This window comes from Channa argus, chromosome 12 (assembly GCF_033026475.1).
Source record: "Channa argus isolate prfri chromosome 12, Channa argus male v1.0, whole genome shotgun sequence".
NCBI lineage: Eukaryota > Metazoa > Chordata > Actinopteri > Anabantiformes > Channidae > Channa > Channa argus.
Window position 1 is genome coordinate 25,761,218 of NC_090208.1, and position 104,859 is coordinate 25,866,076.

Genomic DNA, 104,859 nt, shown 5'->3' on the forward strand with positions numbered 1-104,859 from the left:
TATAACTTGTGACACCTTCCCACTGCTGGAACTGGGTTCTGTTTTCCTTTCTTTGCTGAAGTTCGTAAACCAACAATATTTACACGGCCTACTTTGTAATGTGTCACACACTACAAGGTCGCAGTTCCTGCCGGTCTGGGAGTGCAACATCCTGTGTTTTCCTGACATTTCAATCTTGGGGAGGATAAAATAGAGTCACATTTTTGTGCATCCAACGTTTGTGTCATTTGGCAATAAAGTGAGACCGCAAACAAATGCAAACAAACAAATGAGCTTCTTATGTAGGTTAGCAAGGCTCAGCACTGCAGGTCTGGAATTTGGACATGTGGAGTGTCATTCACTGGCAAAAACAAGGTTGGAAACACCTATTCATTTGTAAACACAATTGAGCAAAGATTAATGGTCAAACCAAATTTGCACGTTAAACTGCATTTTCAGCAATAACTTCCTTTAAAACCTTTGTCATTCTATTAATCAACTTTTCCAGAATTTCAAGTGGGGGGGGCGTTCTGAAACTGATCCAGCATGCCCCTCCCAGGGGTTTAAACATATTAACCTAAGTTCACATCCAGTAAACCAACATTAGGAGTTGTTATTTGCTTTTTCCTCCATACAGAGCTGTCAATTAGAACTAAATAAAAACAAAACTCATTAGTCTCATTAGTCTCAAACCACAGTGACAGGTAATTCCGCTTCCTGAGGGCTCAAATTGTGCGACTTTGTAGATATTTCACTGTATGATATTGACAACAACAACAACAACAATAAGAATAATAATCATAATCATAATCATCATAATAATAATGAATAATAATAATTAATTTTTTTAATACAGGTACCCTTGGGCGTTGGGATTGGACACTTACCTTTTGACACTACAGGAAGACTTTAAATACACACTCAAACTGTGTTAGTCTTGGGGACAAGTTAGTGTTGGGCACAAAAACCTCAGGCTAAGGTTAAGTTACAAGACGAATTACATAAATGCAACTGACAATGGCATTTACGTTCTTCCTTACTATAGTAACCACACGCACCACGTTGTGCTATGATCATCATTAAAGCACACAACATCTGGAACCTGGATCAGAGAGAAACCAGTGTGCATAGGAGACCAAGGTCAGCTGAAGTCATGGGCAAAGTTGCCAAGGAAAAAACTAGACTAAGCTTTGTTGACTTTTTTTTTCTGATGAAAAGCAAAGCTAAAAAAAAAAGCTAATTTATGTTGACTATTATTCTGTACTCAAATATGCTAAAAAATAAGTTGTTCATTGCTTGTGTTTTGTGTCCTGTTTACAACAGTTTGATGGAATAAAACCAACAAAAGATAATTCAATTACATAAGCGTGTAGGTGTTTCCAAGCTTTTTCTTGCCAGTGTACATATACATACACTCCTGTAGACTTAGGTGTCAATATTACATTTAGTCAAAGGCTCAAAGCTTGGAGGGAACATGTGTTTACACGCTGACTGTAAGAGAAAAGTACAGGTTTCAGTCTGTCGCGTTGGCTTGGGATCAGTTTTTCTATCATTTCCCCCTTAAAATCTATGAAACTCTGAAAGGCCTCCGTCACATCATTTCAGGCTCCGTAACACGTGTGTATTTAACCAAATTAAACCAGGTGAGTCAGCGACAGTGTTTTGATTAAATATCATGAAATTAAATTATTTACAAATGTGTCTTTGATGTAAAACAACTTCATTCTCATTACATCACAGGTTATTTTGGAATGTTGTGTATTTTGGAATATAAGAATTTTTCTCAATAGATTACAATCATATCTTAATAAATTGACTTGTTAAAGTTGAACATTATTATTCTTTATTTTCTCAAAATATTCCAACATTCTCAAAATGTATTGTCTCGTTTCCTCTATGTAGCAACAATGTACTTAGAACATTAAAATGTTTGTCTTTCACTTTTCCCCAAAAGTGGAATAATACTCCTTCATATTTTGACTTGCCTACATTTTTGGGGACATTATACTTCTACTACATGACTGTACAGACTATAATTACTACTGTTGATTGTTATGACTAAATGCTGCCTATAAGACTTTATTGATTTCAAGCTCCAGTATACAGCTCTATAAAAAGCAGTTCACGTTAAAAGTATTAAATCAGAAACAATCATTATCATAAAAACAGCTTGTAAGAATGTTAAAATAATCTCCATTGTTACCAGCTGCAACATTAAAGTGATGAACACACGAATACATTAATAATATAATCCACAAATATCGTATTCATTGGTGTGAAATGAGCCATTGTGCATTAGTAGAGCTTTTGACTTTGGGTACTTCAAGCCATTTTTTTGAACTAATACTTTTGTACTTCGACGAAGTGACATTTAAATACAAAACTTTTATTTAACCCAGTAACCAAGTATTTGCACACTGTGGTAATGATATTTTTCCTCAAATAAATAATCTGACTACTTCTTACACCACTGTTCCGTTGTATCAAGAGCTGTACTCCAAACATTTCACTAATGGAATCCAGATGGTTGCTACTTCTTTTTGATACTACAATCGTGTAGTGTCACTCATGACTACAGCAAGTGTTGTCACAGCCAGCTGTTGTAGATCATGTTGTTTCACTGTGTTCGCAGTAAAGTGTTCCTGGTCAGTGCGTGGGCCCAGCAGCTGCCTGTTCAGAGCAGTGCAGCACTGCGCTTCATTACACTCCATGCCACAGTGTTTATCAAAGGGAAGTAACATTCCTCAGCTTCAGAATGGGACTGCTTCACTAAGTCCTGACAGCCCCTGTGGTTTTGCATACCTGTTAGTGTACACACTGTTATGCTGCTCTGCCAAATGGAACTCTCTGCAGCGCTCAAACAAGAAAAGGAAGCGCAGCCGCAGAATCTCAACAGACTGGTTACAAGTTACTTTCACCTAAGAATGATTCGGGGAGCCTGTGTGGAGGTTTTGGATGTAACGCTTGTCTTCCTCCTGCTGTGGTCTGTCACAGGCTTCTTGCTGATGGATCACCACAGAGATGCAGAGGATAACCAGGAGCTTGACAAAGCTATTCTGGAAATGCTCCATATCAATAAAATATCTGCCAGCCATCAGGCCAAAGCACATCCCTACATGAGGAGGGTCTATCAGCATCTGGACTCACTGGAAGCTGAAGAATTTGGTAAATCAGATGGAACACTGGTGCAGAGTTTTCGGAGGGTTGTTGGTAAGGATTTGAAATCAGAGTCCATTTTAATTTGGTGCTGTCTCTTAAAATTAATAAAGCTGTGCACATTATTATCCAAATCTACAAATGAGGTGATTTGTAGGAGGCTACTTTAATCGTCTTCCATTGTGAAAAAGTGAAATATATAGCACCTAAAACAAGTATTAGCTGGAAGAAGCTTGCATGTGTTAGCTTGAACTTTCATTTATCTGACATATGTACAATAAAATATTTTTACTATGTGTTTTACTGTCTAACTTCATTGTATTAATAATTATTGGCAAATTTAGAGTTTGATACCACATTCAAAAAAATCGTGACAGAGTCATGTTTACCAATATGTCGCATCACCTTTCCAATTAATGAAGCTATTTACTAATTTGGGAACAGAGAATAGCAGTTTTCCAAGTGGAATATTTACCCATTCTTGCTGCACATGATGTTAGCTGCACTGATGCACCTTCATGCCATCATTGATGGTGTCTGTTGCACCTTTTGCTGGTATGGGATGGGATGGGTATTTTTTTCCTTCAGCACAGTGAAGCCACTGTCCTAAAAAAATTAAAGAAAAAAAAGAATCTAAAACTTGGACTGAAACGCTGGAACACATTTTCACTTTCCTTCAGTACATCTGACATGAACTCTGGACCAGAAACATCTGCAGCGTTTCTGTACAGAAGTGATGTTTGGCTTCCTCCTTATAGACTCCTAATGGAGTTTCAGGATGCAGGATGCACTTCTGCCTGCTATTTCACTGGATAATGGGCAAGTTACCTGACTTTGGATCAGAAAATTGAGGGATTGAGTCCCTTTGTGTTTGAAGTTTCATTTCAGTCACACCTTGGAGAGGAGGGGTTGTATCTCAGTAAGTCGAGCAGTCGTTCATGAACCACAGGGCCATTGGTTTTGGCAAGATGAACACCTTTCACGGCAGCCACTGTGATCAGTGGTTGTATGTGTGTGTGTGTGTGTGTGTGTGTGTGTGTGTGTGTGTGTGTAAGTGAGCGGATTAGAAAGGACACTGTAAACTGCTTTTAATAAAAGCTCTTTATAATCGCACCTTTAAAAATTTCTGGATGCAGCGGACTGTGTTAAGTGATGACAATTTTCCAAAGTAATCTCCAGCCCATGTAGCTATATTCATCATGGTCGCATGATGGTTTATTGTGCAATGCTGCGTGAGGCATTTGAGGTCACACACATTCAGTAGTGTTTTGTACCCTTTGCCTTTATTTCTCTGGAGTCCCTAAACCTTTAAGTCCCAACATTGCAAACTGTAGATGGTGAATAATCTTAATTCTTTATAGTTTTTTTGGTGGAATAATACTGGATCATAGTGGATATATCTAGAGTGGTTTTATTTTAATATTTTAAATTTACTTTCTCTTTTATTTTGCCTTTGTCCCAACATATTAGTAGGTTGCAGGCAAAAAACTATTTTTGCTAAATTTGCTACTATTTCTACAAAAAAGGATCATTCAGTGAAAACACTGAAAGTCTTTTCTTTTTACTTTTGTCAGATAAATAAAGGTTCAAGCAAATAAACATATCACATATTTTAGCATTTATGCATTTCAGAAAACATCGTAACCTTTGTGGAAGTAGGGCTTGTACAAATCAAATCACATACTATTTAGCCTTAACTGTTGCTTTTCTTTTTATTTTATGGATCATCCCTAAAAGGTCCAGATCGGGCTCCTCCAGGTTGGATATGGTTTAATGTCAGCAGGCTGAGCCCCTCCATGTTGGGTGCCGAGCTGGTCCTGTTCAGAAAAACCCTGTACCCCCGCCCCCTCAGTGTTACCGTCACCCTGCACAGTGTCACAGCTTCGCAGCAGGGAGCTCTGCACGAGAGTCCGGCTCTGGAGGAGAGACAGCTGAACCTGGAACAGCGACCCTCATCTGGTTACGATGTGTTTGATGCCTCAGCTGTTCTGGCTCTGAAGCCTCTGGAGGTGGTGGGGTTTCAGCTGCGTTATACAGATGACAGCGGCAGCCTGGTCCTTCATGAGGCCCTGACACAGAGTCTGTACTGTCTGACCAGAGGTTCTCTGAGTGAGCCCTTACTGGTGCTTTACAAGACACACACCCTGCACACCTAACAGTGCCACTAGAACTACATGTAAATACTGAAGTATTTTTAATATAATGCATCTGAACCATTTCATACCACCTTTGATGCAGTATTAACCAATAAACTGCCGTACAAAAAAGGTAAGAAGGTTTAAAACTGCTGAGGTGAAAGTGGTGTAAATTAACACAAAGAAATACATATAATCAAACTTTTTTTTCAAGTGACTATCAGTAATGGAATTAAACAGGACCTTCGGGGACTTTATGAGCACACACACACACACACACACACACACACACACACACACACACACACAATATACACTGAATATCTTTTTTGGACTTAAACTGGCCACAATCAAAATCCCAGGTGCCACTTTTTCTTCCTTCTCCTAACATTATTCACAACGTTCTAATATTATTTCGTCTTGTTTTGTTGTGTTTGTAGACTGGAGCTCGACTGAACCAATTATCGCTGCCTTGCTGTATTGCTGTGACAATATTTCTTTTTAGTATTGATTCTATTCTGTACTATTCTATCTATTCTAACAGAGTCTATTAACTAACACGCTTTAATTTCAAATTTTCCACTGGGAGTGTTGTGCTTCAGTGTTTGATTAAACATGGATTGTTATACAAGAATATGTATTTAAATATTATTGTTATAAACTTAATTAATTACATTGTCATATCAGAATAACGTTCATGCACATGTACCGCCCTCTACTGGTCATAATACGTAAATACATGAAACTGATGAAACGACTGTGTTACCTGCAGGTAAAATGTATCGACATCAGTATCTTTCAATATAAATCAGTTTATTACAAAACTATGATAATTATTCACTTTTAAATAACGGTGAGCAAAATTTAGACGTGATGTGATCAAATACAATACATTTTAGGTGATAAATGTAAAATGCATTAAATAAGTTGAAATGTAGAGAACATAAGTCACTATTAAGTAAAGCACTAATTAAAATGTACTGGGTTAATAGTATGGCAAGTTATGAGTTGATGTAATCAATAAATCTAGTTATTCCAAAATAATTTCACAAACAAAACCTCTATCCTAAAATGTGTTTGTGTTCACTTAATAGAAATATTAACGGCTTTTGGCTTGTCCCTTCAGGGGTTACCACAGTGGAACTTGTTCCATACGTTGGTTTGGCATTATTTTTTTACACGGGATGCCCAGTTTTTGGAGAACAATATAAATCAAACTGTTTGTTCTGAAAACAAGTATATACAGTATATATACTCCAGATGTCAGTACACAAATAATAAAGACTTTGGATGAGGTAAAAATCCATCTTTCGCAGGGATAATCTGGTTGCAAAATATGTGAAACCACCTTAAATGTACAGAATAACAATCTAATTGTATCTGTTTATAACAGTGACTTATTTCAGCCTTCGATTTGCTCCGTTCTCTTTAACTATTTGTGTTTATTTAAAATGTGAGTATAGTAATTTGCATTTACAGCTTAAAACATAGATCAAGTGATGTTTTAAGTCCTCGCTACTGTATTTCAATACAACTGTACCACAATTACATTACATTTAGTACCAAATGTATTATTAGTATGAATGTTGCTTTACCATCTGCCAGTTTTTTTGGACTATGTTATTAACCCCTGAACTTCCCCACTTTGTTCAGTATTTGCTTTTGTTGAGTGTGAATATTTTGCGGTTTAAAAAAACAAAAATCAGTTAACAGCTAAACCTAATGAACTGGCTTTGCGTGTCCAATACTTTTGTGGGGGGCTGTAAACCCGAACTGTAGGGGCTTTTATGATGAAAAAGAGGAATTACCCATCTGAATAATCTGGTTCTCCAAAACTCCAAATGACATCATTTGCAGTAAATACATCTCTGGATGAGGTCATCTGGGGGAGAGACACAGACACTGAGAAAACCTGTTATAATGCACTAACTACAAAGCGACAGGGGCTATTTTTAAATGTCGACGTCATCGAGACGCCGGAAAACGCCAATCCTTCCTGTGATTGGTCGCAGTGTCAGTCTTTCAATTGGTCTGCCCGTCAATCAGTGACGACCGCCCGCATCAGCGGCACCGCCTCCTGCAGCCGCTATTTGCAACACAAAACCAGATGATCGGTTTTATTTCGGATCTCCTCTGCGTTGCTGTCCGTCCGTGTTTTTAATCGAACGAGTCCGCGTCAGTTCGGCTCCTCCGTCATGCTCTTGGCGTTTCTCTGAAAGCGGCTGCGTGGACGTTCGAAGGGGACAAAGTGGAATATGCGTCCCCGGCCCGCTGAACCTGTTCCATCGCGCACACAAAGCCTGTGAAGCAGGCCGGGTTTTTTTCCTCACGCCGAGACGCCGCTGATGATGCTCAAACATGTCGGGGAACCATTACAAAGGGCACGAAGTCAGCTGCTGCATCAAATACTTCATTTTTGGATTCAATATCCTGTTTTGGGTAAGAGGTTTTATTTGGTCTTTTTACGCAGCTGCGCTTTTCTTCCAGGACAGAGACAGTCCAACAGGGAGGAGGGCCCGCGTCCTCATCGCATCGTATGGGGCTCCTCCGTCCACAGAGCCCGTCATTTTACTCTCAACGTATTGGTCCAGTACTGCTGGACTAGAGGCAGCTGCTGCTCAGTTCACAACACAGAGCTAATCGGCTTTTTGCAGTGGACTGACAGGCGCAGGCTGCAGGCTGCGGGCTTAGCACCCAGCTGGCTCCCACGTCCCCATGACGGCACAATTCGCCAGTCCGCGGTGTAACTGACAGGGGCGGATCTAGAAACCGTTTCACTGTGGTGGCCAAACGGGGGCCCGCGCTGGAGATCGGGTGGCGCGTTTGGAAAGTGGTGCGAAAGGGTTTCAAATCCGATTTATTTGCGGTTTTTTATTGTTCTGCTGTTGTTCTTTTTTTTTTTAGTGTTTTCCGAAAACGCTAAATTGTTTTCGAAAACAATATCAATCAAATTAATTGTTCTGAAAACAAGTATATACAGTATATAGACTCCAGATAGTAATGCACAAATAATAAACACAGGGGATGAGGTAAAAATCCGCCTTTCGCAGGGATAATCCAGTTGCAAAATATGTGAAACCACCTTAAATGTAGAGAATAACAATATAAATGTATCTGTTTATAATAGTGATTTATTTCAGCCTTAGATTTGCTCCGTTTTCTTTATGCTGAAAGTTCGACAGCAGGTGCCGAGCACCTTGTCACTCTGCCAGGGCTGAGATTATGGTGGTGGCCAGTCCCACCCTTCTGGGGGGATTTTGATCAGGATTCTGGTTCACCAGTCCCTGGACCTTCCAGATACAGGTGTATTTATCTCTTTTAAACAGATTCACTGTGCTCAGGTCATCTGCATTTAGACATATTTTACTTTAGTTACTTATTTGCAGTTATAGATTTTACATTAACTCAGTTGTAGATATGCTTCCACTTTAAATGAATCCTATTTGGTAAATTTTAATTTCATGTTGTAAAAAAGGGAAAACTTCCAAAAGGGGATGGATACCTTTTCTACGTGCTGTATGTTCTATGAAAACTATAAAGTATAAGAATTTATATTGTGACATTTCTATGATATTTTGTTTGTTTGGCTTGGAAAAGTTTTCAGACCCCCTTCACTCTTTGCTCTACACACTATAACAGGTAATGACAAACTTATAAAGATAATGTATAATTCTTTATTTAGTTAGTTATCTTAAAAATGTGAAAATGTTTTCCGACCCATTACCAGTTAACGAGTTACGCAGTTGTTTGAAATAAGCCAGGTGATGAGAGGCACTACAGTGTGTAAATACTTTTGAATTGAATTACTATAAAGCCCCGATTGATGGTGTGCAGTCACCTGCCTGACCAAGGTCCTTATTGCCCAGTTACTGTACTAAGTTTGGCATAAAAGCCACCTGTAGGAAAAGTCCTGGTGCTTCCAGACTTCCAGATAGACAGTGTGCTCCTGAAAACATAAAAACGCTTTAGAAATAATTTTATACCCACGTCCTGATCTGTGTCTTACCACACAACATGAATGTGGAGATCTACAGAGAGTTTCTTGACCTTCATGTCTTGATGGATTTTTTCCCTCAGGTGGACTCCAGTCAAGTTCTAGACCCGTCAGAAGAAACTTTAAAGCAATGAGGTTCCGCTGACTATTATATGGAGCCACAGTGAAAAGCTCTGAATATAACCAAATGTGTAAAGGAGAGCTTTCAGTTCAATTTTGATTGGTTTGATACAAAAAAACCAAAAAGAAATAATTTTTATTTGTAATTATAAGTTACCGCTGTTGACTGAGAAGCGAAAGTTGCAGTTTTTCCATTTCAAAATAAATGTACGAGGCAGTAAGATGTGTAAAATGTGGTGGAGGCTGAATATGTTAATAAAGAGACTGAAGAATGTAAAATGTGGCAACATGAAAGGACTGTATAAGAAGGAGGTGATGGGGCCGAGGGCGGAGAGGAAGCAGCCAGTCTGATCCCACATTGCAGTGATCTCAGAGAAAATGTTTCCGTACTTTGATTGAGTAGCAGTGTGACAGACTGAAACGACATGTCATCTCCACAGTAACTTGATATGACTGCGGTGTCTTTGCAGCTGCTGGGCATGGCCTTAGTTGGAATTGGACTGTGGGCGTGGAGTGAAAAGGTGAGCACAGACACGCTGGCATATAGTAATATGTACTGTGTTTGTAAACGATTTTACTTTTCTTTCATTTCATCTTTTAGTTATTTGGTTTTCTTTCTTAAAGGCCAAAATTAGACTAATGCTATTTCATGCTGAATTTATTGGTATGAATTGTGAGGCCACAATTACTGTTTGTAAGAACTGATAAAAACGTTGTGAGGTGTAGGGATGAGCACACAGAGAATTCCAAACCCTGTGCTCGGTTCTCCCTCAGCTGTAACGGAGATTCTGAGTCTCTTTTACTCAACATCAGGCAGCTGTGTTCAGTCAACACGCTCTGATAAACCCGCTGCACAAACACGGCAGATGGACTGAGGTGAGCGACAAGCTAACAAACACTGTGGGGCTTCTAGCAGCTTGCTCTGCTCAAAAGATTTGGGCCTTGAAATTCCAGTCTTCTGCTTTGTGCAGAATTTTTCTCCATTTTGATGGTAAAACAGAAGGTTCAAAATAACCCAATTGAGGCAAACAGAAAACCTGTCACGGAATCAGTTCTTACTTCCTGTTTAGCAGAGTATTCTCGATATAAAAATTCTAAAACTAGATGAATAGAGTTTTCGTTAGGACTTGTGTGTTTTTTCTGTCTCTGTGACCTCTTTTGACAAAGGTGTCTGAGCGACACAGCTGCCTGGTTCAGACTCCATGTGTTCATTATGCTCTGTCTCTTCCCTCCAGGGGGTTCTGTCCAACATCTCATCCATCACAGACCTAGGGGGTCTGGATCCAGTCTGGCTTTTCATGGTGGTCGGGGGAGTCATGTTCATTCTGGGCTTCGCCGGATGCATTGGAGCACTGCGGGAAAACACGTTTCTGCTCAAGTTTGTATGTTCCATGATTAGAATGTTTTCCGATCTGCATGCAAAGGAATGATGCCCGAATGACCCCAGTGTTAAAATCCTCTTTTTGTGTGTGTTGTAGTTCTCTGTGTTCCTGGGAATCATCTTTTTCCTGGAGCTGACGACGGGAATCCTGGCGTTTGTCTTCAAGGACTGGATCAAAGACCAGCTCAACCTGTTCATCAACAATAACATCCGAGCATACCGGGACGACATCGATCTACAGAACCTCATCGATTTCACTCAAGAATATGTGCGTTAATGGGACGAGCAGCTAAACTCATACAACATTCATTTACAGTCGAGCTCCAAAGTTCAGATTTGGCCTAAGAAAGTTTGATATGACAAAGTCATCGTACCAGCAATTAACCGATCGATTGTTTAACAAATAATTCCTATCAATTACGGAAGCGTCGAGGTCTGCGAACATTGTTAAACTTGTGGTAGTTTCTCACAGAAATCGACAGTTGCAGGCCTCTACTTTAGGTAAATAGACGCGTTGTTCTTTAAAAGTTACAAGCTGCTCTGATTAGTCAGAGCCAATCAGGTCATCAGTCCCACAAACCCATCTGACACACGGCCAAATGCTCTCGTGTTGTTCAACCAATGACGTGCGTTTATCTGTTTGTCCTTCCTGCTTGACTTTAGTGGGAGTGTTGTGGAGCGTTTGGCGCAGACGATTGGAACCTGAACATCTATTTTAACTGTACTGACGGGAATCCCAGTCGGGAAAAGTGCGGAGTTCCCTTCTCCTGCTGCACCAAGGACCCAGCGGTAAGAGTGTACTCATGGTCCCTTTGTAGAGTTCAACATGAACAGTACCTGTTCCTCAGTGTATAACCACATCACCTGCAACAATCAGTGTGTGTTCATACTCACTTGAGCCCCGCTCTTGTTCTTGTTGGTGCCCTACGACGCCGTGGTCGGCGCTATAGTTCACACCAGCTCAAAAGAAGCTCCCATAGAAGAAGAAAGAAAATGTTACCATTTATTTTAACACTTTCACGGTTTTGAGAAAGAAATTGAAGCAGAGTAAGAAGTGGTTATGTCAGGGTTCCCTGCACTTTCCGCAGTGAGCCCGAATCCAACTTAACATGTCAGATATTCCTGTGGTACACAGACGTCTCGCTTTTTATGAATGCTCCTTTAAAAAAATTATGCTTTTAAACAGGTTAAAATTTCAAATGTTTATTCTTTTTGTCCGTAGGAGGATGTGATAAACACCCAGTGTGGGTATGACATTCGAGCTAAACCAGTAAGTGACCCTTTATTTTACCAGAGCTTTGGTTGCAGACAAAGATCGACTGCAGGAAAAGTCTTTGCATTTAGCTGCGAGGTGTTGATAGAAGAATGGCCGTTAAGGTGAGGCAGTAGGGTCAAGAGGTCAAAGTGATAAGATACTTTACTTCCTTTATTCATATTCAGTTGAAATGTTCATTGCAGTTAGTTGATTTGGTTTAAGTGATTTTAATTTTGAAGTAGATCAAATAAAGCTGCTGATTGCTAATTGAATTTTTAAATTGATTTAAGTAAAGAGCAATTTTAGAGTGGAAACGTCTTTGATGTGACATATGGCCACAATCAATTGTAATCATTACAATAGTAATTAGTGTCACGTTTCCAAAATGTCTGCCTGACTTTAGGTCGATTTAATTTGGGAAATTGGCTTCTTTTCGTCTTTAAAATCAACCTCCGAAAAGAAAAGTCCAAATAAAAACGTATTTTGCCTTTGCATGTATACAGAAGACATTATTTTTGCTGCTAACCGAGCTAAAGGGTAACTGCCTCCGCCTTCCACCGTTTCAGCATTGGATGCACAGAAAGGAAACTGAAACCTTTTCATTAGGTGCAACTACAACATGTCAGATAGTTTTTACAGATGCGCGGTACTGCATGAGCGAAGTGTAAAGATAATGTCGCGTGGGAATCTCCACACAGGATTCAGAGCAGAAGGACTACATCAACGTGAAAGGGTGTGTACCACAGTTTGAGAAGTGGCTCCAGGACAACCTCACCCTGGTGGCTGGGATCTTCATTGGAGTTGCACTGCTGCAGGTCAGTCCCACTCGTATGTTGAAGCGTCACGGTGCTCCAGAAGTAAAATCTGAAACAAAAGCAACATTGTAATGGTGTTTTCCTCTTTCATCCACAGATTTTTGGGATTTGTTTGGCCCAAAACTTAGTGAGTGACATCGAGGCTGTGCGGGCGAGCTGGTGAGAAAAAGACCTTCTTCATTGCCGTCTCCTTCTCATACATTTAAGTCCTTTTCCCTTTTTCTCATTTTTGTCACTTGATTCCCATCTAGTTTTAACATGAGACACATAGAGATGCTGTATGTTAGATAACAAAAAGGAAAGTTACAAGTCAAAACAAATAGATTCTTTTTATCTCGTACATAAAAACCAAATGTACATCTCTGGTCTGCAGAGGTTTGTAGAAAAGGGTATTTTTAGGGTAAAGTGTCTGCAGCCATTAGATGCAAAGTTAGCAGAGCCAGCTGTATCATGTTAAACACTTGTCTGCAAAAGATGAATCTCCTGAGTGTAAAGACTCAGTATTTTATAAGATCATCAGTGTAAAAGGACCACGGATGTGAAATGCAATGGAACAATCAGTGTAACTGTCTCCACTCAGGCTGTAGGTGTCTTCATGTAGAAAACAGGTAGGAGCTTGAATTTAGCAGCGAGCTGCAGGAAGGACAGGGAGGAGAGTTTGCTGAGCTTTCCCATCGTCACAATGCCAAAACTCACCTCACGCCTCATTCTTCCTCCTCCATGCTTCATCAGGGTGCCCCCCCCTCTCTCCATGCGTCGACTCCCTCCTCACTCCAGCAAGAAAGCATCGGCTTACTACTCATGAGACACACACACATACACACACGCTGTATGTGTGTTTGTAGCCGGTGGGTGTGATGGATCCATTTGGTCATTTGTGTTTTGTCCTGAGCATTGCAGTGATTGGCTGGATGATCTATGTTTGGTGTTGTGTCCCAGCTAAGTTCTACATTTGCAAACTTAGAGCTGGATTCGCTGTAACCTTACAAGTGTAGTATGGAGGCAAAAATGTGCCATGGTACCAATCAACATAAATTAATGTGAATAAATATTATATAGATTTAGGATTTATATAATATTTAGATACAATATATGCAATATTTTATGTGAGATTAATCTTTTTAAATAAATTCTATTTTTAAATAATTGCAGAAAATTTGCTTTTCACCTTTTTTTGTGTTTTTCTAATTTTTATTTTTATGCGTGTTACTGTGCATTTTAATTCATTTTTAAACCAAAACTTATGGATGCAGTTAACAGAGACAAAAAGAGTCTATGGTTGTACTTTTCAATCATACTAATTTGGCGATTAGTCTTTGATTTCGATTTTATTCTTTGAAATTTCAGTAAACTCCCCCATTATGGATTGAATTAAATTGCTAATATGGTTTAAATTAAAGTCTTAATCAGGACCTTTGGGAAGTTGCATTGATGGAGTGAGGCTACTGAAATTTTAATAAAATATATGGTTTTTTTTTTAAAAACACACAAACATGGGAAACAGAAGAACCCGTAATGAAACGATTTGAAACTGACAATCAGTGATCAAAGAAAAAACATGAACAATTAAAGAAAAACTAAATCTGACTAATACAACAAATACAAACTGCCTAAACAAACATGATAGTTCTCTTTATCTAATAATAATTTCACAACCTTTGGAGGCAAACTCCAAAAGAAACAAACCAATTTCTGTAGCTCTCAGCGAGAATTCTGGACCTGCCAACAAGTGGTTTGGCCCAATGTTCTTCAGCAAACTGCTCCAACCTTAAACTTCTTATTAATATTCGCAGGAGCAGTCACAGCGACATCAAGCTGCTTGGAGCCTTGACCTTTGATATGCTTGTCTCCAATCCTCTCGTCCTCAGACAACTCCGTCCATTGCTTTAGTGTGGTACACACAATGATACCGAACAGCAGAGTAACTCCTTTTCTTTCATATCGGCTGAGCCCCTGGTTACACGATTAACCCTTAGATGCACGAGTGACTGGACCCTACATTTTGCCATTAAGTGGGTCAAAAATGACCTGAGTAAGAATCAATGTGTTTTTAAGCCACTTTTGTCATTTTGGTTAAAAATAACCATTTGTATTATAGTTTTGTCCACAAAAGAAGGATTTCGTGTTTGAAATATTTTTATTTTTCACTTGTTCAGCATTTTTTAAAACGTTTAGAAAATTTGAAAAGAAAATTACACAACAGCAATAGAACAATGTCAACATCCACTTATATAGCACTTTTTATCTAAAGCGCCTTGCAGTGTTCCTTCTCATTCACACACACACACACACACACACACACACAGCGGTGGCTGCCATGCAATGTGCTCACCAGACCCACCAGGAGAAACTGGGCGTTCAGTGTCCTGCCCAAGGCCACAAGGCCAAGACGGCGCGGGAATTGAACCACTGAGCCTGTGGTCCATGGATGACTGCCTTACCGTCTGTACTACAGCCACGTAATTTGTAGTACTCTCACACGAGTACATGCGTGTGCGTGTGTATAACTCTCTTTTCTTGCCTTCTTGTCTCATCACAGTTGTGACAAACTACCTGTTTCTGACTGTGAGCATTGCATAGAGGTACTTTGCATTTCCCACACCGAGTGTTGACTTTATGATCTGTGTTACCTGAATGTGCTGAATGACAAGCAAACCACTGATCAATATGTAGCTATATAAATAAATGCACACATACATGCGCAGACACACACACACAGGCAATACATACAGTAATAGGCTAATTTGATGATAGATGATAACACACAGTATTTTACACAATAGTCATGAATGACACACACAAACACACACACACACAGTACATACACTAATGTTAGCTTTATTTTTTTTACCTCAGAAATGTGTGTGCTTGTCCTTCATGACTATAGTGTGAAAGAGTCTGCGTGGTCCACAGAATAAACTACAATTTCATAAAATGTATAAATAGTAGGTTAAACATTTAATTTCAATAACGTGTTTTTTAAGAAATAACTGGACTATGAAATGATAACTTTTCATTACGAAGATATTGGAAGAAAACGACCTCACCGGGTCATTTTTGACCCACTTATGCATCTAAGGGTTAAAGATGTGGAATCCTAATGAATTTTTTTTTTTTTTTTTTAAATATGTCACTATTCTTACTAATCTGTTCAGGCCATTTTCATTTGTTGTATTATTTTACTATTCTCTTCAAACATATTTATTTATTATTTTTGTCAGTTTCAAGTCAGAGAAAACTGTGGGTTTCTTCTTTTTAGGGATGTCTCAGAGCCAATACCAGTATCGGGCATCGGGCCCGATGTTGTCTTCATGTACTTGTACTGTTACAACCAAAAAAAACAAATCTGTGATTTAGAGCCGTGATGACAACATGAGTCACATGCAAGCTCTGCTGCAAATTCTAGTTTCTACAAGTCATACTCATGTTTCCCAGGAATATTTTAAAAACCTTGAATATTTGTGACAAAAATTGGCAACCATGAGGGTTATACACTGATCAGGCATAACATTACAATGTAATTATAAGAGGAGTTGATACTAATGTCTTGGCCACTTTAAATGAAGCGGCCAAAACAATAGAAACACATCTTCTTATAATGCACTGCAGTACAACTCCCCCACCCACTCTGACCTCAGTACAGATAGTAGAATTATCACCTTTCTGACAGTTTCAACCTGAAAACTGAGAAATTATTACCTCGTAAAAGTAGAATTCATGGCAGAGCCACTGTTCTGGATTGTATCAAATTGCACAGGTGGTCATAATGTTATGCCTTATCTGTGTATATAGTAACTAGAACATTACCTGAAGCTCTGTTATTTTGTCTTCATATTTCTATGTAGACTCTACAGTCCAAGTTGTCCATGCTTCTCCATCCAGAATTTGACTACAAATCTTCTTATTTTCTCTTCTTTTTTTGTTTGTTTGTCAGTGAAAATCGCTCCGTTTATTAAAAACAGGTTGCCGCCATATTGGTTTTTGGCGTAGAAATGTCTGAATTTCCATTCTTGACGGATTTGCTTATCTACAAAGGATTGCCGAGGACTTACTGTCCAGCAACTCATACTATAAGCAAAATTGTTTAGTACTTATTTAGTATGTATTGAGACTTGAATATAGAATATAAGTACTTGTACTTGGAAAAAGTGGTAACGGGACATCCCTACTTTTTTTTTTTTTTAATGGAAGGGTATAAATAGTTTCATCCCCACCTGTAGGTCAGAAATAATCTGAATAACAATTGTCAGTGTGGCTGCATGCCAGTGATTTTCCTACGTGTCCCTGCTGAGCTGTAGCTGTGGTTCTTTGCATTAATAAGCCTTGGAGTCACGTGACTTAGACAACAAACCTTTCTTTCTTTCTGTCTTTCCACCCTGTTCACTGTGACTGTGTCCATCTAAAGACCTTTGTCTGTCTCAACTTGTAATCCTACGTCTTTCCTCTCCATCTTGTGGCGTAGACCACTGATCCTTTGCAGAGAAACAAGCCTTTCTAAGCCGTCCCACCCAAACCCTCATTCAACCACTTTCTGCTCTTTACTGTACTGAACTTTTACGTGAAGATTGTTGAGCAATAGGAGTCTTGGAACCGTGTTGGTGAGTCATGTTTTTTGACTTGATTTGACTGTTTCATGAGTTCATCTCCGTCCTCTTTTCCAGTTTCTTTACCTGACACTGAAGCAGTGTTTCAACTTTAACAGGTGACCTTTTTTCAATGAAGTACATTTTGATACATTTACTGTAGTAGTTACCATGATCATATACATAGTATTTTTGCTCATTAGATTTTGCCTCTAATTTTCTTTCCTCTCAGTCTTTGAACACACCTCCTTGAGCACATCAGGGAGCATTCTGAAGATGCCGTTGATCACTTTACTTTACTGGACCAGCACCTTTTTCCAAGGCACTGATGTCTGCAAAAAGATCTGTAAATAACACCGTGTGACTACTGTAAAACATTAACTGTTGGAGAGGATGAATAAACATCACAATGCACCAGTTTTGATAGCTATCTGTAGAGACTAGGAGTTTTGATACATCTTTTTAATATTAGAGCTGTATTTTTCACTGTGGAAATAATATTCCATTGCTAAATCCATCATATATGACTGGGACAACACACGTACTTCTGTCAAAGTTCAGTGTTTGCTTCTTTTTTTTTTTTTTTTAACCCGAGACACAGGTGTACAGGGACAGAAATGTTTGCTTGTTTTGGACTGAAAGCTGGACGTCTTTTTTTTTTTTTTTTTTTATAAAGACAAGAAGCACTTGTCCGATTTTCAAATTGCTACTTACAATTCTAGTCTGAAACTCCCCCTAGATGACATCATGTGGAGGAGCTTTTCAGTTATACGAAGTCATCTAGAAAATCTCCTTCATTTGTAATTTTCCAGTTAGCAGCAGAGTAATATTTAGATGTAAGGAATTAAAAAGTAAAATACCATTCAAATCCATCTATGCCTCAAACTGGAATCATGGGAAGCAAGTTGAAAATCTGTGAGACCTGCCTTCACGGGCATATGTGTTCAAGCAGCAAGGAATTCTTCAGCTATGACTGTGTCTCACTACTGAATATCTACAAACTTTTATTTGTTGCACTAACGGTGAATTTGAATTCTCGTTCAACGTGCAGTGTGGATATTTGTGCATACTGTCGTGATGGAGCAGTTTAGCCATAAACTCTCAGCACTAAAAAGGAAGTAGCCACAAATTACTAAATCTTTGTAGACTCATGAGTTACTACTCAACTAACGAACAGAAAGAGACATTCCAGTGTTTTCCTGTGGTAGTGTTCTTCAGATTAGAGACCTGTACACTTAAACGCTCCTGTTTAACAGTAATGAAAATGGTCAGACTGACTTTTATTGTCTAGTCGGATTTCTAACTCTGTTTGCTTAGATCGGCTGATTTCCCCCTGATTTTAAACCATTTTATTTAAGTGGTATTACAACAGCTTGTGCTGAAGAAAAACACTTGGAGATCTTTCGTTAAAAAAAAAAAAAAGAATAAAGTCAGAATCGGGTAATCACATGCCATACTGTCTCGATCTTTCCCCTTCTCCATACTAACTTAGCAGCATGAGTAGGCTTAAAAAGATGGACAAAACCTGCAGTGCTGAGGCTCCATACAAAAGATTTGGATGATTTAATGATTTGGGAAATTAATCTGAAGTTTAATGATTTGGGTAACTTAATCCCTTGTGGTGCATCTCACACAGTACTGTATGAAAACATGCTCTTGCAGTTGCTCTATAATGAATCACTGTAAGGACGGAGAGGGAGAACGAATGAAGCATCCAGTGGCAACATTTATGTGCGATTACAACTACTGCAAAATAAAAATCTGAATAATTTGATTTCCTATCAAATTGGGACTAAACTTTTTCTTAACGAGTGTGGTTTGGTACGTCCTGGATCATCTCCACATTACATACAAAGAGCTTATCATTTTTAAATGGTTACTGTTGCAGTCATGACGATTTGGAAGATCCCTTTATTTTGTAGATGAAGGATGTTCATGTAATTATACATAAGTGAGTACAAATGTAAATGTGTATAATCATTCATTTCATATTGTGATTATTACCTAGGCCAAGGACTAAATGTTGGTGCAGAACATTTTAAAGTTTTAATAAAGTGCGGTGGGAAGTAATTTGAGGTGGAAAATATTACAACAGCAGATTTAGCAGATGAGTGAGGAAAGTGAGTGAACACATTCAATATTTGTGTCTGTTGCACTTGAAACAAATCCGGCACATTTATCCCGTGACTGCCTTTCACTGTGTGTGTGTGTGTGTGTGTTTTGATGCAGATGTGATCAGGCCCTGCAAAACTGAATATATGACAATTTTCAAATCATGTTCAGGGATAAAATATCTCATTTGAAAATATGAAGTGTTACAATGTCTCTTCTGGATGGTTTAAAAATTCCCCCGCCCCCTCACAGCATGTATAACTTGTTCCATGTGTTTTCTTACCCTGTTCAGATGAGTATTGTGGTGGATCAGGTGTGATACATTCTGAAATGTGAGGTGCTTAAAGGGATACATACTGTTGCTGATATGTATATTTCTGGTATTAATTTGGTTTTATATTTTCCCTGTTGTGTTGGAAAACATTCAGTACTACTTAAGTGGATTTGTCACTCTAAACTTTATATGCCAGAGTTTGGATGCTCTGAGGTGTGTTAGATGTCCACAGTATTTCCTTAAAGCGTAATGTAACTACCTCCTTTCATTTCCTCGTCTCACGTCCCACTGAAATTTGACTTATTTTAATAAGGTAAAATTAATTATTAAAGGTAATAAAAACATTTTTGAGGTGTGTTTTTTTTTTTTAACTGTATTGTTGGCAGAGAGAGCTCACAAATGTGTTTATGATTTGCACCTCCCACACATCATCTGTCAGTGTTTCTGGACATCTTCGCCGTCTGTCACTGTTGATACAAATGATTCTAAATTCTTGTTATTGCAGACAACTAGATTTTACAAAGCAGACTCAGGCTTGAAGTTTGCTTTTGAAAATGCCATTGCCTTATTTTAGACAGTTACTGCAAATGCATTGAAAAGACAAGTTCTAGGCAACTGTAGGAAGTGTGATTTACGGCAAAGACATCTGTGAATAAAGAAACTTTTAACTTGAGTAAAAAAAAAATAAAAAAAAAAGGCTTTAGTTTTTAATACAGACTGGATGCAACTTGACTGTGAGAAAATGAAGAGGGAGAGAAGGAGTGCGACTGCTTATGAAGTCAGTGTGAAGATGCTCTTAAGCACAAATTTGCCTGTAATAAAACATTTACATTTAGTCCTTTAGCAGGCGCTTTTTTCAAAGTGACGTACAAGGAAGCAAAAATCTAAGTAAAGGTGAAAACTTCAAAGCAAAGTCCTGTCAGAAAAGTGTTCACAGTTCACGAGATGCAAGTGCGAGAAAGAGCAGAAAGGAAGTTTTTTTTTTTTTTTTTTTTTTTTAAGAGATTTAAGTTCATAGGAAGGTGCGGAAGAGTTATATATATAGGGAGCGAGTTCGCTGAGTGAGTCTGTTTAGCTCATTCCACCATCATGGCATCACTGAGCTAAGGAGTTTACTAAGAAAAAACACACAAATAAAAAAATAAATCAATCCCTGGGATGCTGGAGGAAGAAAAACATTAACCATCACTAGCTATCATCTTTTATTATCTGCTGAGTTACAATCCTCCAAATGTACAACTCATGACATTTACAACAAACATTTACGCTTATAGTATTTTACGTAGTTACTATGGATACATCTCCACTGGTATGTGTCTTTAGAAGAGCACAAATCTGATAAACAACCATTCATACGTAAAAAAAAAAAAAAAAAACCAAACAAAAAAAAAAAAAAAAAAAAAAAAAAAAAACAAGGGCCCCAGACCAGGAAACACACCGTGGCATTAACAGGGTGTAGGTTCTGTGTCGCGCATGCTGAGATATGCATGTTCGCAGAAACCCCTTCGACGCATCAGCAAGAGGGACCTGTCCTCTGGAGGGAAACATGCTGCTGTGGGGGTTGTGTGGTAACAACTGTATTCACTTACTTTATCCGTCTCCACGCTGCCTAACCCACAACATGCATTTGAACAGACACATGCAAACTGAACTCACACTTGTAGGAACGGCGGCAGCTTGTATTCATGCTGTTACGCTCCCTGCATTACATATAGAACATCGCTGCTGAATTTGAGATTTCTGGGGCACCATGTATCAAAACAGGATGAGGAAGAGAATCCTGTTGTACTTCAATCTATTCTTCTAACTTTGTAATCTCTTGCTAAAATGTATTTTAATTTTTCATTGTTCTTGGCTGCTCTTTTAAAAACATTTAAAAAATTTTATTGGTATTTTCTTGAATTCTGTCCAAAGCACTACAAACAAAGGATTTTACCCGTAGACATTTGGCTATGCAGAGTCCAAACATTGATGAAGCAATAAATAACTGTACTAATTTTTATCAGCCACTCAGTGACTAAAGGTTCAAAGTGCAAAACCTTGACACGTTGTATGATAAATTAGATCAGAGACTTCTGTCAATGGGTAAACTGATAAAGCTTTGTATTTCCACTGAACAAAAGAAAAGAAACACACTTTTAATTTCTTATGACCTATTTTTGGCATAAACCTGTTTTAACACAGCTGAACTGAATTCAACTAACAAAGGCAGACTATTCTCTTCACCAGGCTCTTCCATGATTATCTTTCAGCAATGGGGTGGAAACGTGCGGAGCCTCTAACGTCACCGTTATAGCTGTTGGACCAGGGGGCACGTTTTTCGGGCAACCGTGGAATTAAAAATCTGAATACAATTTCTAGATACGAGTCTAAAAGTGCAAAAACAAGACTGGAGTTGTCAGTAGAGGAGAGGCTGTACTTTAGAGTATGCAGGTGGCAGAGTGGTAAAATGAACACTGGCACAGGACTAAAACATGCACAGTTTCTAGTCAATTTATACTTGAGCTACATGGACACGACTGGGCACATCATGGGCGGCTGCTTTTTGTTCAAAATTAAAGAAAGAAATCACGACAGAAAGATCATTTTTTGTTCTTTTGTGCACATTTTGACTGGTGGGTTACCGGCGGATGGTATCACAGCTATGGTCATAAAAGAGTCATCTCTTAATCTATTGCATTAGGCTGTCTATGGCGCTTCAGCTTATGTGGAGCTACTTGTAGCAGGAGATGCATGCACAAGTAGAGGTGGGGACTAGGGCTAGACTGATGTGTCAATTGAAATATATACCAGCAAGTCTGTGGTATCCACTGGGAAAAACAACAAAAATAAGAAATAAATAAATCATGCTCACCGGACATTTAAGGGGCATCAGTCTGTAAAGCCTGAAAATAGAAGTTGCCTCACCCTCATTGAGGGCCTGTGAACCCACCTAACTAGATCTCATTATTATGGCTTTCAGAGGGGACATTTGATTTGAATCCCACAGTGGTCGTAAAAACTGTTCCACAGGCCTAGAATCCATTCTCTTCTGGTTGATTTAAAAAAAAAAAAAGTAAATCAGAAAATACACAAATGTAGGATTCCAATTTAAAACAACATCAGTCTAACCCCAGTGGAGGAGGGGCAGAGGGTCGAGGGGTCGAGACGTGATTGTATGTCTGGCTGGCAGTTAACATGACATGGTACCTTGGCACATGACGATGGGGCACAGGGGAGAGCAGTCATGAGGTGCCATTGGGTGATTAGGTGTTCAGGCAGGCATTTGGGTGGGTGGGGCTGGACACAGTCATTTAGCTCTGGGCAGTTAGTCGCTGCTCTGTGAGCGATGCCTGGTGTGATACTGTCTTGTTTTCGTGAGCCCTCAACTTGGACACTACGTCGATGAACGCCAGGCCCTGGACCTCCTTGTGAAGGGGTTCTAGAAAGAGAAGACGAGAGAAAAAAAATCGGGTACTGAACTGCTACAAGACATTTCATGTAAAAATCTGAAGTAGGAAGAATTTCTGCATAGGTTTAGTTCACAGTCTCGTAACGGTATAAACAAAATGTAGTAGAACAAATGGCTGAAGGAAAACTTCTATTCTGCACGAAATAAGGCTGCTGTACTGATTAAGTTGCTACTGTGTTAGTGTTTATTGTATTGCATTTAGCAAGATAAGTAAAAATAAAGTGCGACTTTAACATGAACAGATTTCCCTTTAAAAGCAAATTACAGCGGGGAAAAAATAGAGAAAAGTGCACTTTTTAATGTTTCACAAAAGTCCCACATGAATAGCAGATAATTGCACTCAATTGTGAAATCAAATAAAAAATAAACAAAATAATATACTTTATATATATATATATATATATATATATATATATATATATATATATCTGCTATAAAATAATCCAAGAGAAACCTGAAGACTTTCACATAATAATTAATGGTCTCACCTGAACCCATGACTGAACAGATGAGTATCATAGAGTTGTACTTGATCTCTGGAGCACTCCTCTCATCTGACAGCAGCTTGTGAAGCACAGACACCAGGTTGGCTCCAACAAAGTCCTTCTCAGCGGCAACTGAAATTCAGAAAGTGCCAGTGTGTTACTATAAAAGGATATAAGGACACGTTTTGGACGTCGACGACGTAAGCTTCATAGCAGACTGTCGAGTTTAGTCGGAAGATGTGATAAATAATGCAAACTAAAACACTTTGCTCCTATTCTCAGATGTCAGAGTCAGCTGGGGCTTAAATATATCAATATACAGTATGTACACTGTAATACTCATATGATCTTTCATCCTGTGTCTGTCCATCCGCATCCACTCAAAACATGTGAACTGTATATTTATGTACTTTTAGTTGGAGCAACCAATACAAGGGTTGGCCTGTTCCATTTTCCACTTTCCAAGTATGTGTGTATCCTGCACTACTATCAGCTTCTGTTCATGATCTTTTAGATCCCAAACAGTATTTGATTAAACACAACATTAAGCAGATTATCAGTAATAGTCTCCTTGCTCTTGACTCTCAGTGAGCGAATCATCACTGATTCAGGGTTTTATTGAATTAGGTATATTATCACCAATTAAAAATGATCTTGACTCAAATTCCTTTTATTTCAAATTGAATTTAAACAAGCCAAAATTCAGATTGAAAATGCAAATAAACAATGACTGAGGTACAAATTTCATCCATCCCTGCTCTTACCCAAATCCAGTGCTGCTATGAGACCCAAAGCCACTAGCGCTTCATTCTGCATAATCATATGCTCACTAGTTGCCATGGTAACTAGGTGCTTGACGCCTCCTCCCTGGATGACAGTTCTGACAACTTCCTGAAATTCAAACGCACAAAAAAATCGTATTAATAATCACTTTAACAAACCATCCATAAGATGTATTTTCTGATAACTAAAGGAATGATTATTGAGTATTATTTAGAGTAAAGACAAGTACTATCTGGTAATTATGGCTATAACAAGGAAAGAAAATACTAACACATTTTCTGCCCTCTACATTTTAGTAACTTTTAAAATAAGTCATCCAAAAGAGAAAAGAAACCTCTGCCCTAGACCAAGTACAGACAGTACAGGAGCGACTCTTAATGCAGATCGACAGTATTACGTCTTATATCAGGGTTAATGCCCAGTTCATCAAGTTATTCTTTTGACTTAACCCTTTTTAATAGCACATACACTAAGATGCAAATGTGTGATGTGAGAGGACACGTTTCTGAAGCACTGCTCACATATCTATTGCAGTCATTCCTAATGTCATTAATTTGACCTGGAGCTTAATAAGCAGCAGAAATTAGATTAAGATGTTAATTTTTGTTTGTGTATTCATTGACAATTGTTAAATGAATGAATAATTGTTGGTCCTGTCCAGGATGACAATTGGGATCGGCTCACGCACCCTGAGATCTGGCTAAAGATAATGGATGAATGAATGGCTAGTCTCAAAACTGTGTATGTGATGCGTCTGACCTTTGACTTGCTGTGTCGAATGAGGGCTGATAGGAGCCTGTTTGACTCGCCCATCACTCCTGCGTGATCTTTGGCTTCACACCACTCTACTAGCCGCTCCACCAGTTTCCCATTGGTTCCCAGCTGGTCTGCTGCTTCAGCTAACCCAATGCACACAGCACACAAGATTACTGTAAAACATTCTGTTGTCTACAGTCACCAAAATAAATACATAAAAAATACTCAACTACATTCAATTATTATAAGTCTCTCATTTTGAAGATATAAAACATGTGAAACCAAGTTTATAAAACATGTGTGTCCAATGACTAAAGAATATTGGCCATGTTTTAAGTAAACGTATGTTAGAATTTACAGCTGCTGTTCTCTGACTCTAAATATTAAAACTCCTTTAAGGACACAGAAATATTAAAATCTCTTACCTTGCGTATCAATGAGCATGCGTAATGTTCCTAGTAGTTTAAACTGCACTGGAGGCATCTCTGATTGCAGGAACTTCAACACCACATCTGCTACACCCGCTGACAGCATCTTGGATTTGTTTACCACTGGAGAGACGAGGCAAGTTTTTCACTTTGCATTGTATTTTATGCCTCTGTACAGATTTAACTATCAGCAGTACAATATTAACTTCTACCACAACAATTGCAGATGGCAACTGTCAAAGACTGGGGTAACAAAAAAGTGCCTAAAATATATGTGCAGTGTGCCAGCAAAAGGAGAAACACTGCCTCATGGTTGTAGGCCCCCCACTACTAAAGTTGCCAATGACTTGCATGTCTGTCCAGACTCATTCTAATCAGTTGATCCATGAGTACCCCACGGCCTTCCTGACGGACCAGTCTTATGTCCTAAGCCTACTTGACACGGTGAACTACAAGACCCCCCTGTCTGCACTCTCTGACTTGGGCATATCTGAAACAGTTCTGGCCTGGCTAGAGTCTTACTTATCTGGATGAACATTCAAGGTATCCTGGCAGGGTCATGTTTCTAACTCTTACAGTCTCTACCAGTGTGCCGGAGGGGTCAATTCTTGGTCCTCTCATTTTTTATTTATTTAAAAAAAAAAATAACACAATCTATACTGTCTCCCTGGGTTCAAGCTGACGGTCTCACCACGCATTTCTGCCTGACTGAGACAACTGACTGGATGAGATAAAGACTTTTTCAGCTCAACCTCTCCATGACAGAAGTTCTAGTCTTTCCAGCTAGACCTCCAAAACTTTTTAGCTCAGTGGTCACACTATGGTGGAACAAGCTTTCTAAATCTGTTTCCTATGACTTGCCTTGTACCTCACTTGGATAAAAGTGTCTGCCAAATTACTGAATGAATGATATGTAAATTTTCAAAGGGATGCGTGTAACAATTCTGAAGAGCTTCACAATATACTACCACGGTATCTCATTCCTGAGATATTGTGTTCACAACCGTATAAGAGACGAGAATAAAAATGCCTAGAGCCATGGATGTTGCCAGTGCAGAGGGATGTCACAATACGACAACTTCTAACTCTGATCCAATATCTTGAAAAATATTTCATACCATTCTTAATATCAAGTGGAAAGATTGACACTACATCAAGCCTGAAATATTGGATTTTTATTAAAAGATTTATATAACAAGGCTACATAGAGACGTGATGTATGCATATGTACTCTGCTCTAGCTGTGTAGTTTCTTAGTTTCATTTGAGTTTGCATCACTCTTTTCCATCAAATACAGATTGTAAGGTTTGCTGGGACTGTGTATGTTTTATTGTTGTTCTTTTCATCTCAGCTACAGTCTAATAAAATACGACACATTTTAGATTTTAATAAGTCCTTTAAAAAATAACTTAATACGAAACAATTTTAACAAATCTTGAAAATTAGGTCAAGTTAACAGTATGTTACTGTTTCAAACACAACAGCATCTAACTTGATTTATGAGTATTTTCTTATTAAATGAAAGTCTCCTGTCTGAGATTCCTTAATATGCCTTTAATTACAAAACCTTTTCTAAACACAGCAATGAACCCACTCCGTTAAAGTTAGGTTTATTTTTAACAACTAAAAACAAGTAGCTTTACAGGAGAAACAATGGATATCAATGATTGATTGTTTAGGCACATTTACAGGACATTCACGCTTCTTTCAGGCTGCTGATTGCTCAGCTGATGCTGCTGTCCTCCCACACACACTGAATACAGTGCAGGATGAAACCTTCCAGCAGCCTCACAGCTAGAAGGTTGCAGATTTGAGCCTTGGTGGAGTTTGTATGTTATGCCCGTGCTTGCATAGGTTTCCTCCCACAGTCCAAAAATATGCGTGTTAGGTTAAGTGGTGAATCTAAAATTGCCCATAGGTGTAAATGTGACTTTGAATTGTTGTCTGTCTGTGTATGTCTTTCTGTGATCCTGATATAGACTGGCGACCTGTTCAGGGTGTACCCTCTTGCCTGATGACAGCTTGGATAGGCTCCAGCCCCCCTCCGACCAAAATAGGATGAGCAGTGACAGATAATGGATGGATATTAGTGACTCACCTTTAGAAGAAACCTGGACAAAAGCAACTGGATTTATTGCTATCTGTAAAGAGGCCTTACAAGTTTCTAAATCTAGCGAGAAAGTTGTTAAGTTGGCAACTGTGGTCAGCAGATGACAAAACTGTGAGTGAGTGAGAGGAGCTGAGGCTGGAAAAGTAATTGCAGCAAGTCAAATACAAATGGAGGAGCATTTGACAACTAATTGGGTTAATTGGCAACAGGTCAGTAACATGACTGTGTATAAAAGGTGAATTTCAGAGAAGCGGAGCCTCTCGAATGTCAAGATGGGCAGAAGTTCACAAATCTGTGACAAACTGCGCTTTTCAGACAAATGTTCCTCAATGTAAAATTGCAAACACTTTGAAGATCCCACCATCTACAGTATATAATATCATCAAAAGATTAAGAGAATCAAGATGAATCTCTGTGTGAAAGGGACAAGGCCATCAAAACCTGGATGCACGTGATCTTTGGGCCCTCAGGTGGCACTGATTTAAAAATGATTCTGTACTGGACATCACTTCATGGGTTCAGGAACACTTCCAGAAATCCCTGTCTCACTGTTCACTGTGTGATCCTCAAATGTAAGTTAAAGCTGTATCATGCAAAGAAGAAGCCATATGTGAACATGATCCAGAAACCCTGTCGTGTTCTCTGGGCCAAAGGGAGGGAAAATGAAAAACTTTTTTGTGTTTGAAATTCTTTTTTGGAAAACATGGACATCGTGTCTGTAGGCTAAAGAGGAACGGGACCATCCAGCTTGTCATCGGGGGACATTATAAAAGCTTGCATCTTTGATGGTATGGGGGGGCATTAGTGCCTATGGTGTGGGCAGCTTACACATCTGGAAAGGCAGCATCAATGCTGAAAAGTACATCGAGGCTTTAGAGAAATGCATTCAGACATCTTTTTCAGTGAAGGCCTTTCATATTTTAGCAAGACAATGCTAAACCACATATTGCATCCATCACAACAGCTTGGCTTTGCAGGAGTTCACGGGTGCTGAACTGACTTCCCTGAAGTCCAGACCTTTCACCAATAGAAAACATTTTGCATATCATAAAGGAAAAATCTGGCAACAAAGGCCTGGGACTGTTGAGGAGCAAGAATCCTGCATGAGACAACATCCCTCTCCTAAAACTCCAGCAACTGGCCTCCACTCTCCACACATTTACAGACAGTTGTTAAAATAAGAGGGGCTGCTATACAATGGTAAACATCGACCTCTTCCAAATTTTTTGAGATGTGTTGTGTCATTAAATTCAAAATGATCTAATATTTTTGATGAAATGGTAAAATGTCTCAGTTTCAACATCTGATATGTTGTTTATGTCCTATTGGGAATAAAATATGGGTTGATGAGATTTGTGAATCATTGCATTCTGTTTTTATTTATTACTTTACATCATCCCATTTTTAAAAAAAAATTGGGATTGTATGTATGTATGTATATGCACTGAAAAATAATTATTTTGCCAACACTAGAATGGAGTCGTAAAAATGAAGAGTATAAAACAGAGAGCCCCAGTAGCCAACAAAATACAATCTACTTTGACAATGAGCACACACAGGACCTACTCAGGTCTCTGGTAGTATGTAAACCAAGCGGATCTGGTGTGTGTGAAAGCTCCTCTTTGTTTGACCTAATTTATTGACTCACCAGGTATGGCTAGGTTCCGCAGAGCGCTCAGTGCTGCGTGTTGAACAGTGACATTCCCTTCCTCAACATGCCGATCCAACAGCTCCAGAAGCTTCTGGACAATCCCAGTGTCCACCATGTGTATGCAATTTCCATCTATGTAAAACGCAAGGAGAGGAGAACTCTTAATGTTGTGTTAGAGACTAACTGATGCTAGACATGGCTTCATAAAGTCTAATATTTCTGCCTGCACCTAGTAGTATTACATTTAATCAAAAATTATAATTGTATCAGTTTTAAAGCTGTTTTTTAACATTCTCCTTCGTTTCCACTTAACACCTCCCAGTTTAATTTTTGACAGATCACTTACTTGCAACTTCACTTACTTACTATTACGTGCAACCTCCTCCCAGAACAACATGGAGTCAAACTTACCATTGCGAGCAAAATTAGCAATGGCCAGAGCCCCAGCCAGCTGCAACTGATGGTTATGAGATGGTATCCAAGACAAGACCCTCTGAAAGACACTGCCCTTTCCTCCCTCAAACAGCTTCTGCATGGACTCATCTACAAAGCAGAGTCATGCAGAATAATTTCATAACAGCGACAGCGACAACCTCACTAATACAGAGGGGACATTTTGGTAACAGAACTTTATTGAGAGCATGTGAACAGAGGGTAGGGCTGCTCAATTATGGCAAAGACTAGAAATTTATAATTATTACAGCATAAGAAAGGGACTTTTTGTTGGTTTTTCCTAATATACCTATGTGCACTTTCAGGCCAACTGATTTTATAAGTTTTTACAGCAAAAGCAAAGCAGAACGAGCACATCAATGTTTGTTGCATAACTGATGGTAGTAAGACTGGTTCCATGTGTTGGTCAAATCCTGTTTACCTCCCAGCAGCAGAAGAACCATAAGGTCAGAAGCAGTCTTGAGTTGGGCGATGTCCTCCTCCCTTTCTCCATCCACAGTGTGAGCCACCACGTCCAGCAGACACTCCACCAAGCCTGCCTCTACCAGCTGCAGCTTTATAACATCTGGTAGAGGAGGGAGGATAACAGGTTGAGAGAAGACTAGTTAGCAGTTGGAAGTTAGATCTGAAACACACTTAAATGGTTTGCCTTCATATGATGCATGTCATATATTGTATCATAAATATGGGATACATAATAGGTGCAGTAGGTATTACAAACATTCTGTAGCCTGCTTCTTAAATGTAATAATTGCTACCCAACAACTTTGGGTTTCAGACTGATGGTCAGACAAAACAGGATATCTGAAGCTGTCACTATGAGCTTTGGAAGCATGGAATTTCATTACCCACTCAAAATAATAAATGTTTAAAACTGCAGTCCTGAATTACTGCTGCCTCACAATATACCTTTCACTGTTTCCCAAGTTTTCCATTGGTACTTCTGTAGAAACCTAATGAACAACATGCTGTGTGATAACTGAAAGAGGTAGGGAGAGAGAGGTTTTCTCTAGAGCTAAGTAGAAGGTTGTCCTGGAGACTGACAATGTGTGAGCACCCAGTGTGCCTGGAATGATGATAACAACAATCAGTAAGATGCTCTAACACACACACACACACGCACTGACTTGTTTCAAAAAGAGCAGCTGAGCAAATGCAGGAGCTGCCCGCCATGACTGTGTAGTCAGTTAGTCTGGAAAGCATAACTCACACTGAGAGAATAATTTACTATCCATCAGGTGGATGGATTTTCATCTAAAGGCACGAGAGAAAATGGTAGAAAATGGCTCTGACTGTTCTGTATTAGACTTCCAATAGGTAGATGGAGCATTTTGTACAGCTTAATTATGGAAAAAAAAATAAAATTAAAATTAAATCACATTACCATTTTCTGCAAGTGGAGCCAGAACCTCAAAAATCATTTCCTTTTTCTCGTGCTCTGTCTGCTTCTGGAAAAGACGAACTAGCTCTTCACTAATATTGGTGGAGGCAAACTGTTCTTTGCTGGACTCTGAAACAAGTGGATTAGCAGAGATGTGCCATTACAGTCTCCAACACTGAAAATGCAGTGTAAAAACACTTGGGTAAATTCTGTTCAGCTGTCTAATTAAAAACCTCTACATTTAAGGCATTTCTTCAAAAAGAATCCACGAGAAGAACACTTTTTTGCAGTCTCAACATTGACACATACACTTAAGGAATACAACATGCAACACAAGACATGTTCAAATCTTTAAATAAGAATTAATTACTTAGATGCTACTGGTGCAGTTGAGATTCTTTTGTGTTGTCTTAGACTAGTTTAAATTGGCTTCATACCTGTTGTACATGATCAAAAAACAGGTTGATTTATAGTCCATTGTCCAAGTTTGCTATTATATAGATTTTGCAGCCACACCTCAATTGCCAAAAAATCTAGGTAACACGTGAACGTGCTCACTAACTGTCTGCTCGATGAAGTTATAAAAATAAATTAGTAACTTAGATTTGTCCTCTAAAAACAGTACTCACCAAGCTCAGCCAAATTCCCAAAGGCAATTAGACACATTTCTGTCAGGGCTGTGTTGTGGGTATGGATGCCTAGCAGCTTCACCAGAGTGGGAATCACACCCATATTGATCAGCTGAGCTTGTAAGGAATCTGCAGTAAACACACACACACAGAAAAACAAGCAGTTGATCTTTTGTTCTGAACTAAATGCAGATCTTAGGAGATGAGAAGGGGTGACCAGTTAGAAGAATCTGGTTTTTAAAAGAAGTAAATGAGAGACACATCTATGAGCAACAAATCATTTGTTTCATTCTCACTCACTGATGGGTTTTCCTACTACAACCTGGTCTGACAGCAGTGCAGTATACAGTTCACCACTGTTCTGGGATGACTAGTAGCTACACTGTATAGACAACTCCGACCAGCTACAACATGTCGTAACAGTAGCAGCTGTCAAAGAGGGGGATACATAAGGCAGCAAATGAGCAGTCAGTTGTTGAAGTTGATGTGCTGGAAAAAGGAAAAAGACACTGCACTTGCTAGATAACTGGGTTGGAGAGCCTTCAAACCAACATGTCTTGTGGGGTGCTATAGACAGTAGCTGTCTAAATTGGTCCAAAAAAGGACAACTGGTGAACTTGTGATGTGTTCAGAAGTGTTTCTATGGCACAAATTGCCTAAAAAAAAAATTTATGCTGGCAATGATTGACAGGTGTCAGAAAACACTGTATCACAGCTTGCTGTGTATGAAGCTGCGTAGTGCTCATGGAAACCCGTCCTTCATCGAAAGCCATAAAGTGCACATTTAATACAGTATATTTAAGATATTTACTGTAGATAAAATAATGATGAACAGAAAGTGGCCAGATCAACAGATGAGACAATTATTTTCTAGTCCTATTGTTTGATTTAAAAAAAAAAAAAAAACATTCCTGTAGTTTCAATTTTATCATTACCATCTCGTTTCCATTCTATCAGCCTTGACAAATGGATGTACTGTTACTGACAAAGGTTATTCAGATAAACCAGCAAACAAACGGGACAGGCGAAAAGCATGAGCTCTCCAAAAAATGTTAACAGAACAAACAAACAAACAAAAAAAAACAACCAAGCAAAAACAGTGGTGTGACCTGGATAATACCTAGACCGAAGTTTAATCCAAACTGTTTACAATATCTGCACCATGATTTAGCAACTAATCTTTAAAACACACATTTAAACGCGCTTAAAATAACACTTAATTTTCAACTCTGTATTATTGATATCTCTCTGGCTCTACTGGTATACCAACATATTCCCCTTACTGAGAATAGTGTGTTGCTAAGATTATGTGCAGAAAATATTTTATCGATGTGAGCTTGGAAGATTACTCCTTAAATTATATAATTTTCTTAAAAAGTTTCTTTTATTTGTGGATGTTGTTTCTGAAATAGTAAGTGGGGAGTTGCTTTGACATTAGCATAAAGTTGGCTAAATGCTAATAGCCTCTGGAAGATGCAGAACGTCATGAAACCCAGTTATTTTGTTAGTGCAACCTCACACCTCCTATCGCTCAGTCGAACAGATCCAACCATTATCCAGCCAAAAAAACCTCTTGGCAGGAGCTAAGAGTCTGTCAGATCACATACTTGCTCCTTCCAGCAGGCCTTGTTATCAGAATGACCCAAACTGGATATAATGGAATACAGTCTACAGATGATAGAATGGCTTTCCTCACCTTTTTCAACTTATAAAAATAGGCCCTTGTAAACTAAATGTTACAGTTAAGTCGAACAAGAGCAATGGAGATGCATAATGTAATCATATGAAAACAGATATAGAAGAGAAAGCGCAAGCTGTATGTAAAAGATGCTGAAGAGCAGAAGAAACCGTAATCTTTTTATGTATGATTCAACAACCTGAATAAAATCAACATAGAGAGACATGAACCCCCCAAAAAATATCTAAGAATTACCATTTCTGGGTGTGTGTGTATGAAGTAACGAACTAGAATCACAATGTGTGTTTGACCTAGTTTAGCATAAAACAGAGCGACAGAGAACAGAAGTTCAAACATAAAGCTTCAAAGCCTCACAAACACTTAACTTGATCTGTTCCTCTAACCTGTGGACAGACAGCAGTGTAACAAGTGTCTACAGGTCTAGAAGGTTCTACTTAATAAATGCTCAAAAATAGTAAGCAAAATTCTGGGTGGGTTTCCACTGCTGGAACTCGACATAACCATAACCTGGTGCTACTTGGTGCCTCTTATACTTGTAGGGTGAAGCTGTTCATTTCTGGTTTCCTTTTTCAATGGGCTTTCTGTTCTTCCTATGTTCAGTTGCTGTGTACACCTATAGGAGTGTGATTACACAATATTTTTGGTATGGTAATACTTCAGGGTAAACTGTTCTTAATTCACGTGTGATAGCCCAACTAGCACATACCCACTCCACTTCCAAGTTCTGGAACGTAAGGTAGAACAACCTCCTAAGGGGTGCTGAAGTTTAGCTCCAAGAACTTGACTCCACTTGACTCCAAAACAGGGTGAGAGCCGTGGAAATAAAAGCAGAAGCTGAACCTAGGAACATAGTAAAAGCTCAGTACCTGCTCACTACATTCCTGCAGTGGAAACCTACTGACAGACAATGTTAACAGGGTGATTTACCGGTTGATGATTGTGTAAATGCTTTTAGTAGTGTGCAAATTTAATTTTTGACTAGATCAAGGCACTAGACAAACGGTTCATGGACAAAATGTCGAACAGCATCTGATAATGATACTTTTATGTTTAGAATTGGAGATTTATTGCGACGTGCATGGTGCATATTGTTTTCCATATTCTGATATTTTACCCAAACTACAATTCTAAAAATGTTTCACTGTTAATGAATCCCTAAAGTCAGTAAGGTATTTCATTTTGAACCACAATTATGGGTCAATCTATTTGTAAGTATGAATAAGTGACAACATTGAGATGCTGTTGGAGCCAGACTGGTCAATGATAATCCACCATCTCGGGATCCTGAATATCTTTAAAATGCTAATGACGATCCAACACATAGTTGTCAAATTATTTCAGTCTGGACTAAAGCAGTGAAGAGCCCAATACACCAACTTTACCATGGGTTACCACTATGCCACTAGCTAATGAATATGTTCCACCTTCTAAATTCATTATCAAGGCAAACTTACAGGGGCTGGGTAGATGTAGGAAGGGTACTACTACAAACAAAGCAGGCTCCTAGCAAATATTAATATTTGCAGATTACCTCAGAGGTGAAGAAAATTTACAGATGGCATAGTAGAAATAGGAGGAGAAAGGGCAATCCCAACCAGAAAAGCATAGAATCTGGTTCAGATCAAGTTTACTGTCTGTGTAGAAGAAAGAGAACATCTGCTGATTAGTTGAGATTTGTTATCAGTTGTTCTTGGGGAAAGATGGTAATTACCATTATCATTGCTATAGTTCATCAGCATGCCACAAAAGACAGTCAAGAGCTTCTCATTTTCCGGCTGAGTATTTTGGTAGAGGGATTTAATGTGTTCAGCTACTATCTGAGCCCCTCCTGCCAGGTCAACTGCACTCCTGCCCTCATCTGCAAAACAAAGAGGCCAGGACACAAATCAACCACAAAGCAAAGGAAAAAAGAAAAGAAAAATAACCACAACTTGAAAAATACATTTGCAAGCAATGCTAATTAAGGAGTACAAAACAATGGAAACTTACATGACTTAAAAAACAAAAAAAAAAAAGCAGAATGAAAACTTATGATTAGAACTGCGACCACAATTAGGACATAAAGCAGGTCCAAGTTTCTGATTGTAGTGAAGAAGGACATTAGGCTTATTGTCCAACAATCAACAGCAAAATCTAAGAAACTGCAATGTTCAAAAATAAGACAAAAACCTGCCCATTAATGGTGAGTATGTTTTGCATAAAGACGCCTTTGTGCACGGTGTCCATCTGCATTTTGTGCTCCACTGTAAGCCAGCACATCTCTTTTGATATTGATGCTAATCACAAGTGCCTTCATCATTCTTTTCTTTCTTTAGAAACAAAAAAATACAAAGAACTGTTACAGCCACTTCGGGAAGACTTGGACCACTAAAATAACTGCCAAATGAAGCGTTTCATCAGTCAGTCCTCTCAGGATCAGTGCGTCTGCTACTTTCACTTACTGATTGCAGTATGCCACACCCAAACTCAACTACAAATGCAATACCATGTTTTAGAAATGTGACAGTACTGGAAATTCTATAGTAACTTCTGCTGAACCAGAGCAAAGTCACATTTTTAGTCACATAAACTTGTTTAGATCTACGAAAGGAGAGAGATTTGATTTTGATAAATTGTTTCACTATCACAGAAAAAAAGAGAGTTTATCTTATTATCATGAGAAAACTACATTGTTACGTTAATAAGTTAATAAGATATCTTGGGATAATGGAATAAATAACATTAAAAAAAAAAAAAGGTCATTCTCTGCTTTTGTAGAGAACTGGTGCTACATATGCATTCTTCTCTAGCCCTGTACATTTTGTTAGCTTGATCGGAGTTTGGATTACTCCTTCTATGACAGTGGGTATAGCGTATGCTGTGATTGTGTTGGTCTCACTGCACTACCCACTCGTACTGGGTACTGGTCCTCTTTAAATCAGACCTTTAAAATAAACAACATTATCTTAAAAAAATCTTGGAAATTAAGTATAGTTATGGCTCGGTAGTATATTAACTTTTTAGGATATATCAATATATTTTCCACTGAGCTACAGAACTAAACAATAGGATTTTATCAGTATATGTTGAATGGTTTCCATTGTCTTCTCTCGTCTTGGCTCACACTCTCCATGACACCTTGTGACACCCCCGTCCCTCGTTCGCAAGTTCTCCTGCAACATGCACTACAGATGAAAAACACCCTTTTGCCTAAGTCTGGCACATTTACAGTAAGTGTTATTATTGTGCACCGTTCCTTTCAAATAAAATAATGAACTATACATAAAGGAACACACAGCATCTGCACCTGAGTATCCTCAACTGATTTCCTCAGGTAGATTTTCCTTGGAGAATTCCAATTTCTCACCAATGTAACATTATAGGCATAACAAGGTTTCTAATAAGCTTTTTACAATGTCATATGTTCATGACAAAAAGATGCTGACAGGGAAAAAAGAGATCATTAAGGACGGGATTTCTCCTCGTTTCAAGTCCTACTTCTTATATTATGCTTTTTTAATAAAAATAAATAATAAATCCTGATGTATTATTATGGGTTTAACTACCTGTCAGTAGTTATCAACCGATTGAACGGTCGGCCCATCAATCGGGCCGGAATAATGGTAATATCAGCTCTGTCCCCGATTTTCATCTATGCAAGGCAGCATGATCATCTGTTTCCCTCTCTCTCTGCCATGTGCCTGCCGAGCAGGTATTCTGCTCCTGGCAGAGGGAGGGGTGGATTTGGGGGTGTGGGCTGCCATCAGTCCACCAGTCAGCTTTCATTTTAGCGCGTTTATAGTAAATATCAATTAGCCATCAACCTTTGTGATTGTCACTTTTTCAATCCTAGTGTGTTTGTGTGTCTACAGGTTTTAAAAAGGTTAGCTACAAGGGAGCAGACACAGGCCTCATCATCCCTGATTGATAGTGACATTTCCTCCTCATGAACTTTGCTTTTTCACAACATAAACAAAAGCCATGCCAACACTCGAAGAAGTTAATGTTGAGATCACATCAGAGAAAACAACAACATAAATGACAGGTATAAGATGTTGGCTCAGCAAATTTTTATACAGTGGACCTTCTTGCCAATACAACAGTCAGTACATGAAAATGAGACTGCAAAGGGTCTGCAAAAAGATTGCAGTACTATTAATTGTGCAGCACTGGAACAGACATTCTTTACATTTTAAAAGAGATTTCAAAGACATGCAAAAGAATTTAATGAAAAGAGAGAGCAGTGGGATGCTGTAAGGAGGAGACTATGGTAGTGATCCTTTCACTCCTCTGAAATAAAAAGAGCCCCTTGAGGTGATTCAGAAATGTGATTAGACATCTTTATTACCGGTCTTTTGTTCATTATTAAGGTTTGCAAGTGACATGAATCTGGCTCTGATGTGAACGCTGCTGGGACCCTGCCACACATGCTCAGATTTAACAAAAAGTTGACACACTTGCCTTCAGTAGCAAAAACAGTCGAATCCCACAAATTCCTCAAAATCTGCTTTGTTACGGAGTATTTCTTTCAGTTTGGCTTTGACAAAAGCTTCTCTATATATGTTCAACAAATTAGAAACTGTGTCATCTCTCCTTTGACTCATCTCTGCTGCTGATTTCTTGTGCTTATTTTTCCAAATGAAAACAATATGGGCATGCACACAGAGGACAGTTTCTAAAAACAACAGAACAATTTGACCATTCTGACAGCGCTCAAATTGTGACAAATAGAATATCAATCAGGTTTAACACTACAAACGAAAGTGGCCCAGATTTCATTTTAAACACTTGGATTCAATTTGTAAAATTGAAAAACATATTCAGCTTTTTTCAGCGATTTTTCCCCCCATTGAAATTAACAGAGAGACTCTTCAGTTCCTCTTCAGCTTTGTCCTATTTCAGCTTTAACTAGTTGCGTGTACTTTGATACTGAGGTACATTTTGGTGAATTTTCAACTTCTCCATTACTGTAATAGGGCTACTGCTTTTTTTACATTTTGTGAGGCAAAGTGTAAGCGGTTTAAAACCTGCCTTCAGCAAATGTGAGAGACTCAGCAGATTGAGAGCTGTTGTTGCCATGGTAACGGTTTTGTTATGTTTTCAGCCTCAGAGCAGTGTCCAAACACTTTACCTGACAGATTTTCTCCCACATGATGGAGTAGAGGAGATACACACACTTTCAAAATAAAAGCCTTTTTTGATACTTTTTCAAATTTCTTCAACTTTCTACACATTAAAATGTAAATGGTTCATACTTTGAGCTACTGAGATTTAACTTTAACATGATGTTTTAAAATGGTCATAGTAGTTTATAAAATGTACTTTTCTTTTCCTAAAAATGCGTCAATCTTAAAATATTGTTAAATATTTCATTTGTGGACTTTGATTTATATTGCTGTCTGTAATGTACTGTTAAATTTCATGTTTTCTCACTGCGTGTACATTCTGTATAATGCATATAGAGAAATCAATTCTATGCTAATGAAAGTGTGATGAAAGCGATTTCATAAGATCCTGATTTATATATTTTACTGCGGCAACCGAGGCTCAAATATCAGTGTGTGTCTTTAAGGTAGTGAGCAGCTGCTTCTTCGCATTCCCAGTGCGGCTGTATCATAAAACCATGCCAGCTTTTTCAGACACCCCCTCTACTCAAACAAATACCACATCACACCAGATTCCAAAGATACCCAGCTTTTCAACAAGATGAGAAACTATGTCCCCTACAAGACAGCTGGGATTCAAGCCTCTAAAGCTGACTGCAAAGTCAGACTTAAACTCCCTTAATACTAAAATACTGCACTGCTCCACTTATTAATAACATTTCTTTGAGCACAAGTCCTCTAAGTAGTATTGTTTTAAACACAATCATATAATTGTCAGATTAACTTATCTATAAAAGTTTCTCCATTAATTCACTTAGTATTGAACTGTGTGTACTTAAAATATTAAAGGCCTTTTAAGGAAATAGTAAAGATAAACTATTTAAAGTTCATGTCTAGATGAGTGTTGTTGTGTTTTAAGTGGTGTAGTTTAGTTGTAACCAAAGAACCAAACACATGCTTGAACATCAGGATTTTGACTATGTTACGCAAAAGATGCATCATTTTTTAATCATTCATTAATAGGTCTGTGATGGTGATGACAAGGCTCATGAGGGACTCAATGCTCCCTAACCAAAGCAAACTCCTACTTACGGCTGTCATAACAGATGTTGCCAAGAGCTCGCCCAGTCTGCAGTAAAACCTCCTGATCAGTGGAGTTTAGCAGTTGAACTAGAGGAGGGATGAGGCCCGCTTCAACACAGGGACTCCGCATGAACTCTAGAGGGAAACAAGAATATGGGATAACACGTCAGAATACAACTCCTCAGTTCAGTTAAGATAATTTGTACAAACATTTTATAGAGTATTGTTTTCAAATATAGTTGTTGTTAAAAACGACTCCACAAGAAATTATTTTAAAGCTTAATTTCCTTAAAACTAAATTACATGTGAAGAAAATAAAAAGTGCATTACAGTGTTCCATAGCACAAAAGATGTATAACATACCAGCAACCCAGAACACAAGTTTTGTTTAAAACTCCTTTATCAAGTGATGACTAGTTCGAGAAGTGAGTCCCAGAAAGCGAACGCTAACCCTCCCCAACCAGCACAGCAAGACCCTTAATTCCAATTCCTCCAGGGGAACTGCTCAGTAGTCACAAGTCAGTGAGGGTGACAGCACCCTGCTGTAAAGGAAAGGTGTGCACTTGATTTACAGTGCAAGTAGAGAAAATAAGAGCACTACTGAAAAAATGGAAAGGGCCACAACAATCATTTCATTTGTAACTTTTTTTATTTTTTTTTAACCCTTGGAACTCAAAATCTAAATTAAAATCAAAATTTGATTAATTGCACAGCCCTAACCTGATTAAATGAAAGGTTTAAATAAAGTCTAGGGTCATCATTTCTGTGACTCTGGTCATGTGACTTTAGTGTACACCCCAGACTATTAACACTGGTGGTCCTAATAAAATACCAGGACCAGGTTCATCATGGTCAGCTACACAGCCTTATACACAGCAAAATGTGTGCAGAGGTGGTAGGAGTACACAAGCAAAAAAGTATTAAGTAAGCATTAGATTCAGGTTAACCCTAATAATAATAATAATAATAATAATAATAATAATAATCAGCATTTATTAGTTTACATTTGAATTAAAAAAAAATAAAATAAAAAAGTTGGGTGTGGACGTGAACATAAATAAAAGCAAAAACAAAATGCAATGATTTGCAAATCATTGCATTTTTAGCAGCCCCTCTTTTTTTTATGTCTGTAAACATCTGGGAAGTGAGGAGACCGGTTGTTGGGAGTTTTAGGGGAGGAATGTTGTCCCATTGTTTTCTGATGAAGGATTCTAGCCCCTCTACAGTTTTGTTTTGTTTTTTTACTGGATTTTTCGTTTAATGATGCGGCACTATTGGTTAAAGGTCTGGACTGCGGGAAGCCAGTTCAGCACCGGGACTCTTCTCCTGCAAAGCCATGCTGTTGTGATGGATGCAGTATGTGGTTTAGCATTTTCTTGCTTTAATATATCAGGCCTTCTCTGAAAAAGACATTGTCTGGATGGGAGCATATGTTTCTCTGAAACATCTATGTACTTTTCAGCATTGATGGAGCCTTTCCAGATGTGTAAGCTGCCCACACCATAGGCACTACTGGCCCCCCCCATACCATCATAGATGCAGGCTTTTGAACTGTCTGCTGACAACAAGCTGGATGATGAAGATTGAAGAAGATCTCTTCTTTAGTCCACAGGACACGCGTCCATGGTTTCCAAAAACAATTTCAAATTTGGATTCATCTAACCAAAGAAAACATTTTGCCTCAAACCAATTTACATCAACTTTGGCCCAAAGAACACGGCGATGGATTCTGTTCACTTATGGCTTCCTGTTTTCATGATATAGCTTTAACTTACATTTGTGGATCACACAGTGTACCGTCTTCACAGACAGTGATTTCTGGAAGTGTCTTAAGCCAATGCAGTGATGTCCAGTAGAGAATCATGCCTGCAGTTAATGCAGTGCCGCCAGAGAGCCCAAAGACCACATGCATCCAGTCTTGACATTTGTCCTGATTCTCTGAATCTTTTGATTATATTATATACTGTGGATGGTGGGATCTTCAAAGTGTTTGCAATTTTACATTGAGGAACAGATTTGTGAACCTCTGCCCATATTGATATTCGAGAGGCTCTGCTTCTCTGAAATGCTCCTTTTATACACAGTCATGTTACTGACCTGTTGCCAACTAATTTAATTAGTTGTCAAATGCTCCTCCATTTCTTTTTGATTTGCAGCAATTACTTTTACAGACTTTTGTTGCACCTCTTCCAATGTTTTTGAGATGCGTTGCTGCCATCATTACATAAAAGTAATGCCACATTACTTTCAACATCTGATATGTTGCTTATGTTCTACTGTGAATAATATGTGGGTTGATGAGATTTGTGCATTATTGCTTTCTGTTTTTATGTAGGTTTTACACATCATCCCAACATTGTTTTAATCGGATTGTATGTATGTATGTATGTATGAATGAATATGCATTGAAAAAAAATATTTTGACAACACTAGAGTGGAGTCGTAAAAATTAAGAGTGGTTCCATTCAAGTATACAACATGGGCACAGAGACCCAGTTGCCAATAAAATACATGCTACTTTGACAATGAAGACACACAGGACCTACTCAGGTCTCTGGTAGTATAAACCAATCGCTGAATTCTGTTTTTATAGAGGTTTTACACATTCTCCAACTTTTTTGGAATTGGGGTTGTACAATATATTAATATAAAAAATTATACCAGGTGGTAATCATGCCGTGGCTGATTATTGTATTACTCTGTCTTATTCATGCTAAACATAATGCAAATAATGTGAGATATGGATAATGTGAGTTACTTTACCTTGTCTACATCCACACACAGAAATGCATTTGCTGTTGCTGCTTTATGGCATGCCGGTGGCCAACAGAATTAATTTGTCTTTCAGTACCACCCACAACAGTATCCTCATAGTTACCCACACAGCTATCAGTTAACAAAGGCTACAAAAGATATGAGACTAAAATCTAGGACAAGGGGGTGCCTATTTCTCTGGATAGTTATTAGTCACTGCTATATAAAAGACAGTTTACATTTCCCCTCACTGAGCTCAGAGTGGAGAGGACGTCTCACCAGCAAACACACTAAAATCTTTAAAAAAATTTATTTTGGCAGTCAGACAGGACCTGAAAAAAAACGGATCCTCCTTTGTAGTGGTGGAGGTTTACATGTGTAACTCAGACATGTTTTTCCATTAAATCTTGTCTGGTGCAGCTTTAAACAATTGAATCAGTCCAAAGTGTCAGACAGAAAGGGAGTTGTCTGTAGCCCAGCAGTCACTTGGCTTCTTTTAGATAGTCCGGAAGCAGTGACAGATAAATGCCAGCGGTTGTTGCCAAGCCTGGCAAACTGCTGGGGAGTGATCATTAGCTGCAGTCTTGAAGCTGCTAAAAACCCATTCATTACGCTAACCTTTTCTTGCCCTGACTTCTATTCACGTCTGCTCTTTTTTTGCTTAAAAACCTGGTACTGTCCTCACACAGTGTCGCTGTGGAAAATGGAAGCTCTCTGACACCGTACACAATAAGCCTCACAGTCAGCAGCTCACAGTCAGCAGGCTCCAAAATTAAAAAAAAAAGGGCTGCTTAAACTAAACCCATCAATCAAACACAATACTGTTTGATTCTCCAAACACACAAATGTTCTAAAATATCTAACACCAACAGTGTTTTGCTCAGTTTACATCACGTATTCATGAGGAAAGCAGAGAAAAATTTAAAAAAAGGATGAAAACAAGAGAAAGTGTAAAAATTTAATACTGACGAATGGAGGAACAGAAAGTCAGGATGTTCCTGGATGGATGGGCTTGGAAACCGAACCTCACCATTTTTGGCCACCTCAGCTATGATGTTGGCTACTTTAGGGGTGCAGGAAGACTGGGGGTTTAGCAAAGTGGGAAGCAGAGGAAGGACACCCATCTCCTGGATCTTCACACTGGCCTCGGTGTCTGGAGAGAAGAAACAGAATCGGTTTCAATCGTATAAATGCAGACATACAAGGTCCTGTGTGTCACTGCTACAGGTTATGGTAAAAATGAAAGCGTTACTTACTGTTGTTTTCGAGTGCTTTAAGCAGGCAGTCGAGACAGCTCTCCACACTATCGGTGGCACTGTCTGTAGATCCTAGCTTTAGCTTCTCCAATGCTTCACTCAAGTTGTCTGGAAAGAGAAACAGTTAACAGACAAACGTTTGAAAGGTTTTTAAATTAAGTAAAAGTAAGTGATAAGCTGAAAACAACAAAGCGAGAGAGACTGATAAAGTAATCTGGTACTAATCTGTTACCAACTAGGCCGCAAAGCGTTAGTCCAGGTAATGGATCCTGGCTTAACAGAGTCCACCTGTGACTTTAAACACAATGTGCTGTAAAGAATATCTGACAAATGAAAACTTATGTACTGTAGTTTATCTGCATCCAATTTCTTTCTGCTTTTCTAGCTTTCGATCCTCCACAAATCATCACTATGGTCTAAGAAAAATGATGCATATGAGAAATCATAAATAAAAAAAACACTGCATGCGACTGTACATCACTCAGTCATATTGCATTACATTCAGTTTACCACACTTTTCCTCATAAATTACATTTACATGACCGTCTTCAATATGGATTTTAGATATTTAGATATGATCTTGATGCTTTGCATTATGTCTGTTGGTGATCTGTATCCAGCTGTGATGTGAACACCACAGGGATCCTAAATGACCACAGATGCACAAATTTACTGAAATGTCAATCATATGCTTATGATAAGGAATTTTTGGGGCTGTATTCTTAATAACTTCTTGGCTACTATGTTTTTTCTCCATATATAAACAAATCTAAAACCTCACCTCCATCTCTGTCCCTCTGCTCTGTGTTTAATTTTACTCAAAGATGCTGACATTGACTGAAAACATGTTATCTGATTGTTATCTAACTGTTCTGACAGCAGTAACAGTGTCAGAGACAAAATAATAAGTAACATAATAGGCAAGCAGTGATTTGAATTTGAATTAATAACATGTTTGTAATATTTTTTAAAGAGAAACATCATGTCTGGTTGGACACACATTTATTGGATGCACAAGGAAAATCAGAAAGTCTAATTCCACCTTTGCAGACTTGGAAGGTGAGAGACAAAATAAGTATGAATTAGCCTTAAAACAATCCAAACGACGCTGTGCCGTTACTTAAAGTCAGATTTATGCTTTCTGCACACCCTGCAGTTACACCATCATTGCTGAAGCATGGAGATGGTGTGTGCCAATCAATTTTTTTTTACACTCTGTTGGTGATTGGCTAAATAGTTGGACGGAGCCCCAACGCAATCACTTGCTTCTCCACGTCCTTCCAGCACACAGCAATAATAAAATAATCACCAGAACCACTACAACAAAAGAAAAGGGAACGACACAAACTATAGAACATAAACTTATTACAAAGTACTGTAACATTGGCTTTGCCCGCTTACTTCTTCTATAGCAGTCTCTTGTGTGCTGCTGTACACTGTTCCTCAGGGCCCACAATGATGTTGGTGAGCAACAACACAAACAATATTGGGGCTCATGCCAGAACACATTGACTGTGGACTGAGGAGTTCCAATCCTTCTCTGAAAGCATGTTCCAACCCTTGCAAACAAATGTTGAACACAATTTCCCCTTGTCAGCATCTATTACATTTGAGACTGAAAAGTAGCTAAATATGTGCCATTCTTGTCTCCATCTGCTCTTTCTTAATGGTCCAGTGTAACTTTAGTGCAAGTATTGATTTTGGAGGTTAAATGGCTTTGGCGTTAGCCACAATAATCTAAGAGATCATTTATGAAGGAGTGTAAGAGGACTAACCCAATACCGTTAGATGTACGAGGAACCTGAAAGCCAAGCTTAGCTGAATCATCCTGTCTCTTTGATTTTGCGAACACTTCTACTATAAATCTCTGCCTGATTGCTTCTCTTTACTTCATTATAAAAACAGCGTGTCATCAATCCGCTGTACCACCATCCAGAAACAGAATCGATGATTTAGAACTGCTGTATATAACAAATGATTGGGTTACCATTCCTGTTATTCTTAATAATAAGTAAAAGAAGTCATTACAGATGAGCTTTTTCCTAATGACATCTTATACCATGCCCTTAATCAGGTTTCCTCTCAAGGCTCTTCTCAGAAAGGGCTGTAACATTCTGTAACATTTGACAGCTGCCTCTAATATTCACAGTGACCATTTTTTTGGGGTTATGCTATAAATCTATTTACAGTTTATTTCCATGGTATCATATTAATCGTGTACAATAACTAGGCTTCAAAGGGGCTGATGAATGCTTATTAAGCACGCAGCTCAAAAGCAACACATCTGTTGGAGCAAGATTGATGCTTATTGACGGGGTCTATCAATCTCTGTGCTGGCTGCTTTTTTGAGGCATACTAAAGCTTTTCTCAGATAAACCTGACTATGTGGCATGTGTCGCATCCAGAATGCACAGGCTGACATTTTATTGATCATTAAACAGAAACTGAAATCTTCTATAATTCCAACATTGTGCCTACAACCCAGGTGATAATATGTTGCATAAGCATTGCAGACATGCAAACCAGTGACCTGGTTTTTTGCTAACGCACAACCCACACATCTATCCACCGTTAGTTATATCCCTCCATCCCTGGATGCCTTATATGAAATGGCAACTTTAGCCTGGTATTACATATTGTGATATACTTCATAAACTCTTATGACTGTACGATTTCTAGAGCTACACTTGGGAGATTCAGAGATATCGCACTGCCTCATTGGGGCTGTGGTGTTAAAAAGTGGTAGGAATGTAGTATTAAGTGAATCGACCATGTTCCTTAAATGTCACTTTGCGTTCATTTCCTTGAAGATGTCAGACTAGAGGAGAACTCGTAAACCATCACTAACCAGTTTGTCCATCACTGAGAGTGAGTACAAAGCATTGAGATTACAGAGAGCAGTGCAGCATGAGCGCAGCATCACAGAAGCAGGCTGCTGGATCCTATTGCATAACAGCTGTGGAGATGGAAGAGCGCCAGCTACACCATCAGCGGCACGCTGCCATTTCAGGGGGGATGGACATTTATTTACCAAGAGAGAGACCTTCCAGGCCATTTCGCGTCCCGGCCGAACTGCATCAAAAAAAAAAAAAAAAAAAAAACCCAAAAGTCAGGAGACAACATGATATTTGCTGAGTTGTCACGGCGGAAAGAAAACGAAATCACGAGCACTATTAGAGCGGACAGTGGACGGAGAGAGTCGGCGAAGCTACCCCACCCGAGTGCTGAGGCCGGCGCGCGCGCGCACACGCACACAGACGATTTAGCCACAGTCAGCTTTTCAAAAACCTGCCGTTAGAATAATGAGACCCACCGGCACCAGCACCTAGTGTGACGGTGTCGGTAAACTGACCGGTGTTTTCCCGCTAAGCATTTTTTTGGGGGGGGGGGGTTGGTTAAAAGACAAACGATGGTGGCTAAACTCAGCTCGCAGTGAGCTCGTTAGCTTGCTCTACTCACCCATCTCAGCAGCAGGGATGTCGCTCCGGAAAATAAACCGGGGTGCTAAGATCTGCAGGGCACCTCGAAACCGAGTCGTACTAGCCGGAGGGTCCCTTCCTCCACGCTGTAACTGTTCGTCCCTTGAACCGCGCTAAACAGGTTCAATTAGTAGGTTTAAGTTAGCTAGCTAGCTGGCCAGTTCGGTTACGTTAGCGAGAACAGCCGCCGGGACGGTCGGACAGTGCCGCTCGGATGGATACTACTGTGCAGCGGCCTGTACACCGGGTGACTACCAGCTTAACGCATCGGACTTCCGTTCATATCCACAGAAACAACCACGACCTGCTGACTGCCGATCCGCTAGACGACGGGTTCCGTGTGGCATGTCACAGTCAAGTCTGCCAGACGGGAGGACGAGAGGGACTTCCGCTCGCAACCTTCAAAATAAAACCTTTTTTTAATTAGAAACCAAGCACATGTTTGCCCTGTGTTCCTGGAGACGTTATGAGAAAGTGGGGGCGCACAGGCATTTTTAGTCTGTTTTGGTAATTTTGCATATGTTTTAAACATTAATGTCTGTCGTTTAGCATCTCTGTGTTATGTCTTTCAAATGAGATATTTCAAAGGTTGGAGGTTGAGAACCGCATGTTGCTGATGTTAAAAATCTTAGATATTCTTAATATTTTCAGATATCTCTTTTGTAATAAAGTCAGTAAATACTACATACTATAAAACATCTTTCTTGAAAAGCATACACAGCATGGTCCTATGTAATTGTACATCCACTACATACAGTCATATACAGTATAGTTTTTAAATTAACATAGAAATTCATCCATGCATTGTTCACTTCTATTTCAGTGTATTTAAACTGTTGATGCCTACTAGAAATGAAAGGGAAGGCTGTTTGAAAACAGCTGCATTGCTTTTCATTAAAATTATAAAAAATGTGTTTAAAATGATTTGATTTTTTTTGTCTGCTGATGCTTAAGTTGTCAACTTAACAATTTAAGATTTGAAAGTCTGTGGCAAAAAGGATTGCACTGAAAGGATACTATTTTGCAAAAAAGGAAAATAAGAATACATCACCTTAAATAAAACAGAAGACCTACCTGTAAAAACAGGCTCAACACAAGGCCCACTAAGTAGCAGTTCTCGAGATTTTCATCTGAACCACTCAGACTCGGCTGCTATACTGGACAAACCACACAGGGGCACTGTGACACCACTATTTAATTCATGCTTATTCTGTCACTTCTTGTAGTCATCATTTCTGACACAAGCCCAAGACACTGATAGATTCCAGTTTCAGGACCAAAGATCACAAATTTGTTTAAAATTATTTCAGTAAAAGTATTTCAATATATATTTTCTTTATAGTGAATTAGTTGTCCCTTTAAAACAAATTTCACCTTAAATGGACAACACACATCTGTTTGATACTTGCACACTAAATACGGCGTTGGAAAAGTTTTAAGTTTGATGACTGCCTAAAATCAGTTGAGTCTGTTGAAAAGGCTGAGTCTCGCCACCATAGTCTAAAGGCTATATGTCAGATAGAGGGCTTCAGGTTAAATAAATGGATTTGTAACAATCAAATAATGTTAGCAGCCATTACAGAAGATAGAAATAAAAGACTTAGATTTGGATCAAAATGCACTTCCAATGGAAAAGGTATTGGACGTGCAATGGTGCATCCAGTTAGATGAATTCAGGTTCATAATTGTCATCTAAAGCAAGCCCCCCACCCGAAAAGCAATCCTACCCATGCTAAGCTCAGTGTATCATCCACTGGGGATACTTGCACCCGTGAATTTATCTTTTAGGAAACTAATGCAAGAGCTTTGCAGGATGAGATTGAGATGGGATGAGACTATGCTTGAACATCTTGCTAAAAGGTTTTTCCATTGGGTACAAAGTCTACAGCAATTAAGTGACTTTGGAATTGACAGATGTTTAAAGCCAGAAAACTTTGGTGGACAGAATGCAGCTACCACTGGAGGACTCAATATATATGGACTGATAGCACAGCAGTGCTAAAATATATTAGCAATGAGACATCAAGGTTTTGCACATTTGTAGCTAATAGTGTCAGTGATTCAGCAGACCTCAACAGTCTCACAGTGGCATTGCGTAAATTCTCAACTTAATTCTGCAGACTGTCCATCTAGGGTTCAGAACAGGAACGCCTTTCTGCGAAACAAAGATTTTTGGACCTGACACACAGTCAGTCAAGAAATGGGAAAAGAATCCAGAGAACATACAAGAGGTGAGTGCTCTTATCCAAAGATTGAGTCATGTAAACTAGACTTTTTTTCTTGGTTAGAAAGAGGTGATGGGATTGTGATGGGCAGCTTTGCCCTTCAGGACAGAAATGGTGATGTGTAAAGTGACTCTGGTGGTGAGGAAGATAAAGAGGACAAAGGCAGAGCAGAGGATGAAGTGGTGGAAGCTGAAAAAGGAAGAATGTTGTGTAGTTTTCAGGAAGGAACTGAGACAGGCTCTGGGTGGTCAGGAGGTGCTTCCAGATGTCTGGACCAACACTACTGCTAATGTGATCAGGGAGACTGGACTGAAGAGAGTAGACAGGAGTACAGGGAGATGCAGCGTAAGGTGAAGGTAGAGGTGGCAAAGGCCAAACAAAGACCATATGAGGACTTGTATGTTAGGTTGGACACTAAAGAGGGAGAGATGGATTTATACAGGTTGGTGAGACAAAGAGAGAGAGATGGGAAGGATGTGCAGCAGGTTACTGTGATTAAAGATAAGGATGGAAATGTATTGACAGGTGCCAGGAGTGTGATGGGAAGATGGAAATAGAACTTTGAAGAGTTGATGAATGAGGAAAATGAAAGGGAACGTGAGTAGAAGAGGTGACTGGTGTGGAGCAGGAAGTAGCAAAGATTAGAAAGAGTGAAGTGAGGAGGACGTTGAAGAGGATGAAGAGTGGAAAGGCAGTTGGTCCTGATGACAAACCTGTGGATGTATGGAAGTGTCTAGGAGAGGTGGCAGTAGAGTTTCTGACTAGTTTGTTTAATAAGATCTTGGAGAGTGAGAGGATGCTGAGGACTGGAGGACAAGTGTACTGGTGCCCATTTTTAAGATCAAGGGAGATGAGCAGAGCTGTGGCAACTACAGAGGAATAAAGCTGATGAGCCAAACAATGATGTTAGTTGGTGTAAGAGAAGAGGATGCAGAGGACAGAGTTAGATGGAGGCACATGATTCGCTGTGGAAACTCCTGAAAGGGAACAGACCAAAGGAAAAGAAGAAGAAGAAACGTTCCGCTACTTATCCAAGCAGCTTCTTCAGTCTGCTTGAATAGGCAGTGAAAAGTTTCTAGTTGACATGACTCAGTCTTCGGATAACCAAACCTGGATGACTGAGAACCTTGACCGACAGTGAATGCGCTTGCAGCTGAAGAAAGCCCAGACACAATGCAAAAGTTGAGTGCTACTCATCATGAACATTCCCTAAAAGGGCTGTAGCATAGCATCTCAGATTGAAAGATACACTTGAGTTATGAATATTAAGAATCGTTCTAGATGACCATATTAACTTGATAGTTACAGTATAACTACTAGTGTGACCGTAGAGGTAATAAAAACAGGGAAAGTACCACCGATACACCCCTGATATTTGTGCCTCATCTGTGCATGTAGGAGTATAGTCTCAAAAGTCAGACATTAACAAACCATGCTGGAGTTTTACAGCAGTCAAATAAAAAAGCTGTTACTTTTCATGCATCAGCTGCAGTCTCTGCTTACAAGATAAAGAAAGAAACAAATGCAAAACATGTGATGCTTTTTGTGGAATTAAAGACAAGATACAGGAAAAAGAATGTTTAAATTTAAAAGAGTTTGAGAACCATTTTGGAAAAATCCTGAATTGATGACAACAAAATTTAGTTCAGATTTCCTTCTTTGATTCCTAGTTGCTTTCCCAGCAACACAGGCTGGTGTCGCTCTTAAAAAGCAGAAAACGCCAGAGACACCTTGTATGGGGGAAGGGAGGTGGAGGGAGAAGGCAACCGTCTCCCCCTCCCTACCTCCTTTTCTTTCCTCTCTCTCTCTCCTTCTCCCTCCCTCACACCATTGCTTGGTATCAGCAGAGGGCTGCACCGTCTGTGGTAGCAACACACCAGTTCCTGCATCCTTCTCTGCCTTGTCTGCATCTAACATCGCACCCACAGAAGCCTTTTGTGTCTCCACAGGAGCCATTGTTGTTTTAAGCCTTTTTGGGAGGAAAAGCAGCAGGATGGACATGATGGGCAACAAAGAGCGGCGAGGCGTTAATTTCAAAGGCTTGCTGAAGAGGAACTGGCTTCTCATTGCCACGGTTATATCAGTAGTGCTCGGTATGTGAAAACCCCTTAATGTCTGTTCATGTATGCTAAGGGAATGAGATACTTTCACGGTCGGGGATGCAGTTTTTATATGTCCTCATTGCTGTTCCATTGCTTTATCCTTCTCTCTTCATTTTAGCATTCAGTCTTGCTTTCTCTGCGCTCTGTTTTGTTATAAATCATCTCTTTTGCACCATCTCCCCACTGCTTGACTAAACAGCAACACGTTAAATATTAAACGCGTGTTAAGGAGCACATGCACAGTGATTTTTAATTTTATTTCATAAAAGAGAGATGGGGGGCAGTGAGGATGGGGGTTACAGGAGAGTGATAGCCTCTGTCCGGGCTATGTCCTAGACCAGTTTTCCTCCCCCAGCGTCTGGACATGTCTTAGTTAAACGTGACCAGACTGAAGTGACAGCTGATGCTGGGTCAATATGAGGAGTCCCAGCAGCTCGGAATATAAACTGTGCAGCACCAGCTATCTGGGGATGCAGCTTAAACGCAAGAGCATGAAGATGGTTAAAATGCCTTCGATTGTGTTGTGTCACATACTCTGAGAGAATAATCCCAACACAATGAATACGGCAATCACTTCGTTATGAACTTTTTTAACATAACTCAGCAGTATCAGTGTCACAGTAAGCAGCAGAATTTGTACTGCAGCCTACTTCAGCTTTCCAGCAAACATCGACGTCCCATATGACAAACATAGTCACTTGTTGTAAATTGATTGTCTGAGCCAAGCTGCCAAACAAACATCAATAAAAAACTGCTCAAATTTTTAGGAAGGCTACATAGTTGACCGTAGCAGTATGTTACAGTAAACAGCCTAAAAACATAAATTTGCTGATACGTATGGTAACACTTTAAAATACTGAGCCAAAAACCGTGTTTCTTCGTGATAGTTTAGTAGAAGTTCCTGAATAACTGTGAATTGAGTACAGTGAGGACTAAGTACAGTATATAATAAGTTACTAGAGAACAGACTGGAAGATACTATGTTTTTAAATGAGTGTGTTATGATTAGGGAGCAGCATAGTGGGGGGGGCTTAGTGCTGTCACTTCTAAGTAAGAAGGTCCAAAGGTATGAATGTTAGGTTAAATGGCAACTCTGAATTACCCGCAGCTGTGAATGGTTGTCTGGTGACCTGTCTAAGGTGTAATGACAACTGGGATAGTCAGTTAAGATAATAGATAGATGGATGGTCAATGATTAGTTCATAAGTATTCCTGATTAACCCTAAATCCACTCTGGATTTCTATCTTGGCAACAAGAAAGACGAGAAGCTGCCATGACTCAGCTTCAGATAACATCACCTGAACTCTCAGACATTTGTTAATATATGACCTTCCAGTCTGTTTTCTAGTAAACCGTCAATATGCGATGTTGTTGTTGTCCCTTCGGCTTATCCTGTGAGTTCAGGGTCGCCACAGCGGATATGGTACTTATTTCCGAGTTATTCCGTTATGAAGGAATTACTGTTGAAATCATCAGGTCACTCCTTCTTTGTTCCTCAGTAAAGACTAGTCGATCTGAAATGAAACGAGATATGCTTGAGGTGCAACGTGTAGAGGTGACAGGTGCGAGGGTTTTGTTATAAAAAATCCTATGAACCATGTAGGAATTACTGCCATTTTTAATCATAATCAAGATTAATCAAATATTTGGACAAACTGATAAACTAGTGACCATTTTTATTGCTTGGATGCAAATCCGTTATAGTCAGTGGCTACCTGAGTTCTGGAACCCAGAGCCATCTCCAAATGTAGGCCTGTCTTCCATGGGGAGGCTCTGCCAGTTCTTCAATGCAGCTGTCTTCACTTCCTGCTTGTTTTACCTTTGGTGTTCTTTCGTGTTTAGGGTTCCTTTTAGTTAGCCATTAGTTAGAGTCATGTCAGGCGAGAGACTTATCAGAGCGGACAGTTCGCACTTTTAGCACATTGTAATTGTTTCATTTCATATTCATTGTCGTGGCATACAGATAAAATGAGGACAACGTCACCGTTGTTCTTCAGTATTTCTTCTACGAGACACTGACCACAGTAAGCCAGAGTTTGCAGCTCAGCGGCTGAAGTTCATTTACGCATTGTCTCTGTGCCTCTGCAGAATCCGCTATCAGTCAAACATCTACACAGTCTACCCACTCAGCTGTGGAGGCCGAGGGAACATTTGCAAAACAAAATTCCCTGGATTTATTTTAGACAATAAAAATCTGTTAGAAATGACTTTCATGTGAATTTGGTTGAAGCTTTTCTAAAACCTGCAGGTGCTCTGTTGAATGTGCATATAATGGTTGGTTGATACAGTTGCCCAGACAAAGAGATTTAATGCATTGTTATTTCAGACAGTGCAGGTGCAGCTGATCACTCTTTCTATTAAGAATCTGTCTAAGCAGCAAGGTTTTTAGATGCGAGGGGTTCAACACACGGCTGAAAGTCCTAATTGCTGCCTTATACCTTTTTTATTACAGAGAAAATTCGTTTATAACGCTGGAGTGTGGAGAATAGCTGGTATTTGGCACTGTCTCCAGGACTGTCTCCATGTCCTGCAGGGCAGAGGTTGTAGTTATAAACAGCAGCAGTAAAGTCTGCTGTCCCTTGTTGTCCTTTTACCTGGATGACCTTTCCTACAAGCCTCTCCCAGTTTGCTTTTCAATTGTAAATCAATTTATGGAAAGGCGTATTTCATTACTTCATAAAGAACATTTCTGCTGCTTCTTGGCCTTTTTTTTTTTGTTGTTGTTGCATGAAATAGAACTCAGCATTAAAGTTTCAGGTCATTGTCAGGTCATTTGTTCCAGCTCAGAGTTGTTGTTTTGACCTCAGCACAATTCAAGGTTGCGTTTCAAACACCTCGTCTCTAGGAGGAAATTGCAGGCTGTCTGCTGCTGTAATAAAGCCATGCTGTGAGTCTCAACGACTGCCATCATCATACAGCAATGGCTGCTGTCGAATTAACAAGGACACAGGTTATTGATCAGACCCGACAGGTTTCAGGTCTGCTGATCTGTGCTGCAGTCAAGACCTGCAGATATAGACAGGCGGATGTCCTCCATCTGAATGCACAATGTCGCATTTGGCTACATTCACATGGCCCAAATAAATCTATTTTGGTCCCGAACTACTCAAATCAGATGTATATGGAATTCATGCATCTCACCTGTGGTTATGAGTGTCAGCTCCTCACAGAATGGGAAATGGAAATGACAGAGACAGAAGTGAAGGAAAAATTAAGATCAATAGTGAAACGTCTCTTCAGGCAAAACTGAAATTAAAAAATTAAAAACTGCGTTAATTCACTGTCACTCCAGATTACATGAATGTTGTTACTGTGGACATGTGTGTCAGTTAAGGTATGAAAATTTACATTGCTCTCATGTCACTTTGTAACAAATTGGAATTTGAAAGGGCACTTTTGGGGTATTTTGTTGTCCTTGTGGGCAGTAGGGGAGAGGGATGGGACCTCACTGGAATCCCCTCGCAAAATAGCCACAAAAGGACAAACACAATCTCTCAATTGTCTCTTTTGATTTGAGGAGTCTTGACCCTCTTGAAACTGCAACAACTGCGAACATAATGAGAATATGTTAAAATGTAATGTAAATATTGAGTGGCAAACATGTAGAAGATATCATCAAATGTTACCAGAGAACTTATTTTTCTCTACCAAAATATCTCCTCGAAGATCAACAGCTTTCGGCTTGTCCCTTCAGGGGCTGCCACAGGGGAACATGTTCCCCACATTGATTTGGGTTGAGTTTTTTACGCTTGATGTCCTTCTTGCCGCAACCCTCCCATTTTATCCGGGCTCAGGACTGGCACAAGGTTGCCCTCGATGGCTGGGCGGGGCCACACCAGTTGGGGTAGAATTAGATCCTGTGGCCTTCTGCATCCCAATCCAATGATTCATCCATTGAGCCACCTGCCCCCCTTCCCATCATACAGTATCTCATCTTGCAGCAAAATAATTTTTTTTACATTTTCTGCCGTAATATGTGATCCTTCGGTTCAACGTCCAGTTTGTGTGACTACAGCCTTAATAAAGCAGTTTACGGTTGGGGTTAGGTAGGTACAGGAGCTGGTTACGGTCAGAGCAAGATCGAGGGCCGGTTGTGATACAGGAAAATCTATTCTACACCAAACTTGCTTTATCACGTTTAAACACAATCTTTCTCTAAACTTAACGTCAGTGGTTTTCTTGCCTGAACCTAACGAGACACAGGACTCAGGAACTGACCATGGGACTTTGGCTTGACAGTCCTATGCTTTGTACATCTGCCTCCCTCCCCACAACCACCTCCTGGCAACTCCTTTTTCCATTTATAAAAGTACTGTTTCATTCATTCAAAAAAGTGCATTGCATCAGGACACAAGGATTACGTCATTATGATCGCTACAAACATGTCGCGTTTGCAGTTTAGTTGTATAGGAATGTAATTTTTAGGAGACAGAGTTGTTAGTAGAGATGTGCTCCATAGCTTATCTTAATGTGGAAAAGTGCTGTCTATGCCTCCTGTGACACACACTCGCCGAACAGCAGTGGCTGCAGTGCAGAGATGTTCCCTTCTAAAGGTTTTTGAGCTGAACTCGTCTTTACAACCAATCAGTAAAGGTCAAACCCTGGGCATCACACGCTGACATGAAAGGACACCCTGTGCATATGAGACACCGCAGGCTTAGACACAGCAGAACTATTTAACTGTTGAAACTGCGCATGGCCTGATTCTCATTCTGTTGTTTATACACCAACTCTCTTGGACAAAAAGCAAATATAACAGTTGTTAAAGTCGTGAACTGTTCTTTTAAGTCAGGTTTATAGATGGTTAGACATACACACGAAGAAATTACAATACATTTCTCATTTATCGAGAAATTAAAGTAAAATTGATTTTATTAACAGGGGATTTTGCTGAATGGCAAAAGTGTAAGATGAATTATAAGGATGTGGATGAAGGCTACAGCCAAACATAACTTTCTTGTGCAACATTTGTACACGTGTTGGTCTAAAGTGAGGAGTTAGTGGTCCAGGTTTCCATATGGAGAACTGAACTAGAGAAGAGAGATACTGTGAAGAATCTGCAGCCTGCTGAAAAACAGCTAAAAGGTTGTGTGAGCCAGTTCCAAGACACACAGTCTCACGGCAGGTCACATTTTAATGGATAAGCAAAGTTGTGTTATCCCAGTCTTTAACAAGCATCTTTAATTGTAGTCTGCTATGTGGGATAATACAGGTGGTGCTTTGGACGGCATCACTAAATGTGTGAAATATACACTCATGTGCACTGTGCTTCATGAATTTTATAGGACTAACTACCACTGAGCTGGGAAATTGCATGACAGTGTATGTATTTAGCTGACATGGGAGCAGTTTAAATATCCCTTATAGTGAAAGGTCATTGCAGTTGTCTGTCCATGTCTACAGGCAGGTTCAGAATTATTTGGACAGTGGTACAGTTTTCCTGTCTTTGGCCCTGTCTGTCACCACTATGGATGTGAAAATGAACAAACAGCCTTAATTTATTGACAAAAATGTTGGATGAAGCATGTAGGAAGTACAGTACAGGCATTTTTATTTACTGTTGAACTGTCAATTGAATTAAACGGATTTGATTCACAGTCAGCTGTGTGTTATTCACCTATTTACAAGTGAGCAGATAAAATTTCAAGTCTGACATTTCAATTTGGATTCTATTGTAGTTGCAGTCACTGCTATTAAACTAAGCGACCACTAGGGCGAAAACGAAAGAAAAAGAAAGAAAGACACATTGGTCTGCTCGGGAACATCAAAAGGTCTCAACGAAAAACTGTTGTGAATGATAGAAGATGCACGCTCAGCTGATTCTCTCCCAATATTCAAAAAACTGCTGAAAACTGAACTCTTCCGCATCTTCCTATGCACTTAAAATCTTTAAAAAAACAAAAACAAAAAAACCTTTCTGCTTTCTTGCACTTGTATCTCGTGAACTGTGAACACTTTTCTGATAGGACTTTGCTTTGATGTTTTCTCCTTGACTTAGATTTTTGCTGCCTTGTACCTCACTTGTAAGTCGCTTTGGATAAAAGCGTCTGCTAAATGACTAAATGTAAATGTAAATGTAAATGTAAGATGTCTTTGACTAGGGAAAAAACTTTTACAACAGTAGGTCAGACTAAGACCAGCACCTTCCAGGAGGGACAGTAGGTGTTCGTATGTCAAAGTCAAGATTTAAGACCTTACCGGAGTAAATATCGATGGTTCATCAAAGGATTGGTACATCTCAAAAACAGGAAGTCCAGATTAGTCTTAGTAAAAAGCCCAGACAAGAACAATGTGCTATTGACAGATGAGAACGATAACTAGTATCAGAAAATGGGACAAGAAGAGTTTGGAGGATGGTAAATGGTAAATGGTAAAAATGGTAAAAAGGATAGAAACTGCTCATGATCTGAAGCTACCATGTCCTCTGTGAAGCATGATGGAAGTAGTGTGTGGACATGTTTGGTGCTGAAGCGTTTAGGGCTGTTGTATGTTCTATGCTCACATTTAGCCACATGCTTGAAAACCTACTGGATGGTGCTTTACACTGCAATTAAAACATTCCAAATCCACAGTGGTGGTGCACAGAGCCAAAACATTGCAAACGGTGTCATTGTCCAAAATATTAATGGTTCTGACAGCGTATAGTCTCTGTTTTGTGAACGTTGATAACTTTTTCTCCTTTAAAACAAACTGTTCTTGTGACTTCTTTTTGCCAATCTTACAGGGATCAGTTTGGGCGTCGTGGTCAGAGAGTATGCCTCCCTCTCCCAACTTGACAAGCAGTATTTTGGCTTCCCAGGAGAGATTCTAATGCGAATGTTGAAGCTTGTCATCCTTCCACTCATTATTTCAAGCATGATAACAGGTAACTTGAATGTGACCGTTACTGCATGTAGTCGCAGTCACAAGGTTTGTGATGACAGTGTTAACTGATGGCAGATAGAGTTCGGGTGGAGATTAACCATCCATTGACTTCACCACTTATCCTTTAAAAGGTTGTGGGATTGCTGGAGCCCATCCCAGCTGTCATTGGGTGAACTGCAGGATAAACCCTGGACAGGTCAAAGACAAACACAGAGAGACATACACAGACAAAAGCCCCTGGCCAGGCTAGTGACATTCTAGCTGCAGGCAGCAGCGATAACCTCTGTGCCACAGCCCTACAGAAATGGCAGATTGGTAAACTTTAAGTTCATGTGAATTATTAATCTTATTCTTCATTATACCCGAGCACAATCAATAAATGCATTATTTAACTTCCCGTAGCGGCGAGTGCCTATAAACATTCTGCTCTGCAGTACACAACTGACATGCATTACCAGTATTTGGTCGCAGTGACTGCAGTAACTTGTGCATGTGTAGTATGTGATACATAAGAGTTTTACTTTTACTGTACTAATCATTCACTGTTTTTACCTTGAACCGTGCCTTCAGCATCTATTAGTAATATGTATGACCCCTAATTGTACTGTAGTTTTCATGTGTATATCTTACAGAAAGAAACTACTTTATTGTTTGTATTCTGTTTGGCCTTATAGGGTTCTATGAAAACGATTCTAGCATATGGACTATAGCGCTAAAATAATATTGAGTAACTTAGTAACTATTTTCATAATTTATTGTGAGCATTATTAAGCACAAATCATTAAAAAAAAAACCTTTATATCCAAATAAACTCTATAAATTTAATTAAGACCTATCTACAGACAGAGTGTTCCTAACAAGTTACATATGCGTTGTGATCCTTTGCCTTAAATTGGAATTAAACACTGGGCTGTTTGCACACAGGTGTTGCAGCCCTGGACTCTGAGGTATCAGGAAAGATCGGACTGCGAGCTGTGATTTATTACTTCTCAACCACCATCATTGCAGTTGTACTCGGTGAGTTTGAGTCAGTCACACTGTATTTAAATGTCCATTTCTGTTTTAGCTACGTCAAAGTTAAGGTTTAAAACGATGTTAGCGAGGTTGATTTTGGTAAGAATCAAACCTGTCATTTTCTGCTCTGAATTGAAACCTGCTGTGCAAGGTCATCACAGCATAGTGTGTGGTTTCATCCATCACAGGTATTATTTTGGTGATGACGATCAAGCCCGGAGTCTCTCAGACAGCTGATCACATTGACCGAGCTGGGACCACGCCCAACGTCACAACGGTTGACACTCTTTTGGACCTTGTCAGGTAGTCTCTTTCCTATGGAAGTTTATTAATGACAAAAGGTTTGAGACGGCACAACCATTGCAGGGCATGCAAGCACTTCGTGGTAAGAGCAGAATCAGAGTGAATCTCCAGGTGTTTTGGCTTCTGAGCACCTGAGATTGAAGAGAAATTCGAGTTTCCAACTCCAACAAGAGATACTGACTTTGTCTTCCCTTGCCCCACACTTATTTAAGATGGCGTCTTCTAGTTTCTGATTGGCTGAACACACCTGATCCAGGTAATCAGCATTGGATAATGCACTCGATGAATAGGGATAGTTGGAAAACAAGCAGGGCAGGGGGTCCCTGAGGACCAGATTATGGGAACCACTGATCTGGGATGTAGGAAATTTTAGGTCATGTCACATTGTGCTAATTGTTTGTCGGTGTAGGCAAGAAACTAAGTTCCAATAGCAACTAACAGCTATTGGGAAACAGTGCGAGATCTGCAATTTACAAGATGGCAAGACATAGTTGCTTATTATCCAAGTGTACGTGAAGACAGCAGCAAATTACCAACTTCAATGTTCAGAAACATCCTTGTATAATTTGTGTATTTGTGGACTATTTAAATCCTTAGCCACAAGATCTGGCAGCCTCTGGCCTAATCATCCTTTGACCGACAATGTTGCAAGTGCAACATCCTGGTTGTCAACACCTTTTGGTGGTCAAGAAAACACACCACTGCCCCCAGCTTTTATTTTGAAATTAGAAGTTTCAAAGTAAGTTAGGCTTCGCTTCCAAGCAGCCAACCTGGACCGGGAAATGTAAAATTAGCCCTGTAATATTGGCACATCATCCATCACAGTTGGACAGATCGCAGCCACTCTAAATGCACCTATCAAGTATCTATTACAGACCAGGAGGTAGAGCAATTATCCCCCAGTCCATCGTTTTATAATTAACTTACATCTAGTCAAAAAAATTCAGTCAACACAACCAGTTGTCGGTGTGAAAGTAACATACATAACTCAAAAAGTAATGAAAATGAAAAGTTAATTTGCCAGAAAAGCTCTTTCAAGGATTGTTGATGAGCTGACAAGTAGTTTGTTTGTAGCACACGGAGGCCTTTAATTCTTCACTTTAATGATTTATTTGCAGATGCTTTTATTGAAAACAACACACGCATTGTACTGACAGTCACGATTCCTCCACAGCAGCACTATTACTCATCTCTTTTCAGGATATTTTTTTACTGCATCGTTTAAACTGTCTTCTCCCATTAACAGAAACATGTTTCCAGAAAATCTGGTGCAGGCCTGTTTTCAGCAGGTAAGAAGCTGCTAAAGATCTACACTTCATTCCTGTTCCACTGTTTACATGTTGAAAGCTACAACTGTAAAGACCTTGTAAGTGAATATACAGTAAATTATATATGTTGTGAAATATGAATAATTACCCTCTAGTACAAGACCAAGCGCAAAGAACTGGAGCCTCCAAAGGTTTCAGCCAACACAACTACAGTTCCACCTCTTACAGTTACTGTCATGGCAGTAGTAGAGGTAGGTGTGCATATACCCTCACTCATTTTACCTACAGTACTCAGTGCTGGCAATTGTTTCACTAGTGTTACCAGTTGGCAACAGCCATTTATATGACTGTTGGGGTTTTGATCTTAACATTAAACAGTGGGTCCTTTTTGATCCATTTGCTCCACTTTACGTTTCATGTTTCTGCACCTGGCAACCAGGATCTGATGCATCAGAAGGTCCAATAATGAGACATAAGTTGCCATGGGTCATTGGGCTGTGATCCCGTAAAAACATTTGAACAGCTCATCAATGGGTCTTTAGAGTCAGCTAATGTGGTTGTGAAACCAGCTTCCTGGGCTGGTCTCAGCTAACTGAATGAATTGCCCCCTTGTTTCTTCTCCTGCTAGAATATCACTAAGGACTATAAAATCGTCGGTACATATTCCGACGGAATCAACGTGTTGGGGCTTATCGTGTTCTGCGTCGCTTTTGGCCTCGTCATTGGGAAAATGGGTGAAAAAGGACGCATTCTTCTGGAGTTTTTCGATGCCCTGAATGAAGCAACTATGAAACTGGTCCATATAATTATGTGGTATGTATATAATGACTGATTTACAGCTAAGGGCTTTCTAAGGTAAAAAAGTTAAATCTGACAAAAAGAAAAAAGATCTGGTAAAAAGAAAATGAATGCAATACCCTTTAGTTTATACCAGGGTCAGTTTTTCCTTTTGTCAAGGGTACCTTGATGTACATGGTACAATGAAAACACAATTTCTACCTGAACTTGATTATTAAAACTTTCATAAACAAGAACTGAACAATACACAAAACCAATTACAGTGCTGACCATAGCAGTTAGCTGTCTTGTAGCCCGGACAGGCCTTTACGTTTCCACATGTTTGTAACTGAAGTGTTTCGGCGGCCATTACAAAAAACTGTTTCCAAGCTCCCCACCCAGCCATTAAGGGCAACCTTGGCGCTGGTCCCGAGCCCGGACAGGGTAGCAGCAGGAAGGGCATCCGACATAAAAACGAAACAAAACAAACCTCATGCCGAATCAACGTGTGGAACACGTACTGCTGGGGCGACCCCTGAAGGGGGTAAGCCAGAAGCTGTTGACCTCCTCTAGATACTTTTTGCTTTAGTCTAATCAGTACCAGTGCTGGAAAGTAACATCACGGCTTTACATGCAGTAGGGATACGACTAGTTACCTAGTAGCTTTTGGGTGACATAGCTACAGTATTGTTTTACTCATGTAATGTCACATCACTAAGGTACGTTTCCCACATTCAGTCGCACTACATGCAGACATCAGCAAGTTACAGGTGCACAGCTCCAGTTGAAACGTTAACGCAGCTCTGTTTATTATTGACGGCTCGCTTGCCAGGTTAAAAAGTGTAATGACAGTGCTCTGGCTTTCTCTTTTCCTAATGGGTATTTCATAGATACATGACAACAATAGACAATGAGTTTGGGAGGGAGAGACAAACGCTTACATCCAGTGTTCAAAGCTTTTAAAATCGTCCAACAGTTATTATAAATGACAAATTATATAGCTTTTATAGAAGCCAAATGAGTAACTTTAGATAAAATATCAAAATGCAATTGTTATTTTTGTTTAGATTTTTTTGTTAAGGATTTGTTATGTAACTCGTTGCTTTTGTATTAATTGATTATTCAAAATTAAACATAGCATTTCAATTATGCACCGACATTCCGTAAATAATTGCTTCTTGTGTGTTTTCAGCTACATGCCAATAGGGATCCTGTTCCTTATTGCTGCTAAAATCATCGAGGTGGAAGACTGGGAGATCTTTAGGAAGATGGGTCTTTATATGGTGACGGTGCTGAGTGGGTAAGTTAGCCCATTACTCCGTATCCGCCCGTTCCAAACCGTGGGATTTATGGTTGACATTTGGGCCGATTCTGCCCCTAGTGAAAGAGTAAAAGCTGAGCTCTGTGTGGGCACTGATAAGGGCCAAGGACATTTAAAACTGCTCAACCTGCAGGTGCAGTAATGAAAGCTCTGCTTCTGCTTCTAAATCTGAAGGACACCATTAATGTCTGTACAGTAAATTCCCCCGGTTAGGTCACAGGGTTAACCTAAGGCTCCGGGTGTTTAGTTTTTTTTTTTTTTTTACAATGTTCACAGTTTCTGGTAATGTTCTGAACACAGCATACAAAAGCTGTAGAAAAGATTCCATCCCTTCTAATAAATTTTCATCAAGGACAAATTGTCATAAATATCTTTTTAGGGGCACTTTAATAAAAATGTATTGAAAATGTTCTAATGTATGAATTTACTGCAAACCTTGGCTTTAACTTTGGATTAAAAATTGTATTAGGGCTATGAAAGTGAGTGTGCTCACTAACTAGCACCAGGGACTGTGCGAAAAGTATTAGTAGGAGTGTCAGATAAAGAGATATTTATAATTCTTTTTCCTGGAGTTAGGACAGTCTGACATTTTTGGTTATTCACCTTTTATTTCTTTTTCTAAATAAAAATTAAAAAATGAATAAATGCAGGAGATTGGTTCCAAACTTCAACTGTTTACAAAGTTGTTGGCTACATTATGTATAAATATCTATCTATCAACACCAGATAAACTTCTCTTTTAACTGTCTAATGTTGTGATATAGAAAGTGTTTCTAATGGTCCTAATGTTGTTATATGTAGTAATCATGTTTAATGTTTATCTGTTTTAGTCTTGCAATCCATGCCACCATCTGTTTGCCTCTGATCTTCTTTGTCATTGTGAGGAAGAATCCTTATACATTTACACTAGGAATGGCCCAAGCCCTGGTGACAGCACTCATGATCTCCTCCAGGTCTGAATTTTGCTCATAAAGCCAAATTGCACTCTTTGTATTTTAACCGTAACTCTAGTCATGAATTCACTGTTTTAACTGTACCATATAAATAGTTGTTTAATTCATTTGAGATCAGAAGGACACTGTAATCATAAAGAATCCAACTCACTGTGAATGTCCTCTAGCTCTGCCACTCTGCCCGTCACTTTCCGATGTGCCGAGGAGAACAATCGCATCGACAAGCGAATCACCCGGTTCGTCCTCCCAGTGGGCGCCACCATTAACATGGATGGCACAGCGCTGTATGAGGCGGTGGCTGCCATCTTCATCGCCCAGCTCAATGACTACCCTCTAGATGTGGGCCAGATCGTGACCATCAGGTACAGTTCAGTTCATCAGAGTTTAGAATTGCAGGTTATGGAACAGCAGAATAAAACAATGAGGTGTTCTGGGGAAATCTGACTATGACCACACCTTAAGAGTTTAAGTCAAATTAGACGTGATTCATGTCTATGTACATTGAAGTCTAAATGTAATTTTACAATTTTTAAATAACTAGTTTTGACTTTCAGTAGAATTCCAGTTGCAGTGGGAATAAATCCCTGTTATGAATTAATGGTAACACTTTACAGTATTGTACACAAAAAGATGAGGAATGAACTGTTCCTGAATAACTATTTATGAATAAATAAATGAATGAAGCCCTATATAGTAGATAAAGAGGAATTACTAAAGAACTGCTGAACTTTTTTAATCTTTTGAATTGTTGAACTCTGTTGCCTCTGCAGTTTCTTGTGGCCCCCTTGTTGGCACTAAGTGCGACCAATGTGCAGTAGTCTCTGATCTAACCTACGTTTTCCATTTTTGCATCTTTTAATTTGTGGATTTCTGCTTCAGTATAACAGCAACAGTTGCCAGTATTGGAGCAGCAGGAGTCCCTAATGCTGGTCTGGTCACCATGGTAATAGTGCTAACAGCTGTAGGATTACCTGCAAGTGATGTCACTCTGATAGTGGCTGTGGATTGGCTCTTGTAAGTTTGTCCTATGCCTCTGTCTCGGCTATTTTTTTCCTACATTACCGGATCTTCAACAGACAGATGCTGTAGATTAACTTTGAGTGGTATGTTTCAGGGATCGGTTCCGTACGATGATCAACGTGCTTGGTGATGCTTACGGAGCGGGCATCGTTCAGAAGCTATCGAAGAGAGAATTGGAGAGGATGGATCTGACATCAGACGTGGACGTTGCCAACCCCTTCGCTCTGGAAGCCACTTTGGATGACGACGAGTGTGAGAAGAAATCCTATGTGAATGGAGGCTTCACTGTCGACAAGACAGATGCGATCTCCTTCACTGAGACCTCCCAATTTTAGCTTTTGGCTGGCTCGCTGGAACAGAGAAAGTACCACACTGCTATGGATCTTAACTAGAAAACCTTTCATCATGTGTCAGCACCATGACGAGAGAGGATTCGACCAGACCCATTCAAGCTCAGACATCAGCAATAGCAGCTTCCATTACGTTTATCCCAGATGATTTCTCTTCACGTTGGACAAGTCCAACTTGATTAAAGTGCTTCCTTCTTACACTCAAATTGTGCCAAGTTTTAGAAAAATGGAGCAAGAGTGTGTTCTTTCTTGCAAAGACACATTTAAAAGAGCCTTGTGTGTGTGTGTGTGTGTGTGTGTGTGTAAAATATTTTTTAAGTATTTTTTGTGAGAAAATATCTGAGTAACCCAAAAACAGGTATCTGAATTTGACACATCAGTCCTTGGTAGTTTATTTGCTCCTTTATTACATAATAATGGTCTGTATGGTCTGATCTTTATTGTGCAGCTGTTGAATGTCCATGTCCCATGACGCACTGCTTACAGTATATGTGTATATTTAAACTGTGCCAAACAAAGATTTTTCGATTTGCATGAAGCAATATGATAAAGAGTGTGCATCGCTAACTGCAGACTTTTTTACAGAGACTGGACATGGTTAACAATGGCTTTTGAAGTCATTGAACACTGTGAAATCTGAAGACATGTTTTTTTCAGAACCAAATCACTAATATTTACTGATGTGTTGCAAAGTTTAATACTTGTAATTAGTGTCTGTGTTTGAGCAGCATGGGAAAACCTACAGTATATAAGATACTCAAAATTGTACCTTCCAAACCAGACCAGTTTAATTCATGGTTACCTTGTTAAAATGTTACAAAGCATCATAGTGCCATATTAAAACATAGTGCCATAATAAATATCCAGATAATGGATAATGATTTGGAATACATTTGGAATATTTTAAATATTTTATATAACTCCCAATATTCTGTTTTTATTAGAATAAAGATTGATAATGTTGTGAATGAAATCATAATATTATAAGAGTAAAGTTGCTAATCTGAGATAAAAATTGGAATATTCTGAGAATACATTTGAAATATTTTGACACTAAGATCAGACTAATCTGAGAATGAAAATAACAGAATTTGATTGTAAAGTAAGACAATTCTAAGAAGAAAGTTGAAATATTCAGAGAATAAAATAGTCATTTGAATTGTAATAATCATTTTTTTTGCATGGCACTAAAACACTAAACATTAATAATCAGATTAACGCTGTCAGCTGTGTCAGAGTGTCAGCAGTGCCACTGTACTGTTTTAATCTTCTCATCTAACTTAACAGCAAATAAGTATTGGTTCCAAAATGCCTACATTAATATAGGTTGTAAAAATGGCTTAGTTGGTGCAGAAGTACAGTAACCTCACAGCTATGTAGCACTGTTTTGTCCTAACAGTGTCTTTTCCTGTGGCCAGTGGCACATGAAATTTCGGACTAGAATTCAGACCAGCAGTTTTTTTTTTTTTTATTAACCAATTGGCCACAACATTTATACCACATGGTGGTCTTAATAAAAAATGTGATGTAATTTTACCACATAATAATACAAAACACTAAGTAGTTAAAATCAGCGCCACGTTTGCCAACAGTGACATTTGACCTTTATTTTTTATTAATTACTGTACATGTTTTGCCATAATAACTATAATCAGCTTTTTAAAAAATACACTGTTTTCTTGGAGCACTTTTACTTTTGGATTTGAGTGGAGAATATTTTTAGGCAAATACCTCCACTTTTACATTAGTTTTTGTACTTCTACCACCTGCACACCGATTATACAATGTTGCTCTTAGCAGGATTAATTCATATGTTATATGAAAGTTGTATCTTTCTCCATCATTTTCTATTTTGCCCACAGTAACTAAATGCTAACTTTGATCTAAAGTAAGTCATCACCATGTCTATAATGACACAAATACTGTAGTTAATCTGTCTATGTGTGCAGTAGCATTAGTGCTGAAGCTGTGGCCCCAGACCAGTCATAATGCTGATCCTTGTCCTGATCCTGCACTTTAAATCCCAAAGTATGTTTCTTTGTTGAATTTGTTTCTGATGCTACAGCATGTTTGCTTTACTTCCAGCCTAGATACCTAGCTAGGTGAAGTACTGGAGACAGTCAAGCTTGGCTTTTATCGACTAGTTGTACTGTCACAACACAACACTTGGGCTATAAATTGAAAGTGGGTTGCAGTGTTCACATCCCACATGTTTGGCTAAATAAACAACTTATGCTTGGTTTTGCTATTATTTGAGAGACCAACTGGCAGGACACAAGACTATTCAAGACTAAAGGGTTTATACCAATACCAATTAAAATTTTCAGGCGATTTAATCATTTAAAAAAATAACCAATAACACGTTGGTAATAGTGTACTGTAATAGGAAAGATATAATTCAGTTTTAGATTGAGAAAATGTTTGTAGTTGCTTTGTAGCTATTAGATTTTGATTGCTGTCCAAATGTGGGTGAAATGTTTAATAGACTGACCAACAGGCCTTAGATGATGCTTCTCAAATGCTCCAAATGTCTGCACTTTTCTTAATGCTCCTTGCTGCACTAGTTGTGATGCTCACTGCTTAAATATGTGTTTTTATATATATACACATGGTCCACGTCTGTAACTGATAGCTTGGCATTCAGTTGACTACGTCTAGTTTGTGGCCTTTGTGTCTTACATACATTTGATTCACTGGTCTAATGCTCCAGATACCCCCCAAAAAGAAGTACATGTCAACTGTTTCCAAACTCTGCATCATTTCACAACACCTGCACAAATTTCCTAAATCCTAAAATCCTAACAGACAATTCTAGGCTGTTGGATTCAAATGTAATCCAGTTTGGTACTGAACGGAAGTCTGTCACTCAGGTATGGCAATGAAAGTTTTATTCAAAGTCAAACATGCAGTGTTTTAGCCTCTTTTTAGGACAAGATAGGACAAAAATAAAAGCGGTGATAATATTGGCTTCCTAAAAACATAAAGATAATAACTATGAAGATGAATGTAACTGATTAATAATCTTTTCCTCAACTGAATTTCACAATTTCCTGTTGCTGTCTTTCTTTTAATTGAAAAGAAATTGAAAAACTGTATTTTTCATGGATTGGAGCAGATAATATATGAATCTACAAGGCTGAAAAGGTCCATTAGGATTTGGGAAATACCTGCTTAATTTGGGTGAGTGTTTTCAAACGACTAAAGATTTAGAAAGTGTTACCATGCACTTTTTTCCTGGGGAGATGAAGAGTTACCACTGTGGCTCGAATGTATGTAATACATGGAAGGCACAACCTGGGGCTAGGAGTCAACCTGAAAGTGTATGACTTAGGACTATCAGTAGTATCACATAGGGTTTACGATTATACTACAGTATTTATGCTATTTATATACAAAGTACAATATGTTTGAAAAATGCTGCACGTTTTCCCAATAGTAGCTGAAGCATGATAAAATATCATATCTTTGGTTGTTTGGTTGCCAACATCCTTTGAGTATGTGCCAAATACCTTCCCAGGCTAACTGTCATCTTCCGGATTAATCATCAGCACATCTGTATGATTTTTATATGCTCTAAATAACCGTCTGAACACAAGCCCCCCATTTATTACAAAACATCTGCAAACTTCTTATTGGCAGTTTGTTCCTCAGATTGTGGAAGACATGAAACAGAGTCAGAGTAGTGGCCCAGCTTGGGAAAAATCACTACAAACCCCAGAGAAATCAGCTTTTGTAGCTCATCAAGTTAACAGTGTTAGTATCTAGGTTGGTATAGAAAAATTAGCAGCTTCGATCGCTACAGTGCAATGTTAGTAGCTACCTAGAATATGAATTTAGCAGCAGCAATTGTTATTTGTCATCTTCCAACTTTGCATTTAACCAAGCTTAGTGCAGAAGTTTTGAAAGATTATACTGAGGGTTAAAAGCTCGCATTTTATCTAGTTTCAGAATAATATTAATGTTCAATAAATGGCGTTCACACAGTAAAGTCAGGATTAATGTGATTCCATCCATGGAGCTAGCAAATCTTGCCTAAGTGTCTTTATTTGGCTTTTAGGCTGAGAGGCCGTCCCATAACTTTCTAAGATGACCGAAGTTTTTGAATCCATTGCGGCTGGATTCAGTCTGAGTCTCAGTTGTAGTCATTCCTAAATTGTCCAAACGGCAACATTTTAAATGGATGAATGAAGGCGCTTGTATTTCTATATTGACTAGAGATGACTTGCAAAACAGATTGTATTCTATATTTCAGAAGCACACTGTGTTGGCATCCACTAACCCCTTCTCTGCACAGACAACCTACAGTATGTGAATCAAACTGTACAACGTTATGTGTAACTGCAAGCTAATAAAAGAAATCTGCTCATATACAAAGACTTTCTTTATTTATGTATTTATATCTTTGAATTTTTAGGATGGATAGGGTCAGGCATTAAGGTTGAATGGTTAGCTGTAAGTCAATGGCAGTCAACTCCGGTCTTAAATGAGGATAGGACAAATTTAGCTTAATAAATTAATGGGATAGAGACTTTTGATGTCAAACACTTTCTACTGCCCAGGTCCAAATTATATATAACACCAAAGGTTACGCCATTTTGTTCATTTATTAATTCAGTCAAGGGTGTGTGAACATAAAGTACAGGATGTCAAACAACTGCAATCAAATACCTTTCTGTTTCAAACATGCATACAGTCCACACATCAGCAGATCAGGACATCTGAAGAGTTAATTGGCAAACGTCTCTTTTCCTTAAGGAGAAGGAAAAAGATGTCTGAAATCACACACAAAAATAGTGGTGCTTTGCAAAGAGCTGGTGTCCATAGTACAGGGGATGCAAAACAAGACAGGGGGAGTGATGGGTTAGTTGGTTTTCAGCTTGTTTCAAAGTCCAGTTAACAACTGCCAGGGGGCCAAGGAATTATTTTTGGGCACATATTTTATTCGAGGGTTTACAGTGTACACACATCAGTCGCAAATTTCATGTTAACCACAGACCAGCACCACCCAAGCAGCTTTTATGTGTGGAAACATGAAGGAGGTTTACCTCACCTTTCCAGAGTCTGTAAAGGACATCATGGTGGACCTGGAGAGATGGACCTTCTTGCTAATACCTGGTCTACTTCAGAGGCTGTGGCCCCCTAAGACACAAGAGAAAAACCATCTTTGCTGTCATATTTTATTCAGCATCCTGCAGTTCTCAAGTTTCTCTTTTTAACAGAAATCCACCTTTTATATATAAATTCATAAGGGAATAATTTTGGATTTTTCAATCGGGTAACCCCCCAAAAAAATATTAAACCCGGCGCACCAAACTTTTAGGGGATTCTTTAATTTAAGATGTATGTTGTACAATCATTATGTATCAGCAAATGAATATATAAATAAAGGGCTGCACCTTTATGATCAGGTTTTTACAGAAATTAATCGTGGATCACAGGGTAACAAAAAACAAAAAGAAAAACAAATGACAACTATCGATGACAAGTTACATCATTTAAAATAGGGTGGTCAAAGCATTAGAACCACCTCTTCTTGTATTCCAGTATGACCCCAATACCCACTTTGACCTCAATAGTAAACAGAGAGTAGAATTATCCCCTATTCTGACAGATTCAACCTAAACCTGAGAAATTATAACCTTCAAAATAAAAGTAGAAAGTTAAAGTTGAATTCATTGGATTGTCTTAAATTGCACAGGTGGTTATTATGTTATGCCTGATGGGTGTATATACAGTAACACGCATGATTTAAGTCCAGTACATGTGACTATATAGTCCACCTAAGTGCTTCTGCCTCCACTACTTATGCATATGTCATCCTATGATTCTGCCTGTGGAGAATAGTAGCTCTCAAACATGTGGCTTGTGTGACACCTCAAAGTGTCCTTCACAATGGCACCAAGTTAAATACTAGAAATACACTGAATCATGTTGGGATTCCTAATGCCGAGTCTAATGCTTGGGACTACTTACGTAAACAAGTCGGCATACAGCTTTTGGTGTCGTGAGGAGTCCCCGAACACGCTCATGGACTTCTTCCCATTCTCTGTGAGAACTGGATGGTTGGAAAATGTACAACTCAGTGACATTTAGAGCACTTTAATATTTCTATGAAAAGGAAACGGTAGTGTCATCTACATATCCCTGTTGTGACTTAAAGGTACAGTTGGTCTGTCATGCCTTCAGGCTAGTAGGAAATGGGGAATCAGCAAGCCAAAAGCAAGAAAAAACGCTTCATAGTTAGGTTTTCCAATGCAGCAATAGAAAAGTCACCAAACAAAACATTTTTTACAATTGGTCTTAATGGCGTAAATATTATCAGACTAAGTGATTAGGGTTCAAAAAGCAGAAGGATTTTAACGCAGTAATCTTTTCAAGTGCAAGACACAAACCTCAATGTTGTAAACTCATCAAAAAACTGACCTGCTATGCCTGGTTTGTTCTCTATAAGACCCCCACAGCCCTGAGGGTTCAAGGCCCTGATGATAGTCCAGGGAATCATTTGTTTCTGAAGAGCTGGAGTCAGCTTCAAATATTTCTGTATCCTACCAATGTAAGCAGAAGTGAGTCAAGAGACAGGTAGTCTATGGTGTTTCTTATACAAATTTGAGGTATGTTTAAATAGATACCTATAGATGTAAAATCTGACAAACTGAATGTTGTTCCTCAACTGACCAAACTTCACACCTAGACATTTTACAAAAAAAAACTATATAGTGTAATACTTTGGTAGGAAACATTTAGTATTTAGATGTTCTTGTAATTAGCTTTCCTGAAGCGTTTGGTTCTGTATTAATTTGAAGGTCACAAGTTTCAATACTTGGTCGTAAGCTTGTGCCTTAAAGGAACAAATCAACATGTTTGGAAAATCCAATCTGCTTGTTTTTCGAAAAACAAGAAAAGAATATTATATCAGTCATATCTGTGTGTTTCCTCTAGAATTGTAGTCAGAATATAATGTGCTTAGCTTAGCTTTAGGTTTGGAAGTTTAAAAATACATCTTAGAACACAAAATCTCATTATTTTACATGCAGGATGTAATTTCTTAAACGTGGACTCTAAGAGAAATGTAAAAAACACAAAAAGATAGAACTAAACAACAATAAAATATTGATTTGGTGCCGTTGCATCTGTTCAAGGGCCAAAACCAAACTCTGTCCTCAGCAATGGTTTTTATTGTTGACAGTAAGCATTTTTATTGATAATGAAATTGTCCATATAAAAGCAATAAACTCTCTCATTACTTGATAGATAAAGAGCTTCCTACCCCTTCGTTGTGCGTATCTTTGAGTGTTCTCAAACACACCTGTAACTAATGATGCCTACAGGAGCCCTGTGCAAATTTGTCAAGAACTGAAATAGTCCAATAAAAAGTGTTAATGTGTATGCAAATACACTCCCTTCCAAAAGTAAAGCACAGCTAATTCATTTGTTTTTGCTGTACACTAAAACCTTTAGGTTGAAGATGCATATGAGACAGTACGATTTTCAGAATTTCAGTTCTTATTCATGAGTTACACTTTGATACATTAAACAGGATACAGTAGAATATAGCATATTTCATATCAGATCACCCAAATTGTATCTGTCTTTATCTACCCAGGAGGAGATGAGCTGTTTATACAATTAAGAACTGTAAATGGCTACTTTTGTTTTTAGCTTTGGGTTTTATTTGTGAAGACCATTTGTGGTTAAATGGGTAAACTGAAGTGAGACCTGAGAGCTATAGGAGGCCATTTTGACATTATACAAACATTGGGATCAGCGAATAAACTAATTTGGGATGTCCTGAAAAAGACATAAAAAAAAACTTTAGTGTACTAAGCAACAACAACATCTGATGACAGAAGCATTGCTAGAGCTGTGCCAAAAAACCCTAAAACAATGATGACATCAGCAACCAAGGTACCACAAACCACCACAATCGGAAAGCCAGGTTAGAATCTCCAGTACAGTACATAGATGAGCCACAAAAGTTTAGGAACAAAGTTTTAGTGATTAAAGGGCCAAAGTGTGGGGTATGAAAAGATCTGCACATTATTTAAACCATACAAGCTCATATGTGAAGCAGAGAGATGGTAGTGTCCTGGATTGGGCTGCATGGCCACTTTTGGAACAGACTTGTGATCTTTACTGATAATATACTGTAATATTATGTATACTGTGTTTTGTTCGGAAATTTACAGAGATATGCATCAAGACTAATTGGGAGGAGCTTCCTTACTCAGGACTAAAGGGACTAAAACAAAGGGAAAACAATTTAGACTGACCAAAATAATCACAAACTGAAGAAGTATTTCACCAGCAGAAGAAGAGATTAAACAGAGAACTGCCCCAAAACTAACACCTGAAGGCTACTGCAGTAAAAGCCTGGAAAAGCATATCAAAGAAGGAAACGTCAATGTCAATAAATCATAGCTTTGATCCAGTTATTGCAAACAAGTGATTTACAACCAAACATTGTGTTTTATTTAATTTAATTAACAGTAAAGTATTAAGTGAATACTTTCAATATTTTTGTCGGGGATAAAATTTAGGTCATCTGATAAAAAAAACTTATGTGATGCTATGTTTTACAGTGTAAATAGCACAACTAGCTGAAAATGTGAAAATGTATCTCATATCCAGCTTTTGATTTTAACCCCAATGCCTTCAGTGTACAGCAGAAACGAATGAGTCAGGGAGCGTACATGTTTTATTAATGTTAGACGTGTTCCTAGCTATGTTGTTGGACATTTGACAAAGCCAGAGGAGCTGGATGGCTTTATCTTTGAAACTAGGACAGGATCTGGTAAACCTACTACTTCCTGTCCATGAATGAAAAACACATAGTTCTTACCAAACCATTCGATAAAGATTTTGTTCTGCCAGCTGGAGAGAACTTCACTAAAACAGTAAAAAAAAAAAAAAAAAAGGTAAGTTTTTTTCAATTGGTAATGGAAAACAGTAGGTTTTCATCATCAAACTACTGAAACGGCTTGTTGTAGTAAACTGGTTTATGTCAACAAAGCAGTATAACATTAATAGTACTTTTTACAAGCACTCACTATGGTTTGTGAGCCTGTAAACCATGTTTAGCGTCAACAAAGCACATTTATATGAGGATCTCTACCTGTGGATGAAGACCTGGTCAAAGGTGAGGTGGTAAACAGTGCAGATTGACTGGCTCCAGGCCATGAAACCAGCATCTACACAGAAGAAAGGTGACACAGTAAACACACCCACAGGTCAAACTACTACTACAGCAAAGACTGGATAATTTAGAGACAAAGAGACAGAACATAGAAGCAAATATAACAGCATTCTTGAAATAATGTTAAGATGAATTATAATTGTTTGCGGCAATTCAGAGTAGTACAAAATATAGAATTTCACTAAATAATTGTGGATGATACTTAATCTTAATTGTCAGTGATATGCTGAGAGGACACTAGCACTTCTGGACACTACAATTTAACTGCATCTCTAAACTCTAAAAGCAATGAAATGTAACTTGTCAAAGAGGAAATAATGCACTATTCCTCTGAAAGATGTCAAGTTGATATCACAAGCACTAAAATACACTCTTGCTAAATCCAATACACTTTTTGCTACAGCCTTACTTGGTCTGGTATGACCAGTTTCTTACAGTGGTTATTGCTAGTTTAAAAAGTCCACCCATCCATTATCTGTAACATCTTATCCTGTTCGGGGTCGCGGAGAGCTGGAGTCCATCCCAGCTGCCATCTAGTGAGAGGTGGGGTCCACCCTGGACAGGTATTCAGTTTACCTCAGGACCAAAACAGACAGACGACCTTCCACACTCACATTCACACCTTTGGGTATATTAGAGATTAAAAAACTAACTTAATATGCATGTCTTTAGTCTGTGGGAGGAAACTGGAGGAAACTCACGCGAGCACAGGGAAAACACGCAAACTCCACACAGAAAGGCCACGGCCCCTGTGTGAATACGACCCGGGGACCTTCCAGCTGCGAGGGGGCTTTGCTAAGCACTCCACCACCCTGCTACCCACTTTAGAAAAGTGAATATTGATATGACTTTGTAAATGTCATCACTAAGTGAGTTTTCTAACTTTACAACTTTAATTTTATACATTTTCTTTATTTGTAGAGAAAGTAAAATGCTAATTTTATTTTGTTTTGTTTTTTTCAATATTTTTAAATTTTATTTTTTAAAATAAAATTAGCATTTAGCATAAAATCTTTAGCTCTGTCGTCCACGGACCACAGGGTGAGTGGTTCAATCCCCGGCCCTGGCTATATATGTCAAAGTGTCCCTGGGCAAGACACTGAGCCCCTAACAGCCCCCTCCCCAGCTGTGCAGTGCTGGTCCAAGCCCGGTAGAAATTGGGGAGGGTTGCGTCAGGAAGGGGATCCGGCATAAAAACTGTGCCAAATCAACATGCGGACAATGATCCGCTGTGGCGACACTGAAGTCACAGGATAAGCCCAAAGGAAAATAAAACAAAAATAAATAAATAAAATTTGAAACTAAAATGCAAATGTAATTTTTACCAATAGAACAAAAAAAAGGAGACATGTTTGTTCCTTTCAGCTATGTCACCGTCACACAGCTTGTGATGTCAGGATCCCCAACTTCACTTCCTCCCTCATGACTTTTATTTTGCAGCCACTTCCTGTTTCCGGCTCCCGTACCATTTTTTCCGCTTTACTAATCACCGGTAATCAGTTTCACCTAATCACACTACTCTGCTTATATACCTCCTCAGTTCCCTCACCAAGCTCCCAGATTGTCTGCTTTGTCACCGTGACCTTTCCAGCCTTCATCAGAGTTCATCGTTGCTGTCCACGGTTCGGGCCACTCTGCCTGCCAATCTGGTTTAGTGAGTAACTGCTTCCTATTGACTCTCTCTGTTGCCGACTGTACAAATTACGCTAAGGATTATGAGTACTGCTAAATGCCCATAAGGAAACAAGGAGCCTTGTAACCATGCCATTGTAAGGAGAATGTTTTCCATGCTATTGCATTGAATTGTTATGTGACATATGGAATTTCAATCAAAAACGCAGAGGTGGTCTTACAGTTAATATCCTCAGTCTTTGATATTCTTATTATCTTAATATTGTGTGATTTTTATTAGTAGTCTTCATATTGAGCCTCAGGACCTGCTTTTTAAGATCTATATCCTTCCTGGTTGCTCGTAAACAGCTAATGTTGCAGAAAATCCTAGAATATTTCAATAGTCCAACTGACAGCCTTTTTGAGTAGCCTAACATGTCTGGTGACCTGTCCAGGGTGTACCCCACTGTTAGCCCAATAACTGGGATAGGTTCCAGCCCCCTTGTGAACCTACAGTAAATAGAATAAGAGGTGACAGATAATGACTGGATGGATGTGTACACTTACAGGCTGGGTGGTGCTGGTTGTGTCCCGGTCCGCATAGTCCATGCTGAGCCGTTCCAGACGTTGGGTGTTTACAGCTCTCTGTGGAGACAAGGACTGGGATCTGGGAATTTTTGACAGTGACCTTGCAGTGCTTCGTCTGTCCATGTCCATCCTGCCACCCCTTCTTCTTCCGAGGGTTTGAGGTTGTTTCTTCTGAGGAGAGGGGGTCCTGGGTCTGCTGGAGCACTTCCTGTTTCTCCTTGTCGTTGGCCTCTGGAGACAGTGAATGTGTTGATAAATATCTGCATATATATGTTTTCCGACTGTAGTGAAGGGAACTGACCAGTTGCAATTTGTACAAATTTAACAAACATTAAACTATAACTAGAATAAGATCTTTGTCTATCGTGTAAGAAATTTGCATTTCTCTACTTGATTACTGCAGTTCTGTACCTGTCCACATGTTGTGTCATTGGATTGGCTTTCTATTTATTCCAGTATCAATTTTACAATCTATTACTTCAGCTGGTGTCAGGAACAGTGGGTGTGACACTGAGCTCTAATGTAGTTTTACTTAAATTTCAAACCACAGCCCTTCTCTGAGTCATAAGTCAATATACATAGATACACATACGTTTTACAACAGATTTGAGAAACTCTCATAAAGTGTGACTCAGATTGATACTAGAAATATGTCATATGTCCTCTTAGAAATGATGGAAACAAAGAGGCTTTGTATGTTTTTAGAACTTTCCTGAGAATCATCCCATTCAATACTCAAGTATCACAGCTATAAAGTGACAACTGCCTGTACACACGTGGGTACCTTCAAACAGGAAATGCTAATTTGGGGTTTTTTTTTTTTGGCTTACTTGTAATGAACCTAATTTTTCAAAATGTAATCTAATATGTACTAAAATTGGGGCTTATCATTTTCCTTGATTTTTCTGTACTTTTTTTTTTTTTTTTTTTGAATTGCTGTATTAAGAAATGTATTATCTTTACCATGGGTACATTGGGGTAAATGTTGACCTCTGCATCAGCTGAGCACTCAGTGATGGTTGTTTTGGTAGAAAACTCCAGCATTGGAGCAATACCCTATGGAAAAAAAGAAGAAATGTTGGTGCCATATCCACAAAAACACCACAGATCACAGACAGTCATGACTCTGCTACTAAGAAAAAAAAAATGTGATAATTACGAAACTGCTTTTTAGATAAGTGTTTACTGCAAACACATTACAGTAGATTAGAAACTGCAGATTCTACTCAGAAAAGATTAATCCTGTAATTAGCAGTAGAAGTTTGATGAGTTCACATAGCAACAGTGTAAATTTATTTTCTATTGTTCTAGGTGAAATCTTTAAATGTGACCTAAGCTCTGTCAACAGTCTATCAGCAGTAAAGAAATATTCCAAAAAACCATTTCCAGCCAATCAGAGAAAGTCAGCTTCTGATCCACTCACTAGTCCTCTGGGACCAGTGCTTAAATGTATTAGCTGCTACTGGACATCGCTAGGTCTTCCAAGTCCTGTATTAGCTGAGACAGCTTATTCAATGAAAATGTAGTTTGAGAGTTAGGTGGAACGTGGCAACAATATAAAGGGGAGTGTTTTGAGCCTCACACACGTGCTCAATTGATTTCCAGGATTTGCATACAGTATTGTAGTGTCAATACTTTACATTTAAAAAAATAATGTAAAGTAAAAAAGCTCCACAAAGACGCATAAACACTTTAAACCAGATGCTAAAAAAGGGGCAACACTTTGTACCACAATTAGGGTAACGTTCAATAAGTTGGACCTACTGGAAAGTGAGGTGCTCGGGTCATCAGAACCTGTTGGTCCACTCCAGAGAATGAAGGAACCAGTTTGGGCTCTGGGAATAGGAACCGTCGAGCGTCCTCCTCAAAGCAGGCTAGAGTGTCCCCAACTGCAAACACAAACACACCACTTCTGGCTATGATGGGGCATTGCATTCGCCAAAGAAAAACAATTTAGAGACCTTATCTCGTAATTACGAGAAGCTGAACTATCTGGTCATTTAGAGAAACGGCCTCTAATTCTTTTTGTTTGGTGAATACAATGCACCGCCGTATATATGGCTTTCTGCATTCCATTTTTTACATTAGTTCACAAGCTGTGAAGTAAACGAAGAAAACCAATACATGTTGAGAATACACAGTAGGAATATGAAAAAGTCTTACGGGGAGGGATCATCTGCACCAATTCGATTCTGGCTGTCTCATCTAAGAAGAACATTAGTAAAAACATTAGTCTGTAAGAAATCTACAGTAAAATCTTACAAAGAAGAGAGTATTTGAGGCTACAATGGCAAATGCACCATACAAAGAATATGAATAAGTGCTTTCTGCAACCACTGCCAAAAAAAGCCTTCATAAAAAAATCTTCTTTCTACACCTCTAACATCAATTATGATCTATAAGCCCCATTTTTGAAGTCTAACAATTTTGTAGTGTATATTAATCCACTGCATCTCTATCTGACCGAACAGTATTAACCACTGTTTTTCCACATATAAGCTTTGTTTGTTTGAATGAAGACCTTGATTATTGATTTTAATATACTATATGGATCTCTGCACTGTAAAATATATCACTTGTCACACTTAAAAATATGAATGAAAGAGCTTCTTTAAACATTTCCCTCAAGTCAAAGAGTGAAAGTAATTATTCTAACAAGACTAAATAATATGTTGATTACATATCACTTGTTAGCTTTTGCCTGAGTTCGCTAGAGTTAGATTAGGATTAGGTTAGTTTATTGAACAATTTAGCTAGTTGTTTAAACTTGTTAATAAAACCCCAATTCAAAAAAAGTTGTGACTGTGTAAAAAATCCATATTAAATCCATATTTTACTTAGAATAGAACATAAACAACATATCAGATGTTGACATTTTACCATTTCATAGAAAAGATTATCGTCATTTTGAATTTGATGGCAGCAACACATCTCATAACAGTTGAAACAGGGTTTACCATTGTGTAGCCTCCCCTCTTCATCTGGAAAGTGAGGAGACCAGTTTCTAGAGTTTTAGGAGAGGGATGTTGTCACATTCTTGCTTGATACAGGACTCTAGCTGCTCATCAGTCCTGGGTCTTTGTTGCTGGATTTTATGTTTTATGATTCACCAAATATTTTCTGTTGGTGAAAGGTCTGGATTGCAGCCAGCCCAGTTCAGCACCCGGACTCTTCTCCTGCTAAGCCATGCTGTTGTGATGGCTGCAGCATGTGGTTTAGCATTTTCTTGCTGAAATATGCAAGGCCTCTTCTGTGAGAGACATTGTCTGGATGGGACTATATGTTGCTCTATGTCTTGTGTAGTGTGATTTTCTTTTAGTTGAACCAAAGTAAGAGATAAAAACATAAACATAAAGTGGTTGAGGTGGTAATATAGGTTTATTGAGGGGCACTCCAAGGGTAGGAACAGGAGTGAGGGGAGCAGTTGAGTGGGGGAATGATCACGGGGAGAAAGGCAGGTGAGTGGCTGGAGAAACGATCCAGTGACTTGTGGGGTGCAGGAAACCGTTACATAAGCTGCTGTCATCAAAGTAGGTGAATGGGTTCAGGTGTGACTGCCGCTCCAGGTATGCCAACACACGCACAAACAAACAGGGTAAAGGGGGGAGACGAGGAAGTGGAGGATGGCCAAGGTAGAAGTCTATGATGAGGTCGGGGTCCACGACTAACACCTGAAGCACACGGGAACATTCCTCCAGACTGTAGCCTTCCTAGTCGAACAGGTAATGGAGGCCCCAGCCCCGTGGCAAATGATTCGGTTCACCGTGATCCAGGCGGGAGGTGGGTGGGTTGGCTGGAAGGCACAGAGGACTGGGGGAGACTGGTTTGAGTTGAGACACATGGAACACGTGATGCACTCTCATACTTCTGGGGAGCTTGAGTTGTACTGTGGACTAGTTAATTATCTTCTCAATGGCTACTTTTCTGGACTCTGGACATGTAGAGGAATATTTTTGGTAGAAAGGTCTGACCTGGTTTGTAGATGGGGCCGGGGCTCTCAGTTGGTCAGCTAGCCGCTTATTCCCGTCTGCTGTTCTGAACAAGTAGTGTGACAGACTTGGGTCTCCATCCACTGTCTACGGCAGAGATGGATGTGCATTTGGACAGATGGGACGGCAAGGCTGACAACCTAGAGAACACATGAAGGGTGAGAGACCTGTGGCAGAAGAGGTTAGAGAGTTATGAGTGTACACTATACAGGGTAAGAGGCTTCTATTACACTACCAGTGTGTAGTGTGGTCCTTTAGTGGAGCCAAAGTGAGAGACAAAAACTGAGCGGTTATAATAGACTCTTTATTGAGAAGCACTGCACAGGTAGAAACAGGAGTAAGGGGTCACAGCCTGGAGTCCCCCGAGGAAGGGGGAGTGGTAGTTGGGGGAAAGACGGGCTGCTGCCTGAGGAGAGAGCCAAGGAGACAAGGAGGCGGGGGAAATGAGTGGAGTGGTGCAGTGTGGCCGGAAGTTCTGCACCGCGAAGACAAACGGGTAAGAAAAAGCTCAAGTTCAAAGGCGAGAGTTCTCTGCTACCATAAGGTTTACTGAGACAATCTGGTGACTTGTAGTGAAGACCGGTGTCTAAGCAGCTGTACTGAAGGTAGGGGACTGGGTTCAAGTGTAACCACCGCTACCGTTTTAGGTCTGGCAAAACACGCACAAACACACACATGCACACAGAGAAACAACGGAAAGGGGCGAGACAAGGAGGTGGAGGATGGGGTACTGTGACAGTATGTACTTTTCAGCATTGATGGTGCCTTTCCAGATGTGTAATCCACCCCGTGACCATCACAGATGCAGGTACCACCATTTGTGCCAGGGAACAAGGCGGCATTTCTGAATCATGTTCACATATGGCTTCTTATTTGCAGGTCCAGCTTTAACTTACATTTGTGGATTGTCCAGCAAACTGTGTTCACAGACAGTAATTTCTGGAAGTGTTCCTGAGCCCATGAAGTGCTGCCTGAGGGCCTCATGATCATGTGCATCCAGTTTTGACCTTTGGCCTTGTCCCTTGCACACAGAGATTCCCGATTCTCTGGACGTTTTGATGATATATACTGTAGATGATGGAATGACTATGGAGTCACCCGTGTTAGAATCAATGTGTTTTTATGCCACTTTTGTCATTTTGGTTAAAAATAATCATTTGTATTATTTTGTATTATAGTTTTCCACACAGGAATAATGTTATATATGAAATAATTTATTAATTTTTAAAAAAATGTTCGCATTTGAAAAGAAAACAACAGCAATAGAACAATGTCAACATGACTTTCTATCCAAAGCGCCTTATAATGTTGCTTCTCCTTCGCCGTTTCACACACACACTGATGGGGGTGGCTGCCATGCAAGGTGCTCACCTGACCCACCAGGAGCAACTGGGGTCTTGACCAAGGACACTTCGATACGTAGCCAAGAGGGAATTGAACCACTGACCCTGTGGTCTGTGGACGACGGCCTTAACAACTGGGCTAAATGATCTACTGCCACGTAATTAGTAGTAGTGTTTCACGCCCTCGGAGAGAATGTGTGTGTGATGTAACTCTCTTTTCTTGCCTCCTTGTCTCGTCACTGTATGCAGTTATGACAAACTACCTATTTCTGGCTGTGGCAAATTTGATGATAGATGATAAGAAACGCATGTTCCTTCACACACTAGTCATGAAAGACACACACACACACACAGTACAGTAATATTAGCTTCACTTTTTTACCTCAGAAATGTGTGTCTGCTCTTCATGACCACTGTGAGAAAAAGTGTGTGTTATAGTATGTGTGGTCCACAGAATCTATATTCCTGACAGTCAAACAATTGGAGCTTCCCATGAAATTCCATAGGAAATGAATGCAGGTCATTTTTGACCCATGTATGAAAGATTCAAGATTTAAGATTCAAAGAACTTTATTGATCCCATAGGGAAAAGGCATTGCCTTGTTTCAGCTGCTCTCTGCAAGAAAAATAGATCAAAAAGGAAAAGCGCCTCAACCAAACCAAGGAGAAACCACATAGACAAATAAACCAATGCTAACTACTAAAGTACAACTAAACACGAAATAATATAGATGAGGTAAATGATAATTTACCTTAAAATAAAAATACGTTAAAAAGTAAATAATAAATTGTCCATTGATGTGTCAGTCCCCCTGCTTTTTTGCAGAAGGGGGATGCGTTGAGAAGTTTATTGGGCACTGGGAGTGAGAATCTCCTGTGGTGGTCTGTGGAGAACGACTGTGACTCTGGCAGAAAGTGCTCCTCTGTGCAGCCAGCATGCAGTGGAGTGGGTGGGAGGGATTGTCCAAGATTGAGAAGAGTTTCGACAACATTCTCCTCTCAGCCACAACATGCAGAGGGTCCAGCTCCCCCCCCAGGAACAGAACCATCCCTCATTATTAGTTTGTCCAGCAAGGTGCTGCGGCTGTTGAGGCACCTTAGCCTCCTTAGAAAATACACCCTGCCCTGTGTTTTCCTGTAGGGTCATGCTGCATTTACTGAACAGTTGTTTATTGTCTAGGTGGACACCCAGGTATTTGTACTCCAAAACCATCTCCACCCCCTCTCTACACAGAGAGAGTATTGACAGGAGTCCCAGACAACCCGAAGTCCACCACCAGTTCCTTTGTTTTGCTGATGCTGACCTGGACATTGATTGAGACTCTCCTCATACCAGCTAACAAAACTGCACCACTGATCGGTATATTGATATCTCCCCCCCTGGATACATCCTACATCCGCAGAGTCATCAGAAAACTTCTGAAGGTTGCAGGACTCTGAGTTGTCCCTTTAGTCTTAGGTACACAGGATGAAGAGGAAGATAGAACTGTCCCCTGGGGAGCACCTGTGCTGTAGGTCACAGTTTCAGACACACAGTTCTGCAGGTGGACGTACTGATGGATGTGATTGGTCCTTGAGGAAGTCCAAGGTCCAGGCCACCATGGGGGTTTCAACGAGCATGCTCTTTAATTGCTCACCCAGCGTGACAGGCTGGATTGTGTTAAAAGCACTGGAGAAGTCAACATCATCATTACAAACCTCTCAGGCTTTTCCAGGTTTGCGTAGATACGGTGTAGCAGTTGGTTGAGGGTGTCCCCCCAGTTGAGGCTGATAAGCAAACTGGAGTTTAGGGTAGTAATACAAAAACGACAATTTCGTAAAATGTATAAATAGTTGGGTTAAAATTTTAAGTGGCATAATAAAAAATAAAAAGATAAAAAATAATAACATGTTTTCTGAGATGTAGCTGGACTATAAACTCTTCCTTACAAAGATATTGCAAGAAAACAACCTCACCGGGTAATTTTTGACCCACCTATACATGTAAGGGTTAAAGCCTTCCCAAGTTTACGTTGAGGAACATTTTTCTGAAAGGCTCATTTTATACCCAGTCATGTTACTGAGCTGTTGCCAATTAACCTTAATTAGTTGTCAAATGCTCCTCCATTAGTTTTTTTTATTTGCAGCAGTCACTTTTCCAGCCTTTTGTTGCCCCTGTTCCAACTTTTTTGAGATGCCATCAAATTCAAAATGAGCTAATAAAAAAAAACAAAAAACGACGTCTGGTGGTCCCAGCACCGCACAGAAGACACCAAGCAAAACTTTTTAGCGCAATGATCCCACAATGGTGGAACGAGCTACCAAACTCTGCACGCTCAGCTGACTCTCTCCCAATATTCAAAAAATTGCTGAAAACAGAACTCTTCCGCATCTTCCTATGCAATTAAATCTCTTTAAAAAAAAATTAAAAATAAAAAATCCTTTCTGCTCTTTCTCGCACTTGCATCTTGCATCAAAACTTTGATGTTTTCTCCTTGACTTAGACTTTTGCTGCCTTGTACCGCATTTGTAAGTCGCTTTGGATAAAAGCGTCTGTTAAATGACTAAATGTAAATATATATATGAGATATGTATATGTTCTATAGTGAACACAATATAGGTTGATGAGATTTACAAACCATTGCACTTTTTATTTAGCTTTTACTCATCATCCCAACTTGTTTTTGATTTGGGTTTGTATATTTTTACATTACAGTGATTAATTTTCTTAGTCTGTCTGAAGAGCTAAATCTTTAAACTGATTAAAAACAAAACAAATTAACTTGTTCCCAGTAACTGAAAGGTTTAAATATACAGGGGAAGGGACTGAATTCAACAACAAACTTGCTAATGGCTCACATTGTTTTCATTGCTGTGAGAAGAAACCACCATGATCTACAGACATTGACTTTAACTCTTAACTCTTAACTCTTAAACAAAGCATACTGGGAGATTCCATTTTTAAATCGGACCCTCAGAGTGTGTAGTTATGATACTGATCCCCAGCACTTTGCTGTGGCAGCTGTTGTCATCAGTGTGTAAGTATGTGATTGGATTAACTCTAAAGAGCTTTACTATATACATTAAAGAATGTGAAACATGAGTCACTGTGGCCACAAGTCTGAGGAAATCGGGAAATGTTAAAGTACTGTCTGTATGATCTATGATAGAGTAATGAAATATGATACTATAACCATGTCAATTTAATACAATACCTGAAAGAAAGGAGTCTGCTTAAACAAAACTTACACTCAAGCATGACAGTGATGTCTCCAGGGTCAACTGCATGAGTGAAAATCTAAAGGGAAGCAAATGGGAACTATATTGAGGTAGCTTCTTATTTCAAAAATGTAGTACTGTTCATACTCACTGTACTTGTGGTCGGACTTTATGGGGAATAAGTATAGCGTGGATTGTAGATCAGCTACTTTCTCATTTAGATTAGCCAGACCTTTCAGCAAATAGAAAAGTATAGACCTGCCTTTTCAAATGTCATCTTCTCATAAAACAGCAGAGGGAACACAGCAGGGAGGTGTTCGGAGTGACGATACTGGTCCATGAAGTACATGCTGAGGTAGATATCATCCTTGGCTGACAGATGAACACCTGGACAAGAAACCTGAGATCAAAAGAGAAACAAATATTAGCTTAATTGTAGATGATTATCATTCGAATTGTGGACTCAGAACTTTTCTACTGCCAGTAGAGGGTGATAGAAGTTATTTAAAGCTGTGTTAAAGCCACCGTTTTTCCTGCTTCTAGTTTCCTCTTTAAGTGGTAAATGTTCTGCACTTATATAGCACTTTTCTACCTATTGGCACTAAAAGTGCTTTACACTGCTTCTTATTCATACTCACACACTGATGGGGGAGCTGCTATGCAGCTGGCCAACACTCACCGGGAGCAACTAAGTTGGGGTTCAGTGTCTTGCTCAAGGACACTTCAACATGTGACCGGGGGAGCTGGGGATCAAACCAACAACTGTGAGATTGGGGGACAACTGCTCTACCTTCCTGCGCCACAGTCGCCCCTTAACCATGCTAGAGTTTGGAATTTTTATTTCACATATACTTCATACATAAGACGTTTGTGTTTTAAAATTTTAGTATGTAGTTGCGCGCACATACACACACACATACACCAAACACACAGTCAAGTGCATTTTGTTTTTTAAAATCAACATAATATTTAATGCATACCTAGCTATTACAAAAAGTTCATCAGGAAGTAATTAGCTACCTTCAATAAAAATGTATTATTAATTTATGCAAACTGTTGCACAAATATTTTTTTTTTACTACTTCTGAACATGCAAGCTAATTGTGCATTAAATATTATTTTGACTTTTAAAATGTCTCAGCACTGTAATAAGGCATTCGGCACTCTTTATGATGCTGTCTCCTTCAAAAGTTAAATATCACTTCTACATGGAAACAGCATATTGGATATGTATGATGTGGCTTTTCCAGGTACCATTGGAGGGGATTTATTGCATAAAGTGTATATCACTAAATAGACATATTGAAGCCATAGAGTAAAGGTTTTCCTAAAGTCAGGCATCGTGGTAATTCAATTCAATTCAACTTTATTTATATAGCGCCAATTCACAACAAAGTCATCTCAGGGCACTTTACAGAATAAAGTCAAGATTATAAAGATGTATAGATAGAACCCAACAATTCCCCCTTGAACAAGCACTAGGCAACAGTGGAGAGGAAAAACTCCCTTTAACGGAAGAAACCTCCAGCAGAACCAGGCTCAGGGTGGACGGACATCTGCCTTGACCGACTGGGGTGAGTGGAAAGTGAAGAGAGAAAAAAAAAAAGAGCAACAAAAGCAACAACAAAACAAAAAGACAAAAAGAGGTTGGTAGGACCAGTAGCTACTTGCTGGAAAATACACAGCTCCAAAGCCGGGGACATCTGCAGAAAGGGACAGAGAGAGGGAGACGAGGACAAAAACAACTACTGGAGAAAGAACACACAAAGTTAATGCCATACAGTGGTGACAATTGTGGGGTGAGAGGAGAGGGGAGAGGGTCAAGAGGAGGAATGAGCTCAGTGCATTTGGGGGGTGGGTCCCCCAGCAGTCTAAGCCTATGGCTGCATAACTATAATTAAGTTATAGTTGTTGTGTTTTATATGTGAGGTAAAGGACAAATCCTGGTCAAAAATAACTCCAAGGTTCCTTGCCGTAGTACTGGAGGCCAGACTTATGCCATCTAGAGTAATAATATGGTTGGACATCATGTCTCTGAGATTTTTGGGCCCAAATACTATGACTTCAGTTTTTGAGTTTAGAAGTAAAAAATTGTGGTACATCCAGGCCTTTACGTCTTGTAGGCTTGAAGTTTTATTAACTGATTGTTTTCATCTGGTTCCATAGATAAATATAGCTGGGTATCATCAGCATAGCAGTGGAAATTTATGGAGTGTTTTCTAATTATGTTGCCTAAAGGAGACATATATAAAGTAAAAAGTATTGGTCCTAACACATGTCCTAATGTCATGGACAACCTTCTGAACAAATACCCAAACTTCTGAATAAACATGGAGCCAATTTAAAAACAATTCTAAACAATTTAGTTAATACACACATGGATGGGCCAGGGACCAGAGTAACTTGAATTACTGTTCATATTCTTGTTTAAAAGAGTTCATATAAAAGACACATATTGGCTACAAAGAGTTACATAAACACAAAAAGCTGCAAAACAACTCCAAGGTCACATTCAACTTTAAAAACTGATGCAAATCATGAAAAGAGTCCAAAGACAAATGTAAAATCGCCACCAACCTACTCCAGAATTACTGTTTTAATAGGCAGGGGCCCCTTTTCTAATAATCCCCCCATGCATTGACACTATTAGCTGACTAAGCCTTTTAATGGTAAGTTTAAAAGCTAAAATCTAGTTAATTCAACGTACTATCTATCGACGCCATTAGATAAAATCTAGGGTTTTACCGATATGTAGAACAAAACTTAAGGGTTAAGGTAACATTAGAAGTCCGTTGCTAAAAAATGTAATTTCCGTAGAGCCAATAATACAGTTGTTACACAGACAAATATTCCAAATCTTACCGCTCTGAACTTTACTTCAACGACCACTTTCAAAGCTTTTCTAGACATCGGAACCTTCCAAATTAAATCGAACTAGCGAAGCGCTTTAGCGTCACCTTACTTTGTCACCATGGATACAACAACTTCCGGGTTCTGTTGCTTTAGCAACGAGGGCCGCCTCCCCGCCCGTTTCGCGGTAGATAACTGCTGCTTGCTGCTGAATCACTTTTGCTTGTGTTTTCCTCTGGTCGGTTGGTAGAGTGGCCGCCTAGGTTCCCGACCCGAAGGCACCGAACACCCAACAGCCCATTCCCCGCCCCAGCTGTGCAGTGCCGGTCCCAGGCCCGTTATAAATTAGGGAGGGTTGCGTCAGGAAGAGCATCCGGCGTAAAAATCGGGCCAAATCCACATGTGGACAAATGATCCGCTGTGGCGACACTGAATAAACAGGATAAGCCGAAAGGATGAAAAAAGGAGATAGATTGCTGTGTGCAACATGAATACATAAGTGCTAACAGCAGAGGGACAGATTTTAAAGATAACCCTTTATCTATCCCACAATGGGGACATCGACAATGTTACAATGCAAGCAACATAACAGTATCACAAATCATTAACAGCAAATAATGGAATAAAATAGAAAAACCAAATCCAAATGAACAAGAAATGAATTCCACTTAGGGACATTATTATAGCACAATTCTTGTTTATTTGATTTCTGTTTTCATTGACTTTCAAGACAGAGCACGAGGAAAGGGGCTGTAATTTTTATTTTATTTTATTAGTTTTTTCTTTTTTTTTGTAGAGGGCTTGGAGCAGCGTTGTCCAACTATGTGGCCCATGCCAAGAGCCAGCTGTGTGTTCACCCGTGATGGGGGAGACTGTGTGCACCTGCAGAACTTCACCAACTCATTGCTTTTCACTGCATTGATTTGAAGGTGGTGCTGCTGGCACCAGCCCACGAAGTCCATGTAAACAAAGGACCTTTTGTTTCTGACTGAATTATTATGGACTATTTTGATGCCAAACCTTTCCCCCATTTGTCATTCTAGACTTGGATCATGACACACCGACATTAGCTGCTTCCTCCTCTTCAGTGTAATTCTCTGGTGACCTAATGAGTGACCTATTGACCTAAACTGAGGCAAATTATACCTATAACTTTAACGAGGCCAAGTTTTGCCTTAAAAACTGTTGTTCCAGTTCCAGTGAAAACTATTTTAACTGCATTTATATTTGTACAACACAATATTTTTTAATTTGGGTAAACTTGTTTGAAGTTAAAGGGGGCCTGGTGAGTCAGTCTTATAGCATCGGGATGCAGAAGGCCATGGGTTCAAATCCCACCCTACCAAGTGTAGCCCTGCCCAGCTACCAAGGGCTACCTTGATGCCGTTCCTGGTCCCGAGCCCAAATAAAATGGGCGGGTTGCAGGAGGAATCCGCCGTAAAAATCATGAGATCTGAACACAACACAACCAACTCGACAGAACAATCTGTCGTTGATCCTTAAATGTTTTATAGTATTTTAGTGAATGTAATGATGCAATGATTAGTTTGTCGTGAGAGGTTGGGTGAATGTTTGAAAGCATGGACCATTTGTGTTTCCAGATCCAGGACAGACTAACAGAGAAAGAAGTGAGTGGAGTCACCTTAAAGTTGACAGAACAGCCTGATGAGAAAATCTTCCAGTTTCCAGTGGAAGTTATGATGGATTTTGAATTAATACCTGCTAATACATATACAATACAAGTATATGAACCTGTAGTTATCATACAGAATATTTAACTAGAACCTGTTAAGAAACGACATTTGACTTTAATCCTCAATATTATTGTATGAAATGTTACAAATTGGATTTAAACCAGTCAGCTGAGCAGGTCACATCCGTGTGAACTAAAGAGCAGCAGCGCCCTCCTGTGTTTGAGGCCAGATATTATTGCTCAGGAACTGACACTGAGAAACCATTTTCACCTCATTCCACTGCATGATGCTTTGTTTTCCTTCATTTCTGAAGTAAACCTTGTCTTTATTTGGAAAAATAGAGAACAATGTCTGTACTGAAATCACATTATAGGACCAGAATCATAAGTTAACAAAGTACACATTGTGTGAACAGACATTCCTGCAGTAGGTAAAGTAGTGAGTGATAATAGAAGCCCCTTCGTGTGTTCAAGCTGTAGTAAAAAGTTAGTTCTCATAGTTGTACATAAGCAGCACAGTAGTGTAATAGTGAAATAACTGACCTAAAAATGGCTCTAGAACATCTGGATAAGATGTGTTAAGTCAGTCAAAAGCTGAGCCTGTACTAACTGGGGGCAACTGTGGCACAGGAAGGTAGAGCGGTTGTCCACCAATCTCACAGTTGTTGGCTCCTGCAGTCACATGTCGAAGTGTCCTTGAGCAAGACACTGAAGCCCAACTTAGTTGCTCCCCGTGAGTGTTGGCCAGCTGCATAGCAGCTCCCCCATCGGTGTGTGAGATTGTGAGTGTGAATGGATGAATAAGAAGCAGTGTAAATCACTTTGAGTGCCAATAGGTAGAAAAGCACTATATAAGTGCAGAACATTTACCATAACTCCAATGTTTGAGAGATTTCACTTTGGATCACTGTGGGCACACCCACCTACCAAATGTTTAGGATTGTAGCATGTCACTGAGTTCGTATTATTTGAGTTCGTGTTACAACATACTTCTCAGTTGCAAAGTTGTAATATTAAATTAGTAAAGTCTCCTGTGTAAGAGAACTGTTCACATCTAATTTTATAAACGTGTTGACTTGTACTATAAATCATGTAAAATATAGTAGATTTTGTGTAGGCTGCGATCTGTTTGGATCAAAAATCTGTTTTGGATAATGAAGCTCTAAGTAGGGTCTTTGCTTTTTCGGCTTTGAACTGGTCTCCCTCTTCCGAAAGCTTCACATTAAAGCTTTTGATGTGAACTCAACATGAGCAAGAGTGAAGAATCTCACTGAAATCCGAATCATTTTAGAGTTTTATTAAATCCAACATCAAAACAGAAGAGTGCAGAAAGTGTTGATGTCAAAGGTGCTTGGGTGTGTTCAGGGGGCTTCCTCTCAGGGCAACCAGGAAGAGTCCTGCCTTGTAATATCAACAACAAGTTATGAAAAAAGGATCCTTCCCTTAGTCTACTTTCAGTGTCTCCTAACAGGGAGAAATCAGCTCTGGACATTGTCTGGAGTTGCGTTAAACACATGTAACACACAGCGGGAGACAAGTGTCCTCATAGGAGAAACTCTCCTTGATTGAACACTATAGACATGATAGACTCTGGGAAACGGGGTTTTGTTTACAGCACACTGGAGCATTTAAACAAAACACAAAGAAGCAAAAAAGGTCCTATCACAAGATCACTTTAGCATTGAGTGATAAAAACCTTTCACTCACTTTAAAACTGCTGCCACAAAGACGTCTAACAGAGCCAGGAAAATAATATTTCTCTTGGTACATGTGTAGTTGGTTTCACCTACATATATACTGTACTGGATACTGTGAGCTTGATCAATATTCTCATCTGACTGTCCACAACAAAGCAAATGAGTGTGTTTCACGACATTCTGAATTTTCACTTGCCGAGTGGCTGAAATGCAGGTAACCTCTGCTCTCCATCTTGTGCTCCGCTCATCTTGGATTGGCTAATTAGTGGATTTTCTTCTTTGTCACTGTGGAAAAGTGGCGGCCTGGTAGCTAAATGGGTAGAGCGGCAGGATGGGATGCAGAAGTTGCGTGATCAAATCCCAGTCTCCCAGCCGCCCTGTGGCTGCCCACTGCCCCCCTACTGGGGGAGGGGTTGAATGCAGAGAAAACATTTTAATGTAACATGTACTTGGGAATATCTTTATATATGCTCAATGACAATAAATGTTGTTGTTCTTAAAAGCAACACAGAGTCTGTAAAGTTAAAAATGAATAACAGTGAATGAATGAATTATCAGATAACCTACTTTCTTTATGAGTCAGGTGCTCACCTGTTTGTAGCAGCAGCAGCTCAGGTGAAAAAAGACAACAACAAGTAATGCTAAGCCAAATTCTTCTTGACCTGTTGAACAAAAAGTACGGTTACGCAACGCCATACATAACATTAATATATATTATTGTTCATCATGAACAATAATACATTTTATTATTAATATATATTATTGTTCATCATGATTAAAGTCACTTGTTTAAAAGCCAGAAATTCACCTTTTTTGTCCACAGTTGACAGCAGCAGCTCTAGTGATGCAGTAATAGAAGAGAACAAACAATGATTAGTAGGATAAACTTATTCTACACATCACAAAACTATACAATGTGTAGCAGTAAGCAGATGTAAGACACAATCGCTGGTTTACCTGATGAGTTTCTGTGTGTTTGTATATATACTATCCTAGTCTAAGTCAGAACCTCATACTTACTTTTTTGTCCACAGTGAAGAACATCTGCTCAGAGTCTCCAATGCTGTGATGAAGAAGATGGTGTTAAGTGAAAGGTACCTGCCCTGTCAGATGCAAAGGCTACTTAGTGAATCATGGTCCTGACAGATGTGTAGACCAGTCAGAATTCAAATGAGTCACCTAGCCAGATGTTGTGGTGTCAAACTTGTGTTTTACCTAGGATGGATTATCAATCTTGTTAGTCTGAGTCGCTGTCGTTACACCACCTCAGCCTCTTCACTACTGACTCCTCCTCATCGCTCTCCTCTCTGCTCCTCTTCGTGGACAAGCTGAGGTCAGGGGATGTAGGAACTTCTGGCTCCTCAGGAACAGGAGGTGTGGCAAGAACATTAGCATCATGACCTGCAAAAGGGACACCCACAGGAGGAGGAGGAGCAGCATCAGGAGCAGCGAAAGGAGGAACAGGAAGAATGACAGGAGGAGCAGGAGCGGCAGCGTCAGGAGCAGCAAAATGAGGAACAACAGGAGGAGCAGCAAAAAGCCAAACAGGAGGAGCAGGAGCAGCAGCTGCAAAATGAGGAAAGACTAGAGGAGCAGCGAAACCAGGAGCAAAAGGAGGAAAGAAAGGAGCAGCAAGAGGAGCAGCAAAAGCAGGAGCAAACGGAGGAAGGAAGGGAAAAGCAGGTGGAGCACCAAAAGCAGGAGCAAAGTCGAGTTGATGAATTATGAAGTGACGGTCGGCATCTCCACCACCTCTCTCTGGTCTCACGGCAAGTAACCAAGCATGGATCACTGGCTCACGAGCAGGAGGGATAGGACGAGGAGGAGGAGGAGGAGGAGGAGGAGGAGGACCAAAGAAACCGCCTGAAGGTGTACACAATAGTTTGGATGATGAAATTGGGCAGAGACATGTGGACAAACGCACACAACTTGGGATTAATTACCCACAACTTTTCCCTCCTGCCATATATTAGTGACATTGTGCCTTGTGATCAGACTTTGACTTCTCTGCATTGCATCATTATGTTGTGGTCAACCCATCACCACACACAAGTCAGGAAATGGAAGCCTACAAGAGCCTTGAGACCTTGAGACCCACAGGTTATTACAAAGCACAGTGGCTGACAGATATTCAGCAATGGTTAGTGCAAAGAATGAGAACATATCATCCACGACAGAACTGTCAGAATTTCATCGACCAAAGATGTGATCATGTAAATAATTAACTTTTGAAATTGTATGCAATCTACTCCATAGATGGTAATGTATTAAAAAGGTCATGTATTTTCCTACAAAGTCTGCAGTATTTTCGTATTCTCTATGGATTAAGCATCAAAATGTTTTGGTAGAAACCAAATGATCAGGTTGGGATTTCATTAAATTTGTAAAACAGCACCAACGGCAGAATATTGGTACAAATAGTGACACATCCAATATGATAAACACTAAGATGTCACGTGGTCCCCGATGTCTGGTGAAAAAAAAAACTACTACAGTACAGTGCATGTAAATGCAGCTTGTAATAATTAAGTATTTTGATCTCGGTTGTGTCGTTAACACTGGTTTAAGGCTTAACTTTGCATTATTAAGATTTTTGAGTTGCTAGCAATTCAACCAATTCAATATTTGCAGTTTCTGTTTATTTAAAAAAAAAAAAGTTCATTCTTTTATATTATTAAGTGGATGGATAAGACCCTCATTATCTTTAGCCAAAAATATGCAACCCCCCCCCCCCCCCCCCCTCCCCCCTAATTTGATGGATTTTACTAATGTCTGGTATTAGTTTAATATCTAAGACATATCATACCGGACAAGACGAATTTCAATTGGCACCCATATAAAAAATTAACTGTAGTCATGTTCTAAATTCTTAATTTTTTCCACAATAGCATTCGAACAACAAGCAGATCGTTGGGACAAAAAGTGACACATCCAAAACACTGAGCTGTCATATGACGTAATGGTTTATGGAAATTGTAAACCGCATAGAGAAAATGTTCAATGTATGTTATACAGTAAAACACCAAGTCATCATAAAACATAATACTAATTTGGTCTGAAAACATTCATCCTTTTGAGCCATTAATCATCTCATGACACCTCACATTTATGGTGTGACCCTATGACGGACCTTCAACCTTAGGTTGGGTATCACTGTATAGACGAGTAACAACATGAAAAAAAGCTAAAAAAAAAAAAAAAAGAGTCATATCATTTTAAAGGGACATTTTACTGTATAAGTATACATTTTTACTTTTAATACTAATGTACTTTCAAAAATGTGAAGACAAATTTGTATGTTTAATGGAGTATTTTAGATTGTTAAATTACCACTTTACTAAGGTAAAACTAATGTGAAACCATCATCTACCACTGCTTAGGTTAGTGTGAACTACTGTATGTTTCTGATACTGTGAGACATCAGTGTCTCTATCACTTCCTGCTGTACAATCACCTGTGGAAATACAATGGGGTCTCAGCCTGACCTCCAGTAGAGGAAGACCTTAAGTGTTAGTTCAAGAAAAACAGCAATGTCCTCATTTAAATAGATTCTATTACAAGTCTAAATGGTGTGTCAATAATAAAAATGTAATTAACATAATGTACGTGAACTGTACATTTACAGCGGATCATTGTCCGCCTGTTGATTTGGCACCAGTTTATACCGGGCTTGGACCGGCCCTGCACAGCTGGGGAGGCGAATGGGCTGTTGGGGGTTCGGTGCCTTGCCCAGAGACACGGCGACACGTAGCCAGGGCCGGGGATCGAACCACTGACCCTGTGGTTCGTGGACGATTGCCTCACCAACGGAGTTGCAGCCGTCAAAATAATAAAAGTACATAATGCAGCAGAAGGGACCGTGACATTTTGTCACATATTAGATCAACTCTGCAGCTAAAAAACGGGACCAGGTGTGCATCCACCCGCCCGTACTGATGCCCCCCCCCCAATAGCTCCAACAGTTTTGTCGTCTCCATGGTGACCATGGCGGCTAAATGAACCAAAATTATAAATAATTAGCTAATTAAATCAAAATATCAAATCACCACATATGAAGACATTCCACAACTCTCCCACCGCAGCCCCACATTTTAACCAAATGAAAATTAATTTAGAGAAAACAGTGAGTGTGTGTGTCCATCAAAACTTCACTTTTAGAAGATCTCTCCATTTAATTTCTGTCTTAAAACTCGTTATTTTCTATTTATTCCTTATTTATTTTGTACTCATTAATGATTCATCCTGTACTTAAACTGTGCCTAAATCAACAAGCGACCCTGAACCGACGGGATAAAGCCGCAAAGGACAAAAAAAAAAAAATTAAAAAAACACAATCTTGATACATTAGCCGTGATAGATTTAACCCACCTCCATGGTCGTGGACTTGGGCCTGTGGATGCGCCCAGTGGGGGGGTTCGATGAAGGCCGTAGTTCAGGTCGCAGGTCACTGTCCAGTGAGATTTTATAGTTTTTTTTTTTCGTCTCTTCGATCTTCAGCCGTCGTTCTTCTGCAAAAGTCTTCAGATGATCGCTTTTTCAAAGTTTAGTTGTCCGCAAACAGATTTTGCTCTGGTGCAAAGAGGAACGTTTAAAGGGCCGCAGCTCTTATATATGCACCACCTAGATGACGTCATCTCGCGGTTTCCATGAGGACGTAAAACCGCAGAATAGAAATAATGATAGTTTCGATATTTATATTGACACTTTCATTTGGATCATTAAAAATAAATCCTGAAGCGTCAGCAGGATTTCCTGGGTTTTTCTTTTTACTGAAGAGCTCAGATTGATTTTCTCACAATATTTACAGACCAAATGTAAGTGACTGTCACAAATCACATCAAATATTAAAATACATGTATCTATAGTAGCTATTAAAAATAAATAAATGCCAAGAGTATTTCAGCTTAAGAGGAAGATCCCCTAACGTTTTCCTAAATGAGTTTTCCATCACGTTCCTACTGACTTGAAATCTATAATCAGCACAAGCAAATATACATTAGAAGATCTCTACTGAATCTGAATTGTCTTGTCCTCATCTTCTTCCTGAAAGCTGTGATCTCTAAAGACCTGATGTCTCAAATGCTAATCAAATAATCAAAGTCTCATCTGGACATGCGGTTTATTATGTATCCTCATAAACTCCACGTGCAGGATTATGAGCTTTTCAGTGTTTTCACATCAGTTTATCAGTTTTACTTTCAGACAGAAATGACTCATCAATGCGGCATTTTCAAAGTTCACTATTTTATTAATACTATAAAGTGATAATTGAGGATTAAATCCATAACCTACGAGAAAGACCACTGATTGGCTCATTTTAGTATTGTTTGACAAAACCGTGTTTTAATCAGGACTCTGATAGTTGGGTGCGAATATGAAAAAAGGTTAAAAATATAGATTTTTTTATTTTTGTTTCGTTTTTTCTATAGATTGTGAATCAGAATTTCAATAGAATATTGCTGGTACAAATGGTGCTTGATCAGAAATTAACTACATTTTTAAGGAATTTAGTCAGGGGGATGCACACTTCTGCGTCAATGTGTTTTCATGGTTTTACTATAATTTGTCATATATTTCTGAACCATTTCTGGTTATATTATTACATTTCTATTAGTTGAATGCACAATATTATTATTTTAGGTTTAGCATCTACCTACTTACCATTTCAATGTGAGGGGGTGTAAACATTACCCTAAAGCAAAGAGTGGTGAAAAGCCTGTATCATCGTTGAGAAATTTCTTAAAACATTATTTTAAATCATTTTTAATTGTACTATAGGTGAATGGGCATTAAATATTTTGTTGTTCAAACTAACATGACGTATTTGTCTTATGTTACTGTCTCAGTTATCAGATAAAACCACATTGTGCCACACTGCCTGCAGTTATTTGTGCATTGCTTTTTTATTGTTACTTATTAAATGATGTGAAAGGTAACAGATATCTTAGAATAAAAGGACTTTTAAAAGGGGGAATTTAAGCACAAATAAGATAAGGATTCACTTTCAAAACCCCATAAAGGCTCTGGTAACAGTGCTATTACAAATTCGAGTCTTTTCCGTGCATTCATTTGTAAAATTATTTGCAAATGAATGCACGGAAAAGAATGTCTATGTAAACAGTTATTAGTTTTGAAACATTTTTGTAAAACAGAACAAAAACTGTGAGTGGCCTGATCTGATCAGTCCCTCTTTCCCACTGCTCTACTGTTTGTACCTTATTTTGCACCCGAGCGCCCAGAAAAAGATAAGGAATCCCCAAACCTGGTGCCAAGATCTCAACCCTGGATCAACGACTCAACTTCTAATGGGATTTCTGTTAGGGGTCTTTATTTCCTAACAAATATGGCAGTGGCAGCTCTGCAGAGAAACATCCGCAACCCTTCACGGTGCTCACTCTAACCTCCGAACCACCTTGTTCACAGAACAAACTACTTGTGTCCAAATGGCTAACAGCACATTTTCCCACCTGAGCTCACAGATGTTTTCACGCCACAAGCATCGGCAAACTCCAACAAGGCAACTCCACAAAATGTGGATTTCCGTACATAAGTCAAATTCCATTTAACCGATATGTGCGTACAGGGCTGCATACGTTTTTTTTTTTTTAATGCCGTTTAATTGATTACCCCACCATCTGTGACTACAGCCCTTCTCAGTGAAACAGTGGTATATTTACATCAGGTGACTACTGAGTCGGCTAAGTGGAGCTGATGAGTAGTGTAGGCGTCAAGCATGTGAGTGGGGGGGACTAGAGAGTGACACACACAGAGTTACATGAAACAGCTAGAATAGGTAACAAGAGCAGGTAAGGATATGTTCTGATCTAGCTTTCATTAACTAAGGGATTCAAAATGATTCCATAATTCAAAATCCTTCTCCAAGTAACCATCAAAAAGTCCTTCTCCTCAGAATCACAGAGGGCACAAACAAAAGGTCCAATATACAGAGACAGTATCCAATCACTGAGCAATTGTAATAGGAAAACAATACAGAGCCAAGCAGGATCAGAAAGAGGTGGTGGTCAGGACTAAACTGGGTCAAAAACACAGGATTCTCAAGAGTCAGGACTCTGGTGACAGCAACAAACAATCTGGCAGGTAAACTGGAGACAGTCAGGTTAAATCAGAAAGAACAGAGGAATGAACCGCAACCAGAAGGTACAAGGATGGATTAAGACAAAGTTACTGTTAAAGTCCAGAGGAGCAAGAAAGAAAAAGCAGAAAGCTGGTTAGAAATGAGGGTTAAAGGGAAGGAGGGTTCACATGTCTGACCTGGATATGGAATGTAGATAATCTAAGGGAGCTGACAGTTTATATGCAGTGTAGCTCAGGTGTGAACATGCCAAAACTAAAGAGGCACGTGATGGAAAAACAGAAGGGGAATAGAGAAGGCAGGTGAAGGAATGAGAGAAACCTGGAAGGGGATTTTAGAGTAAACTTTGTTGGGCTTCCGGTCTTAAATCGATTATATTTGAATTTCCATATTGTTAGTGAAGCAAACACCTGGTTGCTAGTGTAGGCAAGACTGCAATACTGCATGTGCCTCCAACGTTGTTACTGAACTTGGTTTTGATTCTGCCCCTGCTATCTACACCCTCTCCATCCTAACACCTTCATGACTCACAGAGACCAATGGCTCAAACTAATTTGGCCCAACTACTTTGAGGATGTGAACACATCCCAGGATTCACTACTTATTAGGCAACAATCTACAGGTTTTCATTCCGACCAAAGATTCATCGACTGATTACCAGCGATGAAGAGCTCATCCCACTTTATAAACAAACAAAAAAACCTTTAATTCTACATTCTCTCTATGATATGATTTTCCAGGAAGTCTAGAGACATTAGTGTTACCTTTTTGTGTTTTAAATTACATTCGGCACAGGTCTGACGGTTGCAGCTTTCAGTTCCAAACAAAAGAATTAGAATATTCAACAAAATCGCTAAATGTATAGTAAAACTAAAATATGTCCTTTATATCAGCAGCCAAGCTGAGTTAGTTTTCAATAAATATTTAATTTAAAAAAAAAAGCTTGCGGTTTGAATAAAACAAAACCTTGGCTCTTGAATATTGCCTTAGCATCAACACATTTAAGCATTTTAATTTTTCCCCATCCAAGGGCATCACGTTTTGAAATTGTGTTCGGTGTTGTCCATTCAGAGAAAACATTTTAATCCTTTTTCTCTGTTTGCTCTGGTGTGTCGGAGCCAGAGTCACTTTCACAATGTTTTTCATGACTGCCTGTTCCATCCTGCTCGACGGCCACCGCTCCTTTCCTCTGAGGGAGGACGGTGAAGAAGGCTTCCTGCCAGCTGCCCTTTTCCAGGTATGCCAGGATGGTCTCAAACACTGCAGGGGGTGCAAGAACACACAAACAAGTATTCAGACCCTCTGCAACGACACTTACATTTTGCTCAGGTGTCTCCCATTTCTCTTGATCGTTGCTGAGATGTTTCCACACCTTGACTGGAGTCCACCTGTGGTAACTTAAATTGATTGGACCTGATTTGGAAAGATGCACTCCTCTCTGTAGAAGGCCTCACAGATGATAATACATACTGTAGCTGAACAAAAGCCATGAGGTCATAGAAACTGCCTGCAGAGTTTAGAAACAGGATAATTGCAAAGCAAAAATCTGGGGAAGGCTACAAATCTTTCTGCTGCCCTGCAGATTCCCTAAGTGCACAGTGGCCTCCATAATTCTCATAATTCTGGGGATTATGGCAGATTGGCTGGAAGTAACAATCTCCTAAGTGCAAAACACATGAAAGGGCGCTTGAAGTTTGCAAAAAACACACCTTAAGGACTCTCAGACTGTGAGGAACACACAGCTTCTCTGGTCTGATGAAACCAACATTGAAATGCTTATCCTTAATTCTAAACGTCATGTCTGGAGGAAACCAAGCACTGCTCATCACGTACCCGATAACATCCCTACAGTGAAGCATGGTGGAGGCAGAATCATGCTGTGGGGTTTTTTTTTCAGCAGCAGGGCCTGGGAGAATCTTCAGGGTGACTGGTCACAGTTGAGGTTAAGCAAATGCAGTAAAGTACACATATATCCTCGATGAAAACCTGTTCCACAGCGCTCAGGACTCCAAAAAGAGCTAAAGGTTCTTCAAACATGACAACGATCCTAACCACAAAGCCAAGGCAACACAGGAGTGGCTTAAAGACAACTCAAGGGCAGAAAATCCCCCAATCTAGGCATGCAAAGTTTGTAGCATCATACTGAAAAAGACTCAAGGCTGTAATTGCTGCCAAAGGTGCTTCAAGTACTTAGTTAAGTTTTTATACATTTGTAGACATTTCTAAAATTCTGTTTTACTTTGTCATTATGGGGTATTGAGTGTAGATTAATGAGAGCAAAAAAGAAATTTAAACTGCTCCTAATCCTGGTCAGTGACAGACCTTTAGCACCTCTGGTCACATGTCAAAGTGTCCCTGAGCAAGACACTTACCCCCAACTTAGTTGCTCCCGGTGAGCGTTGGCCCCTATTGGCGTGTAAGTGTGATTGTGAGTGTGAATGGGTGAAAAAGAAGCAGTGTAAAGTGCTTTGAGTGCCAATAGGTAGAAAAGTGATATATAAGTGCAGAACATTTACCATAATAAACCACTTGTTCAATGGCTCAAACTGTTACCATCAGTTTCATGTACTGTTCTGATACCAGTCCTCACCATGGTTGACTGCCAGAACCTTCCGACTGTTCATCTTGACAAAGCTGCTCAGAGGCAGCTGGGCGTGGCTGATCCCAAGCTCCTTGGCTCTCTCAAAAGTGATTCCCTGTTAACATATCGAAATTTGAGCAGATCAAATCATAAAGCAGGACACCAACACTTCACTACCGTGTCTCGATATTTTTCCATCATCCATCCAACCTTTTGATGGTTGTGGTCCACCAGGCCTCCGATTACATAGGCTTTTGTTTCATCCAGCTCCTGCAGGACATTGGGAGAGTCTGAGGTCAGGTACACCAAATCTTCTTTTGGGACAACTTCGCTGTAGTGCTCCATTTTAATGGTAATGTCCTGCACACAACAGCAACATAAATACAAACAGGAGCACTTTACTAAGTTACCAAACTGTAGACACCAACATTTTTGTTATCCATTTAATCACAAATCCGAATGTGTACCTTCCAGTTTACCCATCCTTTGTCTTTTCCATCCATAATCTGTTTCAGCTGTCCCCCCAGGCTTGTCAGATAAAACTGGAGAAGTGAGAGCTGTGATTATACACACACTATGAATTGTCTCTACAGTTTTATGTGTTAGTCTGTAGCCACTGACCTGCACAGGATGTAATGCTCGCCTGTTCTCAGCATAGCACCTCTGGATCTGTTTGTGAAGCTTACATACATCCTGAAAACACAAGAACATTAATATTCAGGAGGGTCAGTAACTGACCATCTGGACGTAGGGGCTGCCAGCACTCTTTACCTTGATAAGCATGAGGTTGTCAAAGCTGCAGTCCACGATTACCCTGAGAGAGCTGGGCGTCACCTCTTTGCATAGACGTTTCCTGGCACTCTGGGTGTATCCTCCATCCTCCTCCTTAAGACTCTGCCTCTCCAGCCGACGCTGCTGCTTCCTCTCCTTTCGTCGCTGCCTGCAGCACAAAGTAAAAGTGTAAGTGTATGTCTGCTGAAGATTGTTGTCACTGGCAGATTAATATTCATTTGGTGCTGTAGTAAGCATTTCTCAAATTTATCTTAATGACATTGGTTAACTGACAAAAATACATAATATCACCAGGCTTACTCTTTAAAAGTTAACTGTACCAATTTTCAATATCTTTAACTATGGTTTTAGTTTGTTGAGCACATATATATATATATATTAATGTTTTTAAACTTCTGTCTATCTTTTAAATGAAAAACTCATCCACAACACACCATTTGAAGGTCTGCTTTATCATACAAAGTTCAGATTATGCCAGAGTTCTGGAGGTATTTTCTTAGCTCTAGGTCTTTAAGTCAGACAGTAGATACTGAACCACAAAATAAAGAGGTTTTCATTTCTTAGTATGGACAAATGAGCATTAAACTAAGAACGTTAAATGGACTGATAATTGAACAGGATTTGGAATGATTGTGATAAACACTGAAGAGGCGACTCTGGGGGATGAGTTACAGAAAGCAAAGGTTCTAAAATAGGCATTTATGAATGTTACATAAACTGCTGACACTGTTGAGCATACTCACTTCCTTAGCCCCCTCTCTTCTTCCCATTTCTGCTGTTTGAGAAGCTTCTTTCTTTGCCTCTTTGACAAAGTTTGGTTTCGTGTTGTAGTTTCTCCATTACTGCTCAAAAGCTTCTGGTTGCTTTCATTAACGTTACCTTCGTCATCTTTCTCCTGCTGGTCCGGAGCCTCACTTCTTACACTGTCATCAGCCATCTGTGAGGAGCATAAATGACTACTGCCTGCCTCAGTGTTTCAACTAGCTGCTGGTATTAGCTTGTTTGCTACTATTTTAAGCAAGCTAAATGTCGGCATTAAACAATAATAAAAAGAGCCTCCGTTTTTTTGCGAAAAAAAAAAACTGTTTACCAGTGCTTCATAATTCCGACATCCAATCACAGTTGAACAAATCAGTAAAATAAACTAAACTAATACAACAAACAGTTCAAATTAGCCAGTAACCCACATGCTTAATACACTGACGCATGTAATACGTCACTTAACCGCGCCGGAAGCGTTCATATACTGTGAGAATTTATAAGTTGCAGCTTTGTAAAAACTATTTTCTCTTAAAAATGTCTTCGTATATTTTATATTTAAATTCTCCCGGAACGGCCCTTGCACGAAGTATAATTCTTGTTTCATAGTTTTGCTCTTAAATAGGATAATTTGTTTTTACGTGACAGGAATTATACTTAGTAAACATGAATCTACTGTTTCTACTGTTCGTATGTTAAAAGCAGATGTTAACTTTTTTTTACACAGTAGATACCAGTTTTATATCTGTATTATAAAACATATGACACAGATTATTGTTACTCTCCTGATAAAGAAGAGGAAAAACTACAATAAAATACCAGAAAAAAAAATCGTTTGAAAAGTTTAAAGCAGTCAATTGCAGACAACACATGATGCGGAAACACTGAGAGGAAAAATGTGCAGCTTACAATTGTCGTCACTTTGTCTTCTGACAAATGAATGACATTCTTATTTTCTTAATTTATTTCAAACTTCTAAGCCCGTTTCAGGTTAAATATGCAGCAACAGCTAAAATCAACTAAGCAGTGTAACCGGTAACACTTTATAATAACTGAAAACACTATGAAGCATTAGTTGGGTATGAGGAAAAACTCAAATTATAAATTAAGAACGCATTGCTTCTTTATTACAACATATTAGCAACCAGTTTGTAAACGTTTTATTCTTAAGCAAAAAGCATATCTATAATGCATTGGATAACTGCATTTACATACTTTATTGATGATCAATATATCAGCCATGTTTTCCTTTACAAAAACCTTTTTGTAAAATATATATATATATATATATATATATATATATATATATATATATATGTATGTATGTATTCTTAATTTTGTAGCATACTTTGTCACTTTATGTTCATTTTGTTACTTTTGTTTTTACTTTTCAAGCTTTATATTAGATTGGAGAGGTTCCATTTTATTTCAAATGTGAAGTCTTACTTTATCCAGCACCTGTATTTGCAAATGAATATTTGTATGCTCTATCATTCTGTGTTGTGTTTGTTTCCTTTTTCAGTTGAGAAACTAACTGAGTCTTTAAATCTCCTTAGTAAAACCTTTTACAATGCATAAATAGTGCTAAAGTACACACTGATTAAGTGTATGCAGTATTTTGTGAAGTTTCCAATGGAGAGGTGTATGATCTGGTGTTGGCCAGGAGAACTGCACCATTATGGCGACTCCAATACACAAACCCGACATCAATAGTCCTCTTGGAGACCAGGTCCACGAAGCTTCAGGCCTCTCCTGCGTCTCGGATTCTTCCTGATGTCGGATCAGTTCTTCCTTAATTAATGTATTCTCCGCCGTCAGAATTTTTTTTTTTTTTTTTTTTGCTTTTCGTCTTCTAACTCTGAATTATAAATCTCCCCTCTTTCTTATGTTGCCTTGAGTTGTTTCTGGGAATCTCTATATCGTTTTTTATAGTCCTCTTCACTGTTCGTACACTCGATAGATCTCCCAGCTGATCGTCACCTCGCGTC

The 104,859-nt window shown here is 39.2% G+C and overlaps 6 protein-coding genes and 1 long non-coding RNA gene across 16 annotated transcripts; 3 read left to right on the forward strand and 4 right to left on the reverse strand.

Annotated features, from left to right (window-relative positions):
• The first annotated feature begins 1,821 nt into the window (after positions 1–1,821).
• Positions 1,822–6,295, forward strand: LOC137137120 (uncharacterized). The gene is made up of 2 exons (XM_067523047.1): positions 1,822–3,189; positions 4,873–6,295. The coding sequence occupies exons 1-2, from the start codon at positions 2,802–2,804 to the stop codon at positions 5,289–5,291; spliced, it is 807 nt and encodes a 268-aa protein (XP_067379148.1). The 5' UTR covers positions 1,822–2,801; the 3' UTR covers positions 5,292–6,295.
• A 1,018-nt stretch (positions 6,296–7,313) lies between these two features.
• On the forward strand, positions 7,314–27,756 carry tspan5a (tetraspanin 5a). Of its 6 annotated transcripts, XM_067523046.1 has the most exons (12): positions 7,314–7,709; positions 8,868–8,909; positions 9,855–9,905; positions 10,620–10,766; positions 10,863–11,033; positions 11,429–11,554; positions 11,988–12,035; positions 12,719–12,835; positions 12,933–12,994; positions 15,375–15,417; positions 17,497–17,537; positions 17,651–20,148. In XM_067523046.1, exons 3-12 carry the CDS (start codon positions 9,864–9,866, stop codon positions 17,655–17,657), a joined length of 804 nt encoding a protein of 267 aa, XP_067379147.1. In that variant the 5' UTR covers positions 7,314–7,709; positions 8,868–8,909; positions 9,855–9,863; the 3' UTR covers positions 17,658–20,148. The 6 variants fall into 6 exon arrangements, 5 of the variants coding, with proteins under 5 accessions (XP_067379147.1, XP_067379143.1, XP_067379144.1 ...); XR_010915681.1 differs by lacking the exons at positions 8,868–8,909; positions 15,375–15,417 and adding an exon at positions 13,568–13,683; XM_067523042.1 differs by lacking the exon at positions 8,868–8,909.
• Positions 21,666–47,651, reverse strand: rap1gds1 (RAP1, GTP-GDP dissociation stimulator 1). Of its 3 annotated transcripts, XM_067523037.1 has the most exons (15): positions 47,267–47,651; positions 43,808–43,915; positions 43,582–43,704; positions 39,807–39,932; positions 35,342–35,488; positions 31,932–32,060; positions 31,306–31,431; positions 30,343–30,486; positions 29,880–30,011; positions 29,466–29,600; positions 25,705–25,830; positions 25,283–25,422; positions 24,505–24,631; positions 23,744–23,872; positions 21,666–23,225 (listed from the first exon to the last, which is right to left on the reverse strand). In XM_067523037.1, exons 1-15 carry the CDS (start codon positions 47,268–47,270, stop codon positions 23,098–23,100), a joined length of 1,824 nt encoding a protein of 607 aa, XP_067379138.1. In that variant the 5' UTR covers positions 47,271–47,651; the 3' UTR covers positions 21,666–23,097. The 3 variants fall into 3 exon arrangements, with proteins under 3 accessions (XP_067379138.1, XP_067379139.1, XP_067379140.1); XM_067523038.1 differs by lacking the exon at positions 35,342–35,488; XM_067523039.1 differs by lacking the exons at positions 43,808–43,915; positions 47,267–47,651 and having other exon boundaries at positions 43,521–43,653.
• Positions 47,652–51,329: 3,678 nt separating this feature from the next.
• Positions 51,330–67,591, forward strand: slc1a1 (solute carrier family 1 member 1). Its single transcript, XM_067524969.1, has 12 exons — positions 51,330–51,604; positions 58,339–58,479; positions 59,403–59,495; positions 59,681–59,795; positions 61,042–61,084; positions 61,219–61,314; positions 61,692–61,876; positions 63,033–63,140; positions 63,992–64,114; positions 64,282–64,476; positions 64,994–65,128; positions 65,229–67,591. The coding sequence occupies exons 1-12, from the start codon at positions 51,505–51,507 to the stop codon at positions 65,467–65,469; spliced, it is 1,575 nt and encodes a 524-aa protein (XP_067381070.1). The 5' UTR covers positions 51,330–51,504; the 3' UTR covers positions 65,470–67,591.
• A 2,109-nt stretch (positions 67,592–69,700) lies between these two features.
• spata6l (spermatogenesis associated 6-like) lies at positions 69,701–88,531 on the reverse strand. 2 transcript variants are annotated; one of them, XM_067524971.1, is made up of 12 exons: positions 88,269–88,531; positions 85,437–85,806; positions 79,040–79,081; positions 78,641–78,765; positions 77,840–77,932; positions 76,856–77,107; positions 74,597–74,672; positions 74,324–74,370; positions 71,908–72,029; positions 71,458–71,539; positions 70,535–70,623; positions 69,701–70,233 (listed from the first exon to the last, which is right to left on the reverse strand). In XM_067524971.1, the coding sequence occupies exons 2-11, from the start codon at positions 85,444–85,446 to the stop codon at positions 70,558–70,560; spliced, it is 915 nt and encodes a 304-aa protein (XP_067381072.1). In that variant the 5' UTR covers positions 85,447–85,806; positions 88,269–88,531; the 3' UTR covers positions 69,701–70,233; positions 70,535–70,557. The 2 variants fall into 2 exon arrangements, with proteins under 2 accessions (XP_067381072.1, XP_067381071.1); XM_067524970.1 differs by lacking the exon at positions 69,701–70,233 and having other exon boundaries at positions 70,302–70,623.
• Positions 88,532–91,026: 2,495 nt separating this feature from the next.
• On the reverse strand, positions 91,027–94,322 carry LOC137137730 (uncharacterized). The gene is made up of 3 exons (XR_010915769.1): positions 92,455–94,322; positions 92,238–92,308; positions 91,027–92,047 (listed from the first exon to the last, which is right to left on the reverse strand). It is a non-coding gene; the product is annotated as an uncharacterized lncRNA (long non-coding RNA).
• A 4,382-nt stretch (positions 94,323–98,704) lies between these two features.
• Positions 98,705–103,339, reverse strand: trmt10a (tRNA methyltransferase 10A). 2 transcript variants are annotated; one of them, XM_067525069.1, is made up of 7 exons: positions 102,856–103,339; positions 102,092–102,260; positions 101,942–102,013; positions 101,788–101,862; positions 101,531–101,680; positions 101,330–101,435; positions 98,705–99,999 (listed from the first exon to the last, which is right to left on the reverse strand). In XM_067525069.1, the coding sequence occupies exons 1-7, from the start codon at positions 103,047–103,049 to the stop codon at positions 99,821–99,823; spliced, it is 945 nt and encodes a 314-aa protein (XP_067381170.1). In that variant the 5' UTR covers positions 103,050–103,339; the 3' UTR covers positions 98,705–99,820. The 2 variants fall into 2 exon arrangements, with proteins under 2 accessions (XP_067381170.1, XP_067381171.1); XM_067525070.1 differs by having other exon boundaries at positions 99,863–99,999; positions 101,256–101,435.
• Positions 103,340–104,859: the final 1,520 nt, after the last annotated feature.

Excerpts from the sequence above, each read along its gene's own strand:
- LOC137137120 (XM_067523047.1), top strand. The coding sequence starts at position 2,802 with ATGCTGCTCTGCCAAATGGAACTCTCTGCAGCGCTCAAACAAGAAAAG. Across the intron at positions 3,190-4,872 it reads GAGTTTTCGGAGGGTTGTTG|GTCCAGATCGGGCTCCTCCA; the intron begins GTAAGGATTTGA and ends CATCCCTAAAAG.
- tspan5a (XM_067523042.1), top strand. The coding sequence starts at position 7,629 with ATGTCGGGGAACCATTACAAAGGGCACGAAGTCAGCTGCTGCATCAAA. Across the intron at positions 7,710-9,854 it reads GATTCAATATCCTGTTTTGG|CTGCTGGGCATGGCCTTAGT; the intron begins GTAAGAGGTTTT and ends GTGTCTTTGCAG. Across the intron at positions 12,036-12,718 it reads ATGACATTCGAGCTAAACCA|GATTCAGAGCAGAAGGACTA; the intron begins GTAAGTGACCCT and ends ATCTCCACACAG.
- rap1gds1 (XM_067523037.1), bottom strand. Across the intron at positions 35,489-39,806 it reads CAACATCTGTTATGACAGCC|ATGAGGGCAGGAGTGCAGTT; the intron begins GTAAGTAGGAGT and ends TTTGTTTTGCAG. Across the intron at positions 23,873-24,504 it reads CATAGCAGCACTGGATTTGG|TTGCCGCTGAGAAGGACTTT; the intron begins GTAAGAGCAGGG and ends TCTGAATTTCAG.
- slc1a1 (XM_067524969.1), top strand. The coding sequence starts at position 51,505 with ATGGACATGATGGGCAACAAAGAGCGGCGAGGCGTTAATTTCAAAGGC. Across the intron at positions 61,877-63,032 it reads CTGGTCCATATAATTATGTG|CTACATGCCAATAGGGATCC; the intron begins GTATGTATATAA and ends GTGTGTTTTCAG. Across the intron at positions 64,115-64,281 it reads GCACTCATGATCTCCTCCAG|CTCTGCCACTCTGCCCGTCA; the intron begins GTCTGAATTTTG and ends AATGTCCTCTAG.
- spata6l (XM_067524971.1), bottom strand. Across the intron at positions 77,108-77,839 it reads TTTACCCCAATGTACCCATG|AGGCCAACGACAAGGAGAAA; the intron begins GTAAAGATAATA and ends CACTGTCTCCAG. Across the intron at positions 74,371-74,596 it reads GACCAGGTCTTCATCCACAG|TGAAGTTCTCTCCAGCTGGC; the intron begins GTAGAGATCCTC and ends TTACTGTTTTAG.
- trmt10a (XM_067525069.1), bottom strand. The coding sequence starts at position 103,049 with ATGGCTGATGACAGTGTAAGAAGTGAGGCTCCGGACCAGCAGGAGAAA. Across the intron at positions 102,261-102,855 it reads GAAGAGAGGGGGCTAAGGAA|GCAGCGACGAAAGGAGAGGA; the intron begins GTGAGTATGCTC and ends TTTGTGCTGCAG. Across the intron at positions 100,000-101,329 it reads GGTTCTGGCAGTCAACCATG|TGTTTGAGACCATCCTGGCA; the intron begins GTGAGGACTGGT and ends CACCCCCTGCAG.